The 111,850-nt window shown below is 38.4% G+C and overlaps 2 protein-coding genes across 2 annotated transcripts; one reads left to right on the forward strand and one right to left on the reverse strand.

Moving 5' to 3' along the window:
* The first annotated feature begins 34,425 nt into the window (after positions 1-34,425).
* CTBS (chitobiase) lies at positions 34,426-48,674 on the forward strand. The gene is made up of 7 exons (XM_055586911.1): positions 34,426-34,602; positions 35,760-35,898; positions 36,371-36,579; positions 39,719-39,890; positions 41,431-41,528; positions 41,875-42,021; positions 47,282-48,674. The coding sequence occupies exons 1-7, from the start codon at positions 34,426-34,428 to the stop codon at positions 47,471-47,473; spliced, it is 1,134 nt and encodes a 377-aa protein (XP_055442886.1). The 3' UTR covers positions 47,474-48,674.
* A 1,857-nt stretch (positions 48,675-50,531) lies between these two features.
* On the reverse strand, positions 50,532-105,190 carry SPATA1 (spermatogenesis associated 1). The gene is given in 13 exon segments (XM_055586912.1): positions 50,532-50,559; positions 50,561-50,619; positions 52,917-53,015; positions 56,138-56,316; positions 64,104-64,229; positions 65,126-65,237; positions 74,959-75,019; positions 75,870-75,984; positions 84,801-85,032; positions 85,125-85,178; positions 93,089-93,206; positions 95,209-95,315; positions 105,155-105,190. Coding segments are annotated over 13 exon segments (1,326 nt in total).
* Between the last annotated feature and the right edge of the window lie 6,660 nt (positions 105,191-111,850).

A 111,850-nucleotide genomic window follows, 5' to 3' on the forward strand; every position in this document is an offset into this window, starting at 1 on the left:
GATAGTGAGAAATAGATTCAAAGGATTAGATCTGATAGACAGAGAGCCTGAAGAACTACGGATGGAGGTTCAGGACATTGTACAGGAGGCAGTGATCAAGACCATCCCCAAGAAAAAGAAATGCAAAAAGGCAAAATGGTTGTCTGAGGAAGCCTTACAAATAGTTGAGAAAAGAAGAGAAGCTAAAGGTAAAGGAGAAAAGGAAAGATATATCCATTTGAATGCAGAGTTCCAAAGAATAGCAAGGAGAGTTAAGAAAGCCTTTCTTAGAGATGCATGCAAATAAATAGAGGAAAACTATAGAATGGGAAAGACTAGAGATCTCTTCAAGAAAATTAGAGATACCAATGGAACATTTCATGCAAAGATGAGCACAATAAAGTAAAGAAATGGTATGGACCTAACAGAAGCAGAAGATATTAAGAAGAGGTGGCAAGAATACACAGAAGAACTGTACAAAAAAGATCTTCATGACCCAGAGAACAATGATGGTGTGATCACTCACCTAGAGCCAGACATTCTGGAATGCAAAGTTAAGTGGTCCTTAGGAAGTATCACTATGAACAAGGCTAGTGGAGGTGATGGAATTTCAGTTGAACTATTTCAAATTCTAAAAGATGATGCTGTGAAAGTGCTGCACTCAATATGCCAGGAAATCTGAAAAGCTCAGCAGTGGCCACAGGACTGGAAAAGGTCAGTTTTCATTCCAATCCCAAAGAAAGGCAATGCAAAAGAATGCTCAAACTACCACACGATTGTACTTATCTCACACGCTAGTAAAGTAATGCTCAAAATTCTACAAGCCAGGCTTCAACAGTACATGAACCGTGGACTTCCAGATGTTCAAGCTGGTTTTACAAAAGGCAGAGGAACAAGAGATCAAATTGCCAACATTCTCTGGATCATCGAAAAAGCAAGAGAGTTCCAGAAAAACATCTACTTCTGCTTTACTGACTATGCCAAAGCTTTCAACTCTGTGGATCACAATAAACTGTGGAAAATTCTTCAAGAGATGGGAATACCAGACCACCTGACCTGCCTCCTGAGAAACCTATATGCAGGTCAGGAAGAAACTGTTAGAACTGGACATGGAACAACAGACTGGTTCCAAATAGGAAAAGGAGTAGGTCAAGACTGTATACTGTCACCCTGCTTATTTAACTTCTATGCAAAGTACATCATGAGAAATGCTGGGCTGGATGAAGCACAAGCTGGAATCAAGATTCTCAGGAGAAATATCAATAACCTCAGATATGCAGATGACACCACACTTATGGCAGAAAGCGAAGAAGAACTAAAAAGCCACTTGATGAAAGTGAAAGAGGAGAGTGAAAAAGTTGGCTTAAAGCTCAACATTCAGAAAACTAAGATCATGGCATCCGGTCCCATCAGTTCATGGCAAATAGATGGGGAAACCATGGAAACAGTGAGAGACTTTATTTTGGGGGGCTCCAAAATCATTGCAGATGGTGACTGCAGGCATGAAATTAAAAGATGCTTGCTGTTTGGGAGAAAAGCTATGATGGAGAAACATTACTTTACCACGAAAGTCCGTCTAGTCAAAGCTATGGTTTTTCCAATAGTTATGTATGGATGTGATAGTTGGGCTATAAAGAAAGGTGAGCACTGAAGAATTGATGCTTTTGAACTATGGTGTTGGAGAAGACTCTTGAGAGTCCCTTGGACTGTAAGGAGATCCAACCAGTCCATCCTAAAGGAAGTCAGTCCTGAATATTCATTGGAAGGACTGATGCTGAAGCTGAAACTCCAATACTTTGGCCACCTGATACGAAGAACTGACTTATTGGAAAAGACCCTGATGCTGGGAAAGATTGAAGGCAGGAAGTGAAGGGGAGGACAGAGGTTGAGATGGTTGGATGGCATCACTGACACAATGGACATGAGTTTGAGGAGGCTCTAGGAGTTGGTGATGGACTGGGAAGCCTGGCATGCAGCAGTCCATGGGGTTGCAAAGAGTAGGACTCGACTGAGGGACTGAACTGAACTGAAGTGAAGCCTTTAACTTTCCTACTTAAGACAGCTTACAGGAAATCCATGTGATAGGAATATATTGTGAATGTTCCTAAGTTCAGTTAAGTCGTGTCCGACTCTTTGAGACCCCATGAATTGCAGCACTCCAGGCCTCCCTGTCCATCTCCAACTCCCGGAGTCACTCAAACTCACATCCATCGAGTCGGTGATGCCATCCAGCCATCTCATCCTCTGTCATCCCCTTCTCCTCCTGCCCCCAATCCCTCCCAGCATCAGAGTCTTTTCCAATGAGTCAACTCTGCGCATGAGGTGGCCAAAGTACTGGAGTTTCAGCTTTAGCCTAATTCCTTCCAAAGAACAGCCAGGACTGATCTCCTTTAGAATGGACTGGTTGGATCTCCTTGCAGTCCAAGGGACTCTCAAGAGTCTTCTCCAACACCACAGTTCAGAAGCATCAATTCTTCTTAAGTTAGGAACAACATAATCCAATTTGTTTACATTGATGGAGTCAAAAAAATATTGAGACTTATGTGAAGTTTAATTCCATAGAGACTTATGTCTTATGCTCTCCTGGTCTGTCTAGAGCTATGCTCCTTAGAAACAGGATATTTCCCTCTCTTTGTACTAATTACTGTAAGAAGTGTCCATGAATTGTCCATTATTTGTTTCTGCCTTTTAAAATTTTTAAAGAATTGAGATAAAAATGGGACCTAATGGTTCCTGGGACCATAGCAAAGCCTATTCTCATAGGTTCTTTATTTAAATGTTGTAAACAAACATGGAACATCCATTGCACTTGGTTCAGACATAGAAGAGGGGTTGGTTTACTTCCTGAACAGGCAGTTTTCTGAGTATTGCTTAGTGACAGAGAGCTCACACTTCTGTTTGAACTTCTCCCTTTCTCCTGGACCATTTATATATTTGCTGCAAATCCTTAATGTCATATAGTCTTTTTACAGGTACTTTCTAACAGTGAGGGAGTTGAAATAGCTCCAAAATAAATTTCTAACTCAGGCAGGGTGCCTTTTACAATGTCAATAGTCACAAGAGCTAGGAAATTCTAGCAACAGAGAGGCCATTTCTTTTTTTAAAAAAATTAATTAATTTATTTTAATTGGAGGTTAATTACTTTACAATACTGTAGTGGTTTTTGCCATACATCAACATGAATCAGCCATGGGTATACATCTGTTCCCCATCCTGAATATCCCTCCTACATCCCTCCCCATCCCATCCCTCAGGGTCATCCAAGTGCACCAGCCCTGAGCACCTTGTCTCATGCATTGAACCTGGATTGGCGATCTATTTCACATATAATAATATACATGTTTCAATGCTATTCTCTCAAATCATCCCACCCTCTCCTTCTCCCACAGAAGTCCAAAAGTCTGTTCTTCACATCTGTGTCTCTTTTGCTATCTTGCATATAGGGTCATTGTTACCATCTTTCTAAGTTGTATATATATGCATTAATATACTGTATTGGTGCTTTTCTCTCTGACTTACTTCACTCTGTATAATAGGCTCCAGTTTCATCCACCTCATTAGAACTGATTCAAATGCATTCTTTTTAATGGCTGAGTAATATTCTATTGTGTATATGTACCACAGCTTTCTTATCCATTCATCTGTTGATGGACATCTAGATTGCTTCCATATCCTGGCTATTGTAAACAGCGCTGCGATGAACATTGGGGTACATGTATCTCTTTCAATTCTGGTTTCCTCGGTGTGTATGCCCAGCTGTGGGATTGCTGGTGGCTCAGATGGTAAAGCGTCTGCCTACAATGCAGGAGACCCGGGTTCGATCCCTAGGTCAGGAAGATCTCCTGAAGAAGGAAATGGCAACCTACTCCAGTGTTCTTGCCTGGAGAATCCGATGGATGGAGGACCCTGGTGGGCTACAGTCCATGGGGTCGCAAAGAGTCAGACACGACTGAGCAACTTCACTATCACTATTATTATGGCAGTTCTATTTCTAGTTTTCAAAGGAATCTCCACACTGTTCTCCACAGTGGAGAGGCCCATTTCTTATCAGTAAGTTTGCTCTTTTTTAAAAGTTTCTTCTCCACTTTATTCCCACTGTGACTTTGCAAAAAAATCACAGCTTTCTCAACTTCGCTGGGAGCAAAACTAGTGTTTTTAATTTTTCTTATCAGTGGGAACACCAGCAATTCTTCCATCATTATCAGAATCTTCTGAGGTTAAAGGCTTCTCTCTTTTTAAAGCAAGCAACTTCTTTTAAACATAGTTCCAGGTCCATTTATTTGATTTGATTAGAGGCATAGGGCAGAAAGCGTGGCATCTCAGTTCACATGCTCACCTTCCCCTGGATCCCTGGAGAGCTGGAGGAGACTCATCCTAGGTGTGCAGGTAGAGCCAAGCCTGTGTCACATTTCTGAAGGAGCCCAAGACTCCCAGGAAGATGGAGCTGGGGAGGTCAGGGAAAGGAGAGGGAGAGGGGCAAGGGAAGGCGAGGAGGAGGCCTCTCTGTCCACCTCCAACCCCAGGGGATGATTTCCCCAAACCAGAAGAGAAATGTGGCCATGTTATTTTAGCCTGGAGGTAAACCAGTGAAATTCAGATTTTATCTTACCAGTTTCTTTGCTTCCTCAAGTACAAAATCTTTAGATGTCATTCAAAAATCACCAGAATATTTTTTTCCTTCACACTGATTCCTGCCAACTTGAAATTGGCTTTCTCAGTTCTTCCTTTCTAATCTGGGAGGAACCCTAGCTGTATTTCTGCCTGCAGACAACAAAACCCTGCCCCGTGTCCACACCGGATCTGTTCTTCCAGCCCAGGTTGGGGGGGAGGGGGCTGGGGGGGCTGGCTCAAAGGTGATCATGGGGCACGGGGATGTTCCAAAGAGCAGTTAGGCTGCCATCTGGGACCTGGTGGTTTTCCTGAAACTTATAATTTTGCAGAGTTGAATGCAGAGTTCCAGAGAATAGCAAGGAGAGATAGGAAAGCCTTCCTCAGTGATCATTGCAAAGAAATAGAGGAAAACAACAGGATGGGAAAGATTAGAGATCTTTTCAAGAAAACTAGAGATACCAAGGGAACATTTCATGAAAAGATGGGCTCGATAAAGGACAGAAATGGGACGGACCTAACAGAAACAGAAGATATTAAGAACAGGTGGCAAGAATACACAGAAGAACTATACAAAAAAAATCTTCAAGACCCAGATAATCAAGATGGTGTGATCACTCACACTCACCTAGAGCCAGACATCCTGGAATGTGAAGTCAAGTAGACCTTAGGAAGTGCCACTATGAGCAAAGCTAGTGGAGGTGATGGAACTCCAGTTGAACTATTTCAAATCCTGAAAGATGATGCTGTGAAAGTGTTGCACTCAATATGCCAGCAAATTTGGAAAACTCAGCAGTGGCCACAGGACTGGAAAAGGTCAGTTTTCATTCCAATCCTAAAGAAAGGCAATGCCAAAGAATGCTCAAACTACTGCACAATTGCACTTATCTCACACGCTAGTAAAGTAATGCTCAAAATTCTCCAAGCCAGGCTTCAGCAATACGTCAATCGTGAACTTCCAGATGTTCAAACTGGTTTTAGAAAAGGCAGAGGACCCAAAGATCAATTTGCCAACATCTGCTGGATCATCGAAAAAGCAAGAGAGTTCCAGAAAAACATTTATTTTTGCTTTATTGACTATGCCAAAGCCTTTGACTGTGTGGATCACAATAAACTGTGGAAAACTGTGAAAGAGATGGGAATACCAGACCACCTGACCTGCCTCTTGAGAAATCTGTATGCAGGTCAGGAAGCAACAGTTAGAACTGGACATGGAACAACAGACTGGTTCCAAATAGGAAAAGGAGTACATCAAGGCTGTATATTGTCACCCTGCTTATTTAACTTATATGCAGAGTACATTATGAGAAATGCTGGGCTGGATGAAGCACAAGCTGGAATCAAGATTACTGGGAGAAATATCAATAACCTCAGATATGCAGATGACACCACCCTTATGGCAGAAAGTGAAGAAGAACTAAAGAGCCTCTTGATGAAAGTGAAAGAGGAGAGTAAAAAGTTGGCTTCAAGCTCAACAGTCTGAAAACAATGATCATGGCATCTGGTCCCATCACTTCATGGGAAATAGATGGGGAAACAGTGGAAACAGTGGCTGACTTTATTTTTCTGGGCTCCAAAATCACTGCAAATGGTGACTGCAGCCATGAAATTAAAAGACGCTTACTCCTTGGAAGGAAAGTTATGACCAACCTAGACAGCATATTCAAAAGCAGAGACATTACTTTGTCAACAAAGGTCTGTCTAGTCAAGGCTATGGTTTTTCCAGTGGTCATGAATGGATGTGAGAGTTGGACTATAAAGAAAGCTGAGCGCTTAAGAATTGATGCTTTTGAACTGTGGTGTTGGAGAAGACTCTTGAGAGTCCCTTGGAGTGCAAGGAGATCCAACCAGATCAGTCCTGGGTGTTCATTGGAAGGACTGATATTGAAGCTGAAACTCCAATACTTTGGCCACTGATGCAAAGAACTGACTCATTGGAAAAGACCCTGATGCTGGGAAAGATTCAGCCCAGGAGAAGAAGGGGATGACAAGGATGACATGGTTGGATGGCATCACCGACTCAATGGGCGTGGGTTTGGGTGGACTCCGGGAGTTGGTGATGGACAGGGAGGCCTGGCGTGCTGTGGTTCACAGGGTTGCAAAGAGTCAGACACTACTGAGAGACTGAACTGACTGAACTGATAGTTTTGCAGAACTGTAGTGGTAGGGAATTGTGGAGGATTCTACGGTGAGTGAAGGTCTATAATGACCTGGAGGTCTTCAGGTATGACATCATGAAATTGTTCTCTAGCTCTGAGAGTTAGCCCAAGGTTAGCCCATTATAGACTCTGGCACCGGACAGCTACTGGATAAACATTTATAGGGTGAGTGAATTCTATTCACTCATTCTAGACACACTGCTAGAATGAACTAAACATAAATACTAGGGATATTCTTTATATTTTCTTTTAAACATTTTGATCTGAAAAATGTATTAGCTATTTCCCACAATCTTGTCTCCAAATTGTCTCCCCAAACTGAGGAATATGATGGTTTCTGGCCCAAAGGCCCTTTCATACCATCAGCAAAGGGGACTGCTATGACAACATTCAATCTCTCTGCCCCTTTAAAAGTTTAGCACACCAGTAGGAAGGCTGGAAACAGTTAGACCCCTGAAAATAAGTCAAACACTGTTATATTCTGAGGGCTTTCTACATGTTGCATGTAACAGTCAAGAAAATAAGCTATGAACTGCAGAGGTGGGTATGAATGCTGCCCAATGCTTGCTGACCTTCCTCCCAGCTGTCAGATGGAGATGATCAGATGACAAAGGGACTGTCAGAATTCTAAAGTTTGTCCATCAGAAACGCCATCCAGAAAGACCAAACTGGAAAGTGCCAATGGGCAACTGCAAACAAGGCCAAGGAACTCAGTCCTTGCCCAGAGAAGGTTGTAAAGACAGCAGGACTGTGAACATGAATGATCTCCTAGCCTATACTCAGTGGTGGGGGTTGGGGGTTGGGTCCCAGGATGAGAGTTCCCAGGCCCCTTCCCCAGATCAGTACCCCAGGGGCATGGCACTCAGTATGCACTCTCCTTAATCAATGTCGTATTGTTGTAATCAGTGGTTTTCAAACTGTGTTCTACACAGTCTGAGATGTTCTGCTCAGGAACCATGGTGAGGGATGGAGTATGAGCAAAAAATCAAACATCCCCTTTTCTAAATTGAACAGCCCTACTTTTTGATTTCAAATTGATATTGTATGTTAGGTTTCTACTCTTCTGCACGCTAAGTCATTTCAGTTGTGTCAGACTCTGTGTGATCCTATGGACCGTAGCCCACCAGGATCCTCTGTCCAGGGGGATTCTCCAGGCAAGATTACTGGAATGGGTTGCCATGCCCTCATCCAGGGGATCTTCCTAACCTAAGGATCTAACCCACATCTCTTACGTCTCATGCATTGGCAGGCAGGTTCTTTACCACTAACACTATTGGAAGGTAATTCTCCGTTCTTCATATAACAGTGATAGCTCATGAGGCCAAAGATTAGGGTTATGATGGTTCCAACAACGAACCCTGATTCCTTCCTATAGGCACTTAACACACACTCATTCATTGAAGAGGCACTGCCTTCTTTAAACTTCATTTCCAAATTGAAATGTTCGAGACTGAGTTTCCATTCCTGTGACTCACTGTAGGAAAACTGAAAAGAACCTGAAGTCAGCCCATGTCTTCCTGCTGTTTGTTCACCCAAATCAGCACCTGCTATTTATCAAACACCTAGCTCATGGTAAGCACTCTGTACTTGTTGAATGAATAAATGATTAAATGAATGATGCATGGTCCTGCACAAGTTCAGTTCAGTTCAGTTCAGTTCAGTCACTCAGTCGTGTCCGACTCTTTGCAACCCCATGACTCGCAGCACGCCAGGCCTCCCTGTCCATCACCAACTCCCAGAGTTCACTCAATCTCACATCCATTGAGTCGGTGATGCCATCCAGCCATCTCATCCTCTGTCATCCCCTTCTCCTCCTGCCCCCAATCCCTCCCAGCATCAGAGTCTTTTCCAATGAGTCAACTCTTTGCATGAGGTGCCCAAAGTACTGGAGTTTCAGCTTTAGCATCATTCCTTCCAAAGAACACCCAGGACTGATCTCCTTTAGGATGGACTGGCTGGATCTCCTTGAGGTCCAAGGGACTCTCAAGAGTCTTCTCCAACACCACAGTTCAAAAGCATCAATTCTTCAGTGCTCAGCTTTCTTTGCAGTCCAATTCTCACATCCATACATGACCACTGGAAAAGCCATAGCCTTGATTAGACGGACCTTTGTTGGCAAAGTAACGTCTCTGCTTTTGAATATGCTATCTAGGTTGGTCATAACTTTCCTTCCAAGGAGTAAGCGTCTTTTAATTTCATGGCTGCAGTCACCATCTGCAGTGGTATTGGAGCCCCCAAAAATAAAGTCTGACACTGTTTCCACTGTTTCCCCATCTATTTCCTATGAAGTGATGGGACCAGATGCTATGATCTTAGTTCTCTGAATGTTGAGCTTTAAGCCAGCTTTTTCACTCTCTTCTATCATTTTCATCAAGAGGTTTTTTAGTTCCTCTTCACTTTCTGCCATAAGGGTGGTGTCATCTGCATATCTGAGGTTATTGATATTTCTCCTGGCAATCTTGATTCCAGCTTGTGCTTCTTCCAGCCCAGTGTTTCTCATGCTGTGCTCTGCATATAAGTTAAATAAGCAGGGTGACAATATACAGCCTTGATGTACTCCTTTTCCTATTTGGAACCAGTCTGTTGTTCCATGTCCAGTTCTAACTGTTGCTTCCTGACCTGCATATAGGTTTATCAAGAGGCAGGTCAGGTGGTCTGGTATTCCCATCTCTTTCAGACTTTTCCACAGTTTATTGTGATCCACACAGTCAAAGGCTTTGGCATAGTCAATAAAGCAGAAATAGATGTTTTTCTGGAACTCTCTTGCTTTTTTGATGATCCAGCGGATGTTGGCAATTTGATCTCTGGTTCCTCTGCCTTTTCTAAAACCAGCTTGAACATCTGGAAGTTATGATTGACGTATTGCTGAAGCCTGGTTTGGAGAATTTTGAGCATTACTTTACTAGTGTGTGAGATGAGTGCAACTGTGTGGTAGTTTACCCTTATCTGTAAAATGAGCCTAGGTTCACTTTTTTTTGCAGTGTATGGTAAAGAGATAATGAAAGAAGATGGGTTGTTTATCACATAGTAGGATTAACAAATATTCATTTTTATTTTCTTCTCCTTCATTTAAACAGTTGAACTTATTCTCTTTGATCCTCTTTTCCTGAGAGGAAATCACTGAATATGAAACAAGACAGAAATAATTAATGGGCCAACCACATCTGATTTCCCTATACAAGGTAGAAGGCATACCCTTCAGCTTTCTGTCCATAGAGAACATGGCCAGATGTCAGTGAAACTAATAAACATATTTAAATACAAGTTTGGGATATGTAAGATCTTTGTTTACTTTGATAATGGAAAGTCATCATGTGATACCAGAGCAATAAAGAAATTTAGTTACTTTTCTCTTTTAAAAAATAGATAACGAAGACTTTACAACATATAGATGAGAATAACAGGCAGGAATCCATAAAGATGTTATACATAGTTACCTAGAATTGGTTCTTCTCACTCAAAGATCTGCCTGAGAGACCTTAGATAATATATAGAAACATTTGCAGGTAAGATTAAATGCAGGTAAAACTAGATTAAGGTTATGTTATTAATACTTGATCAAGGATTCTTGTAGTGGGCCATGATGAGATAAATTAACAGAATTCTGCAGATATGGAGGCTCTTATTATCCCACATTAGAATTCTCTAAAAGATCCCTCAAATACCCATAAGTAAGACATGGATCAGAGTTTACCTAAAATAAATGTTGTAAGCTTCCTGCTAGCCCCAATATGTACTCTGCTAAATATGGCTTTTCCTGTACTGATAACACTAGCTGTTAGTTAATTCTAAAGGATAGAAACCAAGTCAGTGTTTAGGGTATGAACTGAGAGATGGATTAGTGATTCAAGTGCTTCTCCAGTCAGACATGACTGAGTGACTGAGCACACACACACACACACACACACACTCTTGAAGCAGAATGAAGAAGTCCACGTCAAATTCAGAACAGGGATATTGTATTCCCAAACAGGGTTGTACGTCCACCACAGTCTGTAAGGGCTCCTCATTTCCATATAAGGGAATGTTTTAGGTCCAAGGCACACTCTTTGGCACGTGTGCAAGTGTCAACAAGTGTTGCAAACTGCACGACTGCCTTTCCCAACACTATCTATCTCTTGCTAGTCGTGTTGCTCAAATTATTAAACTTTGTTGAGTTCAGTTTCCTCATCTATAAAATAGGAGATAATAATAACAATAAGAATACTTACTTTGTGGGGTTTACAGATTTAATAAAATAATGAACATAAAAAAAAAACAAAAACAAAATAAACCATCCTGCTTTGTGCCTGGAACATAAGTGCTCAGTATATGTTGTCAAAAAGTCAAGGAAGTGAACTTTAGTCTACCATATTCCTCAGGTGAAAAGGAAGTATAGACAGTATTTATGTATTAATATTAGTGCCTTTTATGTTTTAGACATGGGGCTTCCCTGATAGCTCAGTTGGTAAAGAATCCACCTGCAATGCAGGAGACCCCGGTTCAATTTCTGGCTTGGGAAGATCTGCTGGAGAAGGGATAGGCTACCTAATCCAGTATTCTTGGGCTTCCCTAGTGGCTCAGCTGGTAAAGAATCTGCCTGCAATGTGGGAGACCTGGGTTCAATTCCTGGGTTGGGAAGAGATTCTAGAGAAGGGAACGGCCACCCACTCCAGTATTCTAGCCTAGAGAATTCCACGGTCTGTATAGTCCATGGGGTAGCAAAGTCAGACACGACTGAGCAACTTGCAATTCCTAAATACTAAAAGTTCAAAGATGAGTAAGAAAAATTGTCTCTGCTCTCATGGATTTTACATTTTGATAGGAAAGATGAAGCAGTAAAGAAATAAACATACATATTAGGATTGATGCGTTCTTTGAAGAAAAACAAAACTATGTAAGAAAGTGAGGAAGAATAGTTTAGAGAGGCTGGTCAGGAGAAACTTGGGGAGGTGATAGATGAGCAGAGACTTGAAACATGTGATGGAAAAAGCCACTAGAAGCTTGCATAAGAGTGTTTCAGACAGCAAACTCAGATGTTCTGAAGCAAGAACAAGGTTGAGATGTCAAAGACTAGAAACAAGGCCATGGGACTTAGCAAGTGAAGACTGAAGGTCAATGATAGGCAGAAGGCAGAGCTCTAGGGCATTAGAGGCCCTGATAAGGACTTTGGATTTAACTTGGAATGGATTATAAGATCTGATTTACAATTTTGAAAGATAAGTTTGTCTGCTTTAGAGGGAATAAGAACAAAAGGAGGTATATGCTACTACTACTAAGTCGCTTCAGTCGTGTCCGACTCTGTGCGACCCCATGGACTGCAGCCCACCAGGCTTCTCCATCCATGGCATTCTCCAGGCAAGAACACTGGAGTGGGTTGCCATTTCCTCCTCCAATGCATGAAAGTGGAAAGTGAAAGTGAAGTCGCTCAGTCGTGTCCGACTCTTAGTGACCCCATGGACTGCAACCTACCAGGCTCCTCCATCCATGGGATTTTCCAGGCAAGAGTACTGGAGTGGGGTGCCAATGACTTCTCCCCAAGGAGGTATATATGTATATGTTTATTATCTCATCATATATATTATATTGGCTACCTTGGTAGTTCAGTGGTAAAGAATCCACCTGCAAATGCAGGAGACATGGTTCAGTCCCTTTGTCTGGAAGATCCCCTGGAGAAGGAAATGGCAACCCACTCCAGGATTCTTGCCTGGGAAATCCCATGGCTGGAGGATCCTGGCTGGCTATAGTCCATGGGGTAACAAAAAGTTGAACACAACTTAGCAACTAAACAGTGACAACAATAAATACAATATATATAATCTACTTATATTAAAGTGTTTTGTAACAGTAATATAGCATAATATTTATACTGTTGCTATTAATGATCATTATATTTTATTAATATAAATATGATAACAAATAATAATTGAAAGTGTCATTTTTAATAATCCATATCAAAAAGGCTTTCAGGTATCTGGCTATTATTCACTTGCTAGATAATTTAAATGGGCCATATTTCCTACCCTATAATTCTGTTAATAATCACCAAGGTAAGGTAAACCTTATGAAGATAATCAATGACTCTATCAAATAAATCTGGGCTAAATGACACTAATCATTCTGCATATGATTACACTGCTTTGTTTTACCCCATTCCAATGCTTTCCAGAATGACTCTGCCTGCCTTTAGAATTCTTTAAATTGCTTCCCTTTACATTCTATTTCCAGGTACCACTAGTAGTAAAGAACCCGCCTGACAATGCAGGAGATGCAAGAGGTGCAGTTTCAATCTCTGGGTTGGGAAGATCCCCTGGAGAAGGGCATGCAACCCACCCCAGTATTCATACCTTGGAAATCCTATGGACAGAGAAGCATGGCGGGCTACAGTTCATGGGTCTCAAAGAGTCAGACACGACTGAAGTGACTTCTCATGCACATTCTATTTTAGTTTTTGTTTAGTTCAGTTCAGTCGCTCAGTCGTGTCCAGCTCTTTGTGACCCCATGGACTGCAGCACATTAGGCCTCCCTGTCCATCACCAACTCCCGGAGTTTGCTCAAACTCACGTCCATTGAGTCGGTGATGCCATCCAATCATCTAATCCTCTGTCGTCCCCTTCTCCTCCTGCCTTCAATTTTTCCCAGCATCAGGGTCTTTTCCAATGAGTCAGTTCTTCCCATCAGGTGGCCAAAGTATTGGAAATTCAGCTTCAACATCAGTCCTTCCAATGTACATTCAGGACTGATTTCTTTTAGAATGGACTTGTTGGATCTCCTTGCAGTCCAAGGGACCCTCACGAGTCTTCCCCAACACCACAGTACAAAAGTATCAATTCTTCTGTGCTCAGCTTTCTTTATAGTCCAACTCTCACATCCATACATGACCACTGGAAAAACCATAGCCTTGACTAGATGGACCTTGTTGGCAAAGTAATATCTCTGCTTTTGAATATGCTGTCTGCTGCTGCTGCTAAATTGCTTCAGTCGTGTCTGACTCTGTGCGACCCCATTGATGGCAGCCCACCAGGCTCCTGCATCCCTGGGATTCTCCAGGCAAGAATACTGGAGTGGGTTGCCATTTCCTTCTCCAATGCATGAAAGTGAAAAGTGAAAGAGAAGCTGCTTAATCGTGTCTGACTCACAGCGACACCAGGGACTGCAGCCTACCAGACTCCTCCGTCCATGGGATTTTCCAGGCAAGAGTACTAGAGTGGGTTGCCATTGCCCTCTCCGAATGTCTAGGTTGGTCATAACTTTCCTTCCAAGGAGTAAGTGTCTTTTTATTTCATGGCTGCAGTCGCCATCTGCAGTGATTTTGGAGGCCCCCCCCAAAATAAAGTCTGCCACTGTTTCCACTGTTTCTCAGTCTATTTGCCATGAAGTGATGGGACCAGATGCCATAATCTTTGTTTTCTGAATGTTGAGCTTGAAGCCAACTTTTCACTCTCCTCTTTGACTTTCATCGAGAGGCTCTTTAGTTCTTCTTCACCTTCTGCCATAAGGGTGGTGTCATCTGCATATCTGAGGTTATTGATATTTCTCCTGGTAATCTTGATTCCAGCTTGTGCTTCATCCAGCCCAGCATTTCTCATGATGTACTCTGCATATAAGTCAAATAAGCATGGTGACAATATACAGCCTTGATGTACTCCTTTTCCTATTTGGAACCAGTCTGTTGTTCCATGTCCAGTTCTAACTGTTGCTTCCTGACCTGCATACAGATTTCTCAAGAGGCAGGTCAAGTGGTCTGTATTCTCATCTCTTTCACAATTTTCCACAGTTTATTGTGATCCACACAGTCAAAGGCTTTGGCATAGTCAAGAGAAGTAGATGTTTTTCTGGAACTCTCTTGCTTTTTCGATGATCTAGTGGATGTTGGCAATTTGATTTCTGGTTCTTCTGACTTTTCTAAATCCAGCTTGAACATCTGGAAGTTCACAGCTCACTTACTGTTGAAGCCTGGCTCGGAGAATTTTGAGCATTACTTTGCTGGAGTGTGAGATGAGTGCAATTGTGTGGTAGTTTGAGTATTCTTTGGCATTGCCTTTCTTTGGGATTGGAATGAAAACTGACCTTTTCCAGTCCTGTGTCCACTGCTGAGTTTTCCACATGGCATATTGAGTGCAATGCTTTTACAGCATCATCTTTTAGGATTTGAAAGAGCTCAACTGGAATTCCACCAGCTCCACTAGCTTTATTCATAGTGATGCTTCTTAAGGCCCACTTGGCTTCACATTTCAGGATGTCTGGCTCTAGGTGAGTGTGACTGATTACACCATCATGATTATCTGGGTCATGAAGATCAGTTTTGTACAGTTCTTCTGTGTATTCTTGCCACCACTTCTTAATATCTTCTGCTTCTGTTAGTTTTTGTTAGCTAGCATTTAATGAGGCTTCACTTTTTATTATCAACAGGACACTATTTTAAAATTTTACTTGATCTGTGATGTGTTGGTCTCTGTTTTTCCACTAAAAATTACATCAGTGTAGAGTTCTATTTTATCCAAACATATTATATTTCTTATTTATTTGCCTTAGTTCCAAGAGTCTATCAGAGACCTACCAATTAAAATTCACACTGTCCCCCCAAATATAAGACAGGTATTATTCCTCAAGTGAATTCTAATTCTGAAAGGAACACATTTTCCTCTGATGAAGAAGGCAAACTGTGGCTGGGAATAGACATGAGATTGAAGGAATATAAATTAATGCCATTGCTGTCTAGTTCTTGTTCATGTCAGAAGAGCACATGGAACTTTTTTCTTATTCTGGAAAGGAATATGAAGAGGAAAAAAACTGCTGCAAGTCAGGATTGGATAAATTATTTTATTCTGAATTTTCAAGTAGTAAAAATAACCTTAAAATTGGTTTTGAAACAAAACCAGTATGATATAACATTAGAAAATATTTTTATTGCCTAGTAAAGGGCAACTGGGCTTCCCTGGTAACTTGGTGGTGAGAAATCTGCCTGCCAATGCAGGAGACCAAGGCTCAATCCCTGAGTCAGGAAGATCCCCTGGAGAAGGAAATGGCAACCACTGCAGTATTCTTGGCTGGGAAATCCCATGGACAGAGGAGACTGGTGGGCTACAGTCCAGGGGATCACAAAAGAGTCAGACACAACTTAGCAACTAAACAACAACAAAGGCCAACCATGAATTATAAGCTGTTTTCTTAAGGTTTGATCTTATAGTAGGTAAATTATTTTCAAGGAGTAAGTCTTCATTCAAAATAAGGGATAATATGCTCAAAGTTTTAAAAACAACCACTTCCCCAACATGTACGTCAAGGCTATATATTGTCAACCTCTTTATTTAACTTCTATGCAGAGTATTTCATGCAAAATGCCAGTCTGGATGAATCACCAGCTGGAATCAAGATTGCTGGGAGAAATGTCAGCAATTCCAGATATGCAGATATGTACTCTAACGGCAGAAAGTGAAGACAAACTAAAGAGCCTCTTGATGAGGGTGAAAGAGGAGAGTAAAAAAGCTGGCTTAAAACTCAACATTCAGAAAACTAAGATCATAGCATCTAGTCCCATCATTTCATGGCAAATATGGGGGAAAAGTGCAAACAGTGAAAAGATTTTATTTTCTTGGGCTCCAAAGTCACTGCAGATGGTGACTACAGCCATGAAATTAAAAGATGCTTGCTCCTTGGAAGAAAAGCTACGACAAACCTAGACAGCATATTAAAAAGCAGAGACATCACTTTCCCAACAAAGGTTTATATAGTCAAAGCTATGGTTTTTCTAGTAGTCATGTACAGATGTAAGAGTTGGACCATAAAGAAGGCTGAGCGGTGAAAAATTGATGCTTTTGAACTGTGGAGAAGACTGTTTAGAGTCCCTTGGGCAGCAAGGAGATCAAACCAGTCAATTTTGAAGGAAATCATCCTGAATATTCATTGGAAGATCTGATGCTGAAGCGCCAATACTTTGGCCACCCGATAGGAAGAGCCGACTCATTAGAAAAGACCTTAATGCTGGGAAAGATCGAAGGCAAAAAGAGAAGGAGGTGACAGAGAATGAGATGGTTAGATGGCATCAATGACTCAATGGACACGAATTTGAGCAAACTCCAGAAGATAGTGGAGGACATGGAAGCCTGTCATGCTGCAGTCCATGGGGTCACAGAGAGTCAGATACCACTGAGCAGCTAAATAACAACTCCCACATGTACACATACACTGTGTCAGAGAAATATTTGCAGACCGTCAGAAGAATTTTTGTAAAAGATTTTGTGTCCTATAGTCTTTTTTCAAATTTACCCTGTTTGCTTCAGGATTCAAAAATGAAAGCCCTGGAAAGCAAGGAGAGAGGCAAAAGCAGTAGTTGCAACAGTAGCGAAAGCAGCAGCAGCTGCAGGGATACCTCAGGCTCTGACAGGAGCAGCAGTAGCCACCCTGCAGCAGCCCCCACAGCCAAGCACACGCACCCACCACAGCAGCAGCCAAGCAAGCAGTGAAAGCGTATCCTCCAGGGCGGCAAGGTGGGGGAAGCTGAGAGTGCACCTTTGTCCAACAAAGATAGGCAGGTGGCCTTTGAGTGAAAGACCCTTTAACAGTACCAAGGGTTAAAAAGGTGGTTTGTCAAACTTACATTCCTACCAACATAAGGATACAAACTCTTAATGAGTAATAAACAAGCAACTGAGATCTAATGTAGAGTATCCTGAATATAGATAAAAATATTGTGCTATTATGATGTAATGTCATAAATACTGCTTCAATGACAATCATACTACAATACATATGTATCAAAATAACACGGTCACACCTTCAGTTTATAAAATATAACATGTCAATTGGTTTTAAAAATAAGAGATGGTTTTTCAAGGTTAAGTTGCCCGGTAGCTTTCAAATTTTATTTTTTAAGCACTGAAAGCATTTTAAAATATCTGCTGTTTCTTAACATAATAAAGACATAACAGGGAATATTAGAATCCAATTTTTCTAGTTAAACTAATTTTCTTCTTTATTATAGAGCCCAATGTACTGGTTGAAAACATGAGAAAAATAGTCTCATTCTAACAGCCCATGATGATGTCATTGAACTTTTTCATTGTGGAAGAACATGCCAAGTCTATTACCATTACCAATATGATTAAGTCTTATCATTATTACAACTGCTTGTTAAAAATGCAGAATCATATTCTTTCCTTTGTCTTTTATCAAAAACAAAGATCTAACTACCTTTTTGAATGACTGGAAAAATTCATAGTATGTGTAAATTCTGATGCTGAAAAGAAAAATCATATTCCAAATCCACAATAGCTAAAGATGCAGAGTTTTGCTCAGTCATAAATGTTAGCACGAATGTTTTCAACCTTGAGTTGCCAATATTCCCTAAACCAACTTTTATACTAAGAGAAAATCAACTTTCCTGAGTAACATTAGTTTAGCTAATATAACAAGGCCCTTTATTTATTACTATGAACTCATGAAAACTGTCTCACACACTGACAGGATGTCTCGAGCATAATTCAGTTGAAAAGGGGGCACCATCAATTTACAGAAAACACACACTGAGAGAGAGAACAGGCATCCTTGTAGTGAGATGTGTACAGTAGGCTGCCTCAAATCTTGTGATCTTTAAAAATCTCCCTGGACACTTGGGGTCAGTACTAGAAAGGGACCTCTACTTACTCTCATATAGAGGCAGAGTTGGCAGGCAAGTGGCTACTGCCCCAACCCTGGCCTTGGCCTTGCTGATGCCTCAGCCTGACTTCTTCAGCTACCCAAATTAACAGCTTCAGAGGGACCAACTCCTGCAAAGCAAATCTAGGAATGACTAAGGCATAATCTACAGTATGCACTTTTTCTTTCTGTCTACTTTCACTAGTAGTGAGGATAAGTGAAGCACCTAGGGCTGCATAACTGGTAAACACATAGGCCTGGGAATAGAAGTTGGGGCTTTTGATGCTGTCTGAAATAAAAAGTTCTGAAAAGCCAGCATTGATACCAGTGGAATCATAGTGGGGGCCAGGTTCAATACACTAAGGACCGGAATTGTAATCAGAAGGATGCAGTAACCCCCTACAAAATGAAGTGTTGTTTGTCTGGTCCTGATTTATGGGAACCATAAATGTTTCTGGCTATAGAAATATGTGGAGCATATTGAAGCATCACAGTTTTTTTGGCCACCAGAGAAGGCAATGGCACCCCACTCTAGTACTCTTGCCTGGAAAATCCCATGGATGGAGGAGCCTGGTAGGCTGCAGTCCATGGGGTCGCTAGGAGTCAGACACGACTGAGCGACTTCACTTTGACTTTTCACATTCATGCATTAGAGAGGGAAATGGCAACCCACTCCAGTGTTCTTGCCTGGAGAATCCCAGGGACGGGGGAGCCTGGTGGGCTGCCATCTATGGGGTTGCAGAGTCAGACACAACTGAAGTGACTTAGCAGTAGCATACTATCGTGTGCAGAGTGCTGCAATGCAGTTTTTCTTAGTAAAATTGCCACGACCACTACCAGTCCCACCGTGGTCACCATCACCATCACCATCATTACAGTCTATATGACCATTAAAGAAAATGTCTGATATTTAAAAACCAACCACAATATAGCAGAGTCCCATTCTGTATCTGGAGCTCCATAGTGGAAATGGCCATGGTAAGGTGCATCAGTATAGTTATGAGTTGAATTGTTGAATTGTGTTCCCTTGATATTCAGAGTTTGAAGTCCTAAATCCCAGTACCTTGGAAGGGGACCATATTTGGAGAATCCTTATCAGCTTAAAATGAAATCATTAGCCTTGGTTCTAATCCAATGTGATTGATGTCCTCATAAAGTGGGGACATTTGGAGACAGACTGGCACACAGGGAGAACTCTATTAGAATATAAAGATGACCACCTGTAAGCCAAGAAGAGAGGCCAGGAAGAGATATTTTTCTCACAGCCCCTCAGCAGGAACCATCCTGCCAATACCTTGATTTCAGACTCCTGGCCTCTACAACTATGAGAAAAGTAATTCCTGCTGTTTAAGCCACTTGGTTTGTGGTAGTTTGTTTTGGCAGCCTTAACGAATAAATACAGACACCAAGTGAAATATTGTGTGTGTCTCTCCAATATGTGGGCTTCAGCAAAAATTCATAAAGCTGAGATATCCATAGACCATGCAAAGACGGCCTGGCCTTGCTTCTCAGAGCAACCTCTGGTGTGTTGACATAAGGCCACTCAGCCTCTGTCGGTCTCCGTACCTGGTAGCTGGGAAGTGAGCACATTTTCAGTGGTTGTCCATGCATGCAGACAAAAGCTATGTTTACAGATCATCAATTTGTTTTCTAAATCTCCTGAACTGGAGAACATCAGGACACATTGCCTCTGAGTCTTTGTATTCAGGATGGACTGTCTCAAATAAGATACAATTTCTAGGGATGAATATAAAGTCCTTTCTCAATTGAACAAATTGACTGCATGGGTAAAGACAAAGGACATCTGGTTGAAGATGCTTTTTGTCAAACAGACATAGCAAGGGGTTTTAATTAATCATGAATTTATTATGAGCCAAGAGGAATACCACTGTCCAGAAAGTTAAGAAATCACTAACATCCAGAGAGCCTTGTCATTCCAGCTCACAGAAGGAAATATTTCTGCTCTATGCAAAACTGGCCAGATTCTGCCTGAACTGGAATATACAGATTAGCTTTGTATCACATCTTTAAATCTCGTTAAAAAAAAAAAAACAGTGGGTGGGGTCATAAAAAAAAAGATGTTATATGAACAGTTGATGGAACTTGGTTAATTTAATGTAGAAAAGGAAATTTGGAGATGCAGAGAAGGAAGAAATATTGGTTGTCAATCTTCAAATACATAAAGGGTACCATATGAAAAAAGAATCATAGTTGTTCTGAAGGTTCCCAAGAGAAAAAACTGGTACCAATTAGAGTAATGGTAGACAATTTTCAGCTCAAGATTGAGAAACCATGTGTAATTATGTCTTTAAGATAGGATGGGCTATTTAGGGGACTGATAAGCTTGTTTACTGGAACATCCAAGCAAAGGCTGAGCACCACTTCCTATAGGAGGGCAGATGGATGCAATGTGGGACTTTGAGACCTGCTATTCAAGGGTGTGGTCAGGATGGCCTGTGGGTGGAAATTCAGGAAACCATCTGGCCCAGGCTGCTAACTCTTGAGGTGGCATCCTAGGCTATGCCACCCTAATGGTGACTGTCTTCTCCATTCCCCACAAACCACCTACAAAATTGCTAACTTAAATTACCGTTGACCAAAATAGTATTGCTGGTGGTTGCTGAAAATGACCCTAGGATGCTGTGTTTCTACATCTAAACTGATGGATCTTGCTCAAAGGTAGTGAGGGATGGGGCTCGCAGACACTTCATCAACCTGAGCCTTGTTCTTCCCAGTTGTAAGACGGAGACTGCACAACATCATTGTCAGATATTGTGGATATTGGAGCTACACTAAGTTCAAATCCTAGCTCCATGCCTTACTAGCTGTATGAATCTATTAGTTAATCTCTTATGCCCCTTTGTCTATAAACTACAGAAGACAGTAGTTGAACCTATCTCATAAATTGTTGTGGAAATTAAATAAGCAAAGAGATGTTACGTACTTTGAACAGAGTCCACTGCCATCTATTTTATATTTCAATTTTAACCTATCTGCCCCCAGGCTGACATCTGTATTAAGATGTTTACTCCAACTAGTCTCTAAAATGGTTTTAAAACATGGAAATGCCAACTATATTCAAACCTGAGGTGTCATCTCACCAAACTATAATCGATCCTTGAAAAATAAATCAGATTTTAGATGAAAAACCACCTAAGTGCTCAAGTTCCAATTAAAAGTGTCTACTGAGGCAAGCTTCAAGCTAAGCTCTATGGTAATGGTTCTCAAAGTGTGGTCCCTAGATTAGCTGCATTAGCATCTTCTGGCGCCTAAGTCCATTTGGTGTGCTATCACAAAAGCTACATGGACTGGATGACTTGCATGCATGCTAAGTTGCTTCAGTCATGTCTGACTCTGTGCAACCCTATAGACTGTAGCCAACCAGGTTCCTCTCTCCGTGGGATTCTCCAGGCAAGAATTTTGGAGTGGGTTGCCATTTCCTTCTTCCTGGATTGCTTAAACAACATTTATTTCTTATGGTTCTAGAGACTGGAAAATCCAAGATCAAGGCACTGGCAAATGCAGTCCTGAGGACCCACTTCTTAGTTCATAGAGAGCTGTCTTCTCATTGTGTCCTCATATGGCAGAAGGAAAATGAGAGAGCTTTCTGGAGTCCTTTCTTTATAGGCACTATAAACACTATAGACACCTTATGGGCACTAATTCCATTCACGAGGACTCTACCCTCATGACCTAATTGCTTCCTAAAGGTCCTGATATCACATTGTGGGTTAAGATTCAACTTATGACTTTCTGGAGAGAGATGGAGAAGGAAATGGCAACCCATTCCAGTATTCTTGCCTGGAGAATTCCATGGACGAGGAGCCTGGTGGGCATGGGGTCACAAAGAGTCAGACATGACTGAGTGACTAACACACACTTTTGGAAAGACACAAACTTTCAGTTCATTGCGCCTGGGAACCTTTTAGAAATGCAAATTTGCTGGCCCCACCTTGGACCTGTGTAATCAGAGATTCTAAGTGTGGGTCCAGTGATCTTGTTAATAAGTCCTACAAGTGATTTGATGCCCACTAAAGTTTGAGTTTCAATTCAGTAGATCTAAGATGAGGCCCAAGAATGTGCATTTCTAACTGGTTCCCAGGTGATGCTGATGCATCAACCACACTTTGGAAACCAAAGCTCTGGTTTCCTTTTGGAAGACCTGAGACTGACACATATGAAATAATTACAGATCACTTATGTCTCCCAAATTGTTTGCTGCTGATTGAGTGGAGCAAGAGAACAGAATGCAAAGATGCATGCAATGCAGTGAAGCCAGGAGGCTGAATGGAGAGGGAGTCTTGTAAGCAAAGGCTCACATGTGGGACAAGTGGTGACCACCTGGCCAGAAAGAAGGGCAGATAAAAGGGAAATATCAGCTAGTCCAGAATAGTAAGATCATGGGGAAAGTTGGTAGTTAGGCAGAGAAATCTGGACTTGATTCAGGAGTCCATGCTATCTCTGAAGCAGGAAAAGGACAAATGGCTTCAGGGTATTATAAAACAAAGAATGTTAACCCACATCCAATTTTACAGTGGTTATCCCTAGCCCCTGCATTTGCTGATCCTAAGAATTAAGAACCAAGACAGACCTCTTCCATAATTAGATATATATCTCAGGAAGAATTTTGATAGGCCCAGGTTTTTTGCACTTTCCTATATATACATGGAAAAACCCTGAAATCATTAACTGAGATATCTGTTCCTTGTGACTGGCAGTAATCTTTTACCATGTAAAAAACTGACTGTATGTTCCCCCAAGCCAAAAAGTTATGTATCTACTAGCTTCGCCCCTATGCCTTTGGGGCAATTTTCTCAGAGCTTTGGTTGTCATCTGGGATATTGTCCTTGGTAAGACTCTGAACAAAACTTAAATTCACATCTCTATGTTCTGCATTTTTCTTTCAATCTACAGTATTAGAAAGGTGAGTCTAGGTGAATTTAAGGAAGAAAAGCCTGGAATGGAGGTTGCAGCTGGTAAGTTTGAAGGTAGAATGATGTAGCTATTAGAGCATACTGCAATCAGATGGCCAGACAGCCAGGAACTGAACCGTGGCTTTATTTATTACAATAAATTGTTTTTTGGGCAAGTCAATCTATATGTCTTAGTTTTATCATCTGTAAAATGAGGCTGAGAATCACCCCTGTCTTACTTGACCATTACTATGATCTAAGAGTGAGGATTTGAATTAGCTTGGTAACACATAATAGAGAGGAAATGTGAAGCAGACAAATAAACTCCTCTCATAGCTTTGAGTCCACAAGAAAGAAAGAATGCTTTCACAGTACCAAGAATCACAAAGGAACTTCAAGGTGAAGAAAATAAATCTGATTTCCTTTCAGAAACAATATTTCAAACTAAGCTTTCCAAATCCATGCAAAGTAGACATATATTCATTTATTTCTGTTTCTAATTAGCTAGAGTATTGTCCTCTTTTGAGAGAGCTGGATTGAGATAATCTTTTTGATAATATTTTGTTTCTGGAGAAGGAATTTGCATGATTTTCAATTTTACTGACATCCAGGGAGTTTGAAATAAATTTAAATTCATATGCTTTAATTAGTGTTTTAATTGTTATTATGAGCTTTGTAGTATTTGATTTTCTTCATAGTCATAAAGAGAATTTGTATGTCTATTGATGTTTAAAAAGGAGAATCCCTAAGACACAACATAGTATTCAGAATGTCCTTTTCTTCTTATACTTATAGCATAAGGTACTTATAAAAGTAATCTAGTCCACAAGGGTGAGGATCTGGTGGAAACTATTGATCCTTACACATCATGTTTCTGTAGTAAAATACAGTGCTCTACACGAAGCTCTAACCTCCAAGTTCAGATGACTGGGCCACTGACTTTAAACTTACTTCATTTTTTACTTGCTGTTGTTTAGTCACTAAGCCACACCTGACTCTTTGGCAACAGAACCCCATCAGGCTCCTCTGTCCATGGGATTTCCCAGGCAAGGACACTGAAGTGTGTTGCTATTTCCTTCTCCAGGGGATCTTCCTGACCCAGGAATCAACCGCGTCTGAGGGAAGCCCCTGGTGGCTCAGTGGTAAACAATCCCTCTGCCAATGCAGGAGATGTGGGTCATTATAATTGCCAAAACCCATAGAATGTATAGCACCAAGAATAAACCCTAATGTAAATTGGGTGATAATGATGTGTTAATGTAGCTTAGGTTCAATGATTGTAACAAATGTACCAGTCTGGTATCTCTGGTATAAGATGTTGACATTTGGAGATTATGCATGTGTAGGGGAAGGAGGTTATGCAGACCTCAGTACTTTCTGCTCAAATTTTCTGCAACATAAACCTGCTCTAGAAGTGTTATATCCATTAAATGTTTTGTATTTTGCTTTTATTTTTTAATATAAAATGAGTACTTTAGAATAAAAACTTTAGAAACAAAAATAACTAAAAATTTTAACAATGGCTTTAATCTACTTTTAAAAATATAGGCTCTTTAGTTCTTCTTCACTTTCTGCCATCTGCATATCTGAGGTTATTGATATTTCTCCCAGCAATCTTGATTCCAGCTTGTGCTTCATCCAGCCCAGCATTTCTCATGATGTACTCTGCATATAAGTTAAATAAGCAGGGTGAACATACACAGCCTTGACGGACCCCTTTCCCTATTTGGAACCAGTCTGTTGTTCCATGTCCAGTTCTAACTGTTGCTTCCTGACCTGCATACAGATTTCTTAAGAGGCAGGTCAGGTGGTCTGGTATTGTCATCTCTTTAAGAATTTTCCACAGTTTGTTGTGATCTACACAATCACAGGCTTTGGCATAGTCAATAAAGCAGAAGCAGATATTTTTCTGCACTCTCTTGTTTTTTCGATGATCCAATGGGTGTTGGCAATTTGATCTCTGGTTCTTCTGCCTTTTCTAAATCCAGTTTGAACATATGGAAGTTCACGGTTCACATACTGTTGAAGCCTGGCTTGGAGAATTTTAAAGAAGAGCTAAAGAATCTCTTAATGAAAGTGAAAGTGAAAAAATTGGCTTAAAACTCAACATTCAGAAAACTAAGATCACGGGATCTTTCCCATCACTTCATGGCAAATAGATGGGGAAACAATGACAGACTTTATTTTATTGGGCTCCAAAATCACTGGTGACTACAGCTGAAATTAAGACGCTTGCTCCTGGGAAGAAAAGTTATGACCAATGTAGACAGTATATTAAAAAGCAGAGACGTTACTTTGACAGCAAATGTCCATCTAGTCAAAGCTATGGTTTTTCCAGTAGCCATGTATGGATGTGAGAGTTGGACTATAAAGAAAGCTGAGCACCAAAGAATTGATGCTTTTGAACTGTGGTGTTGGAGAAGACTCTTGAGGGTCCCTTAGACTGCAAGGAGATCCAACCAGTCCACCCTAAAGGAAATCAGTCCTGAATATTCATTGGAAGGACTGATGCTCCAATACTTTGGCCACCTGATGCGAAGAACTGACTCATTGGAAAAGACCCTGATGCTGGGAAAGATTGAAGGGGAGAGGAGAAGGGGACAACAGAAGATGAGATGGTTGGATGGCATCACCGACTCAATGGACATGAGTTTGAGTAAACTCCAGGAGTTGGTGATGGACAGGGAGGCCTGCTGTGCTGCAGTCCATGGGGTCACAAAGAGTCAGACATGACTGAGAGACTGAATTGAACTGAACTGAAAAATATAGTCATTCATGCTATGTCACTTCAGTCATGTCCTACTCTTTGTGATCTTATGGATGGTAGCCCACTAGGCTCCTCTATGCATGGGATTCTCCAGGCAAAAATACTGGAGTGGGTTGCCATGACCTCCTCCAGGGGATCTTCCTGACCAAGGGATCAAATCCATGTCTCCTGTATGGGAGGGTAGGTTCTTTACCGCTAGCACAACCTCTCTCTCTACATATACACATTTGTATGTATATGTGCTAAATCACTTCAGTTGTGTCTGACTATGAGACTGTATGCACCATAGCCCACCAGGCTCCTCTGTTCATGGAATTCTCCAGGCAAGAATACTGGAGTGGGTTACCATTTCCTCCTCCAGGCATATATGTGTGTGTGTGTGTGTGCACATATATGTGTATATATGTATATATATTTCATGTGTTCTGAGTATGACTTACTACATTTATTTTTGAATCTTTAAGATTATTATTATCAACAGAACAGAAATTATGTGAAAAATCTTGATTATAACAGCATGACTCTGCTGAAATAAAGATAAGATAAATTTAATGGAATAATAAAAAAACAGAAAATCCAAACAAATCATTAGTATCTTTGTAATAATAATTAAGTGCAATCATCTCAACAGTTTCTTGATATTCAGTCATTAAAAACTACAACCTTACACACACACACACACACACACACACTCATATACATAGATACATTTATTTAGTCACCCTGAAATGTATTTTTCAAGGTAGAGAACAGCTTGTTGACTTGGCTAGACGTTTAGAATATTCAGACTTGGAGGAGGGTGAGGTCTGAATCCAGGTCTGAGGTGGACGGGAAGGTTCAGGTGTGGCTTCTGGGTCTTGGCTTGGAGTTGGATGGAGGCTGGGGACAGGATTTTGCACTGGCTGTGTGGCGGGGACTGTCATTTCAGCTAGGAGTTGGTATACCATTCTGTGGGCTTAAAAACGCCACCAGCATCTTCCTTCCCCTCCCTTCAGCTAAGGGCATTTTCGCTGCCTTTCTTGGCAGGTTTTCCAGAGCTTCTCCCCTGAGAACCCTCTTGGGCTCGCGTGGGTGGTAGGACAGCGTGGAGCTGAAGCTGATTCCAGGAACCCAACTTGTAAAAGTGGGGTGTGGCACTCTGCAACAGGAGCTTGTGCTAAGGGGCGTTTTGCGCTTTATAAACGATTAGGAGTACTTTTAAAATCTGTGCTGTGTATCAGCTCTGTGAAGTATTCAGGAGAGGTATTAAGTCCGTTTATGACCTTCCATCACTCTTGGCCAAGAGAACTTAATGGGCTCACCCAAAGTCACACATGGCTGGCTTGCTATAGAGCTGCATCAGGTCCCATCCTTTGAAATAATACTGACATTTAGTTTCATACTTTAGGCCATTTGTAAAAAGTAAGTTGGAGTCAAATCGTTGAAAAACAGCAGACTTAGGACTGTTAGGAGGCAAAACTAGCCACTGGTTCCCCCCTCCCACTTCCTTTAACAGATATGCCCATTAAAAAAAAAAAGACCTGTTGCATTCATTTCATAAACTGCGGGAATCTCATGCCTGTGGCATGAGGCAGGCAAAGTGAACAGATAAGACGTTCAGTATGGGAAGGAATAGGAAATCATAGGGAACGTGTAAAGAGATGATTTGAGCAGATTCTCAAATCCACCCTGCTTTTCCCCCAGTTGAATGTAGGCCCACTGTAGCCAAAGGTTCCATTTCATAAGAGAAGCCAGAAATATGGATTTTCTCTCTAATATGGCATTTCCCAAGGTTTTAAAATGCAGGCCAAATGAATTGCGTGTGTGTGACTCTAGGATGCACCTCCTGTAAAAGCAGATGGTGTGGTTCTATTCCCACCCCTGTTTCTTTAACTGGCTTCTAAATGAGATATGGGCAGAAACGTTACAAAGTCTGCTTAGGCAAAAGACTTTGAGCTTTAAATTTTCCATTTTTTTCTCCCCATCTGCTATTTCAAGAAAGCTATTTCTAGCAACATTAAAACAGTGCTCTAGATTTGGGGATTTTTGTTGCACAAGCCACTCAGCTAAACTTCTTTACCCAGACACCTGACTCTAAAGCACACTCCAGCTCAGTAGTGTAATGGAAGTCAGCTTATATGTCAGATCGTCAATGTGGTCTGGAGATAGGCAATTTCCATTTAGAAATACACAAACTATTTTCCTTACTTGGAGGGTTCACTGAGGAGTCTCATTCTTACAATATTTGAATTGTATTTTTTTCAAGCCAAATAACTGAGAAATTTAGTCATTTCATACTATTCAAAACTGCAGCCAGCCTAACATACAAAGTTGGGGCTTCATACATCTTCATCTCATGACAGCACAAGAGTAAATGAAGTCTCTTGTGATCAGTTTGGGAGCCACAATTACTGTGGTTAAAAACAAACAAACAAAATATTCTGTGTGCCAAAATAACCTGAACAAGAATTCCAGAAAAACATCTACTTCTGCTTTACTGACTATGCCAAAGCCTTTGACTGTGTGGATCACAGCAAACTGTGGAAAATTCTTAAAGAGATGGGAATACCAGACCACCTGACCTGCCTCCTGAGAAATCTGTATGCAGGTCAGGAAGCAACAGTTAGAACTGGACATGGAACAACAGATTTGTTCCAAATAGGGAAAGGAGTCTGTCAAGGCTGTATATTGTCACCCTACTAATTTAACTTATATGCAGAGTACATCATGAGAAATGCTGGGCTGGATGAAGCACAAGTTGGAATCAAGATTGCTAGGAGAAATACCAATAACCTCAGATATGCAGATGACACCACCCTTATGGCAGAAAGTGAAGAAGAACTAAAGAGCCTCTTGATGAAAGTCAAAGATGAGAGTGAAAAAGTTGGCTTAAAGCTCAACATTCAGAAAACTAAGATCATGGCATCTGGTCCCATCACTTCATGGCAAGTAGATGGGGAGACAACGGAAACACTGGCAGACTTTATTTTTGGGGGGGCTCCAAAATCACTGCAGATGGTGACTACAGCCATGAAATTAAAAGACGCCTGCTCCTTGGAAGGAAAGTTATGACCAACCTAGACAGCATATTCAAAAGCAGAGACATTACTTTGCCAACAAAGGTCCATCCAGTCAAAGCTATGGTTTTTCCAGTAGTCATGTATGGATGTTAGAGTTGGACCATAAAGAAAGCTGAGCACCAAAAAACTGATGCTTTTGAACTACGGTATTAGAGAAGACTCTTGAGGGTCCCTTGGACTGCAAGGAGATCCAACCAGTCAATCCTAAAGGAAATCAATCCTGAATATTCATTGGAAGGATTGATGCTGAAGCTGAAACTCCAATACTTTGGCCACCTGATGGGAAGAACTGACTCATTGGATGAGACCCTGATGTTGGGGAAGATTGAAGGTGGGAGGAGAAGGGGACGACAGAGGATGAGATGGTTGGATGGCATCACCGACTCAATGGATATGAGTTTGAGTAAATTCCGGAAGTTGGTGATGGACAGGGAGGCCTGGTGTGCTGCAGGTCATTGGGTTGCAAAGAGTTCAACATGACTGAGTGACTAACCTGAACTGAGATAATGTGAATTCTGATATGGAAGTTGTTAATTTAAGGCATAGGCCCCCTCTCAAAAATTATGGATAACATTAAGCAATGTGTTCTTTAATTTTTCACCAAGCCCATCATAAAAATTTGAATATTCTTTGATCTTCTCATAATGTTAGCTCCATAATATTCTATGACAAATGTGTTAATAATAAGAATGCAAAAATATTGTATTACTAATAACAGGAATGCCAAGCATTTACTAACACTACCAAAAGATATTGATATGAACTGTCAGATTGTATCCTCCTAGCAACTTGTGAATTAAAATTTAGTGTCCTTAATTTTGGAGGGAAAAAATGAGATCCTGATCAGTAGAAAATCTATATTGAGAATTCCAGTCTTTTAGTTTTGCCCTCATTTCATTTGACTTCCTGTTGGAAAATAAAATTTCTAGAAAAATAAATTAGACTTCATGTATGTGGATTTCCATTTATGCCCTTGCCCTGGGGCCTGCAAATGTTAGGGGAGGCTCTGGAGATGTCAGGAGGCCTGTGGAGTTGGAAACCATCTTTCCACCATAAGGAGAAAATCTACCTTATAACCGGAGAAGGAAATGGCAGCCCACTCCAGTACTCTTGCCTGGAGAATCCCGTGGACAGAGGAGCCTGGCGGGATGCAGTCTATGGTGTCGCAAGAGTCGGACATGACTTAGTGACTAAACCACCACCAGCACTACCTGATAGCAGAACAAACTCAGAGAAAAGCAGAGCCAAGAAATGGAGAATGAGACTGAGAACTATTGATATGATTAACATCTCTGGGTCCTGAAGATCTCCCCAGAAGCATTTAGTCCCTTGACATGATAAATTCCTACTTTGTGTTCAGGTCGAGTTTTCTGTCCTTGGTATCAAGTGACATGACTCATATGAAATCCCTCTTGAGTTTTGGTTCAGGAAAATGAAATGTTTTCACATATATAGTTAGCAATGAGAGTGACTAGATAGCAGCGTAAGGAGAACGGGGAGGAACTGAATTGAGGAGGTTTTGGAAAATGGGCTTGAGTGAACGGTGGCAGGGGAAGAAATATTACAAATGCCATTCCAGGAATGTAAATATGAATAATCACTTCTGAGCCTTATACCCGAGAGCAACCTAGTGCTCCACAGATAAACTAAAAAAGGTTCACATAATTTGTATGACTATGTATATGCTCTTTTCTGGAGAGAGTGTTCATAGCTATTCACAGATCCTCAAAACCAAAACAGAACTGTGAACTCCCATAATAAGAAATACTCCCATAAAAAGTATTTCCCTACTAAATGGAGAAGGTTTCTGAAATAGGGGTGAGATGTAAAATAAAAAAGGTTTATTTTAGACTATAAAATCACTAATCATGGCAGTGACTCTCAAATTACATGTTACAACCTACATTATAATCACGTGGGGCTGTTCTTTCAAAATTCACATTCATGGCCTCCATACAGACTCAGTAAAGCAGAAATTCTGGGTGCAGGGCCTAGGATACTCCATTTGAAATGTATGTCAATATTTTGAAATGTTACATACATGACTTTTCCATTTGATTGATAATTTGGCAGAATTTTAAGCAGAAATCATCTTCCTTCAGAATTTCAAATGCAGTGTTTCACTATCTTTGAGCTTTGTGTTGCTATTGAGAAATCTGAGGAGCTTCTGATTCTTGATACTTTGTGACTTTCTCTCTGGAAGCTCATAGGATCTGTATCTTGCCCTTCTGAAAACTCCTTTCCTTCATTCTTGGAGTTGATGATTTCTTCACATCTGGACTACTCTTTCAATATTCTTTTTTTTTTTTTTTTGAAGAATATTTTTGTACTTTCTCAGACATTCTGATTTTTTCCTAATTTCTGTGATTTTTCTAATTTCCACGAACTCTATTCCCATGCCCCTTAAAAAAAAAAAATAGCATCCTGTTGCAGTTTTCATCTTCTTTTACCTTTCTGGGGATATTACTGAGAGGTGTCTTTTTTTTTTTTAGTATCCTCCGGACAATGCTTGTTTCCTCCATACTCCTTTTTCTGTTGTTCGTTTTATATTATTTAATTGTTTTATTTGTTCTAGGTGATTAAAAGTAAGAGATAAGAAGTAAAAAGAGAGGGAGCTCTGAGTGAGTGACTGGTATTTTTGACTTTGAATTTCAAAAGGATGATCTCAGGGCATTTCTAATATCTTCAGTCAGGCACAAAGTTAGTTATATCCTTTTTAGATGAGGCTTAGGGTTAGTGGCCCACTCCAGTACTCTTGCTTGGAAAATCCCATGGACAGAGGAGCCTGTTAGGCTGCAATCCATGGGGTCGCTAAGAGACGGACACGACTGAGCGACTTCATTTTCACTTTTCACTTTCATGCACTGGAGAAGGAAATGGCAACCCACTCCAGTGTTCTTGCCTGGAGAATCCCAGGGACGGGGGAGCCTGGTGGGCTGCCGTCTATGGGGTCGCACAGCGTCGAACACGACTGAAGCGACTTAGCAGCAGCAGTAGGGTTAGTGGTGCCCAAGCATCTACCAGAGAATTCACCCTCCCAGAGAATTAAACCTCCAAACTTCAGCCTGGGTGGGAGAAGGGGTTGCCCAGACATAAGGCTGGAGAAAGGATCTATAGATCTGCTTCTCAAGAGACTCTCACCTAATTCCCTGCATTTTCTGACATCCTAACCTCCATCCCCCCTTCATCTCTAATTTCTGAGGCACCTCTTGCAGTTCCAGTGATAGGGACAGAGTGAAAGGACAAAGTAGATGATTAAACAGTTAATGCCACTAGGGGATTGTAAGTAGAAAAATATGGGAAACCCTTGTTAAGTTAATGATTACTCAAGAGAGCAGGTTTGCTTAACCACAAAACCAAGCAGTCTTGCTTAGCAACAAAACCATGCAACAGACACATGAGACACACCCCAAAACAATAAAACAACGGTGGCATGAGACCTGCGCAGTGAGCTCAGTAAATTAATGATCCCTGCACATGCTCTCTGCACACACACACACACACACACAAATGATAATTTGGGGACCTAGCTTGACTATTTAGGGGTGAGAAAACTCCCCTGTTCAACCTGGAAGAGGAGCTGAAGGAAGCAGGACATCTACTCAGGAAAGACAAAGAAATTCTTCTCCTCCCTACTTTTCCTTTGATTATAAAACTATAGTCCAGTAAGTTCTTGGGAGTGTAGCACCCCCTTGCCCACCCACTTGAAAACATCACAAGCATCTTATTCTAATAAGTCACTTCTTATCTATCACTTTGCCTCTTGATGAATTCTTTTCTGCACTGAGAATAAAGAATTATGGTACCAGAGCCCTTTGGAGCCCCAGAAACAACACCCAAATTGTTTCCCTGAGGACTTTTGAAGATTCTATGAATTAGGTTGTTGCTCAGGTTTCTGCACTGTCGGGAGTTGGGGCACTTAGGCCTCATACTTGTGCTTTCAAGCTTCCAAAATGTTGCTGTTAGCTCCCTGCCCTTTGGGGTTCAGCTTTTTACTGGAGTTTAAGCATGGAAGGAAGCGAATTAGAGTCCATATTCAAACCACCATCTTAATTCAACAGATACCCATATCTTTAAAATCTTTGGGCCATTCCCACCAGGTACTACAGGCATCCCTTCCAAGGCACCCTACTTCTCCATTTTGAGGGCTCCCAACAGTTTTAGACTCCACAAGGAAGATACATACAACCATGACACACAAAAATGGTAGGCGATATACATTTGAGCCAATGCTCTGCCAGGCACCAAGGTCCTGGCTGCCTGGGCTCCGTGTGTGTTTTGCCAGAGTTTTATGTCTGTGTAAGTTTTGAAGGATTCATTAACAAAAGAAACCACTCATCACACACAATAAACACTTTCCATATTTAATAGAAGAATATTTGGCGCAATTTCAATATACAGTCATTAAAAAAGAGAAACAGAAAAAGTAACAGCACATCCTCTGGGAAATCCCTTGGACAGAGAAGCCTGGTGGGCTACAGTCCATGGTGTCCTAAAGAGTCGGACACAAACTAGCAACTAAAACAACAGTACATCCATCACCAAACTGGGCTGACCAACTTCTGGATTAAACAGTGCTAGGAAATCCCTTATTAACAGCAATCTGGAGTCCCAATTGGGAAAAAGTCCTGGGCAGTGGGTCCACCCCACGGTTGAAACTTCAGATTGTAGTTTTGGGAACTCCGCTCATAATCCCAGGTCACAAACTCAAATCGTCATCAGTTTACACTCAAAAAATACAGCTCTGGTTTTACTTTAATGTTTGCAATGCTGGTTGTTTTTTTTTTTTTTTTTTTTTTTTTCCCACCTTTTAAGTCATAAGATTTTCCAGATACCAGGGGGTCTGACGAGGTCTCCAGAGGCTCGGAGAAAATCGAAGGTCCACTCCCTCTCTTATCTAAAGCACTGTCGCTTGACTGGCTGATACGAGTTCGTGTGTTTGAGACAAACACCTAGCCCAGGCAGGGTTAGAAGGCAGTCAGAAACCTCTCCTGCTTCTAAAGCCTGCCCAGACTACTTGCTTTTTAATTTCCTTCACGAGGCTCTTGTTGTTCAGTCGCTCAGTCGTGTCCGACTCTTTGCGACCCCATGGACTGCAGCACGCCAGGCCTCTCTGTCCCTCACGCTCAACATCTCCCTGAGTTTGCCCAAGTTGGTCTGCAAGGCGCCGGAGGCTCAGAAACTTCAGTGCCTCCTTCCGACAGCCCAGATCCCCAGGGCTTGGAGACCGCAGCCTCCCTACCCCGCCCCGCCTCCCCCCTCCCCTCCATAAAGCAGGCCCCAGCTGGGAACCCGAAGGTACCGTTGCCTGGTGAGCCGCTAGTATGGCACGGCTACAGCTAGCAGGGAGCCGGCGCCTCGTTCCCTTGCCCCGCCGGGCTCCCAGACTCGCTCCGCTGCTGCTGCCGCTGCTGCTGGCGCTGCCCGATGGGGCGAGGGCGGACTGTCCGTGCAAGGTCCCAGCGCTGTGCCGTCCCATCACCTACCGCCCCGACTTCGAGGTCAGTGGCATCCCTCTCCCCTGACCCTCCGGGTCTGGTCCTCACAGGGCCCTCAAAAGACTTTGAGTAGAAGAACGGAGCCGGAAAAAGAGGTGTTGGGGGGTAGGGGGGCGGAACTAACTTTGACTGCTCGCGGAGGACCTTTCTATTCACGGATTTCCTTGAGGAAATTTGGGATCAGAGAGGTTGAGTAACTCCTCCCAGGTCTCACAGTTAAGTATTCCAACCCAGGCCTGAATCCAAGACCCTTGCATCAGCCTGCTGTGTTTCTCCTGAGGTACTCTGGCCAAACAAGCAGGCCTGTAAGGAAATAACTCCCTAAGTAGCAAGACCTATTGGTTTCCAAGAGGATGAGGATGAGTTTGAAAGAATCAGCACTGCCGCGCGGTCCAGTGAAAGACTGAACGTGCTCCTTACTCTACTTTTCTATACCTGGCACCCAAGAAGGGGGATAAAAATAGGTCTTTAATTTTCTAAAATGCATACCTAAAATATGTATATTCTCTTCTTAAAATCCTTTCCCTCGGGATAATTTCTCAAAAGGGCTTCAAGTCCTTTCATGATTTAACCCTGACTACCTCTCTCTGGTTCATTGTCTTCCTCCAAATTCTAGGTGTCGGCCGAACAGAACACCGGGCTCTCTGTGCCTCCAGGCACTTGCCACTATTTCTTCCTAGCTTACCCTCCCCTGCTTTCCAGACCCTGCTAATTTCCTCTGCCACCAATTAATTGGGACCCGTATATCTAATTGGAGAAGGCAATGGCACCCCACTCCAGTACTCTTGCCTGGAAAATCCCATGGATGGAGGAGCCTGGTAGGCTGCAGTCCATGGGGTCGCTAGGAGTCTGACACGACTGAGCAACTTCACTTTGACTTTTCACTTTCGTGCATTGGAGGAGGAAATGGCAACCCACTCCAGTGTTCTTGCCTGGAGAATCCCATGGACAGAGGAGCCTGGTGGTCTGCCGTCTATGGGGTCGCACAGAGTCGGACACGACTGAAGTGACTTAGCAGCAGCATATCTAATTCATTCTTGTACTCTCACTGTCTACCAGTGCCTGGCATATGATCGATGATTAATTAATATTTCTTTGGGTGGTCAGAATGGTATTCTTCCTGGTTTAAGTGAGGGTGCTTATTCCTGTTGTTTTGGCAGGTCTTTGTATTTGATGTTGGACATAAAACTTGGAAATATTATGACTGGTCACAGATTACAACTGTGGTACTTTTCTCAAATTATGACCCAGAACTTATGTGCCATGCCCATGCAAAAGGAGCCAGAGTAGTGCTAAAAGGTAAGGTGCAACTTCAACCAGATGTGTCTACCCAATTGGTAAGTTTAGTTGCATCATCTGCTATCTCGATTTCCAAAAATGTTCATGTTTAGCATCCTAAAATTAATCTTACTGTTTAATTCATTTTTCAGGTAGAGATATTTTTAAAGCATCAAGTCAACCACCATATGATTTGGGCAAAATATTGAGTCCTAATTAGCATGATGACCCTTAGCTAGCCATAGCTCACAATCTCTGTTTTTAATCTGAGAATATTACTAAGTATTCATAATGGTTATTTAGAGATCAGTGACATTTTCTGTGATTTTGATGTATTATTTCTTCATTTGGAAAACTTAAATTTGAGGCTGAGCATTCAAAAATTATGAGATGTTTTAAAGATATTTGGATCTCTTTGGAATGGGTTTGTGAAATATATTTTATTAAAATGTGGAAAGCATGTATGTACAAAAGATGTCTATTTCTTCCATAGGAGATGTATCTGTAAAGGATATCATTAATGCTACTTTCAGAGCATCCTGGATAACTCAACAAGTTAAGCTGGCCAAAACACAATATATGGATGGAATTAATCTAGACATAGAACAAGATGTTGCTCATTCATCACCTGAATATTATGCATTAACTGCTTTAGTCAAAGAAACCACCGACTCTTTCCATCATGAAATTAAAGGATCACAGGTGAAAATTCATTTGCTGTTTTCTGGAAACCCCTTGTTTTTCCTCTCAAAATTCATTAAGGTAGAATCTCAGTTTTACTGAGTAGGAAGAGTTTCAGGACATCCTAAAAAATTTTCTGGAACTTTTGAGGTTCTTAACTAAAAGAGTTTTATAAAATTTTAAGGTGCCAAACCTGTTCTTTATTCACATAAGGCTACAACACTGGAACTGCCCTACCTGCTTGCCTTGCAGCATGGTTAGATATAGTTAGAAAGGCAGAGGAAGGACTCAGTTGGCCAGGCCCTGCTTTCATCAGTTCAGGACAGAAACAGCTTTTGCCTAAGAGTAGAGATAGTTCTGGAGAAGTGTCTCACTTGCTCCATAGACTCTGAATTACTTTGCAAAGCACCCATGGTCCAGTGAGACTCAAACCCTAATTCTAGGAACTGTATTTTTATCAAGAGTGATAGGTGGGTGATTCTGGTCTAGTTGGTCAACATGAATTTGAGAAGCACTAGAAAAATAATAGACAACATAAAAATTGATATCTCTGTGACTGCATGCAAGTAGGGAAGGTTTGTCAGTGTGGAATTCAGTTTTCCAGAAAAGTACACTTTAGATCAAGAATAGCAAATACCTGGCATGCAGGTTACCATACTCTTCTTACAAATTTTGGCCTCAGAAACTTTTCCTTCATTCTCTAGATTGCTTTGTTAATAGGGTAGAATTAATGCGTGGGAACTTATTTGCTAGTCCTGATTAAACTATAGTGAAAGAACAAAGAGGAAGAGACTGAGCAAAGACTTGGCAGTATGAGTGTCTATTTCCATGGGCAAGTAGAACAATTTGGGCTATTACGTCAGGTTCATATTAGGTAAGGCAGTGGGAAGTACGGTTGTCAAGCTGAGCCAGATTGTCACACAGAACATCCAGGATGTCACACTGAAGAGTATGCATTTGATTCTATATGTAATGGGTAAAGTGTGTAGAAAGTATCTGGGGAAGATTATTTATGGTAGTATGTAAAATTGTCTAGAGGAGACTTATAAAGAACCCAGTAATCCAATAACTTAGAATTTATGGTTTGAATAGGGATGATGGCATAACCCTAACCGGAGAAGGCAATGGCACCCCACTCCAGTACTCTTGCCTGGAAAAACCATGGATGGTGGAGCCTGGTAGGCTGTACTCCATGGGATCGCTAAGAGTCAGACATGACTGAACGACTTCACTTTCACTTTTCACTTTCATGCATTGGAGAAGGAAATGGCAATCCACTCCAGTGTTCTTGCCTGGAGAATCCCAGGGATAGGGGAGCCTGGTGGGCCTCCGTCTCTGGGGTCGCATAGAGTCGGACATGACTGAAGCGACTTTAGCAGCAGCAGCAGCATAACCCTAACACTCAGAAAGTGTTCATTGAACTAGTGGATAAATGAAAAGGAAGGGGCAGAACAATTGTGAGAAGCTATCTAAAAGAAAATGTGAGATTAGCTATAGGATGAGAGAGAAAGAGAGTCAGAAAAAGCCCCTAAGTCCTTAAACCGGTGAGCAGAAAGAAAAAAAAAAAAAAAAAAGAGCCCCTAGAAGGAGAAATGAATTTGGGGGAAAATATCATAATTTAGGATTATAGAATTTGTCCTTACAGAATTAAACAACTAGAAGGGCTCTTGAAGAATTCTTTCTACACTTTCACTGTTATAGTTGGAAAACAGACCACATATTTAAAATGAAATAATCTAGTTATATGAGAGCCAATATAAGAATCAGTCTTTTGATTTCTTTTCTAATACACTAACACTACCTGCTAAAAACAGTATGAGATTAACCATGACAGGAAACCCAGTGAAACTCACTGCTCAGAAGAGAGGCAAGGACTTGCAAAATGAATTTAAAATTTACCTGCTTAGAGGGAGTCACTTTCTCTATCACCTTATTATACTTCCATTTTGTAAGAGGAGAGAGTGAAAAAATGAAGTCCAATATGTAAAAATTTCACTTTATAACCTATTTTGCTGGAGAGATTTGGGGAAAGCCTGTACTCACAAAGCAGAGCTTTCCTTAGTGTTAATAATGAGAGAGTTATAGAGAGAATTTTGAGAAAGTCCTAAGAAGAGTTAAGTAGAATAAATTGGCCAAAGTGTAAAAATTTAACTAAAATACCTCAACTTTTTGTAATATTAATCAATATATTTATTGAGAGCCTAATTAAGAAGAAAACTTTTAATGAAGTTTCAGAACATTTGCAGGCATATATAATACTCAATTTTGGAGAAGGAAATGGCAACCCACTCCAGTGTTCATGCCTGGAGAATCCCAGGGACAGAGGAGCCTGGTGGGCTGCCATCTATGGGGTCGCACAGAGTCAGACACGACTGATGCGACTTAGCAGCAGCAGCAGCAGCAGCATAATACTCAATTAAAGCAATAAATCTTAAGAGGCTTATCCTTACCGAGGACTGGCTCATATTCAAAATGAAAGATAATTTATCACTCAAGTTTTATTTGAATATTTCCATAAAATCAACCTTTTAAGTGACTTGTATAACATTTTGAGTTGATTAATATATACTAGTAGCCATAAAATACAACTACTCTTTAATTATAATATTGGACTAAACCTACCAGGTAGCATAAAAGGAATCAGGAACTCAAACTCCCAACACAGTCCAGTCAGCTTGTGCCAAGAGATGACCTATGTAACTTGCACGATATTTTAAAGAATTTTAAAATTTGAATTCTTTCTGTGTGTTTTACTCTCTAGTTGCTTATAGACCCTACCATACCCTACTGTGAGTACATGAATTTTCTTTAATCAGTTGAGTTGCCAGTCTGTAGGCATTTGAGTTTAAAACTCCTCTTCTACAGTGTGCCCGCTCCTGGTCATTGTACAAGTCCAAATATTTCCTGGTCCAAATATATGTCCATTATCTATATCTATATATGTCCAAAATATTGTCCAAAACACATGTCTGGGTCAGTCCATGCAGGCAAAAAATACATTTCTTAGAATTGTTCTCATTCTATACATGTCAAACTCTATGTTCATACACCTAAGTGGTTCTTTTTGGGGGATAATATGAAGCAAGAGAATATATAATCAACAAAACATCTGCTGTAACATTCATATTTGATCATGTTACATAAAATGGTTTTTCTACAGGTAACCTTTGATGTACCTTGGGGTCCAAACTGCGTAGGTGCAAGGTGCTATAACTATACCGGAATTGCAGATGCCTGTGACTTTCTCTTTGTGATGTCTTACGACGAACGATGTCTGGCCTGTTCACAATGTATTGCAGGAGCCAATTCTCCCTATATTCAGACACTAACTGGTAAGAAATCACAAAGTGATCATTTATCAGTAATAGTAATTCTATAACCTCAAACATTAAGATATGTTTTAGTATTTCTAAGTCATTTGTATATGTTTTCCATTTGTAACACTTTCTTAAAACATAAAAACCTCTTAATTTGAGAGCTTTAAATTTTATAAAAATTTTAACATTTTCAATTACTTCTTCTAAAAGTCTTGTCAGATAGGTGTAATAAATTAACCCTCCATTATAGATGAGATGAAGGGTGTTAAGATCTCATGATTGCATGGCTATTAGGTAGTGTATGGTTGGGATTCAAGCAGATGTTCTTTCAAGTCACAGCTCTTTTCAGAAAGTTACCCAAAGAAGATATTTGCTTATTTAGAATTTGACAGAATTTTTTTGTTGATATTATAATATCAGTAAAAGATTCATTATCACGCATGTTTGGGAAATGATGCATACTCCATCCCTCTCTTGGATATTGAACAGTACATGGTAACTTTAAAGACTCAGAAAAATGGCAAATTACTCAACTCATCCTAGCTAATCTTGGAACATGTCTTTGTGGGAAAACATATTTTGCAGCATGGGTAAGAAAAGAATTGATAGGACCATGGATTTATTCATTTTTCTCTGTTTCCTATCTATAGATTATCTGCTACCGAGTAATATAAGGTAGCTATAATTCATGTGTATAGTTCAGTTCAGTGTCTCAGTCGTGTCTGACTCTTGGTGACCCCATGAACTGCAGCACGCCAGGCCTCCCTGTCCATCACCAACTGCTGGAGTCTACCCAAACCCATGTCCATTGAGTTGGTGATGCCATCCAACCATCTCATCCTCTGTCGTCCCCTTCTCTTCCTGCCCTCAATCTTTCCCAGCATCAGGGTCTTTTCGAATGAGTCAGCTCTTTGCATCAGGTGGCCAAAGTATTGGAGTTTCAGCTTCAACATCAGTCCTTCCAATGAACACCCAGGACTGATCTCCTTTAGGATACTGATAAAATGTGAAACACTTGTGCATTCAAGAAGCAGTTCTGAGACCCCTGCCAGAAAGTTTGACTTATACAACTTTTTTAAAGCTTTAGAATCTAGGATATCAAATCTGTGCCTTAGTAGTTAATAGACACAATTAACATCCTTTCCTGAAATGTGCCAGTGTTCTTAAAATAAATTTTGTGAATTTTTTGCTTCAATTTGATTTTGATTGTTTCAAATGTTTTCTATTAATTTGCATGCTGCAACTAAAAGAGCTGCATGCCGAAAATAAAAGATTCTGTAACATGCCACAACTAATGATCCTGCATACCGCAATGAAGACTCAGTGCAGCCAAATAAATAAATATTTTATGAAATGAATGACTTAGAAAGTGATACAAAATTTATAGACTTTAAGGGATGACTTTTATAGTATATTAGAGAAACACTGTAGTGTCTTAAATAAATGTACCTGTTTTTACAAACTTGGATTCTGAGTGGTTACATAGCTTGTATGAACACATTAGTATATATATGAAGAGAAAAATAATATGCTTTTTCTGTTCCTATTTGATCAGGCTATGATGACTTCATCAAGATTGGAATTAACCCTAAGAAACTTGTAATGGGTATTCCCTGGTATGGTTATGATTTTACCTGCCAAAATCTATCAGTGGTAAGAACAGATCATTTCTTATGTAATTTTTTTCTCTTTCTAGAGCTTGGTTTGTTTCCTCTATATAAACTTTACTTTATTTAGAGTTTAGAAACTTCTCTGTATAGAATACATATACTTTATGGAGAACTTCTTTAATATAGTTTAGGACTAAATAAATAATTAAATCCCACAAGTGTGTGAATATTTCTATATATCTATTTAATATTAAAATTTAACTTCAATTTGTATAGATTATCTATTTATAGTTTATATTTCATGTATAATAATTTTTTATAATTTTTTATTTGATTCTGAAGATTTGCTTAATTGATAATCTATAACATGAACATTTTTGAATTTATAGGATCATGTTTGTACCACTGCAAAATACCCTTGTAGAGATGCTGTACATCATCAAGTGACATATCAAAAAATTATGAAGCAAGTAAATAGTTCTACTTCTGGAAGACTGTGGGATAAAAATCAGCAGTCTCCTTATTATCACTATAAAGTAAGACTATCCACAAGTTACAAATCTTTATTAGTTTTCATGATTGCATGTTTTCATAATTACATATTTGATAGTAAGATTTTCTTCTATCAGTTTTCTTATAGGATACAACATACAGACTGCTGTTTACATGAGTAGACTTGTGTTTGAATCTGGGTAATCAGGAACTTGACTTCCCTTGTGAGCAATTCAAGTTATGCTAATAGTGGAACAGATAGATCTGCATGGGCCACTTGTCATTTTAGATGATATAATAAAACCATGTATATCACAAACAATTTTCTTAAGAGTTGACAATTGTAAATGATGTCTGTGGCTTTTGAAAGGACTTTGGACCAAAATAGGTTACTTGCTCTGAAAATCTCCATTTTTCAAAGCAGCCTCACGATTCTTATGAGGCTGTTATATTGGAAGAAATGAGACTGAGACTAGAAAACGCATCATCATGCACTTTACAATGGAAAATTGTAAATCATTCCAAATTTATCCCACAGTTCAAACTGTGATATTAAATAAATTATAAACAATATTAAAAATTAGAGACTGAAAAATATTACAAACAGAAACTTGAAGAAACAGAGTAAATGACTAATAATTCTGTCAGGTAGTTTTTGATAAACAGGAATTGCCATACTGAAGGGATAAAAAAAGTCATATTATCCATAGTTTACCTTTAGCATAATAAAAACTTTTCCACACCTCAAAAATTTTTAAATACAAACCATCTTTGAATTTGCCTTAGATTATGTTAACTATTAAAGGAAGCCTAAAATGATATGATGAATGTTAAATCCAGCAAGAATGTATATATATTTTTCTGATAGTCTGATATCAGACTACATATATACATATGTATATATGTATATATATACACATATATATATAAATGACTACATATATACATATTTAATAAATTGTAATTGATGTACATGTACATGCCTGTATATCATTTATGTAGAAAGTTTTAGTGTAGAGCTTTTTAAACTTTAGAATCTAGACTCAAAAGTATAAACTTATTAATTAAACTTGGGTATATTGTGAAGGAGAAGGATGAGATGGTTCGATGGCATCACCGACATGGGTTTGGGTGGACTCCGGGAGTTGGTGATGGACAGGGAGGTCTGGCGTGCTGCGGTTCATGGGGTCGCAGAGAGTCAGACACGACTGAACAACTGAACTGAACTGAATATTGTGATCCTGTCTTTACCAAACAGTATTTATAGAATTTTGTTCTGGGAACTGTTAATAATACATACACACACACACACACACACACACACACACACACATACACACATACATACACTCGAGTGGTTACTAGTGGGAAGATCAGGGAGAGGGCAATATAGGAGGTGGGGAAGTGGGAGAAACAAATTGTTGGGTATAAGATAGGCTCAAGGATATATTGTACAGCACAAGGAATATAGCCAATATTGGAAAGTAACCTTCAAAATTCTGTAATTTTAAATTTTAAAGGTCACATTAAATTCTAAAAGAATTTACTAAACCCCCCCCACACACACACACACAAATACACACACACACCATAGCCAAATATATCTGGAAAACACTACATACTGTAACTCTCTTGAAAATTTATAATATATAACATAATATTCAAGGATTTGAGATGTAAATTTGGAAAACTCAGCAGTGGCCACAGGACTGGAAAAGGTCAGTTTTCATTCCAATCCCAAAGAAAGGCAATGCCAAAGAATGCTCAAACTACTGCACAATTGCACTCATCTCACACGCTAGTAAAGTAATGCTCAAAATTCTCCAAGCCAGGCTTCAGCAGTATGTGAACCGTGAACTTCCTGATGTTCAAGCTGGTTTTAGAAAAGGCAGAGGAACCAGAGATCAAATTGCCAACATCTGCTGGATCATCGAAAAAGCAAGAGAGTTCCAGAAAAACATCTATTTCTGCTTTATTGACTATGCCAAAGCCTTTGACTGTGTGGATCACAATAAACTGTGGAAAATTCTTCAAGAGATGGGAATACCAGACCACCTGATCTGCCTCTTGAGAAATTTGTATGCAGGTCAGGAAGCAACAGTTAGAACTGGACATGGAACAACAGACTGGTTCCAAATAGGAAAAGGAGTACGTCAAGGCTGTATATTGTCACCCTACTTATTTAACTTATATTCAGAGTACATCATGAGAATTGCTGGGCTGGATGAAGCACAAGCTGGAATCAAGATTGCCCGGAGAAATATCAATAACCTCAGATATGCAGATGACACCACCCTTATGGCAGAAAGTGAAGAGGAACTAAAAAGCCTCTTGATGAAAGTGAAAGTGGAGAGTGAAAAAGTTGGCTTAAAGCTCAACGTTCGGAAAACGAAGATCATGGCATCTGGTCCCATCACTTCATGGGAAATAGATGGGGAAACAGTGGAAACAGTGTCAGACTTTCTTTTTTTGGGCTCCAAAATCACTGCAGATGGTGACTGCAGCCATGAAATTAAAAGACGCTTACTCCTTGGAAGGAAAGTTATGACCAACCTAGATAGCATATTCAAAAGCAGAGACATTACTTTGCCAACAAAGGTTCGTCTAGTCAAGGCTATGGTTTTTCCTGTGGTCGTGTATGGATGTGAGAGTTGGACTGTGAAGAAGGCTGAGCACCGAAGAATTGATGCTTTTGAACTGTGGTGTTGGAGAAGACTCTTGAGAGTCCCTTGAACTGCAAGGAGATCCAATCAGTCCATTCTGAAGGAGATCAGCCCTGGGATTTCTTTGGAAGGAATTATGCTAAAGCTGATACTCCAGTACTTTGGCTACCTCATGCAAAGAGTTGACTCATTGGAAAAGACTCTGATGCTGGGAGGGATTGGGGGCAGGAGGAGAAGGGGACGACAGAGGATGAGATGGCTGGATGGCATCACTGACTTGATGGATGTGAGTCTGGGTGAACTCCAGGATTTGGACAGGGAGGCCTGGTGTGCTGTGATTCATGGGGTCGCAAAGAGTCGGACGCGACTGAGCAACTGAACTAACTATAGTACATACGGAGAAGGCAATGGCACCCCACTCCAATACTCTTGCCTGGAAAATCCCATGGATGGAGGAGCCTGGTAGGCTATAGTCCATGGGGTCACTAAGAGTCGGACACCACTGAGTGACTTCACTTTCACTTTTCACTTTCATGCATTGGAGAAGGAAATGGCAACCCACTCCAGTGTTCTTGCCTAGAGAATCCCAGGGACGGGGGAGCCTGGTGGGCTGCCGTCTATGGGGTCGCACAGAGTCGGACATGACTGAAGCGACTTAGCAGCAGCAGAATAGTACATAAAGTAATTTAATTGTTTGACATAGAATCCTGTTTCCCAACAGTCTTAGAAACTTGCAGGGGAACAGTTTTTCATGGACATCAGTTTGGTAAATGGCTTATTTAACCAATTATATATAGTTTGGAAATACATATTTTAAAATAAATAGTTTACCCTATTATGTACTATTTTTTGTAATTCCTTATTTTTTTCCTTAATGCATAATAAGACATATTCTTTAAGATTTTAGAACTGAGGAAACATCTTGATGAGCCTTGAAAACTATTCATTTAATGGCACTTCAGACAGCCATCTAGTTATGACCAATTTGTTCTCCTTAATTCTTTGTAAAATTCCATAGCAACCCAAATCAAGTTTCTGTTTTTACTGAAGAGAATCATTGTGCTTTCTAAAGCTGTCTCAGCAATAGCAGCTTCCTCTTGCAGTCAATATTCTTGGAGGCATATATTCTGTAACCAGGCATATGTCAAACTTACAAATATCCAGTTTTTCATCCTTTGATCCTTCACTATTTGAGGTATTTGAAAATTTTAATATATCAAAAAGACTCAAAGTACTATTGGGTTAGCCAGAAATTTCATCCTGTTTTTGTAAGCTAGTATGGAAAGAAGCTAAATGAACTTTTTGGCCAACCCAATAGAATGATGACAAAATTCAAAGGGATATGTCTTTGGGGCAATATGTCTTTGCCCCTGCCTCTAAAAAAATAAATCTTTCTATATTTAGGGACAAGGTTTGCAAGTTGCCTTTTAATATCGAATCATGATTGATATTAGAGCATGTATGCCTTTTTCTAAACAATTTGTATAATGGGATATAAGATATAGTAATGAATCTGCTACACTTATATGTAATGAATCAGCTATACTTTTATATCCACAGCTTATTCATTTACCAAGTGACTACTATCCTTTAAAGCAGTCATCTTAGGAGATGATTCTAATTCTCATGGTGCTAGCATAAATAAAAATATTACTGATATTTGGAATTGCCTTTAAAGAGTTCCCCAGATGTATATAAAAATTAGTAAATTATTTTAAATTGCAGATTGTTCTATTTTTTACTTCCTATCTTTTCCCCTTCCTTTACCCTTTTGCTTAATTCTGCTCCTTTCCTCTTTCTTTTATCCTTTATCCATAGCTTATATACCTTCTAAAAGAGACTATGGTTAGTGCTAGATAGAGGCAAGTGGTAGTGGGGAAAAGGACTTTTAAGGAAAGTAAGCATAAGACCAATTTCTAGTTTGTGGTTCTTAATCAGGTGTGTGCCTAAGTCACCCATGGGGTCCAGACCCACAGGCTCTTAGACTCAATTCTGTAAGACCTAGAAAAGGAGATATTTTCTTCATCCATTGCCATTACCTTTTGATCTGACTGTTTCATCATAAACAAAGACACCTGTTGAGCTTCTAACTAGGTACATTCCCAGGAACTGTAAGTGAATGCAAAAAAAAAAAAAAAAAGTGTATAAGTTGGTTTTAGAAGGCAAAAGCAGTGATCCTCCTTAATCTTGACTACATATCAGAATCACCTAATGGAACATTAAAACATAACACAAAGAAACAAATATATGTTACAGCACTAGCCCTGGAAGATTTTGATTCGATAGTTTTCATGTGGTGTGGGTCCTAGGAATCTGTTTTTAAAAGTCCTCACAAGTGATTCAGATGTGAACAGCACATCTTGGTTGATAATCACCAAATCAGAGCAAGGAAGGAATCTTAGGACATGAGGAGGATTTTAAATAGGATATATTGGGGGGCTCATTTGTGTAATCTCTATTGTTATAAAAGTGCTACAGGCAATGATATCTAGAAAGTATCACATATAGAATGATGGACTGTATTATGCATGTCCTGAAAGTTTTATTATTTCAATTGTACCCTATTTGAATCATTGGATTTAAGAAACACTTTTTCCTCTTATTGTGTGGACTATTTTCAAGTTACATTTTATTTGTACAGGATCAGGCGGGCCATTTCCATCAAGTGTGGTATGATGACCCTCAGAGCATTTCTCTAAAGGCATCATATGTACAAAAACGTGGCTTACTCGGCATTGGCATGTGGCATGCAAACTGCCTTGACTACTCTGGAGATGCTATAGCAAAACAGCAAACTGAAGAAATGTGGAAAGCCTTAAAACCAAACCTGTGACCAGAGATGAACATCTTTTGTTAAACTATGAAGATTTAGAAAAATGATCTGTTTAAATCTATCTAGTTTCTGGAAGAGATTAAAAAATTTAGACCTTTTTTCATGTTCTTATATATTTTAGTTATTAGTATTCTCAAAAACAGATAAAGAACAAAGAAATGCTTTGTTTGAAATTGAAAAATACCTATGTATATCCTCTGTGTACAACAACATAAAGGTAAAGGTAAAGGTAAGAAGCAAGTCAACTTACCATGTCAAATATTCCCCTGTAAGAGTTGGGAACAATTGCTTTCAGAATTTTATTATGCTAAAATTTTAAATGATAATAAATGATAAAATATATACTTACAAATCAGTGACAATTTTTAAAATATGTATAATTTGAAGTGGAAATTGTTTGCCTAGGGATAGATTTTTAAAAATTTAGTCTAGGAATCTGTTTTATACTTTTTCAATAAATTTTAAACCTGCAGTTTTGTGTCTTTAGGTTCATCAAATTGATGCAAATAATTTTTCTGCTTCCTGATTCCTTATAACACTCATGCTCTTGGAGTCACTTGAATGAAACTCACTTAAGTCTCCAAAGGGGGAAAAATGAATATAAAAGATAAAAATACTTAGAAAATACAAGAAGGTAACTTAATAGTAATTTTTGAATTAGTAGGTTATATATATCTAATATTTACCAACTAAATTTTTTTTGAGGTTGTATCTGAAATGTTTACAAAAAACTTGATGTTGAACCCAGTTCTGTTCATTGTCATTTACCCTTCCAAATTATTAATATTCCTTCACTGATGGACATCTGTATATCCTGGTTAGTTTCGTTTGCATAGTTAAATTTTTTCAATTTCTATATCTGTGTTTTGATTATCTAAAGACATTAGTTTCTTAACTGTTGTTTTCTTCCTAAAAGAGAAATTTTGTGCAAAGAAATGTACAGGGGTCTATGTTTCCTTTCTCAAGCCATTTTAGAATATTGTGTTGCATTTATATTAATTCCTATAAGTTCTTAGATTAAAAATCTGCACTCTTAAACTCTGGATTTACATAAATCCTGCCTTCCCTGTGCATTCTGCCTTCTTCAAATTGGGATAAATGACGGTTGAGTCTTCTGTTATGAGAATAATTCATTTCCTACTTGTATGATTATTTATGGCAAAGTAAAACCAATCATTTTCCATAGAATTTGCTGATTACTATTGTCTTTGTATTTTTAAAATAAATTTAAAAGATTTAAATTCTCAGTACTAATCCCTGTCATAGCTGTGAATGCAAGTTAGACTCATTATTTTATTTTATTTTTTTAGATCAAACAGATTTTTAATTCAATTGTATGTTCTCATTAAATACAGAAATTATACCTCTATTTTATCTGTTATAAGTTACTATTACTGTTACAAGTTTCTGTTACTCTTATTTGTCATTTTTTGTGTATTTTTTATTTATGCTGTTTTTCTCATTTTTCCTTTTTGGGCTTCGTTTTTTAAAAAATTATTTAATTATTTCATTATTATTATTTTACTTTACAATATTGCATTGGTTTTGCCATACATCAACATGCATCCGCCACGGGTGTACACGTGTTCCCAATCCTGAACCCCCCTCCCACCTCCCTCCCCATATCATCCCTCTGGGTCATCCCAGTGCACCAGCCCCAAGCTTCTGTATCCTGTATCGAACCTGGACTGGCGATTCGTTTCTTATATGATATTATACATGTTTTAATGCCATTCTCCCAAATCATCCTGCCCTCCCTCTCCCACAGAGTCCAAAATACTGTTCTATACATCTGTGTCTCTTTTGCTGTCTTGCATACAGGGTTGTCGTTACCATCTTTCTAAATTCCATATATATGCGTTAGTATACTGTATTGGTGTTTTTCTTTCTGGCTTACTTCACTCTGCGTAATTAAAATTAAAAGGCTATGCACAACAAAAGAAACTATAAGCAAGGTGAAAAGACAGACTTCAGAATGGGAGAAAATAACAGCAAATGAAGCAACTAACAAACAACTAATCTCAAAAATATACAAGCAACTCCTACAGCTCAATTCCAGAAAAATAAACGACTCAATCCAAAAATGGGCCAAAGAACTAAATAGACATTTCTCCAAAGAAGACATACAGATGGCTAACAAATACATGAAAAGATGCTCAACATCACTCATTATCAGAGAAATGCAAATCAAAACCACAATGGGGTACCATTTCATGCCAGTCAGAATGGCTGCGATCCAAAAGTCTACAAGCAATAAATGCTGGAGAGGGTGTAGAGAAAAGGGAACCCTCTTACACTGTTGGTGGGAATGCAAACTAGTACAGCCACTATGGAGAACAGTGTGGAGATTCCTTAAAAAACTGGAAATAGAACTGCTATATGACCCAGCAATCCCACTGCTGGGCATACACACCGAGGAAACCAGAATTGAAAAAGACATGTGTACCCCAATGTTCATTGCAGCACTGTTTATAATAGCCAGGACATGGAAGCAACCTAGATGTCCATCATCAGATAAATGGATAAGAAAGCTGTGGTACATATACACAATGGAGTATTACTCAGCCATTAAAAAGAATACATTTGAATCAGTTCTAATGAAGTGAATGAAACTGGAGCCTATTACACAGAGTGAAGACTCATATTTATTAAAATAAATAATTTTTCATTTTACAGTCATACTAGGTATTATATTTTAAGACTACTTAAAAGTGAAAATGATAAAATATAGTACTGTAAAATAAAATGTAATACATTTGAAACCTTAAAAAATAGCCAAATAACCACCATTTTGCTTTTTTACACCTATATTTCCTGAAACACTGTATAATAGCCACAAGAAAAGCGAAAAGATGTAAAACTTATAATTTATATGAAACAAGAAGAACAATGGTTAAATAAATATGTTCAAGTAAGTAAATAAAAAATTTTTTTGCCACACCCCAATGCATGTGGGATCTTAATTCCTATACCAGAGATTGAACCTGCACTCCCTGTAATAGAAGTGCAGAGTCGTAATCACTGGATTTTGACCAATAAAAGTTTTAAATTAACATACCTAATTGAGATTGAAAAGTTGTATTAAGTTTCTTCTGTGCCAGTTCAGCTTTCAATGTGCGTAAATCTGAAATTGCTTGTTTTCTCATCTATAAAAAAGAATTGTCTTTCAAAAATGAACTTCCATCTTTTCTAAAATTATATAACTGTCATATAAATAAGGGTTTTTGAAATAGCTTTCATGTCTTCTCTCATTTGCCTTCAGTCCCTTTGCTTGCACTGTTTCATAAGTCCCTTTGAGTAAGCATGCTTATCTACTGCTAGTTATGCTACCAAATAATTTCACTTACTAGTATATAAGCATGATAAAAATAAATGGTTCTAAAAATCTAGAGTGAGAAAGAATTTTATCTTTCATTTATTTCAATATCTTCTCAATGTGTAAAGAAAATGGTAAAAGCAAAAAACCTCTGACTCCTAAAGAAATTACAAAAAAAAACTTAATTTCCTGACCTTAGAAACTGAGAAAGTACTTAAGAAATATAATAGTGTGGTAAGCACTCTTTTAAGTACATTAACCCCTTAGATTCTTCCAGAAATTTAATTGAAGCAGATACTGTTATTTCTCCTCATTTTACAGCTAAGAAAACTGAAATGCCTAGAAGTAAAGTAAATTGCTAAGGTATAAAACCAGAAAGTGGCACAGCCAGAATTCAAACTTAGACCATCTGCTACCAGAACTTGCCATTCTGAGTATTGTGTGTGGACCAGCAGCATCAGCATCACCTGGGAGTCTGTTGGTGCTGAAGATTTTCAGGCTTCCCCCAGAGATCTATTGAATCAGATCCTGCTAGTTTTAACAGCATCTCCAGGTGATATAACATGGAACTTTGAGAAGCAGATTGTGCTATATTATTTGAATATGATTGCAACAGTCAAAATAGGTTTTTTGCTCCTTATATCAGTATCTTATATGTAGATACATAAATTCTTAATCTTATAATGTCTGCTATGTGACAGTTAGGTCCTATGGTTAATGTAGGATTTTTTTTCACCTGCAGCCTGTAAGCTGAAAACATGGTTCTGTTTTTTACATGTCTTTCCTGTTTTTTCACTATAATTCTAATTTGGGTTCAAACCATTTATATGTAATATTTATAAGGCTAAAATATACAAAAAGTGGTAAGAACTAATGTGTATGCTTTCCAGAAGAAAAGGGCATGAGGAAGTTGTAATTGAAGGCCTTGGTGGGTCTTCTACCTATCCAATTATCCTTAAGTGGACAAGTTTTACTCTTGATTTCTCTCCTTTTTCTGAATACACAGGAGTTTTCATTCACTGAATGAGCTATTTTTTTTTTTTTTGAGTGTATACTGTATAAAAATGTCAAATAACTCCTTTTTTTTGGTTTAAAATTGTCCTTTACCTTTTTCCTTTCCTGTAGTTTTAAGCTTCTCAGCGCTGAGCCAGAGTTTAGTCTGGAGAATGCTGCTATTGAAAAGAATCTAGAACAGTGCTGTCCAGTAGAGTAGCCACTTTCCACATGTAACTATTTAACCTGAAAGTAACTAAAATTAAATCTAAAATTCAATTCCTCAGTCACACAACAATCTATATATCAAGTGTTCAACATCCTTATGTGGCTAGTGGCTACCTTATCAGATAGTGCAGGTCTTAAACATTTCCACCACCATAGAAAGTTGTATTGGACAGTGCTAATTCTCGATAGGGGTCATTATTCTCTGTCATAAAGCTATTTCTGATAAAGGGAGCACTCATATAACATTGTATATATATCTATGAAAATAACCAGAGTAAATGAGATAATTACCCAAGAGAGGAGAAAATATTAAAATTAAACAGGAGCTCAGAGAGCTCAGTGGTTTGTCTGACTTAGGTATGAATGACACTAATGTATGAAAATTACTTCTTTAAAAATATTTTATGGAAACTCTGTACTGATTCATGGGCTTCCCTGATGGCTCAAGAGATAAAGAATCTGCCTGCAGTGTCTCCTGGTTATGACAGGAGACATGGGTCTGATCCTTGGGTCATGAAGATCTGCTGGAGAAGGAAATGGCAACCCACTCCAGTATCCTTGCCTGGAAAATCTCATGGACAGAGGAGCCTGGCGAGCTACAGTCATGGGATCACAAACAGTAGGATAGGACTGAGCACACAATGGATGGATGGGATACTGATTCACAAGGTTCTTTTACTTTATTTCTTAGTGAAATTTTACTAAGTTTTGCTTTGGCCTTGTTAGGAATCTTTTCACAGGATTTCATTATTATTCTTGTACTTTTTTCACTCATGCTTTTTTGTTAAGGTAAAAATTTTAAGACAGTTCTTACTGCCTTTACACTATTGACAAGCAAAGTTAAAACACCAAAGTAGTTTATTTCAAGATAAATGTTATAATCTTATTAGGGCAAATTCAAAGTACCTTAATTTCTATTATGAGTTTCATTTTGTCAGTATCCAGTTTTCTCTTAAGTTGATCAATAGCATGTTGTACTTCAGTGATCTGGATGATAAGGTAATTCTGTATGGGACATATAAAGATGTCTTTGTTTAGTATAACATCTACCTTTTAAATTTCTAATTCTTTGTCAATATAAACACAAAAAGATCAAATATCAAAAGAGCATATCATGAAAATAACCTATTCCATAAAATAAGCTTGTTGCTTTGCAGTAAATTATTGAGTTGCTTAAATTATTGAGTTGTTAATTTCTTATGCTTTAGGGACCACTTTCCTTTATGTTCTACTACCATTTTCATGTATTATAAAAATAAATAGGTATTTGTAAAATTTACCATTAAATTAGCACCATAGAATACAACAACTATTACTATGAGATGAATATACTAGGTTTAAGATACTTAGCAAGACTTCAGAAATTGGCATAATGGTTTATCAGTGGAATCATAATAGAATCACATTAAAATATTTAATAATGAAATATTGTATTTTATAAGAAAATCTGTTAATATGAGAAAACCTATTTTAGTTAAGTAAAGGTTACTTAAGTAACCTTTTGGTTACTTTTGTTCAGAAAAGTTTGTGAGTTGCTATTGTTCATTGTTCAGTTGTTAGTTGTGTCTGATTCTTTATGACCCCATGGGCTGTGGCATGCCAGGCTTCCCTGTCCTTCACCATCTCCTGGAGCTTGCTCAAACTCATGTCTGTTAAGTCGGTGATGCCATTCCACCATCTAGTCCTTGTCGTCCCCTTCTCCTGCTGTCAATCTTTCTCAGCATAAGGGTCTTTTCCAATGAGTTGGTTCTTCCCATCAGGTGGCCAAAGCATTGGAGCTTCAGCTTCATCATCGGTCCTTCCAATGAATATTCAGGATTGATTTCCTTTAGGATGGACTGGTTTGATCTCCTTTCAGTCCAAGGGACTCTCAAGAATCTTCACCAACATGACAGTTCAGAAGCATCAATTCTTCGGCGCTCAGCCTTCTCCATGGTCCAACTCTCACATCCATACATGACTACTGGAAAAACCATGAGATGGTTTAGTCACTAAGTCATGTCCAAATCTTGCAACCCCATGGAATGTCACCTGCCAGGCTTCTCTGTCCATGGGATTCTCCAGGCAAGAATACTGGAGTGGGTTGCCATTTCCTTCCACAGGGGATCTTCCTGACACAGGAATCAAACCCAGGTCTCCTGGGTCGCAGGTAGATTCTTTACCAACTGAGCTACGAGAGGAAAACCATATCTCTGATTATACAGACCTTTGTTGGCAAAGTAATCTCTCTGCTTTTAAATATGCTCTATATGTTTGTCATAGCTTTTCTTCCAAGGAGTACATGTTTTTTAATTTCATGGCTGCAGTCACAGTCTGCAGTGATTTTGGAGCCCAAGAAAATAAAGGCTGTCACTGTTTCCATTGTTTCCCCATCTATTTACCATGAAGTGATGGGACTAGATGCCATGAACTTAGTTTTCTGAATGTTGAGTTTTAAGCCAGCTTTTTCACTCTCCTTTTTCACCTTCATCAAAAGGCTCTTTAGTTCCTCTTTGCTTTCTCCCATAAGGGAGGTATCATCTGCATATCTGAGGTTATTGATATTTCTCCCAGCAATCTTGATTCCAGCTTGTGCTTCTTCCAGCCCGGCATTTTGCATGTCATCTGCATATAAGTTAAATAAGTGGGGTGACCGTATACAGCCTTGACGTACCCCTTTCCCAATTTGGAACCAGTGCTTTGTTTGGTTCTAACTTGCTTCTTGACCTACATACAGATTTCTCAGGAGGCAGGTAAGGTGGTCTGGTATTCCCTTCTCTTTAAGAAATTTCCACTTTGTTGTGATCCACAGTCAAAGTCTTTGCCATAGTCAATAAAGCAGAAGTAGATGTTTTTCTGGAACTCTCTTGCTTTTTCTCTGATCCAGTGGGTGTTGGCAATTTGATCTCTGGTTCCTCTGCCTTTTCTAAATCCAGCTTGAACTGGATTTTCAAACTGGATTTTCTGGAAATTCTCAGTTCACATACTGTTGAAGCCTAGCTTGGAGAATTTTGACCATTACTTTGCTAGTGTGTGAGATGAGTGCAACTGTGCAGTAGTTTGAGCATTCTTTGGCATTGCCTTTCTTTGGGATTGGAATGAAAACTGACCTTTTCCAGTCCTGTGGTCACTGCTGAGTTTTCCAAATTTGCTGGCATATTGAGTGCAGCACTTTCACAGCATCATCTTTTAGGATTTGAAATAGCTCAGCTGGAATTCCATCACCTCCTCCACTAGCTTTGTTTGTAGTGATGCTTCTTAAGGCCCACTTGACTTCTCACTCCAGGATGTCTGGCTCTAGGTGAATGATCACACCATCGTGATTATCTTGGTCATTAAGATCTTTTTTGTATAGTTCTTCTGTGTATTCTTGCCACCTCTTCTTAATATATTCTGCTTCTGTTGGGTCCATACTATTTCTGTCCTTTATTGTACCCATCTTTGCATGAATTATTCCCTTGGTATCTCTAATTTTCTTGAAGAGATCCCTAGTCTTTCGCATTCTATTGTTTTCCTCTTGTTTCTTTGCACTGATCACTGAGGAAGGCTTTCTTATCTCTCCTTGCTATTCTTTGTGAGGTGTAACTGTCTGGAAAGAAAGAATTTAAGCTGCTTTCATGAAAAGGACATTATCATATATTCAACTTGAGAAAACAGTAAGATAAAAAGTTTCAGTGATGCTTAAAAAAAGTATCAGCTAATATGGAGAAAACTTTATTTAAAACTATTTGGATTTTACATTAAATTGACCTAAAGTGGTAAACTTTTACTCATAGAAACAGAGTAGATTGGTGGTTGGTGGAAGCAGGAGGTGCGGGTTGGGAGAAATGGGTGACAGTGGTCAAAAGTTACAAACTTGTAGATGTAAGATCTACATGTTCTAGGTATGTAATATACAGCACAGGGGCTTTCCTGGAGGCTCAGACAGTTTAGAATCTGCCTGCAATGCAGGAGACCTGGGTTCAATCCCTGGGTTGGGAAGACCCCCAGGAGAAGGGAATGGCCATCCACTCCAGTATTCTTGCCTGGAGAATCCCCACGGACAGAGGAGCCTGGCAGGCTACAGTCCATAGGGTTGCAAAGAGTCAAGCATGACTGAAGTGACTTAGCAGGCACACACAACAGAATGTGAACATATTTAATAGTACCTTGGAGTCTGTGATGTTTGCAAGATTCTTTGGTCTCATCTTGATCTCCCTGGCTTCAAGTTGCATGAGCAATTTTTTATAGTAAAGTTCCAAATCTTCTCGAAGTTTTGTTAAAACTTCCTCCAATGATGCTGTAACTTTCTTTGTTTCAAAGCACTTTTTTTTCCAACCACCACAGGCTTAAAAAACAACAACAACAACAAAACGCAAATGTTATAGTTTGATTAAACTTTTCAATCTGGAAAGGACCCTGGAGTTAATTCAAATCATTCCTCTCTCATATGCTGAAGAAATTAGAGTTAAGAGAAAAATGTTTATTGAATCAAAAGGCCTACAAATATAAAATACTCTTAAATCCAAGGATCAAAATCAAGTTCTTCATGCTTGTACTTTTTTAAGAAAATCTTTCTTCAAAATACTACCTATAACAAAATATGTATACTTTTATTTTGATTAGTTTTATCCATAATCTGATTTGAATTCAGTATTTATATAATTAAAAATATAAAACAAAAAGACAAAATATATATTTTCAGATTTTCCTTATTTTTCAGCCTGAAAATGACTTGTTTTGTGAAATCAGTTGATTCTAATTCATCATTTATCAAAATTATTCCCAATATATCCCCAAACTTCTGTAGGGCAGAATTTCTTAAACATGACTTCTGGTTGAGAAAATTAGAAATTAAACTCTGTCAGTTTAAGGAGTCGCTTTGACACTAATGAGATTCAAAATATAAACTTAATTGGAACACAAACTGCATGCTAGTATACCAGAATATGTTTATATTTCCTTTTTTAAGATTATCATGAAAACACCTTAAAATTCTATATTATAAGGTGATTTAATTAAAAATAAAAAACTACATGGAACTTTAACTCAAGATTTTAACAATTTATCTCAGCCCTATATCTAACCCCACAGCAAGTTCTACTGGTACCACTCCCAAAATCCTTTGTGCATCTCCCACATTCTCCCCTCTTCAGCACTGCATTCCTAGGCAATCGGCTATCATCTTTTGAAAGATGTATTATCTTTCTAATGGCCTCTCTGCTTCCATTCTTGCCCCTCTACAGGCTATTCCATCTTTCTAAAACATCTTTGCTGCTGCTGCTGCTGCTAAGTCGCTTCAGTTGTGTCCGACTCTGGGCGACCCCATAGACGGCAGCCCACCAGGCTTCTCTGCCCCTGGGATTCTCCAGGCAAGAACACTGGCGTGGCTTGCCATTTCCTTCTCTAATGCATGAAAGTGAAAAGTGAAAGTGAAGTCACTCAGTCATGCCCGACTCTTAGCGACCCCATGGACTGCAGCCATCCAGGCTCCTCCTTCCATGGGATTTTCCAGGCAAGAGTACTGGAGTAGGTTGCCATTGCCTTCTCTGAAAACATCTTTAAAATACTTTAAAAATCACCTAAATCCAAAGGTTAAAAATCCTCTGATGTCTTCCCATATTACTTGTAACAAAATCCAACTTCTGGAACTGGCCTATCTGTTCCTTGCTGACCTTTTGATTTTCTCCCTCTACATTCTTTCTTACTGATCACACTCCAGCCGCACTGGTCTTGGTTCAGGTCCTTAATTCTGAAAGCTTATTTCTATCTCTATATCTTGACTTTTAGTGTTCCTCCTGTTTGGACTCTTTTCCCCCTATCTTTTTACATGCTTGTTGTTGTTTAGCTGCCAAGTCATGTCCAACTCTTTTTGCGATCCCATGGACTGTAGGCCACCATGCTCCTCTGTCCATGGGAGTTCCCGGGCAAGAATACTGGAGAGGGTTGGGTTGCCATTTTCTTCTCCAGGAGATCTTCCCAACCCAAGAATCGAACCTGTGTCTCCTGCATTGGCAGGTGGATTCTTTACCACTGAGCCATCAGGGAGGCTCCTTCACATGTTTATCATTTTATTAATCAAACCTTAATGATATCTCCTCAGAGAAGCCTTCCTTGAAAAGTCTAGCTAAACCATCTCTCCTGCCCCACCACTCTTTACTCTTTTAATTTACTTTTTAGCTCTCATCAGTAGCTGATGAGACCACCAGCTATTTGTTTATTGTCTGTATCCTCCAATTAGAGGCAACCCCTTGAGGGCAGGGTCATGTTTGTCTTGTTTACTGCTGTAAGCTCAGTATTTAAAACAATGCTGAGAACTGAGGTGCATAGTAGGCTCAATCAAAATATTTGATGGCTGATAGATACATTTTATCTTGAAACATTCCTGTTGAAATAGAAATTAAGTGATAATTCTCATTTTATAAATAGAGTGAGGCCCAAAGAGGAGAAATAACTTGTGTAAGTAAATGATTATTCTGGTATCAGGTCCTGGACCTATGATTTCTAATTCATTGCTCAAATCTGTCTGATAAAATTGCTTTTTTTTTTTCACTATAACATGGCCAAATCATTGCGACCTCTTCTGGGGTAACACTTTAATATTATGAGGTAAAACATTCAGAAATACCTCCTGACATTGTCTGTAACCTTCAGTCAGATCTAGTACTAGAGCAATAATTTTGCTGTAAACTGAGAGATTCAAGGGATTAGATCTGATACACAAAGCACCTGAAGAACTATCACTGTACAGGAGGCAGTGATTAAAACCATTCCCAAGAAAAAGAAAGGCAAAATGGTTGTCTGAGGAGGTCTTAGAAATAGCTGAGAAAAGAAGAGAAGGGAAAGGCAAAGGAGAAAAGGAACGATATATCCATCTGAATGCAGAGTTCCAAAGAATAGCGAGGAGAGATAAGAAAGCCTTCCTAAGTGATCAATGCAAAGAAATAGAAGAAAACAATACAATGGGAAAGACTAGAGATCTCTTCAAGAAAATGTGCCCACAAAGATGGGCACAATAAGGGACAGAAACAATATGGACCTAATGGAAGCAGAAGATATTAAGAAGAGGTGGCAAGAATACACAGAAGAACTATACAAAAAAGATCTTAATGGCCCAGATAACCATGATGGTGTGATCACTCACTGAGAGCCATATCCCAAATTCCTGTTGGCTACTTATATTACATATGGTAATATGAGTTTCCATGTTACTCTTTCCATACATCTCACCCTCTTCTCCCCTCTCCCCATGTCCATAAGTCTATTCTCTATGTCTGTTTCTCCATTGCTGCCCTGTAAATAAATTCTTCAGAACCTTTTTTATAGATTCCATATGTGTGCATTAGAATATAATATTTATCTTTCTCTTTCTGACACATTTCACTCTGTATAATAGGTGCTAGGTTCATCTACCTCGTCAGAACCGATTTAAATGTGTTCCTTTTTATGGCCAAGTAATATTCCATTGTGTATATGTACCACAACTTCTTTATCCATTCCTCTGTTGATGGGCATCAAGGTTGCTTCAGTGTTCTAGCTATTGTAAATAGTGCTGCAATGAACAATGGGATACATGTGTCTTTTTCAACCCGCTTTTCCTCAGGGCATATGCCTAGGAGTGGGATTGCTAGGTCATATGGTGGTTTTATTCCTGGTTTTTAAAGGAATCTCCATATCGTCTTCCACAGTGGCTGTATCGATCTATATTCCCACTGACAGTGCAAGAGCATTAAAAATTCAATTATTTTTAAAAGCTGACATTTATTAATTTTAACAGTCATGTATTAAATAAGTGTTTATTAAGTGCCTACTGAGCTTAGTCACTGTTCTAGGGGCTGGGGAGATAGTAATAAGCCAACATAATCTTGTCCCTGCCCTCAAAGTGTTTATGGTCCAGTGGAGGAATGATGATCAAGTTAAGCAGTAGTGATACATCCTGATAACTGCTATGATAAAGGAATTACAGATTCTATGCATGGGAGTACAGATGAAAAACACCTAAATCAAATGGAAGAGATCAAGAAAGGCTTCCAGGAAAAGTGGTAGATGTACTGGAATCTGAGTTTCCCTGGTGGCTCAGTCAGTAAAGAATTTGCCATTTGATCCTTGGGTCAGGAAGATCCCCTGGAGAAGGAAATGGCAATCCACTCCAGTATTCTTGCTGGAATAATCCCATGGACAGCGGAGCCTGCCAGGCTACAGTTTATGAGGTCACAAGAGTCAGACATGACTTAGTGGCTAAACCACCACCCACCATACTAGAATCTGAAGTGTGCCTCCTCTTGGCTCCATACCTTCAGTCTTTTCCCTCTGCCATCTAAATCTTATCTTCTCCTTCTACTCCTTTATTCAGAGTTCCTGGTTATTTCCTACTAATCATTCAATCTCAGCTTAGATATCACTCTCAAAGCCTTCTTTGAGTCCCTTAGTCTCCCCTAGATGCTCAATTTTTTTGGTATGTGTGTCTGTTTGCTTTGCTAAATTGAATAAATGGGTGAATGAATGAGAGAAATGAGGTAAGAAAAATAGTTTCCTTGCAATAATTAGAAACAGATTTGTTAGAACTTGTAGAAATGAAAAAATAAGAAAGGGTGGAGGAAGCATAGGATAATGATTTGAGAAATGTTAAATAATTCGAGAGGCTTACATTTTGGGTTGTATTAGAAGATAGAAAGGGTAAAAGGTATATATGGAATTAACTGCCTTTCAGTTCAGTTCAGTCACTCAGTCATGTCCGAATGTTTGCCACCCCGTGGACTGCAGCATGCCAAGCTTCCCTGTCCATCACGGACTCCTGGAGCTTGCTCAAACTCATGTCCATCGAATCGGTGATGCCATCCAACTATCTCATCCTCTGTTGTCCCCTTCTCCTCTTGCCTTCAATCTTTCCCAGCATCAGGATCTTTTCCAATGAGTCAGTTCTTCCCATCAGGTGGCCAAAGTATTGGAGCTTCAGCTTTAGCATCAGTCCTTCCAATGAATGTTCAGGATTGACTTCCTTTAGCATTGACTGGTTTGATCTCTTTGCAGTCCAAGGGACTCTCAAGAATCTTCTCCAACACCATAGTTCAAAAACATTAATTCTTCGGTGCTCAGCTTTCTTTACAGTCCAACTCTCACATCCATACATGACTGCCAGGAGCCGGCATATTGCATATTGAGTGCATATTGCATATTGCATATTGCGTGCAGCACTTTCCACAGCATCATCTTTCAGGATCTGGAATAGCTCAACTGGAATTCTATCACTGCCGGGAGCCAGCGTGAGGAGCTCCACCCATGACAAAGGTCATGAGGAAGGAGGCTCGGCATACGCAAAGGCGGGATCAAGCCTCAGGAGTCCCCCTGGAAATTCTCGAGCATCTACCCCCAAAACCAGAGTCTGCCTACTTTCTGCTTTGTGCTCTCACCTACACCTCTGACTTTACGGGGGCTGTCCCCCACTACCTCTCTCTGAAAAAGAGTTAACTTACAGCTCCAGTTAATAAAGTTCCTGGGTGTGATAGTGTTTCAACTTACAAATTCCTTTGGAAGTCCTCTAGCCTGCCTGAATAGGTTTTTCTGGCCACATGTGATTGCTCAGAGCCTCCCAACTGTCAGAGGCATGAGATGTTCTAAACTGTCTAAATACAGATTCCTTTGAGCAGTTAAAAGATTGATTAGAAATTGTATTGGTGAAGGGATTTTCACTTGTTGGGCCAATGTTTGCTGCTAAGTTTCCATATCCCTTACCTGCTGTGTCCCTGGCAGTGTATTGATTAATATAATTGGTGTAAGTAGTAGCTTTAATGTTTGTAACCTGGGACCCTTGAGTTAATTCTTTTTCTTGTTATAGCCCACCACACCTTTGCTCTGTAGGAATGCAACTTTATCTAATGCTTTTGGAGGGTGGCTCCTGACCAATCACCTTTAGAGAAAAATAAGTTTTCTGAAGAAAGGGTCTTAAAATGTTAACAGGCCTCCGGCCAGAAGATGATGCAAATCACCTAAGCTTTTGCATATGATAAGCTTGCAGGAAGAAAGCCTGGCTTGCTGCATGACTCTACCCCTTTCCCCATTATCCTCTATGCATAACTTAAGGTATAAAAACTACTTTGGAAAATAAAGTGCGGGCCTTGTTCACCAAAACTTGGTCTCCCCATGTCGTTCTTTCTCTCACCTTCTGGCTGAATTATTCAGCCTCTTTTCTCCACTGAATTTCCTCACTGAGCTATCCTTATTTCAGCCTCTTTTCTCCACTGAATTTCCTCATTGAGCTATCCTTATTCTATTACTCTTTATATCCTTAATTAAAGTTTAATTAAGCAGTTGTTTCCTGATCCTCGCCGACGCCATCCCCGCTTCGAATTCCCTGGATCCACCGGGGCTGGACCCCGGCACATGACTACTGAAAAAACCATAGCTTTGGCTAGATGGACCTTTGTTGACAAAGTAATGTCTCTGCTTTTTAATATGCTGTCTAGGTTGGACATAGCTTTTCTTCCAAGGAGCAAATGTCTTTTAATTTCATGGTCGCAGTCATCATCTGCAGTGATTTTGGAGCCCCCCAAAATAGTCTGTCACTGTTTCCATTGTTTCCCCATCTATTTGCCATGAAGTGATGGGACTGGATGCCATGATCTTAGTTTTCTGAATGTTGAGTTTTAAGCCAGTTTTTTCACTCTCCTCTTTCACTTTCATCAAGAGACTATTTATTCTTCTTTGCTTTCTGCCATAAGGGTGGTTATCATCTGCATGTATAATATTATTGATATTTCTCCCTGCAATCTTGATTCCAGCTTGTGCTTCATCCAGCCTGGCATTTTGCATGATATACTCTGCGTGTAAGTTAAATTAGCAGGGCTAGTCAATATACAGCCTTGACTTACTCCTTTCCCAATCTGGAACCAGTCCATTGTTCCATGTACAGTTCTAACTGTTGCTTCTTGACCTGCACACAGATTTCTCAGGAGGCAGGTCAGGTGGTATTCCCATCTCTTTAAGAATTTTCCACAGTTTGTTGTGGTCCACACAGTCAAAGGCTTTGCCACAATCAATGAAGCAGAAGTACATGTTTTTCTGGAACTCTCTTGCCTTTTCTATGATCTAATGGATGTTGGCAATTTGATCTCTGGTTTCTCTGCCTTTTCTAAATCCAGCTTGAACATCTGGAAGTTCTTGGTTCACATACTGTTGAAGTTTAGCTTGGAGAATTTTCAGCATTACTTTGTTAGTGTGTGAGATGTGTGCAAATGTAAGGCAGTTTGAGCATTCTTTGGCATTTCCTTTCTTAGGGATTGGAATGAAAACTGACCTTTTCCAGTCCTGTGGCCACTGCTGAGTTTTCCAAATGTGCTGGCATATTGAGTGCAGCACTTTCACAGCCTCATCTTTTAGGATTTGAAATAGCTCAGCTGGAATTCCATCACCTCCTCCACTAGCTTTGTTTGGAGTGATACTTTTTAAGGTCCACTTGACTTTGGACTCCTGGATGGGCTCAGGAAACTCAAGTAGGGGCTCTCAACCTATGGGGCAGGGAGATGGGGAGGGAGATGTGAGGGAGGTTCAAAAGGGAGGTGATATATGTACACCTTTGCCTGGAAAATCCCATGGATGGAAGAGCCTGGTGGGCTGCAGTCCATGGGGTCGCTAAGAGTCGGACACGACTGAGCGACTTCACTTTCACTTTTCACTTTCATGCATTAGAGAAGGAAATGGCAACCCACTCCAGTATTCTTTCCTGGAGAATCCCAGGAACCGGGGAGCCCGTTGGGCTGCCATCTATGGGGTCGCACAGAGTCGGACACGACTGAAGTGACTTAGCAGCATGGCTGATTCATGTTGAGATCTGACAGAAAACAATGAAGTTCGGTAAAGCAGTTATCCTTCAATAAAAAAATAAATTAAAATAAAAAATAATTGAGTTTTAATAAAAAACATGTTGCATTTAGTGTATAAAATAGTCAAACAATGATTTCATCTTTCCTATAGTGAATCTAGATCAATAGTGTACTATTTAAACTATAACAGTAAAACAGTAAATATCATTTTGTGATTTATTCTGTAAAATAAATCACAGGCACAGAATTTACAGGGATAAATTCTGTAAACCTTGAGTTTCCTTTATAATGATAAAAGATATGTAATAAATTTTACCATGATAGCGCTTTAATTTGCCTTGTTCCAATAGCCTTTCAGCTTTTTTCATTAGTTCTTTTCTAATTCTTTCCAGATATCTTCTTTCTTCCTCTATTTGTTTCATTTGTTCAATAATCTTCTCCCCTAATAGATTATAAGCCATACTCATAAATACCTAAAAGCTAAAAGATGGGTCAAGTCCTAAAATATAGAATATAAAACTAAAAAATGCTTAAAACAGCAAGTATAAATTTACCCCAAACTCTGTTTTTCTACCTGTAGTATAGTGATTTGCCACTGTGGAAAACACTAAGGAGTCATTTCAGTATTTATAGGAGATTTATATATATGTAAACAATACAGAATGTTTCTTTTGCATTTATATATATATATGTATAGAAACTAGGTAGGCTTCCCTGGTGGCTCAGAGAGTAAAGCGTCTGCCTACAATGCAGGAGACCTAGGTTCGATCTCTGGGTCGGGAAGATCCCCTGGAGAAGGAAATGCAACCCACTCCAGTACTCTTGCCTGAAAAATCCCATGGATGGAGAAGCCTGGTAGGCTACAGTCCATGGGGTTGCAAAGAGTCGGACACGACTGAGCAACTTCACATAGAAACTAGGTAAAGCTTGTGTAGTTATATCTCTTGATTTAATTCTTTAAGTAAATTTATCTTGGGTCCAAAGTTATTGTACTTAAATCTTACATAGAAAAATGTATATTTTAGAATATATTTTTTAAAAAGTAGAAATAATACTAGTGACACACATATGCAGTAATCAACATAACAATCATATACTTTAAAATAATTTAACTTTTTGTGGTAAAATATATATAATTTACCATTTTAATCGTATCCAAATGTACAGTTTAATGGCACTGTGTGCATTCATAATATTTTGCAAGCATCACTACCCCTTCATCTCCAAAACTTTATCTTTCCAAACTAAAACTGTACACATTAAACAATTAACTCCTCATTAATATTATTTAACTTTACCTCATAGAATCATCTGTACTTATAATATCATCATACTTACTCTCAATCTGTGATAAAGGTATATCAGTTATTCCTGGAGAAAGAGCAGGTTGACAAGGAAGTGAAGGAAAATCAATAAGATCTGGTAGGGGGATGTACTCTGTTTTACCTAGCTGTAAGCAAACATGAAAATCAGTAAGATCTGGTAGGGTGACACATTATTTTTCACCTATTTGTAAGCATCTGATAATGCCAATAGTAATGCAGTTTTTTAATTATAAGGTGATGAACTCCAAAATCTATTTTTGTAACTATAGACCCTCTCTAGTGCTCTATTTTCTCCATTCCACTATTACTTGGATATTATACCACAGGTGCTTCAAACTAAAAATTTACAAAGAAGAAAAATAAAAGAATCCATATTCCTTTCTAAGCATGATTTCCTTCCAAGATTTCTGATTTCAATTATTTGTTATGTTTCTCAGATGGCTATTGAATTTTTTCTTCTTGAGCCAATTTTAACCACTTATATTTGCTTAGAAAATTGGACATCCTAGCACATTTTCAAATTTTAGCATACATTATATTCTCATATATTTTATCACCTCTGTATTTGTGTTACATTGCCTTCATCTCACCTAATTTTTGTGTTTCTACCCTTTTTTGATAAACTATCTCAAGCCTTACTGATGTTGATGTTTCTGCCACTACCACTTTATAGATCTTGAACTCTTTTCAATTCTACTAGGCTGTTTACTTCTGTAACTTATTAGTTTCTATTTTTATCTTCATTAAGAAACCCTTATCCCTACTTTGTTTTATTATTTTTTCTAGTTTATTGCATTTTATTTTGTTAACTTAGGTCAGATTCCCACAGAATAATGGCAATCACCTAAATTAGAATCTCTCCACACATGCTCTCAACTACTATAAAAAGAAAGCAAATATAATCACCCATAACTTATGTCTGCAGTGTAAGTAGGACACAGATCCTCTAATTTACATATACTTTAATTTACATGTAAGTGGAGAAATAAACACTCTAGGCCAGCAGTGTGTGCTTAGGAGTTCACATCTAAGCAGAGTCAGATGGGGACTATGCATTAGAGAGACAATACACAGATAACACAGTGAACATTAACCACAATTCAGTCTTAAAGGAAAGGGTCCTACATGTGGTGGAGAAATATTGAGAGATAGGGTATGAACTGGTAAATCAGAGCTCTTTCTATGAGGAATCTAAAAGAAAGGGGCTTTTAAAATGTAGAGGACCAGAGGTGGTAATTATGGGAAAACATAGTTACTAGGTGACAGGAAAATGCTTCAGAAACAAGAGATGTTCTGTAAAGCAAGGTAGTAAGAAAAAGAAAGGTGATCAAGTTAGTTAAGAGCTCTGCTGAATTAAATCAGTAAGAAAGTATGCAAAGAAAAAAGACCATTTCCCCCAAATGTCCCATTTATTTAAAAATAAACAACTGCATTTTATTATAACAACAGAAGAGGGCACTCCTAATCTACAAGCTAAACTAAACCACCAGAACACTACTCCCTGTTCCTCTGTAAGAACACCTGCTACTGATTCAGAAAAATCCAACACAAGTAAGCAAAGACAACATCTACAAAATAATCTAACATTCATGCTAAGTTACTTTTTGAAAACCCTCAAAATTGAGAACTAAAACAAAACAAAACCAGCAGCCAAGAGGCAGAAAAAATTAACAATATCCCAACATAGATTGTATTAAATGAATTCAAATCATTTTAGGTATTAATGAACACCATAAATCACAAATTTAGACATTTAGAATAAAAATGGAAAAACAAAAACCCATGAAGATGTAAAATGGAAATTGACCAATTGAAGAAAGAAATTAAAGAAGAAAACAAACCGTCTCAGAAATGAATAACAGATATCCAAACAGGAACAGATATGACCATAAAAATAGAGTAAGCATAATAGAGAACAGAAATAAAAGGAGCAAAGAAAATTAAACATAAAGAAATGGTAAACTTGACCTAGAAGAAATAAAAAGGAGTTAATCAATAATGAATAATGCAATAACTGAGATCAAAAACACTCTGGAGGGAAACAACAGTATAATAACTGAGGCAGAAGATAGGATGAGTGAGGTGGGAGATAGAATGGTGGAAATAAATGAAGCAGAGAGGAAAAAAGAAAAAAGAATTAAAATAAATGCGGACAACCTCAGAGACCTCTGGGACAATGTCAAATGCCCCAACATTCAAATAATAGGAGTCCCAGAAGAAGAAAACAAAAAGAAAGGCCATGAGAAAATACTTGAGGAGATAATAGTTGAAAAATTCCCTAAAATGGGGAAGGAAATAGCCACCCAAGTCTAACAAACCCATAGAGTCCCAAACAGGATAAACCCAAGATGAAACACCCAAGACACATATTAATCAAATTAACAAAGATCAAACACAAAGAACAGATATTAAAAGCAGCAAGGGAAAAACAACAAATAACACACAAGGGGATTCCCATAAGGATAACAGCTGATCTTTCAATAGAAACTCTTCAGGCCAGAAAGTACTGGCAGCACATACTTAAAGTGATGAAAGAGAGAAACCTACAATCCAGATTACTGTACCCAGCAAGGATCTCATTCAAATATGAAGGAGAAATCAAAAGCTTTACAGACAAGCAAAAGCTGAGCAAATTCAGCACCACCAAACCAGCTCTTCAACAAATGCTAAAGGATCTTCTCAAGACAGGAAACACAGAAAAGGTGTATAAACTCAAACCTAAAACAACAAAGTAAATGGCACAGGATCATACTTATCAATAATTACCTTAAATTTAAGTGGGTTGAAAGCCCCAACCAAAAGACAAAGACTGGCTGAATGGATACAAAAACAAGACCCCTATATATACTGTCTACAAGAGACCCACCTCAAAACAAGTGACACATACAGACTGAAAGTGAAGGGCTGGTAAAAAGATGTTTCATGCAAATGCAGGCCAAAAGAAAGCAGGAGTAGCAATACTAATATCAGATAAAATAGACTTTGACATAAAGACCATGAAAAGAGACAAAGAAGGATACTACAAATGATCAAAGGGTCAAGCCTTTGATCTAGAAGATATAACAATTATAAATATATATGCATCCAACATAGGAGCACCACAATATGTAAGGCAAATGCTAACAAGCATGAAAGGGGAAATGAACAGTAACACAATAATAGTGGGAGATTTTAATACCCCACTCACACCTATGATTAGATCAGCTAAACAGAAAATTAGCAAGGAAACACAAACTTTAAATAATACAATGGACCAGTTAGACCTAATTGATATCTATAGGACATTTCACCCCAAAACAATGAATTTCACCTTTTTCTCAAGTGCACATGGAACCTTCTCCAGGATAGATCACATCCTGGGCCATAAATCTAGCCTTGGTAAATTCAAAAAAATTGAAATAATTTCAAGCATCTTTTCTGATCATACTCTGGTAAGATTAGATGTCAACTACAGGGGGGAAAAAACTATTAAAAGTACAAACATATGGAGGCTAAACAACACACTTCTGAATAACCAACAAATCCCAGAAGAAATAAAAATATGCATAGAAATGAATGAAAATGAAAACACAACAACCCCAAACCTATGGTACTCAGTAAAAGCAGTGCTGAGGGGAAGGTCATAGCAATACAAGCTTATCTCAAGAAACAAGATAAAAGTCAATTAAATAACCTAACTCTACACCTAAAGCAACTAGAAAAGGAAGAAATGAAGAGCCCCAGGGTTAGTAGGAAAGAAATCATAAAAATTAGGGCAGAAATAAATGAAAAAGAAACAAAGGAGACCATAGCAAAAATCAACAAAGCTAAAAATTGGCTCTTTGAGAAGATAAATAAAATAGACAAACCATTAGCCAGACTTATCAAGAAAGAAAAGGAGAAGAATCAAATCAGCAAAATTAGAAATGAAAATGGAGAAATCACAACAGACAACACAGAAATACAAAGGATCATAAGAGACTACTATCAGCAACTATATGATAATAAAATGGACAACTTGGAAGAAATGGACAAATTCTTAGAAAAGTATAACTTTCCAAAACTGAATCAGGAAGAAATCGAAAATCTTAACAGACTCATCACAAGCATGGAAATCGAAACTGTTATCAGAAATCTTCCAGCAAACAAAAGCCCAGGACCAGACGGCTTCACAGCTGAATTCTACCAAAAATTTAATGAAGAGCTAACACCTATCCAGTACTCTTGCCTGGAAAATCCCATGGACGGAGGAGCCTGGTAGGCTGCAGTCCATTGGGTCGCTAAGAGTCGGACATGACTGAGTGACTTCACTTTCTCTCTTCACTTTTATGCATTGGAGAAGGAAATGGCAACCCACTCCAGTGTTCTTGCCTGGAAAATCCCAGGGACAGGGGAGCCTGGTGGGCTGCCGTCTATGGGGTCACACAGAGTGGGACACGATTGAAGCGACTTAGCAGCAGCAACACCTATCCTACTCAAACTCTTCCAGAAAATTGCAGAGGAAGGTAAACTTCCAAACTCATTCTATGAGGCCACCATCACCCTAATACCAAAATCAGACAAAGATGCCCCCTCCCCCCCAAAAAAGAAAACTACAGGCCAATATCACTGATGAACATAGATGCAAAAATCCTAACAAAACTCTAGCGAAAAGGATGCAACAACATATTAAAAAGATCATAAATCATGACCAAGTGGGCTTTATCCCAGGGATGCAAGGATTCTTTAATAGCTGCAAATCAATCAATGTGATATACCACATTAACAAATTGAAAGATAAAAACCATATGATTATCTCAATAAATGCAAAGAAAGCCTTTGACAAAATTCAACACCCATTTATGATAAAAATCCTCCAGAAAGCAGAAATAGAAGGAACATACCTCAACATAATAAAAGCCATGTATGATAAACCCACAGCAAACATTATCCTCAATGGTGAAAAATTGAAAACATTTCCCCTAAAGTCAGGAACAAAACAAGGGTGTCCATTCTTACCACTACTATTCAACATAGTTTTGGAAGTTTTAGCCACAGCAATCAGAGAAGAAAAAGAATAAAAGGAATCCACATTGTAAAAGAAGAAGTAAAACTCTCACTGTTGGCAGATGACATGATCCTCTACATAGAAAACCCTAAAGACTCCACCAGAACATTACTAGAGGTAATCAATGAATATAGTAAAGTTGCAGGATATAAAATTAACACACAGAAATCCCTTGCATTCCTATACACTAATAATGAGAAAACAGAAAGAGAAATTAAGGAAACAATTCCATTCACCATTGCAATGGAAAGAATAAAATACTTAGGAATAAATCCACCTAAAGAAACAAAAGACCTATATATAGAAAACTATAAAACATTGATGAAGTAAATCAAAGATAACACAAATAGATGGAGAAATAAACCATGTTCATGGATCAGAAGAATCAATATAGTGAAAATGAGTATACTACCCAAAGCAATCTATAGATTTAATGCAATCTCTATCAAGCTACCAACAGTATTTTTCAGAGAACTAGAACAAATAATTTTCATAATTTGTATGGAAATACAAAAAACCTTGACTAGCCAAAGCAATCTTGAGAAAGACGAATGGAACTGGAGGAATCAACCCGCCTGGCTTCAGATGATACTACAAAGCTACAGTCATCAGGACAGTATGGTACTGGCAAAAAGACAGAAATATAGATCAATGGAACAAAATAAAAAGCTCAGAGATAAATCCATGCACCTATGGACACTTTATCTTTGACAAAGGAGGCAAGAATATACAATGGAGAAAAGACAATCTCTTTAACAAGTGGTGCTGCGAAAACTAGTCAACCACCTGTAAAAGAATGAAACTAGAACACTTTCTAAAACCATACACAAAAATAAACTCAAAATGGATTAAAGATCCAAACGTAAGACCAGAAACTATAAAACTCCTAGAGGAAAATATAGGCAAAACACTCTCTGACATAAATCACAGCAGGATCCTCTATGACGCAGCTCCTAGAATAATGAAAATAAAAGCAAAAATAAACAATGGGACCTAATTAAACTTAAAACCATTTGCACAATGAAGGAAGCTATAAGCAAGGTGAAAAGACAGCCTTCAGAATGGGAGAAAATAATAGCAAACAAAACAACTGACAAAGAATTAATCTCAAAAATATACAAGCAGTTCCTGCAGCTCAATTCCAGAAAAATAAATGACCCAATCAAAAAATGGGTCAAAGAACTAAACAGACATTTCTCCAAGGAAGACATACAGATGGCTAACAAATACATGGAAAGATGCTCAACATCACTTATTATCAGAGAAATGCAAATCAAAACCATAGTGAGATACCATCTCACACCAGTGAGAATGGCTGCTATTAAAAAGTCTACAAACAGTAAATGCTGGAGAGGGTGCGGAGAAAAAGGAACCCTCTTACATTGTTGGTGGGAATGCAAACTAGTATGGCCACTATAGAGAACAGTATGGAGATTCTTTAAAAAACTGGAAATAGAACTGCCATACTATTCAGCAATCCCACTGCTGGGCATACACACTTAGGAAACCTGAATTGAAAGAGACATGTGTACCCCAATGTTCATCGCAGCACTATTTACAATAGCTAGGACATGGAAGCAACCTAGATGTCCAATGGCAGACAAATGGATAAGAAAGCCATGGTACATATACACAATGGAATATTACTCAGCCATTTAAAAGAATGCGTTTAAATCAGTTCTAATGAGGTGAATGAAACTGGAGCCTATTATATAGAGTGAAGTAAGTCAGAAAGAAAAACACCAATACAGTACACTAACGCATATATATGGAATTTAGAAAGATGGTAATGATGACCCTATATGTGAGATAGCAAAAGAGACACAGATGTAAAGAACAGTCTTTGGACTCTGTGGGAGAAGGTGAGGGTGGGATGATTTGAGAGGGTAGTGTTGATACATGTATATTATATATGAAGCGGATCTCTGGTCCAGGTTTGATGCATGAGACAGTGTGCTCAGGGCTGGTGCACTGGGATGACCCTAGGGGATGGGGTGGGGAGGGAGGTGGGAGGGGAGTTCTGGATGGGAAAACATGTGTGCCCGTGGCTGATTTATGTCGATGTTTGGCAAAAAAAACACTACAATATTGTAAAGTAACTAGCCTCCAATTAAAATAAATACATTAATTTTAAAAATTAAAAAAAAAAAAAGAAATGGTAAACTTAATCAGAGAGAAAGTAACAGAAATAGAAGGTAAAGAAGAAGTAATAAAGACGAACTGGGGTCCCTGAAAAAAAAAACATGGAATGGATCTGCTATTTATATTGTTTTCTAGAACTATAATTTGTTGAAATAAAAGAAGGCTTGATTTTCATACTGAAAGGGCCCACTAGTGAAAGTTGCTCAGTCATGTCTGACTTTTTGCGACCCCACGGACTGGATTCCCCAGTCCATGGAATTCTCCAGACCAGAATACTGGAGTGGGTAGCTGTTCCCTTCTTCAGAGGATCTTCCCAACCCAGGGATTTAACCCAGGTCTCCCACATTGCAGGTGAATTCTTTACCAGCTGAGCCACCAGGGAAGTCCTAAAAGGAGCCACTGCTGCTGCTGCTGCTAAGTCGCTTCAGTCGTCTCCGACTCTGTGTGACCCCATAGATGGCAGCCCACCAGGATCCCCCATCCCTGGGATTCTCCAGGCAAGAATACTGGAGTGGGTTGCCATTTCCTTCTCCAAAGCATGAAAGTGAAAAGTGAAAGTGAAGTCGCTCAGTCATGTCTGACTCCTAGCGACCCCATGGACTGCAGCCTACCAGGCTCCTCCATCCATGGGATTTTCCAGGCAAGAGTTCTGGAGTGGGCTGCCATTGCCTTCTCCAATGGAACCACTAGGTACTCATAAAAACCATACCTAGAACGCTCAACTGAAGTACAGCCTGATAAAACTACTACACATTAAAAGAATACTCTGGCCTTCCAGAAGAAAATACCCAAACCAATTTACAAGGAAAATGAAATCAATTTGGCATCACACTTCTTAATAGTAACAAATAAAATAAGACATCAATAGGGGAACATTTAAATAAATTCAAGGAAAAATTGCGTAAGTCGAGGATGTTACAGACAATCAAGCTATCCATCAAGTATCAAGGCTCAAAGCAAGGATGAGCAAACTTCTTCTGTAAAAGGCCTCAGAATAAATAATTTAGGTTTTGCAGGCCACAAATGGTATCTGTCATAATTCTTCTTTTTCCAACTTAAAAAAAAATTTTTTTTAGGTCCCATTTGCTTCACTAAACTGGCTTTGAGCCTTGTTTGTCTATTCCTGCTCTAGACAGATTTAAATATGGAAGAAGTAAAGGAATATTGTATGTAGGAGCTTTTTTTTTTTAAATAAGTGGAGCTTAACCCAGCCAGGAAATGATTGAAAAATCTTGTGCAAAAGAACTGGCAGTAAGTGTTGAACATATTTAATTATAGATCTGAGACTAAAACAAGAGTGAGGAGAAGACAAGAAGCACAGCCCATAAATGTTCTGTTCTTTGACAAAGTAGAAATGATACAACTAAAAGTATATGAGGGAAGAAAAGAGAGAGGGATGACTTTTTAATCACCTTGAATGTAAGGTAGCAGTCAGAGGATAATTTTAGAGGTAACAAATCAAAAATTTCAAATTTTTGAAGAAGCATAAATTTTAAAAAAGGAAAAAGGAGGGTGAGTACTACTAACAAAAACTTGTATTAGTATAAAGGTAAACAGTAGAATAAGATTCAACCTTCCTACATTTGAGGAAGGGGGAAAGTGCAAATAAGCCACATAGTAATTATAGCAAAGTAAAATGACAAATTTGAGGTCAAATATATCAATCCCATCATAACATAGAAGGAGATAACTCATCTACTAAATGAAAATGACTTTCAGACTGTTTACAAAATGAAACCCAAGTTTATGATGTCTATAAAGAGGTACCCAAAACAATGCAATCCAGAAAAGTTGGGGGAAAAAGTAGAGGAGAAAGATGGGGTATACCAAATAAATGTAAACAAGAAGTGAGAAGTTAGTATCTTGATTTGCAATAAGAGAAAAATACTTCAACTACTTGAAAAGGTAGTTCTTCAAGAAAGTTATTAAAATGGAGCCCATAAACTATATAAACAGGACCAAACCAACTGTATGGGTAACCTGGGAAATTAAAATTCAGGCCATAGTGAAATAGCATTCAGTACCCACCAGGTGGAAAAATTTTATTTTTAAGTGTGAAGATAGCATGTTTTAGTAATATCTAGCAACAACAAAATAATTATTTGCTGCAGATGGCATGCCTTTACTCCAAAACTCAAAGGCTCTGAGCTGTGATTCTTCTACCAGGACTTGTCTCAGACTCCATTCAGCATTCCAACCTATTACATATCAAGTATCAATGGACTAGATGAATGTTAGCACACAACTGGCCACACTGTTTGCTGTGTCTCTTGGATCACTTTGTGAGTTGTTTCTGCCCAAAGTTTGTAGTCTTTTAGATTACTTGATTAAAAAAAAAAAAAAGGAAATATCGGAGCCACACATTTGAATGCAATAAATCTCCAAATTCGAAAGAGGTCGAATGACTCTACATCGAGTGACTCATTTTCAGTGGTAGCTGGGGCAAGGTTCAAATACCTGGTTTTTTACTTTAAAGGGCATATCTCAGCATATCTCCCAGACCATAAAACTCCCAGAAATTTCACTGAATTGGTAGGCTCCTGAATTTTCTTGAGGTTTATCTCCCCCGTCTCTAATGTATAAAGTAGAAAACTTAGGCATTTTAATCTGCAGTTTCATTTCAATTTCAGTATAAATATGGTACAATATCACATTTAAGAAAAATTTAGAAATCATACCTGATTATCCTCTCTTCTAATGATATTAGCTCTATCATCTTCATTTTTCCAAAGAAACTGACTTAAAAGGGAATGATAAAATTGAAAGTCATATTAAAAATGATTCCATGAATATTAGCTTTTCATGTTTTTTATTGTTTAACATTCCATAAACACAAATATAACATTAAAAAATTTTAAAGTCATCTCAAAACTATTATTTTATCTTTCAAACTCATTAATGATTAACATAAACTACATCTAGCATGAGTTATAAGATAATATTTCATTATGTTGTTGTTCAGTCGCTAAGTCGTGTCTGATTCCTTGTGACCCCATGGACTGCAGTGCACCAGGTTTCCCTGTCCTCTATCTTTCGGAGTTTGCTCAAAATCGTCCATTATAGCTAAATTCAAATCACAGTCCAGTGTTGATAGCAAGGTAAACTAACTGGAAATTTAATAAACATACTTTGTTTATAGTTATTTTGAGAATAATTATTTATAAAATTCCTTACCTTAATTGCAAAAGGCTGTATGCAAAGCTGTGGTTTAAGTACTATAATTTTGACTGAAATTATACCAATGTGAAACACAAGCATAATGATTAGTTTACCATAACCAGGAATGTAAAAGAGCCAGAAAAATTAATTCTAGGAAACAAAAATGAGGACAGAAACTTTTTTGCTATTTAGGTTGCCCCTGATGACAAAATTATTACAATAGAATAAATTTAAGCAATACATTATCCCCCATTATATTGGAGGGAAATACTAGTATACAACAGTAAACATCATAATCAAGGTGGTTTTAGTTAAAAATGTCATTAACTTCACTTGGTCCTTGTTTTAATTAGAAGATTCTAAGACAGTACCCTGGCTATCTCACTCTTAATAGATTATGACATGTATAATCAACATTCATACTAATTACCTTTTACTGTTGCTAAAATAATCATTATCTGACTCTTCCTGTGATCCTGGCAATTCAGGATTTCCAGTTTGATTATTTCCGAACTGATTCTCATTTGGAGTAGCTTTTCCCCCAGCTGATGCTGATATCCACCCATAGCAAAGAAAGTTTACAATATTAAGAAAATACGAAAATAATAAATTTTTATATGTATATACTATATATTCTTATCCATGTTTCAATATCTCCATGAACTTTATTATTTCCAAACTGAATTTCATGAAACCTTTAGTTTATGCAAAAGGAGAATTCTTTGGTAAATTCAGTTTGCAGAAAATTGGATTAAAGCAATCCTAACAGGAATATAAATCCCATACACACACCTATTGTAGGATTTCTCTGTTTTTGTGTACAATATATACAAGGTGAGGTAAGTTGGGTTTTATTCAAATCTAGTTGTCTCTAAAAAGCTTTTGCCAAAAGTATGTTTTAAAATAGTGTTCTGAGGATCCTCCTCTGGGAGGCACAGGGTATAAATACAGAGCATATGTCATTTGTTATTTTACATACACAAACAATATAAGTGTTCCTGTCCGGGCATTATCACGGCATGTGTGACCTCAGGTAAGTTATTTCTCACTTCAGTTTCCTTAGCTCTAAAATGGCAATAGTGCATATAAAACACTTTCTGTACAGTATACAATCATTAGAAGTCTTTAGACTTCAAGTTCTGATTTCCATTCCATAGCATTTCCTAGTTCAGGTCTTTATCACCTCAGTCTAGTCTCCATATTGTCTCCCACATTGTTTTTCTGGAACTGAAATCCAATTACACCATTCCTGTTAAAAACTTCAAATGGCTTCCTATTACCTGCAAAACTTTTTAGCTTTGCAAACAAGGATTTTGCAGCTAAATCCCTACCTACCTCCAGTTGTACTACATGGTGCTTCTTCCTCCCTTTCCTACCACCAAACTATAATAATAATAGTGTGTGTGTGTGTGTGTGTACTCAGTTGCTTAGTTGTGTTCAACTCTTTGCCACCCCATGGACTATATATAGCCTGCCAGCCTCCTCTGTCCATGGAATTTTCCAGGCAATAATAATAGTACTGTTACTAATAGCAGGTAAAAATTATTGAACCAACTACCACATGAAACAAAGCCTGAAAGCTCCATTCATATCATAATCTATGTGAAGAAAGCTTTCTGGAATCGGGCTGCATGGCCCAACATTTGTAATCTGGATTTGAAGTTAAGAATATGAATAGTTCTCTATGCCTTTTTAAGGGGGCTTAATCAGTGACTCTTTCAAGGGTTTTTAAATAGGAAGATAAATAATCCAACTTGTAACAAGAAGAATGATGGCAGTCTAGAAGATAGATTAGAAAGGAGATATAAGCAAGAAGGCCACTCAAGATGGTTTTTAAGTTTCCTATAAACTAAGAATCTATCATTTTACAATAAGGAAATTTTAAAAGCTTTAAATTTGAACAACTGGAAGAATGATGGAACGAAAGAAATAAGAAAGTGTACTGGCTTGGGGGCAACAACAATCAAAGATTAAACATGATAAAGTTGAGGCATGTCAAAAAATATAGAGGTGTGTAGTGCTGGAAAAGAATAAAAGATAACTAATAGAAATGACTATCCATTTTAACATGAAAAAATAAGAAATACATCTTTTCTCCTTCATTAAAGAACCAACAAAATATGCTGTGCATATTTTTACCAGTTATATTTTGATAATATCACAATGTTAGAGCTCAGATATTTTGTATTCTCAAGCACCACTAAAGAGTAATCTGACAATTTTAAGACACTGTACAACTATCATCAATAAATGATAGTGCACATATGATAAAAATTAAGGAACTTCATCTCACATCGCACATAAAAATAAATTCCTGGTATGTTAATGAACCAAATGTGAAAAGCTAACCATAAAATATTTGTAATATAATATAGGGCCATATCTTCATAGAAAAGGGATTTTTTAAAGAGGACATCTTAATACAGAGCAAGCACTAACCATGAAAGAAAATGCTGACAAACTTGACTAAAGAACTGCAGCTCCACTTTTGCTGAGGATATAGAAAGACAAAACTGCTCCCACCCAAACAAGGAGAAAAACACAATCTATAAAATAATAACTGAACTCATCAGAGTTAAGTTTATAAGAAATCAGATTCTAATTTCCTCCAAGGAGAAAACAAGATGTTTCATTTTTGGCAGAGCATTGGAGGAAGTAATTGTCATTGTTTGAAGAAGTAAAAAGGAGGCTTCCTTGATGGCCCAGTGGTAAAGAATCCATCTGCCAGTGCAGGAGACATGAGTTTAATCCCTGAACCAGGAAGATGCCTCATACCGTGGTGCAATTAAGCCTATGCACCACAACTACTGAACCTGTCTGTGCTCTACAGCCTGTGCTCCACAACAAGAGAAGCCACTGCAATGAGAAACCCACACACCACTAGAGAGTAGCTCCTGCTTGCCATAACTAGAGAAAAGTCCACAGAGCAATGAAGACCTAGCATGGCCAAAAATAAATAAATATTAAAAAAAAGAAGAAGTAAAAAACAAAAGAGACAAAATTTTAAGGAATTCTAAAGGCTAATTTGGGCTACCAAGATAGGAATTTCTAGGATCCCCAGACACAAAAGATAGTCAATATTCATAGCAAGGTCCTTTCCATGTACCTGTATCACACACTCATAAGAAAGACTGCGGGCAGGGCAGGAGACCTAAAAAAGTCATCAGTGACACATAGGTATGAATGTGTGTGAATAAGAAACCCTATCTTTCTTAACACTCTTTTCTCACAAAAAGCAAGAGCCTTAAGCCAATGGGAAAGGAGCACAAAACTCTCCCATCATAGGGATTGAACAAAAATCCACTGGCTCTGGAGGAAGAATACTAGCAAAAGCCATATACCCTAGAGGAAAATATAGGTAACTCCTCTTCCACCAATTTCAGCCTTGTAAATTTTTATTACTGAGGAGGGTATAGGAAACCTTTCCACCCCTAGTCTTAGATAAAACCTAAAGGAAGGATAGAAGCAAAAGCTGGCAGGATCATCTTGGGCCCAGGATCACAAACATACAAAGCATTGGTTTACTACTACTAGGTTAGGGGAAAGAAATTCTCTCCTAAATTTAAAAAGTCATTTACCCCTTATTTTTAATTTCTTTAAAAGATAATGCACACTAAGAGCAAAAACAATAAAAATGTATTATGGAGTTAGTAACACATATAGGGGTAAGATGTATAACAACAATAGCACAGAAGATTTGAGGGAGGGAATAGAAGTATATTGCTGTAAGGTTCTTATACTATGTATGAAGTTGTATATAATTGAAAGTATACTTCAAATTAAAGGTGTATATAATGTATATCCTGGAGACACTTCTTAAAGATACAGACAGCAAATATTTCAGGCTAGTAGACCATGGTCTTTGTCAACAACTGCTCAACTCTATCATTGCAGTGCAAAAACAGTCACTGACAATATGTAAATGAAAGGGCATGGCTGTGTTCAAGTAAAAGTTTATTTATAAAAAAATAAGCCATAGGGCATGGATTTAAATTTTTAAAAAAAGGTGTTTTCTGACCATCAACCTACAGTAACCACTAAATGCTTTTTAAAATGAGGAATAACTAATGAGCCAATGGTGGAGATAAAATTGAATAAAAAAAAAAAACTACTCAACAAAAAAAAAGCCAAGGAAGAAACAGAAAACAGATGAGACAAATAGAAAATAAATAATAAAATGGTACATTTAAAACCAACCACATCAGTAATTACATTAAATGTAAATGGTCTAAACACGCCTAATATTAATAAAAGGCATAGTTGGTCAAACTGGATTAAAAGGTAAGGTATATATATATGTTGTTTACAGGAAACTCATTTTGAATATAAAGTCAGATAAAAGTTAAATAGAAAAAGATATACCATCAAAAAACTAATCAAAAGAAAGCTAGAGTGATTATATTAATATCAGACTAAGTGAATTTCAAATTGAAGACCATTACCAGAGATAAAGAGAAACATTACATAATAACATAGAAGTCAATTTTTTTCAAGAAAACATAACAATCCTAAATTGTGCATACATCTCATAACAGAGCTTCAAAATGCACAAAACAAAACAGAGCTGAAAATGTCAACGCTCATCTCTATAATTGTGAAAACATGCTGACAAAATTTAAGAATTCCTTTCCTCAAAAGAATCTAAAGAGAATAAAAAGACAAGCCACAAACTAAAATCTAGAGTGAATTATATAGAAATATATACATACACACATACACATACATACATACAAATGCTGGAAAAATATCTGTACATATTGTCACCCTGCTTTAATAACTTATATGCAAAGTACATCATGAGAAATGCTGGGCTGGATGAAGTACAAGCTGGAAACCAAGATTGCCAGGAGAAATATCAATAACCTTAGATATGCAGATGACACCACCCTTATGGCAGAAAGCAAAGAGGAACTAAAGAGCCTCTTGATGAAAGTGAAAGAGGAGAGTGAAAAAGCTGGCTTAAAACTCAATATTCAGAAAACTAAGATCATGGCATCCAGTCCCATCACTTCATGGCAAATAGATGGGGAAACAACGGAAACAGCGACAGACTTTATTTTTTGGGGCTCCAAAATCACTACAGATGGTGACTGCAGCCTTGAAATTAAAAGACGCTTGCTCCTTGGAAGAAAAGCTATGACCAATCTACAGAGTATATTAAAAAGCAGAGACATTACTTTGCCAACAAAGGTCCATCTAGTCAAAGCTATGGTTTTTCCAGTAGTCATGTATGGATGTGAGAGTTGGACCATAAAGAAAGCTGAGTGCCAAAGAATTGATGCTTTTGAACTGTGGTGTTGAAGAAGACTCTTGAGAGTCCCTTAGACTGCAAGGAGATCCAACCAGTCCATCCTAAAGGAAATCAGCCCTGAATATTCATTGGAAGGACTGATGCTGAAGCTGAAACTCCAATATTTGGTCACCTGATGCGAAGAACTGACTCATTAGAAAAGACCCTGATGCTGGGAAAGATTGAAGGCAGGAGAAGGGGACGACAGAGGATGAGATGGTTGGATGGCATCTCTGACTTAATGGACATGAGTTTGAGCAGGCTGTGGGTGATGGTGAAGGACAGAGAGGCCTGGTATGCTGCAGTCCATGGAGCTGCAAAGAGTCAGATATGACTGAGCGACTGACTGAACAACAACAAAATGAGTCAATATTTAAGAGAACATAAAATAGTCAAAACACTTGAATGAAGACAAATCCAAATGGCCATGAAACATATGAAGAAATGTTTAAGCAAAGAGAATGACTAGAAAAGAGAAATAGAATATTTGGAATTATAAATTCAGTGTAAGGGTTTAATAGCAGATTAGACATAGCTAAAAAGAGAATTGGTAAGGTAGATTTGGAAGAAAGAGGTGAACAAATTATCCAGAATGTAGTCTGACAGCAAGATTATGGTTCAATGGGAACTTTTGATACAACTTTTAGAAATAACTTTTTGTTACTGGGTACAGTCACTTTGGAAAACACATGGAAATTATTTAGTAAAGTTGAACATATACATACAATGCTAATTCTAGGTATACTTTTTTGAGATCCTTTTGCACATATGCATTTAAGACTCATGTACAAGAATGTACAAAATAGCATATTTGTAATAGCCCCAAATTGGAAACCAATTGTCTATCAGCAGAATAGGTAAATAAATCAGGATATGATCATACAATAAAATATTATACAATAGCAAAAAGAAATGAAATAGTATTATACATGACAACATTGTTGAATCTTTCAGTTATAATGTCAAGTAAAAGAAAAAAGTTTCAATATGATTATAAATAAAATTCAAAAGAGACAAAACTAAATTATTATTAAGGAATACACATTGAGGTTGTAATAAAACTATAAAAAAAGTAAGAAAATAATTATCTCAAAAAATCAAGTAGGACTTCCCTGGTGGTCACTGGTTTGGAATCCACCAGCCAATGCAGGGGACGTGGGCTTGATCCCTGGTCTGGGAAGATTCACATTCCATGAGGCATCCAAGCCTGTGCACCACAACTACTGAAGCCCACACAGCCTAGAGCCAGTGCTCTGCAACAAGAGAAGCTACCACAATAAGAAGACCGTGCACTGTGACTAGAGAGTAACCCCTGCTAACTGCAACTGGAGAAAGCCCGCACACAGCAACCAAGACTCAGCACTGCAAAAAATATATAATTAAAAAAAAAAAATCAGAGCACCCTTTTTACTGGGGAAGGAGGAAGAGTGACCAGAAAGAGGCACACAAGGTTGGAAAGCTCTTTTAAGAAGTATAGTGAAATATACCAGTCAGAGAAAGACAAATACTATATGTTATCATTTATACATGGAATCTAAAAAATAAAACAGATGAATATAAGAATAACAAACAAACAAAACACATTCCCTGAGAAACAGCCATTAAACTTCTAAGAATAGGATAAATGCATGTATTTAGAATGCATAAATTTAGAATTTATTTAGAATATATGCATTGTATTTAGAAAAATGTTGCTTATAGCACCATTCATAATAGCAAGAATATTAAATCAAGGTTATATAAACAAATATACCACAAGAGAAGTCTATAATGATGTAGATCTATATTTATTGGCATGACATGTCTGTGACATTTTCTAAAAGAAGAGGATTTAAAAGAGTTTGTATGTGTCCTCATTTTTCAAAAGTTAAAACATATTTATAAGAACTAAAAAAAAATTGGAAGAACATACACCAAAATACTAACAGATACTAATAGCTATGGGCTTCCCTTGCTGGTAAAGAAACTGCCTGCAGTGTGGGAGACCTGGGTTCGATCCCTGGGTAGGAAGATTCCCTGGAGAAGGGAAAGGCTACCCACTCCAGTATTCTGGCTTGGAGAATTCCAAGGGGTTGCAAAGAGTCAAACACGACTGAGCAATTTTCACTTTCACTTTACAACAGCTATCTCTGGATGGTGCAACTATTGTTAATCCTTATTTTCTTCTTAATAGTTACTGATGTTTCTAGAACTTTTAAAAATGAGCATACACTAGGCTGTCAGTTAAATTATAGTTAATTTTTTTGATGTGAAGCACCAAGAAATTAATAGTATTTAAAAATTACAATTACACAAAATTCATAAGATTAAATATTCTCAATCAAATACTTTTTTGGGGTTTTGTGAAAGTAGCATAGTTCAGGGACTTGGCCAGTAGCCTAGGGTATAAAATATGATACTACTCATAACTTTATGTACGGTAATTGCCTACTTCGTTAGTTACTTGATCTTGTACTTTTCAGGACTACTGGAATTCCACAATTAACTTTTTTCCCAGGTGTTTTTTCATTTAACCTCTAATTGATACCATAACTGGAAAGCCATATATATAACTGCAGGGATATACCTAGATAAAAAAAATAAGGTAAAGACTCTCACTGATCACATTAAATGTGTGTATACTCAGTCGTTTCTGATTCTTTTGAGACCCCATGGACTGTAGCCTCAGGCTCCTCTGTCCTTGGGATTTTCCAGGCAAGAATACTAGAGCAGGTTGCCATTTCCTCCTCCAGGGGCCTTTCCAATCCAGGGATAGAACCCGTGTCGCTTGTGTCTCCTGAATTGGCAGGTGATTCTTTATCCCTGTGCCACTTGGGAAGCCCATGTTAAATGTACCTAAGGTTAAGCACACACACACACACACACACAAACACACACACACACACATAAGAAGAGGCTAAGTTTGGAATATCACTAGGCATAGTATAAACTTAGAATGCAGAATGCAATAATTGTTTTTATTGAAGATGAAGAAAAATGCAACTAATTAAGAATAAGTGAAGTAAGCCAGAAAGAAAAACACCAATACAGTATACTAACGCATATATATGGAATTTAGAAAGATGGTAACAATAACCCTGTGTATGAGACAGCAAAAGAGACACTGATGTATAGAACAGTCTTATGGACTCTGTGGGAGAGGGAGAGGGTGGGAAGATTTGGGAAAATGGCATTGAAACATGTAAAATATCATGTATGAAACGAGTTGCCAGTCCAGGTTCGATGCACGATACTGGATGCTTGGGGCTGGTGCACTGGGACGACCCAGAGGGATGGTATGGGGAGGGAGGAGGGAGGAGGGAGGAGGGTTCAGGATGGGGAACACATGTATACCTGTGGCGGATTCATTTTGGTATTTGGCAAAACTAATACAATTATGTAAAGTTTAAAAATAAAATAAAATAAAAAAAAAGAATAAGTGTATTTTGCAGCTGTAAAGAGTGTTGTCATTAATTGAGGGGGTTTCATTTAATTCATAAATTTTTAGTATATTTGGTTTTCCATCACAATTTATTTGCTGTTTGCAGCCAGGTAAAAAAAATCCAACTAACTTATTTCAATATATTCTTAAAGTGTAGTACCAGCTTAATTTATATGTTTGTAAGTTTGAGTTTTTAAAAACCTACCACTTTTGAGAACCAAATTACCAGTAAGTTGGTATGTGTAATCATACAAAAATTTTAATCTTTGAAATCCAAATGTCTCCCAATATTAAAGTTATTTTGCTTTGGCCTGATACTGTTTGCCTGGATAAGATACTTCTGAACTTATAACAATAAGGTTTTATGTAACAATCACTTCCCTTCTCTTCTCCTTTAGCCTTAACTTTATCTGAAATTATAAAAGGTGGTAGACTTTGTGTTGTATTTTGATTTTATTTTTATTTTAGCATAGTATTTAGATTAGTCTTTTTTTTTCCTCCCAACTCATACAACTATTTTTAAAAATCCCCAAATTGAATTGGAGCTTTCCTATTATATTGCTTGTATTTGTAAGGCTAGATTTGCCCAGAGTTTGCCCAGACTTGACTATTAAAATGTACTATAACAACTTCATTCCAGTTGAAATCACCTTCTTCCTGATTCTTGTCAAGAAGTTCTTTCAAAGCATTTTCTAAAACACTAGGATCTGTTCCAGGTTCTTCCTTTGACAGAGTTACACTAAGTGGTCTGTGTATTATTCCGTCAGGCTCAGCAACACCATTATTTGTCTGCTGTCCATCTAAAGAAACTGCTGCTGATGCTGAATAAATATTTCCTAAATGATCCATTATAGGAAGCAAATATAATTCTGTTTGAAGAGCCTAAAACATATAGGAAATTTAAAAATTAGTTTATAGTTTAAAAAGCAATAAGTTAAAAAATTAGCATAAATTTAAAATGTCAAATTACACACATATGGAGGAACAAATAATTTGAGTTTCAGTTCTGATTCTTGCTTTGTCTTCACCTAAAAACAAATGAAAAAATAATTGAAGCTTTTGTAGCATTTTCCAGTTACTTTTAACCTCACTGTTTTGCAAAAGTTATATATCTGTGATATAAAAGCACATCAAACAGTTGGTACTAAAGCTGGTAACTAAGCTAGATTCTAGAAAAGATTAGAATATATCCTACTTCTGTTCAGTGTACTAAACATAATTGAAACTCTATGTTATTTAACAACAGTAATTATGGCTCTCACTTGCATGGACTTACTATGTGCCAGGCCCTATTCTAAATGCTTTACACTTACATATAAAGCTCAGTTAATCCTCACAGTTCCATGTGATAGGCATACATATTGTCTGTATGAGGCACAGATGAGAATGAGGCAAAGAGAGGTTAAGTATCTTGCCTAAGATTTTAGAAATAGGAAGTTTCCAAGTTGGGACGCAAAACCAGGTAATCTAGTTCCAGAATCTAACTTTGTAAAATTTACTTCTTAAATGTTAGACCCACAGAGTTAATTTGTTACTTGTTTATTCATTCAACAATTATGGAGGGCAGGTAGTGTTCTATAGGGGATGGTAAACAATGTGAAGTCTCTGCTCTCATGTAGCTTATATTCTACTTGGAGAGCAGATGTTAAAATAAACATGATTTAAGGTAGTGATATGTGTTTTATGAAAATAAAATGGAGTGATGTAATAGAGAGTAGTTCAGAGAAAGAATATCTGAAAATTAGGTGGTCAGGGAAGGCCTTTAAAAAAAAATAAATAAATACAATAATTGAACTGAGAACTGAATTATGAAAAAAAGAAGCAATCTATTTGAAAATCTGGGGAAGTGATTTCCAGGCAGGTACAAAGATGATGAAATAGATGTGAGTTTGGCTTCATGTGAGGATCAAAGGAGGATTTTTGTGGCTAAAATGTAGAACCAAGAAGAAAATAGTAGTAGATGAAATCTGAGAGCCAGCCTGTTTCTGAGACTCTTCTTATCTTTTGCATAGCCACTGTAAGATTCCTGGTTACAATTCCTGTCTCTGGTTTCTTAAGGCTCTCATCATGTTATCTTCTGCTCAAAAACTACAAAGTTTCAGAAAAAAAAAATCCAAATTCATTAATCTGGCATCAAGACCTTCAACAACCTACGTTTACAATTGTCTACTATTCCCTTTCACACAATAAATGCTCCAGTAAAAACTGAACCACTCACTTTTCTGTAGTTGCCTGCTTAGCCACTTCCATGCTCATTCTGCTTTCTCTACTCAGAAAGCTTCTCCCACCCAACATTTTTGCAAGATCAAATATTTATCTGTCAAAATCCAAACTGATGATCACTTCTTTACTAAAGTTCTCCATTTCACCTCTTCTCTTTCTGGAAGCAATCTCTTTTTCTTCTAAATACAGAGAATCAGTTCAGTTCAGTTCAGTCGCTCAGTCGTGTCCCACTCTTTTTGACCACATGGACTGCAGCATGCCAGACCTCCCTGTCCATCACCAACTCCCAGAGTTTACTCAGACTCATGTCCATTGAGTCGGTGATGCCAACCAACCATCTCATCCTCTGGGGTCCCCTTCTACTTCCACCTTTAATCTTTCCCAGCTTCAGGGTTTTTTCAGATGAGTCACTTCATATCAGGTGACCAAAGTACTGGAGTGTCAGCTGCAGCATCAGTTCCTCCAATGAATATTCAGGACTGATCTGGGGCTTTCATGGTGGCTCAGATGTTAAAGCATCTGCCTGCAATGAGGGAGAGATCCATGTTCGAGCCCTGGGTTAGGAAGATCCCTGGATAAGGAAATGACAACCCGCTCCAGTATTCTTGCCTGCAGAATTCCATGGACAGAGGACCCTGGTGAGCTACAGGCATGGGGTTGCAAAGAGTGGGACACAACTGAGTGACTTCACTTTCTTTGTCTTTCTTTTTTCCTTTAGGATGGACTGGTTGGACCTCTTTGCATTCCAAGGGACTCTCAAGAATCTTCTCCAACACTGCAGTTCAAAAGCATCAATTCTTTGGCATTCAGCTTTCTTTATGGTCCACTCTCACATCCATATATGTCTACTGGAAAAACCATAGCTTTGACTAGATGGACCTTTGTTGGCAAAGTAACATCTCTGCTTTTTAATATGCTGCCCAGGTAGGTCATAACTTTTCCTCCAAGGAGCAAGTGTCCCTTAATTTCAAGGCTGCAGTCACCATCTGCAGTGATTTTGGAGCCCCCCCAAAATAAAGCCTGTCACTGTTTTCACTGTTTCCCCATCTATTTGCCATGAAGTGATGGGACCAGATGCCATGATCTTAGTTTTCTGAGTATTGAGTTTTACGCCAACATTTTTACTCTCCTCTTTCACTTTCATCAAGAGGCTCTTTAGTTTCTCTTTGCTTTCAACCATAAGGGTGGTGTCATCTGTATATCTGAGGTTATTGATATTTCTCCCAACTTGTGATTTCAGTTTGTGCTTCATCCAGCCCAGCATTTCTCATGATGTACTCTGCATATAAGTTAAATAAGCAGGGTGACAATATACAGCCTTGACATACTCCTTTCTCGATTTGGAACCAGTGTGTTGTTCCATGTTCAGTTCTAACTGTTGCTTCCACCTGCATACAGATTTCTCAAGGGGCAAGTCAGGTGGTCTGGTATTCCCATCTCTTTAAGAATTTTCCACACTTTGTTGTGATCTACACAGTCAAAGGCTTTGGCATAGTCAATAAAACAGAAGTAGATGTTTTTCTGGAACTCTCTTGCTTCTAGAGTTTTGCCAAGAGAACACACTGGTCATAACAAACACCTTCTTCCAACAACATATGAGAAGACTCTACACATGGACATCACCAGATGGTCAATACTGAAGTCAGATTTATTATATTCTTTGCAACCAAAGATGGAGAAGCTCTCAATACAGTCAGCAAAAACAAGACTGGGAGCTGACTGTGGCTCAGATCATGAACTCCTTATTGCCAAATTCAGATTGAAATTGAAGAAAGTAGGGAAAACCACTAGACCATTCAAGCATGACCTAAATCAAATCCCTTATAATTATACAGTGGAAGTGAGAAATAGATTCAAGGGATTAGATCTGATAGAGAGCCTGAAGAATAGCAAGGAGAGATAAGAAAGCCTTCCTCAGTGATCAATGCAAATAGAGGAAAACAAAAGAATGGGAAAGACTAGAGATCTCTTCAAGAAAATTAGAGACACCAAGGGAACATTTCATGCAAAGATGAGCACAATAAAGTAAAGAAATGGTATGGACCCAACAGAAGCAGAGGATATTAGAAAGAGGTGGCAAGAATACACAGAAGAATTGTACAAAAAAGATCTTCATGACCCAGATAATCACGATTGTGTGATCACTCACCTAGAGGCAGACATCCTGGAATGCAAAGTCAAGTGGGCCTTAGGAAGCATCACTATGAACAAAGCTAGTGGAGGTGATGGAATTCCAGTTGAGCTATTTCAAATCCTAAAAGATGATGCTGTGAAATTGCTGCTCTCAATATGCCAGCAAATTTGGAAAACTCAGCAGTGACCACAGGACTGGGAAAGATCAGTTTCATTCCAATCCCAAAGAAAGGCAATGCCAAAGGATGCTCAAACTACCTCACAATTGCATTCATCTGAGACACTAGCAAAATAATGCTCAAAATTCTCCAAGCCAGGCCTCAATAGTATGTGAACCGTGAACTTCCAGATGTTCAAGCTGGATTTAGAAAAGGCAGAGGAACCAGAGATCAAATTGTCGACATCCGTTGGATCATCAAAATATACAGAATATGCTGTTTTAATTATTTGTGTATTTTGTCTTCCCACTACACTGAATATTCTTTAAGGGAAAAATCTATGTCCAATTCTTTTTATTCTCTCATTTTGTATAGAGAAAAACATCAATAACTCTTTGTTGAAAATAATAAATTATTAGAAACAGTTTAGAATTTGATTTTAATTGTTGTTAGATCACTTCCAATTTAGGATTCTGTAGTTGATATTTAGTAATTTTAAATACCATGAAAAAGAACAAAAGTAATTCTTTTTCTTCCAAGATTAAGGAAAACTAACTTAATGATCAGTAAATTAATATTCTGTGTATGGAACAGAACTCTATGACAAAATGTTCAAATCTAGTAGATAAGCCCAAGAATTCCAATAGCAAATTCCTCTACAGTACTACTTTGGGGGGAATGTTTATTTTTTCCATTATCACTCATTATTTAATTTTTTTCAGTAAACATTTAAATGCCTTAAGTGCTAAAAGCCTTGTTAGGCACTCATAAATAAAATAGTGAATAAGGTCTTTGCTCACAGGGAGCTACAGTCTAGGCAGAGTTAGATGTTAAACAAATAACCACATAAACAAATACATAATAATGATATGTTTAAACTAGAGTAGAATAGGAATAAACTGCATTTTAGAGTTTCAATTCAGTTCAGTCATTCAGTCCTGTCCAACTCTTTGCGACCCCACAGACTGCAGCACACCAGGCTTCCATGTCCATCACCAACTCCCGGAGCTTGTTCAAACTCACGTCCATCACGTTGGTGATGCCATCCAACCATCTCATCCTCTGCCATCCCCTTCTACTGCCTTCAATCTCTTCCCAGCATTAAAGTCTTTTCTAAAGAGTCAGTTCTTCACATCAGGTGGCCAAAGTATTGGAGCTTAATCTTTATCATCAGTCCTTCCAATGAATATTCAGGACTGATTTCCTTTAGGATTGACTGGTTTGATCTCCTTGCAGTCCAAGGGACTCTCAAGAGTCTTCTCCAACACCACAGTTCAAAAGCATCAATTCTTCAGTGCTCAGCTTTCTTTATGGTCCAACTCTCACATTCATACATGACTACTGGAAAAACCATAGCTTTGACTAGATGGACCTTTGTTGGCAAAGTAATGTCTCTGCTTTTAAATATGCAGTCTAGGTTGGTCATAACTTTCCTTCCAAGGAGCAAGCTTCTTTTAATGTCAAGGCTGCAGACACCATCAGCAATAATTTTGGTGTCCAAGAAAATAAAGTCCGTCACTGTTTCTGTTGTTTCCCCATCTACTTGACGTGAAGTGATGGACTGGATGCCATGATCTTTGTTTTTTGAATGCTGAGTTTTAAGCCAGCTTTTTCATTCTCCTCTTTCACCTTCATCAGAGGCTGTTTAATTCCTCTTTGCTTTCTGCCATAAAGGTGGTGTTATATGTGTATCTGAGATTATTGCTATTTCTCTGGGCAAACTTGATTCCCATTTGTGCTTCATCCAGCCCTGCATTTCACATGAAGTACTTAGCATATAAGTTAAATAAGCAGGGTGACAACATACAGCCTTGACATACTCCTTTCCCAATTTGGAACCAGTCTGTTGTTACATGTCAGGTTCTAACTGTTGCTTCTTGATCTGCATACAGATTTCTCAGGAGGCAGGTCAGGTGGTCTGGTATTCCCATCTCTTTCAGAATTTTCCACATTTTGTTGTGATCCACACAGTCAAAGGCTTTAGCGTAGTCCGTGAAACAGAAGTGGATGTTTTTCTGGAATTCTTTTGCTTTTTCTATTATCCAATGTATGTTGGCAATTTAATCTCGGGTTCCTCTGCCTTTTCTAAATCCCGCTTGAACATCTGGAAGCTCTTGGTTCACGTACTGTTGAGGCCTAGCTTGGAGCATTTCGAGCATTACTTTGCTAATATGTGAGATGAATGCAACTGTGTGGTAGTTTTAACATTTTTTAGCATTGCCTTTCTTTGCGATTGGAATGAAAACTGACCTTTTCCAGTTGTGTGACCAGTGCTGAACTTTCCAAACTTGCCGGTATATTGAATGCAGCACTTCCACAGCATCATCTTTTAGGATTTGAAATAACTCAGCTGAAATTCTATCACCTCCATTAACTTTGTTCGTAGTAATGCTTCTTAAGGCCCACTTGACTTCACACTCCAGTATGTCTCGCGCTGGGCGAGTGATCACACCATCACGGTTATCTGCGTCATTAAGATCTTTTTTTGTATATTTTGTGTAATCTTGCCACCTCTTTTTAATATCTTCTGCTTCTGTTAGGTCCATAACATTTCTGTCCTTTATCGAGCCCATCTTTGCATGAAATGTTCCTTTGGTATCTCTGATTTTCTTGAAGAGATCTCTAGTCTTTCCCATTCTGTTGTTTTCCTCTATTTCTTTGCATTGATTGCTGAAGAAGGCTTTCTTATCTCTCCTTGGTATTCTTTGGAACTCTGCATTCAGATGTTTATATCTTTCCTTTTCTCCTTTGCTTTCCCTTCTCTTCTTTTCTCAGCTATTTTTAAGGCCTTCTCAGACAACTCTTACCTTTTTGTATTTTTTTTTCTTGGGGATGGTTTTGATCACCACCTTCTTACAATGTTACGAACCTCTGTCCATAATTCTTCAGGCACTCTATCAGATCTAATCCCTTTAATCCATTTGTCACTTCCATTGTATAATTGTAAGGGATTTGATTTAGGTCATACCTGAATGGTCTAGTGGTTTTCCCTACTTGCTTCAGTTTCAGTCTGAATTTGGTAATAAGGAGCTCATGATCTGAACCATAGTCAGCTCCCGGTCTTGTTTTTGCTGACTGTATAGAGTGTCTCCATCTTTGGCTACAAAGAACATAATCAACCTGATTTCGGTATTGACCGTCCAGGGATGTCCATGTGTAGTATTGTCTTCTGTGTTGTTGGAAGAGGGTGTTTGCTATGACTTGTGCGTTCTCTTGGCAAAACTCTGTCAGCCTTTGCCCTGCTTCATTTTGTACTCCAAAGCCAAATTTGCCTGTTACTCTACGTACCTCTTGACTTCCTACTTTTTCACTCTAGTTGCCTATGATGAAAAAGACCTTTTTTTGGGTGTTAGTTCAGTAAGGTTTTTAGGTCATCATAGACCCATCCAACTTCAGCTCCTTCAGCATTAGTGGTTGGGGCATAGACTTGGATTGCTGTGATATTGGTTTCCCTTGAAAACGAAAAGAGATCATCCTTTTGTTTTTGAGATTGCACCCAAGTACTGCATTTCTGAATCTTGTTGACTGTGAGGCCTATTCCATTTCTTCTAAGGGATTCTTTTCTACTTAGAGTTTAAATAGGGAAAATCTTGATTAGAGAAATAAATCTTATATAAATATGAGAAACCAGAAACTTTGAGATCTAATGGTTTGCTGGACTGAGATTTCAGCTAGGAAAACTCTCTATTTAGAAAATCCTGCCCCTGAAGCTACAAATAGGAGTGTTCAATTGAGAATAGCTGATTCCTGCCCCATCAAATACAGTATATTGGAGTCATTCCACATCAAAGAAGGCTAGCTGTGGCCTAACAAATGAGAATCCATTTTTTCCCCCACAAGTGCTCATTTAAAAATCTTCTAATGCTATTAAATTTAAAAATATATGATCACATTTAAAATTTGCCTTTATTTTCTCCCCAGGGAAATTTACACACCAAGTTCAGTTCAGTTGCTCAGTCGTGTCCGACTCTCTGAGACCCCATGAATCGCAGCACGCCAGGAATTCACCTGTCCATCACCAACTCCCATAGTTCATTCAGACTCACGTCCATCGAGTCAGTGATGCCATCCAGCCATCTCATCCTCTGTCGTCCCCTTCTCCTCCTGCCCCCAATCCCTCCAAGCATCAGAGTCTTTTCCAATGAGTCATCTCTTCACATAAGGTGGCCAAAGTACTGGAGTTTCAGCTTTAGCATCATTCCTTCCAAAGAAATCCCACGGCCCCATATTTTAGTGCACAGTAATATACCAGAAAGGCCCATCTTTTCTTGATGACCTGTGTGCTAAATGATATTTCCATTTTGTTATGATTGAGATTACATATTGCATAGTATATTAAGGAGTTGAGTTGATATGCATTTAAGAAAGAAAATTTGTTAAGGTATGCTTTTCTTTAATCAAAAGGAAAAATTAAGAAAACTTACTACAGCTAGATTATTTCCAATGCATTTGAGAAATAAAAATTTCTCTGCAACAGCTTCTTCACCAAGGAACTCACTGAGACGCTCCCTCAGGTCTTGTAAAGTTAGGTGAGGAGATACTCTGAAATATCATGACATTGCCTTATAATGTAAAATAAAATGGGTTTCAGCTATAATAAAGATTCAAGAGCTTTAGTATTTTATCTCAAGTCCAAATACTAATTTAACATATCATATATAACTTAATATATTTTGTTTCTACATTGCTTGGAACTTTGTAGGCTTGAAGGCTGTAAATATTTTTTTACAAAATGGTTAAAAGTCACTTAATCAATAAAATCATTACAATTTTAAATTATCCAAATGTACAGTTTATAAAAGTCCTTTCTGTACTGAAAAGGACTTATTTTCTTTTCTCATCTACCTTCAGTTTCACTTTTCTCATCTACCTTCAGTTTTTTTATTAAAATAAAACCATGCAATGATATTTATATAATATTATATGTATCTTAAAGAAGGATTTAGCCACAGATATTTATTTTGGAAGTTTGACAGTGTTAGCTAGTGCTTAAGACTTTCTTTGATGATCGAATGTCATCAGACTATACATCTTTGCTTATTGGGAACGCGTCATTCCTCAACATCTAAAATTTAAAGCTCTTGTTCTGAGTTCTTATTTTTCTAGACTTTTAGGGGAATATAATATAATTAACTCATTCAATTAACAAATATATATTGAGTTCCTCTTGTGTCAAATATTGTGTAGGGTTGAGAATAAGGCAATCAACAAAACAAATATTTTTGCCCTTATAGACCTTACAATCTAATGGCGGAAGTGAAAAAATAAACAAGGTAAGAAAAAATTTAATTCGTAAGACACTGCTAAGTACTATTTGTTGTTGTTGTTTAGTCGCTCAGTCCTATCTGATTGTTTGTGACATCATGGACTATAGTCTGCCAGGCTCCTCTGTCCATGGGATTCTCCAGGCAAGAACACTAGAGTGGGTTGCCATTTATTTCTCTAGGGAATCTTTCCAATGCAGGGATCGAACCCACGTCTCCTGCATTGGCAGGCAGATTCTTTATCGCTGAGCTACCAGGGAAGCCCAGTACTAAAGAGAAACGTAAAGCAGGTAAGGATGAGTATTCTGATGAGAGAAAATATAAACAAAAAAGTAATACTGGAGAAAAGAATGAAGGAGATAAGATAGCATATGTAAAGGCACAAAGAGCATTTTAGACAAAAGAAACAGCAAGTACAAGAGTTCTGAGGTAGGGCTATGTCTAATGTGTTCCAGAACACAAAGGAAGTTCGTGTGCTTGAAAAAAATGATGGGGAAGATTAGGAAGACTGAGATGTCCTCAAGAGAAATACCAACAGGCAGTTAGAACCCATAGTATCATGTGTGTTTCTGTGCATGTGAAAATATATATATGTTGTGTGTGTGCTCAGTGGCTTCAGTCGTATCCAACTCTTTACATCCCCGTTGACAATGGCCCATCAGGCTCCTCTGTCCATGTGATTCTCCAGGCATGAATACTGGAGTGGGTTGCCCTGCCCTCCTGCAGGGGATCTTCCCGACCAAGGAATCAAATCCGCCTGCCTTACGTCTCCTGCATTGGCAGGCGGGTTCTTTACCACTAGCGCCACCTGGGAAGCCCATATATATGGTATATGTATATGTATATGTATATGTATATGTATATGTATATAAAAACACTATATATATATATATAGTGTTTTTATTTTTAAATAGTTCAGTGAAAAAGTCATTGTAGATATACTGGTTTAACCACTATTCACAGCTCTTCAGTAGGTTTCTAATTTCAGGTAAATACGGTCTTAATTCTCTTTGTGTATAGCCTGGTTACTACACAGATTAGTTATACTCTGTTTTCTAGGTGGCAGTGCTATGGCTAAGTGACATCTGTACCTATGGCACTTTTTAACAGTTACATAGTGCTATTTATTGATAGTATTCATTAAGGCAGGGACTGGATCCATCACACGAACAAGATATTTTTCACTTATAATTTTTGAATTTCCACAAAGCATTTTTCTCTGCAGAAAAAAAAAAGATCTCTTTTTCAGACACATTGTAATGTGACTACAAAATACTTGCCTTATAAAGCCAGCTGAAATGAATTTGTTAACAACTTCTATTGAAATGGTATTTAATTTATAATTCCATGATCCTTCAGGGACATAAAAAACATGAAGTTCCACCAACTGAATAAATTGAGAATAAAGTCAGTTAAAATCATTTTAATGTGAGAAAAATCAATTAATGTCCTATAGAATTTCAGTTTAATAAACATCATTGAAATAAACAAGGTATATATGTATCCTTCTGAACAAACACATACAAAAAAATAAAACGAAGAGCCTGAAATACGCTAAGTTGGCTACTAAGCACTGGAGCACATTTTCCCTTAGAAACAATGTCCTAGATGTGGTGCTAGATTTCCTTAACATATATATGACACACAAAACATTTGTGGCTTGCAGCAAGGACACTAGATTGCCAAGATCAGATTTCCTATTACCAACCAATGCCCCTTTCCCTGACCTCTACCTACATAGTTTAATTTGTGTGATTTTGTGGAATTCTTATTCTTTATATGTATATATATATGTATATATATATAGTCCTTATTCTATATATATATATATAGAATCCTTATTTTATATATATATATGTGTGTGTGTGTGTATATATATATATATATATATATATATATATATATAGTCTCCCTAACACAGCTGTGATGATTGCTAGTTCTAACCTGCTGAAGTGTGAATACAGGGGTTTGGGGAATATTTTTGTTTATCAGAATTTGAGGAAGAACCTATTCCTGACCAGTGATGGAAAAGGAATGGTTGTTTCCACATAGGGCAGGTCTGTAAGCTTAGATTGTGCTTATATGTTGTCTGTGCTTATATGTACTATTATCTTTTCTATTGTTTTATGACCTCAATTAGAATTCATCCACTGAGAAGAATATTTAGATTTCCACAAAACAGCTATAGCAAATAAAGACTTTTACTTCAATGAAAGTTTGCTACTCATCCATATTAAAAGTCAAAGCATTTAAATGATTATATACTACAGTATAATGTATCTGAAAAAATGTTTTTTTTAAATTTGAACTAAATATGACCTCACATTAATATTAGTAATTCTTATAGGAAATGAAAATGGCTCTTGAATGAGTAATTTGCTCAAGTTGTTTTTATAGACCAAGCATATTATCTGTATATTTTGATGTCAGAATATTAACTGACAGTTTAAGATGTCTGCATAGATTGAATAGGGAAGTTTCCTATATGCTGTATTTTGAATTTCAGGGCATTTAAAAGATTACTCTCAGCAAACGAAGCAACAAAGAATTAATCTCAAAAATATACAAGCAACTCCTGCAGCTCAATTCCAGAAAAATAAAAGACCCAATCAAAAAGTGGGCCAAAGAACTAAACAGACATTTCTCCAAAGATGACATACAGATGGCTAACAAACACATGAAAAGATGCTCAACATCACTCATTATCAGAGAAATGCAAATCAAAACCACAATGAGGTATCATTTCACGCCAGTCAGAATGGCTGCGATCCAAAAGTCTACAAGCAATAAATGCTGGAGAGGGTGTGGAGAAAAGGGAATCCTCTTACCCTGTTGGTGGGAATGCAAACTAGTACAGCCACTATGGAGAACAGTGTGGAGATTCCTTAAAAAACTGGAAATAGAACTGCCATATGACCCAGCAATCCCACTGCTGAGCATATGCACTGAGTAAATCAGAGTCGAATGAGACACATATACCCCAGTGTTCATCGCAGCACTGTTTATAATAGCCAGGACATGGAAGCAACCTAGATGTCCATCAGCAGATGAATGGATAAGAAAGCTGTGGTACATATACACAATGGAATATTACTCAGCTGTTAAAAAGAATACATTTGAATCAGTTCTAATGAGGTGGATGAAACTGGAGCCTATTATAGAGAGAGAAGTAAGCCAGGAAGAAAAACACCAATACAGTATACTAATGCATATATATGGAATTTAGAAAGAAGGTAACGATAACCCTGCATGTGAGACAGCAGAAGAGACACAGATGTATTGAACAGTCTTTTGGACTCTGTGGGAGAGGGCGAGGGCAGGATGATATGGGAGAATGGCACTGAAACATGTAAAATATCATATGTGAAACGAATCGCCAGTCCAGGTTTGATGCATGATACAGGGTGCTTGGGGCTGGTGCACTGGGATGACCCAGAGGGATGGGATGCGGAGGAAGGCAGGAGGGGGATTCAGGATGGGGAACACATGTATACTCATGGCAGATTCAAGTCAATGTTTGGCAAAACCAATACAATATTGTAAAGTAAAATAAATAAATTAATTTAAAAATAAATAAATAAAAGATTACTCTCTGGTTATACCATCCTATTAACAGCTAAAAGCTATACCATGTACTAATACTACAATAGTAAATATTAAAGCTATACTAATAAATATAAAACTTTCAGAAATCTGAAGTAAATATGGCCTTATCATTTATATGAATATATCAATATTTTATAGGAAAAAAATATTTCTTGAACTAAACATTTTATTCCACTTTCATAAACCAAGTAATTACTTCAATATTTTTATAACAATTCATGAATTATAATTCAAAGTGTTTGTATATACTTTCATTCCATAATTGAATGAGGAAGCAACATAAAGAAAAAGTAATTATAATAATAAAACATTTCCTGGCCTTTGAAACATTTTGTGAAGTAAATTAATTTATGGAGAATTTTAATTTATTCATTCATTCAACAAACATACCTACTATGTGGAAGTACTGTTCTAGGCACTGAGTATGTAGTGAGTAAAACAAAAATCCATGCCCACATGCAGCTGATATTTTAATGAGGTATCAGGACAAGAAGGGTGAGGCAAGTGAAGCACTCACCTCAGGTACAAAATTTAAAGTGGCACCAAAGCCTCAATCATCGAGGTAAATAATATTTAAAGATCTATTCAATGCAAACAATTCATGATGAACAAAATATTATAAATTTAAAGATAGAATGGTACTATTATAGCCTGAGTAGAAAAAAACAAAGCGAACTGCTATAGACAGGCTTTTAAAAAAATACATTTCTTAATGGCTAACTTTTTCCAGAACAACATATTTGAAAAAATATTGAAAATTTTGCAAGCCTGTATTAAAACTCAGGACATCACTTTAAGGTTAAACATTCTATTTATATAAAAACTCAACTTTATTGTAATTTTACTTTCCTGGCTTTAATGGAAGTAAACTCATCAATAATATTCTCATTAAAACTATTAACTATTTAAAAATACATTAAATAGCACAGGAAACTATACTGAATATGTAATAACTTATAAGGGAAAAGAATCTGAAAAAGAATATATATATACACACATGTATAACTGAATTGCTGTGCTGTGGTTTCCCTGATGACTCAGAGGGTAATGAATCTGCCTGCAATGCAGGAGACCTAGGTTCCATCCCTGGGTTCAGAAGATCCCCTGGAGAAAGGAACAGCTAACCACTCCAGTATTCTGGTCTGGAGAATTCCATGGACTGTATAGGACATGGGGTTGAAAAGAGTTGGACACGGCTGAGTGACTTTCACTTTCATACCTAAAACTTACCTGTGGAGTGCTCAGTTGCTTAGTCGTGTCCAACTCTTTGGGACCCCATGGACTGTGTGGCCTGTCAGGGTTCTCTGTCCACAAAATTTCTCAGGCAAGAATACTGGAGTGATTTGCCATCTCCTACTCCAGGGTTTCTTCCTGACCCAGGGATCAAAACTGCATCTCCTGCACTGGCAGGCAGATTCTTTAACACTGAGCCACCTGGGAAGCCCATCTTAAACTTATACTATATTGTAAATCACTATGATTAAAATTTTTTTTAAATAAGTGAAAATAAAAATAACTTCTACAATAAATAAATATGTAAAATAAAAATACATTAAAAGATATACAGAGAGATATATATTTTGCCTTTTGCCTCTGGCTCCAAAATGGCTAGGCATAGAATTATTGGATCCTGTTTCTATTTAAAATGTTGGTATCTTGTTCATCATTGGTTTTTCCATTAACTTTTCATTTTAGAAATCTTTTATTATTTATTTTAATTACTTAATTTTTGGGGTGCCTCTTTAAGTTTTGCACCAAAGACAACTGACCCCTTTGCCTCAGACTAGTCTCAGCCTTGTGAGGGACACAGACAATAAACATTAAGTATAAAACACTGATAAGTGATATAGAAAATTAGAAAGTGAACATCCCTGGTCAAAAAGAATAAGTAGAGCAGGGCAAAAAAAAAAAAAAAGGGAATATAAAAGACGGAGTAATTTTCAGTTTTAAATGGAATAATCCAAATACACATCTAAGAAAACTAACAGTTCTTTAATGTCAACTGATATCTCGTCCATATTCAAATTTCCCCTATTATCCAACTGTCCTTAGAATGTTCTTTCAATCTAGAATCCAATCAAAGATAACATATGCATTTGGTTGTCATATCTTTTTTATTTTAATTGAAATAATTCTGTGTTAGTTTCAGGTATACAGCAAAGTGATTCAGCTATTTTCTTTCAGATTAAATTCATCTCACACGCTAGCAAAGTAATGCTCAAAGTTCTCCAAGCCAGGCTTCAACAGTACGTGAATCGTGAACTTCCAGATGTTCAAGCTGGTTTTAGAAAAGGCAGAGGAACCAGAGATCAAATTGCCAACATCCACTGGATCACTGAGAAAGTAAGAGAATTCCAGAAAAACATCTACTTCTGTTTTATTGACTACGCCAAAGCCTTTGACTGTGTGGATCACAACAAAGTGTGGATAATTCTGAAAGAGATGGGAATACCAGACCACCTGACCTGCCTCTTGAGAAATCTGGACGCAGGTCAAGAAGCAACAGTTAGAACTGAACATGGAAAAACAGACTGGTTCCAAATCAAGAAAGGTGTAAGGTCAAGGCTATATATTGTCACCCTGCTTATTTAACTTATATGCAGAGTACATCATAAGAAATGCTGGGCTGGATGAAGCACAAGCTGAAATCACAAGCTGGGAGAAATATCAATAACCTCAGATATACAGATGACACCACTCTGCCACTCTATGGCAGAAAGCAAAGAAGAACTAAAGAGCCTCTTGATGAAAGTGAAAGAGGAAAGTGAAAAAGTTGGCTTAAAACTCAACATTCAGAAAACAAAGATCATGGCATCTGGTCCCATCACTTCATGGCAAATAGATGGGAAAACAATGGAAGCAGTGGCAGACTTTATTTTGGGGGGCTCCAAAATCTCTGCAGATGGTGACGGCAGCCATGAAATTAAAAGACACTTGCTCCTTGGAAGAAAAGCTACAACCAAACTAGACAGCATATTAAAAAGCAGGGACATTACTTTACCAAAAAGGGTCTGTCTAATCAAAGCTGAACTGCAGTGTTGGAGAAGACTCTTGAGAGTCCCTTGGACTGCAAGGAGATCCAACCAGTCCACCCTAAGGAAATCAGTCCTGAATATTCATTGGAAGGACTGATGTTGAAAATGAAACTCCAATATTTTGGCCATCTGATGTGAAGAGCTGACTCATTTAAAAAGACCCTGATGCTGGGAAAGATTGAAGGCAGGAGGAGAAGGGGATGATAGAGGATGAGATGGCTGGATGGCATCACTGACTTGATGGACGTGAGTCTGAGTGAACTCCAGGAGCTGGTGATAGACAGGGAGGCCTGGCGTGCTGCAGTCCATGGGGTCACAAAGATTTAGACACGACTGAGTGACTGAACTGAACTGAGCGTCCAAGAAGTGAAGTTTGGTAAGGCATTAAGTATGACTCCAAGGTGTTTGGCCTCAGATATTAGAAGGATGGATTTGCCATAAACTGAAATGGGTAAGGTCATGGTTAGTACAGGTTTGGGTTGCAGGGAGAAGTATAGTTGTTTCAAACATGTTGAGTTTCTGTTGTCTATTGGTCATCCAAGTGGAGATTTCAAATAGGCAGTTGACAACATCAGTCTGGAGTTTGGGAAAGAGGGTTGGGATGGGGATATAAATTTGTGAATATGTAGCATAATGTTGGTATTTAAAACTACTAGATTGGATAAAGATCACAATGAGTGCAAACAGAGAAGAGAACAAAAAGCTCACTCCTGAAATTCTCCAGTATCAAGAGATCAGGAAGAACAAAAACACCTAAAAGAGAAGACAGAACAGGGACTTCCTTGGTAGTCTAGTACTAAGACTCTGTTCTATCAATGCAGGGGGCCCAGGTTCGATCTCTAGTCAGGGAAATAGATCCCATATGCTGCAACTAAGAAGATCCTGCATGCCTAAAATACAGATCCCATGTGCTGCAACTAAGACTCGATGCAGGGAAATATATAAATATTTTTAAAAAGAAGACTGAGATTAAATATTGCTGAAAAGAGCAATATTGCATAGGAACCTGGAATGTCAGGTCCATGAATCAAGGCAAATTGGAAGTGGTCAAACAAGAGATGGCAAAAGTGAATGTCGACATTCTAGGAATCAGTGAACTCAAATGGACTGGAATGGGTGAATTTAACTCAGATGACCATTATATCTTCTACTGCGGGCAGGAATCCCTCAGAAGAAATGGAGTAGCCATCATGGTCAACAAAAGAGTCTGAAATGCAGTACTTGGATGCAATCTCAAAAACGACAGAATAATCTCTGTTCGTTTCCAAGGCAAACCATTCAATATCACAGTAATTCAAGTCTATGCCCCAACCAGTAACACTGAAGAAGCTGAAGTTGAATGGTTCTATGAAGACCTACAAGACCTTTTAGAACTAACACCCAAAAAAGATGTCCTTTTCATTATAGGGGACTGGAATGCAAAAGTAGGAAGTCAAGAAACACCTGGAGTAACAGGCAAATTTGGCCTTGGAATATGGAATGAAGCAGGGCAAAGGCTAATAGAGTTTTGCCAAGAAAATGCGCTGATCACAGCAAATAACCTCTTCCAACAACACAAGAGAAGACTACACATGGACATCACCAGATGGTCAACACCGAAATCAGATTGATTATATTCTTTGCAGCCAAAGATGGAGAAGCTCTATACAGTCAGCAAAAACAAGACCAGGAGCTGACTGTGGCTCAGATCATGAACTCCTTATTGCCAAATTCAGACTTAAATTGAAGAAAGTAGGGAAAACCACTAGACCATTCAGGTATGACCTAAATCAAATCCCTTATGATTATACAGTGGAAGTGAGAAATAGATTTAAGGGCCTAGATCTGATAGATAGAGTGCCTGAAGAACTATGGACTGAGGTTCGTAACATTGTACAGGAGACAGGGATCAAGAGAATCCCCATGGAAAAGAAATTCAAAAAACCAAAATGGCTGTCTGGGGAGGCCTTACAAATAGCTGTGAAAAGAAGAGAAGCAAAAAGCAAAGGAGAAAAGGAAAGATATAAGCATCTGAATGCAGAGTTCCAAAGAATAGCAAGAAGAGATAAGAAAGCCTTCTTCAGTGATAAATGCAAAGAAATAGAGGAAAACAACAGAATGGGAAAGACTAGAGATCTCTTCAAGAAAATTAGAGATACCAAGGGAACATTTTATGCAAAGATGGGCTTGATAAAGGACAGAAATGGTATGGACCTAACAGAAGCAGAAGATATTAAGAAGAGATGGCAAGAATACACAGAAGAACTGTACAAAAAAGATCTTCACGACCCAGATAATCACGATGGTGTGATCACTGACCTAAAGCCAGACATCCTGGAATGTGAAGTCAAGTGGGCCTTAGAAAGCATCACTACGAACAAAGCTAGTGGAGGTGATGGAATTCCAGTTGAGCTATTCCAAATCCTGAAAGATGATGCTGTGAAAGTGCTGCACTCAATATGCCAGCAAATTTGGAAAACTCAGCAGTGGCCACAGGACTGGAAAAGGTCAGTTTTCATTCCAATCCCAAAGAAAGGCAATGCCAAAGAATGCTCAAACTACCACACAATTGCACTCATCTCACATGCTAGTAAAGTAATGCTCAAAATTCTCCAAGCCAGGCTTCAGCAATACATGAACCGTGAAATTCCTGATGTTCAAGCTGGTTTTAGAAAAGGCAGAGGAACCAGAGATCAAATTGCCAACATCTGCTGGATCATCAAAGAAGCAAGAGAGTTCCAGAAAAGCATCTATTTCTGCTTTATTGACTACGCCAAAGCCTTTGACTGTGTGGATCACAATAAACTGTGGACAATTCTGAGAGATGGGAATACCAGACCACCTGACCTGCCTCTTGAGAAATATGTATGCAGGTCAGGAAGCAACAGTTAGAACTGGACATGGAACAACAGACTGGTTCCAAATAGGAAAAGGAGTATGTCAAGGCTGTATATTGTCACCCTGTTTATTTAACTTATATGCAGAGTACATAATGAGAAACGCTGGACTGGAAGAAACACAAGCTGGAATCAAGATTGCCGGGAGAAATATCAATAACCTCAGATATGCAGATGACACCACCCTTCTGGCAGAAAGGGAAGAGGAACAAAAAAGCCTCTTGATGAAAGTGAAAGTGGAGAGTGAAAAAGTTGGCTTAAAGCTCAACATTCAGAAAACGAAGATCATGGCATCCGGTACCATCACCTCATGGGAAATAGATGGGGAAACAGTGGAAACAGTGTCTGACTTTATTTTTTGGGGCTCCAAAATCACTGCAGATCGTGACTGCAGCCATGAAATTAAAAGACGCTTACTCCTTGGAAGGAAAGTTATGACCAACCTAGATAGCATATTCAAAAGCAGAGACATTACTTTGCCAACAAAGGTCCGTCTAGTCAAGGCTATGGTTTTTCCTGCGGTCATGTATGGATGTGAGAGTTGGACTGTGAAGAAGGCTGAGTGCCGAAGAATTGATGCTTTTGAACTGTGGTATTGGAGAAGACTCTTGAGAGTCCCTTGGACTGCAAGGAGATCCAACCAGTCCATTCTGAAAGAGATCAGTCCTGGGATTTCTTTGGAAGGAATAATGCTAAAGCTGAAACTCCAGTACTTTGGCCACCTCATTCGAAGAGCTGACTCATTGGAAAAGACTCTGATGCTGGGAGGGATTGGGGGCAGGAGGAGAAGGGGACGACAGAAGATGAGATGACTGGATGGCATCACTGACTCGATGGACGTGAGTCTCAGTGAACTCCGAGAGTTGGTGATGGAAAGGGAGGCCTGGTGTGCTGGGATTCATGGGGTCGCAAAGAGTCGGACACGACTGAGTGTCTGAACTGAACTGCACTGAGAATGAATAACAAGGAATTATGTCAAAGAAGAGAGTGATCAATGGTGTCAATTATTGTGCACATACAGATCAAGTGTATGTGAGATAAGAATTAAACAATAGCTTTAGCAATGTAAAGGCGAACAGGGCAGTCGGTTTTGGTGGAGTAGAGGAGTGAAAACTTGTTTGGAGTTAATTTAAAGAAAAAAATGGGAAGAAGGTATTGGGATTTGAGGAGGTATGAAATAGTTGTCTAAAATAGTGGAACAGAGAATAAGTGGGAGGTAGTCTTGTTGCCTCCTAGCAAAAAGTTCCACTTGAGATTCATGCTCATTAAAGTGAGAATAGTCCTTATGCTGGTATATTTTTCTCCAGCCATGTGCCAGTGTAGGTATACATGAGGAACAGATGAAGATTAACCAGGGTTTTTGTTTTATCAAGGAGTACATTGAAATGAGAGGGGGTAATGAGTCAAAATTATGTGCAAGAATGATCAAGAATGCTCCGTGATATTTAAGACAGCCAGAGAGGGTATCCTGAGAAGAGAAACAAACAAACAAAAAAAGATTATAGGGTCAATGCACTGGAGGTACCAGTATAATTGGGGTCCTTAGAGATACAAGATCTGTAATCAAATAATGGGATACAGAAAATTGGGTTCACAGTGGAGTTAGTATCTAATACTTTATATAATCCATATTTTTGCTTTATCAAAACTTTTAAAAACCAATGGTAGGTAAGTGTTTCTTATATTTTAGTACAAAAAGATTCTCTTACCTCTGATGAAGAAGGTCGACTTGGATTGAGGGACATATTCACCAATGTCTGAATAGGATAATTATCAGTTGGAATTTTGTAGGGTTTTTAAAATTTTTTTCTTCATTTAGTATTTAATAAAGGTTATAACAGATTTTTGGTTTGGCTTGCTTAAGTTATAGCATTCCACTCATTTCTGGTCTTTGATTCATTCAAAAAGTAAACAGAAAAACAAAAAGGCTTTAAATTTGAATAGAGTCAAAATGAAAACTTTGAATAGAGTCAAAATGAAAACTTAGGTAAGTATGCAATCTTATAATAATAATTTAAAACGATATACTGATAAGTAGGGCTGGTAAATGCAAAGAAAATCATACATCCCATAGAACTAAGTGGTAAATTATTAATACAGTAGACTTGTGACTAGAACTCTTTTTACTAAATAATTCATTTCTCTCGGTCAAACATTAAGGTTAAATATATATAGCTTTTTACATAAAGTAGAAATACACTTTTGGAAGTAGAAGGACTAAAACTATAAAAATGGCTGCCGCAAAGAGTCGGACACGACTGAGAGACTTCACTTTCACTTTTCACTTTCATGCATTGGAGAAGGAAATGGCAACCCACTCCAGTATTCTTGCCTAGAGAATCCCAGGGACAGTGGAGCCTGGTGGGCTGCCGTCTATGGGGTCGCACAGAGTCGGACACGACTGACGTGAGTTAGCAGCAGTAGCAGCAGTTGTTCAGTCGCTCATTCGTGTCTGACTCTTTGCACCCCCATGGACTGCAGCACAGTATGCTTCCATGTCCAACACCAACTCCCAGAGCTTTCTCAAACTCATGTCCATCAAGTTGGTGATGACATCTAACCATCTCGTCCTCTGTCATCCCCTTCTCCTCCTGCCTTCAATCTTTCCCAGTGTCAGGGTCTTTTCTAACGAGTCAGCTCTTTGCATCAGGTGGCCAAAGTACTGGAGCTTCAGCTTCAGCATCCGTCCTGCCAATGAATGTTAGGACTGATTTCCTTGAGGATTGACTGGTTTGATCTCCTTTCATTCCAAGGGAATCTCAAGAGTCTTCTCTAACACCACAGTTCAAAAGCATCAATTCTTTGGTCCTCAGCTTTCTTCATGGTCCAACTCTCACATCCATACATGACTACTGGAAAAACCAAAGCTTTGACTATATGGACCTTTGCTGGCAAAGTAATGTCTCTGCTTTTTAATATGCTGTCTAGATTTGTCATAGCTTTTCTTCCAAGGAGCAAGTGTCTTTTAATATCATGGCTGCAGTCACTATCTGCAATGCTTTTGGAGCCCTCCAAAATAAAGTCTGTCACTATTTCCATTGTTTCCCGATCTATTTGCCAGGAAGTGATGGGAGTGGATGCCATGATCTCAGTTTTTTTTGTTTTTAAAGCCAGATTTTTCACCCTCCTCTTTCACTTTCATCAATAGGCTATTTAGTTCCTCTTCACTTTCTGCCATAAGGGTGGTGACAGTTGCATATCTGAGGTTATTAATATTTCTCTGGGCAATCTTGATTCCAGCTTTTGCTTCATCAAGCCCAACATTTCGAATGATGTACTTTGCATATAGGGGCTTCCCTTGTGGCTCAGCTAGTAAAGAATCCGCCTGCAGTGCGGGAGACCTAGGTGTGATCCCTGGGTTGGGAAGATCCCCTGGAGAAGGAAAAGGCTACCCATTCCAGTATTCTGGCCTGGAGAATTCCATGAACTGCAAAGTCCTTGTGGTCACAAAGAGTCGGACACAACTGAGCAACCTTCACTTTCACTCTGCATATAAGTTAAATAAACAGGGTAGCAATATACAGCCTTGACGTATTCCTTTCCCAATTTGGAACCAGTCTGTTGTTCCATGTATGGTTCTAACTGTTGCTTCTTGACCTGCATACAGATTTCTCAGGAGGCAGGTAAGGTGGTCTGGTATTGTCATCTCTTTAAGAATTTTCCACACTTTGTTGTGACCCACACAGTCAAAGGCTTTGGTGTAGTCAATAAAGCATAAGTAGATGTTTTTCTGGAACTCTCTTGCTTTTTCAATGATCCAGTGGATGTTGGCAATTTGATCTCTGGTTCCTCTGCCTTTTCTAAAACCAGCTTGAACATTTGGAATTTCACAGTTCACGTACTGTTGAAGCTTAGCTTGGAGCATTTAGCATTTTGAGCATTACTTTGCTAGTGTGTGAGATGAGTGCAACTGTGTGGTAGTTTGAACATTCTTTGGCATTGGAATGAAAACTGACCATTTCCAGTTCTGCGGCCACAGCTGAATTTTCCAAATTTGCTGGCATATTGAGGCAGCAGTTTCACAGTATCATCTTTTAGGATTTGAAATAACTCAGCTGGAATTCCATCACCTGCACTAACTTTGTTCGTTGTGATGCTTCCTAAGGTCCACTTAACGTCACATTCTAGGATGTCTGGCTCTCGGTGAGTGATCACACCATCATGGTTATCTGGGTCATTAAGATCTTTTTTGTATGGTCCTTCTGTGTATTGTTGCCACCTTTTCCTAGTACCTTCTGCTTCTGTTAGGTCCATATCGTTTATAGGTGTATGAGGCTTTCCCTGTGGCTCAGCAATAAAGAATCTACCTGCAATGCAGGAGACACAGGTTCAATTTCTGGGTTGGGAAGATCCCCTAAAGAAGGAAATGGAAACCCAGTACTCCAGTATTCTTGCCTGGGAAATCGCATGGACAGAGGAGCCTGGCGGGTTACAGTCTATAGGCTTGCAAAAGAGTGGGACACAACTTAGTGACTAAACTATACACACACACACACACACACACACATGTGGAAATTTATCAGTTAAGAATTAATGGTAATAATTTATAATAAATACAGCACATGTGTATTCATTAGCTAGTATGCCAATTGGGAGACTAGAACTTTCATTTTTAGTGGATGCATTAAAATTTTGATATTTTAATTCAGAACTAATTTTTGATTAATTGAACTCAAGAAAGAGCAATCAAGACCTGCTTTACTATTAATATTATCCTAAGGTAAACTGCCCTACTATAATATCCTTTCTAAAGGAACAGCAAACAAGTCATGTGTTGAGCTACAATTTCCTCTGTCATTTCTGACTGGATCAACACTAAAGACAAATCTTGGCTGCCAAAGTGACCTGATATAAAATGATGAACCCTTTAGGAATTAGAACTGGGAGAAGTGCTCAAGATTCAAGTATATAGTTAGTAGATACCCAAGCAAAAAGAATGTAGAAAGGGAAGTCCTGAAGTAGTATCATATTCATGAGGCAAGCCTATGTTATGAGAAAGCTGTAATTATTTGTAAAGCACAATAGAAAAAGAGATCAAGTCTAGAGACAATGACTAATTGAACTGGTAGTGAGAGGCCAATGAAGAGATACATAGGTGATTCATGTTTATAGCTAAGCTCTAGAGAAGAGTCAAAATTTCTTTTGCCTCTGAGGTCCCTAACTTGTATCTGCTCGAAGTTTGGCCTATCAATGCAACAGTTCGTGTCTTTTTTTTTTTTTTTTTTAAATTTCTATGGGATAACTTTTCCATGGGGATGGTCTTGATCCCTGTCTCCTGTACAATGTCATGAACCTCCGTCCATAGTTCATCAGGCACTCTATCTATCAGATCTAGGCCCTTAAATCTATTTCTCACTTCCACTGTATAATCATAAGGGATTTGATTTAGGTCATACCTGAATGGTCTAGTGGTTTTCCCTACTTTCTTCAATTTAAGTCTGAATTTGGCAATAAGGAGTTCATGATCTGAGCCACAGTCAGCTCCTGGTCTTGTTTTTGCTGACTGTATAGAGCTTCTCCATCTTTGGCTGCAAAGAATATAATCAATCTGATTTCGGTGTTGACCATCTGGTGATGTCCATGTATAGTGTCTTCTCTTGTGTTGTTGGAAGAGGTTATTTGTTATGACCAGTGCATTTTCTTGGGAAAACTCTATCAGTCTTTGCCTGCTTCATTCCATATTCCAAGGCCAAATTTGCCTGTTACTCCAGGTGTTTCTTGACTTCCTACTTTTGCATTCCAGTCCCCTATAATGAAAAGGACATCTTTTTTGGATGTTAGTTCTAAAAGGTCTTGTAGGTCTTCATAGAACCGTTCAACTTCAGCTTCTTCAGCGTTACTGGTTGGGGCATAGACTTGGATTGCTGTGATATTGAAGCAAAATGGCTGTCTGGGGAGGCCTTACAAATAGCTGTGAAAAGAAGAGAAGCAAAAAGCAAAGGAAAAAAGAAAAGATATAAACATCTGAATGCAGAGTTCCAAAGAATAGCAAGAAGAGATAAGAAAGCCTTCTTCAGCGATCAATGCAAAGAAATAGAGGAAAACAACAGAATGGGAAAGACTAGGGATCTCTTCAAGAAAATCAGAGATACCAAAGGAACATTTCATGCAAAGATGGGCTTGATAAAGGACAGAAATGGTATGGACCTAACAGAAGCAGAAGATATTAAGAAGAGATGGCAAGAATACACAGAAGAACTGTACAAAAAAGATCTTCACAATCCAGATAATCACGATGGTGTGATCACTGACCTAGAGCCAGACATCCTGGAATGTGACATCAAGTGGGCCTTAGAAAGCATCACTACGAACAAAGCTAGTGGAGGTGATGGAATTCCAGTTGAGCTATTCCAAATCCTGAAAGATGATGCTGTGAAAGTGCTGCACTCAATATGCCAGCAAATTTGGAAAACTCAGCAGTGGCCACAGGACTGGAAAAGGTCAGTTTTCATTCCAATCCCAAAGAAAGGCAATGCCAAAGAATGCTCAAACTACCGCACAATTGCACTCATCTCACACGCTAGTAAAGTAATGCTCAAAATTCTCCAAGCCCGGCTTCAGCAATATGTGAACCGTGAACTTTCTGATGTTCAAGCTGGATTTAGAAAAGGCAGAGGAACCAGAGATCAAATTGCCAACATCCACTGGATCATGGAAAAAGCAAGAGAGTTCCAGAAAAGCATCTATTTCTGCTTTATTGACTATGCCAAAGCCTTTGACTGTGCGGATCACAATAAACTGTGGACAATTCTGAAAGAGATGGGAATACCAGACCACCTGACCTGCCTCTTGAGAAATATGTATGCAGGTCAGGAAGCAACAGTTAGAACTGGACATGGAACAACAGACTGGTTCCAAATAGGAAAAGGAGTATGTCAAGGCTGTATATTGTCACCCTGTTTATTTAACTTATATGCAGAGTACATAATGAGAAACGCTGGACTGGAAGAAACACAAGGTGGAATCAAGATAACCGAGAGAAATATCAGTAACCTCAGATATGCAGATGACACCACCCTTCTGGCAGAAAGGGAAGAGGAACTAAAAAGCCTCTTGATGAAAGTGAAAGTGGAGAGTGAAAAAGTTGGCTTAAAGCTCAACATTCAGAAAACGAAGATCATGGCATCCGGTCCCATTACTTCATGGGAAATAGATGGGGAAACAGTGGAAACAGTGTCAAGACTTTATTTTTCTGGGCTCCAAAATCACTACAGATGGTGACTGCAACCATGAAATTAAAAGACGCTTACTCCTTGGAAGAAAAGTTATGACCGACCTAGATAGCATATTCAAAAGCAGAGACATTACTTTGCCAACAAAGGTTCGTCTAGTCAAGGCTATGGTTTTTCCAGTGGTCATGTATGGATGTGAGTTGGACTGTGAAGAAGGCTGAGTGCTGAAGAATTGATGCTTTTGAACCTGGTGTTGGAGAAGACTCTTCAGAGTCCCTTGGACTGCAAGGAGATCCAACCAGTCCATTCTGAATGAGATCAGCCCTGGGATTTCTTTGGAAGGAATGATGCTAAAGCTGACACTCCAGTACTTTGGCCACCTCATGTGAAGAGTTGACTCATCGGAAAAGACCCTGATGCTGGGAGGGATTGGGGGCAGGAGGAGAAGGGGACAACAGAGGATGAGATGGCTGGATGGCATCACTGACTCGATGGACGTGAGTCTCAGTGAACTCCGGGAGTTGGTGATGGATAGGTGAACTTCTGGTGTGCTGCGATTCATGGGTTCGCAGAGAGTCGGACACGACTGAGCGACTGATCTGATCTGATCTGATCTGATGGGATAACTGTCTCCACTACTCCACTACTCTATGTTGATCTTTACAATTATCTCTTCATTGCTTGAGGTAACTTGAGTAAATGTTTTCTATCAAAGGCTTCATTAGCTTCTTTAGGTATGCTTAGAATTTGCAGTTGATCTTAACCAAATCACATTTCACATAGTTAACTCCTAACATAGTCTCTGGGGTTTTCAAATTATTTACCTATTATTAATTACCTAACAAAATAATGTCAATCCAACTAAAAAAAGACAGGGATAACCAAATGATAATAGAATACTAATCTTTCATTTATTGCTTCCTTTTGCTTTATGATCCCTCCCCACTCCCGCCAGGAATGGAAAATTTGCTTTATCTTACATATTAAATCCCATCAACAGGTTTTGGGTACACAACAGTGAATTACTGAAAAAGGATCCCAAGGTCACAATGGGCCTCAGTAGGAAAGAGTACCTAGTGAACTGTGGGTTTGACAGATTTCTTGGTTGTGCTTTCTTGTCATACATTATTATGAGGATTCTCTTGGTTTATCAAACTGTTTTTACAAGCCTGTCTTTAACTATCTGAAAAATAAACTTTTATGTCTGTAAGGTTGATAAGGTGTTTGAACTAC

This window comes from Bubalus kerabau, chromosome 6, assembly GCF_029407905.1.
Source record: "Bubalus kerabau isolate K-KA32 ecotype Philippines breed swamp buffalo chromosome 6, PCC_UOA_SB_1v2, whole genome shotgun sequence".
In the NCBI taxonomy this organism is placed as follows: domain Eukaryota; kingdom Metazoa; phylum Chordata; class Mammalia; order Artiodactyla; family Bovidae; genus Bubalus; species Bubalus kerabau.

Bases quoted from the DNA above. Each gene is read 5' to 3' on its own strand.
- CTBS (XM_055586911.1), top strand. From the start codon at position 34,426: ATGGCACGGCTACAGCTAGCAGGGAGCCGGCGCCTCGTTCCCTTGCCC. The intron at 34,603-35,759 runs GTCAGTGGCATC...TTGTTTTGGCAG, and splicing joins CCTACCGCCCCGACTTCGAG to GTCTTTGTATTTGATGTTGG. The intron at 42,022-47,281 runs GTAAGACTATCC...TTATTTGTACAG, and splicing joins CTCCTTATTATCACTATAAA to GATCAGGCGGGCCATTTCCA.